Source organism: Lycium barbarum, chromosome 3, assembly GCF_019175385.1.
Source record: "Lycium barbarum isolate Lr01 chromosome 3, ASM1917538v2, whole genome shotgun sequence".
NCBI classification, from domain to species: Eukaryota; Viridiplantae; Streptophyta; class Magnoliopsida; order Solanales; family Solanaceae; genus Lycium; species Lycium barbarum.
Window position 1 is genome coordinate 39,429,492 of NC_083339.1, and position 144,179 is coordinate 39,573,670.

At 39.1% G+C, this 144,179-nt stretch overlaps 1 protein-coding gene across 1 annotated transcript in view; it reads right to left on the minus strand.

The window, feature by feature from the left end:
* LOC132631032 (uncharacterized) overlaps positions 1-742 on the minus strand; it is a 9,808-nt gene extending 9,066 nt beyond the window's left edge. The window contains exon 1 of the mRNA XM_060346631.1: positions 165-742. Within this exon, the coding sequence (XP_060202614.1) occupies positions 165-374 (210 nt within the window). The 5' untranslated portion in view covers positions 375-742. The remainder of the gene's footprint in view (positions 1-164) is intronic.
* Between the last annotated feature and the right edge of the window lie 143,437 nt (positions 743-144,179).

Here is a 144,179-nt window from a genome sequence, read left to right on the forward strand (position 1 = left end):
CCAGACAAATAAACTGAAACGGAGGGAATATTAGTTATGCTGATATTAATACATGAATAATCCACTTCCTAACTAGCAACCAAAACAACCCCTTAAACACAAAAAACCAAAACATTTAACACAATATAGGTTCAAATAAACTAAAAGACAATGACCCTTTATACCTGACAAGCAAGAGAACCACCGATTAACCTTTGAACATAATCAATAACAGCTCTTCTCCTGTTTTCAGATACATCAATCGGCTGAACTTTCCTAAGAATGTTTTGTGTCACTTTCTCAGCCTTAAACCACACCTCAGCCCCAATATCTGAAAAGCTTATCTCCTCTTCACCTACTGAACCGCTTTCATTTGCTTCTATAAACTCACCCATCAAAACCAACAAACAAAAAAACAACTTTTTTTCTGTTTTGTTATACAACCCAAATCTTGATTTTGATAATAAAAAAATCAAAAAATGGATTCAATCAAAACAAGAATTGGAAAGATTTTATCTTTTCCTAAAAAGGAGAATTTGGGGAGTGTTTGGAGGAAAGGGAAATGGAAAAAACACAAACCAATGTTATGGAAGTTGAAACTTTCAAGAAAAAAACATGAAGAGCTATTAGATGACTTAAATTTTTCATATTCTGGAGATTTAGGGTAGATTTTGTTGCTTATTTTGGTCCCAGATTCTGGATTATTATTTATTACCTTTCAAGCAAAAACATGTTTTTGAATAGAATTTAGTTTTGTTTAAAAAAAAAAAAATAGAATTAGCTAATTTGTACTCGCTTGTTTCAAATTATCTGTGTTGGTTAGTAAAAATAGTTGTATCAAATTATTTGTCGTCTGAAGTTCAAATAAAATTAATTATTTTTTCTCATTATACGCTTAGTAGAATTAATGGAAATGAGATATAAATAGAGTAAACCTAAAATAGATAGATTATAACTTGGACATAAATAAGAATAAAATAGTAAAGATCCTTAAGATTCTTTTTAATTAATAGTTCTTAACGAGCGTGTAAAAACAAAAAAGATAAGAGATAATTTGAGACGGGGGTGGAGTAGTAACAACATTTTATGCTGAATTCGTTTTCTTTTTTTTTCTTTTTTTTGTTTTGTTTTTTTTTTTTTTTTTTGTTTTTGGAGGATGGGGGTATGTATTTGAGATAATGGTGTACTAAATTACTAATATATGAGTAAATATGTATATTTTCTTTTTTCAATGGTAAAATAATTTATTACAGTATATCATAAATTTTATACTAGTTACTACTCTTTCAAACCCTAATTGCAAACAAATCCTCTCTCACCTGCTCTCTCTCTCTTTATGGCTTTTAAATAACACCTCTGTTCCAAAAAAATTATCTCCTTTTCTTTTTAATCTGTTTCAAAAAAATTATTACCTTTCTATATTTAGAAGCAATTTAACTTTATGAGATGATTTCGGTTACACAAATATTTAAGGCTTGTTGTGGACCATAAATTTCAAAAAAATTCTTTATTTCTTAAATTTTATGTCAAGTCAAAACAGAACAATCTTTTTGAGACGGAGGGATTATTAGTTTAAAAAAGATAATGAAGGGAAGTGTATTCTCTTCTTGTTTTTGTTTTATTTCTATTTCCCTTATAAATGATGAATTGTCATGGTCAGAGGTCACAAATGTGGAAAACGGTCCCATTTGGGCGTTTGTGAGAAATAAAATATTCTAATTTCTGCACTTTGATTTAAATTTGATGAAGGGTTAGGCTATAGGAGATTGGATATTTCATCATTTTTAGTACATGGGCCAGATGAGAAAACAACTGGTCAAAAGGGTAGGTGGGTTTCAAACAAGGGAGAAGTGCCCAGGGCAATTTGCAGGATTGGCCTTTGCTGGGGTGGTCTTTAATTTTCATCCCTCAAAATGGTGGTCTTTAACTTTTGTCTTAGCGAATTCTGCCTTAAGTCAGAATTTGGCTCTTAAGGCAGAGTTGCGAATTATTATTTTTTAACTGAGCTGGGATTCGAACCGACAATCTCAGGGTATTAGGCGAAGGGGAAAAATTAAAGAGCACCAATTTGAACGACAAAAATTAAAGACCACCCCAAATGAAGGCCAATCCGCGCCAAAAAAAAAAAAAAAGTGCACAACTAACCTAATTTAAGATCACTATTTATAATTTAGCCTATGTTTAATAACTATTCAAAGTTTAACCACTTTATAATAAATGGAGTATCAAATTTTGGACAACCATCTCCCTGAGTATGCAACCATGTAACTATCATTTCGTAATAGATGAACATCAAATATTGTTTTTGCATTGTTACTCTATACGGGTAAAACCGAGGACAAGGATATCCTCGGTTTCCCGACATGGAAGTTGAGTTCGGTTGTGGCCAGACCGACCATACCAGGCCCCGGGTTGTTGAGTTCGGTGGAGTCAGACACCGAGGTACGATGAGAAGGCAGTTGATCACCATAATGGGAAGACCGAAATATCCGCCACCAGCCGGATATTCCGGCACCGATCTCGTCCATCAGTTAACAAAAGATTATGTGCTTTATTTAGACTTGTATTAGGGTTAAGACTCCTCTACTATATAAAGAGGAGGCCCCCCTTTAGTTTTGAGAGTTCTTTTTTCATACGCACAGATCCAAAAGCAATACAATTGTTAGAAAAGTGTTCATTCATCTTTCTAAGTTTTTTCATCATTGTTCATCATTCATTATACAATCACGGTAGCACGATCTCGGTTCCCCGAACCTAAGGCCATCTATTACTTTACATTGGTTTGATCACTTATATTTGCATTTACTTCATTGTTTATCACTTAATAGTCATTCGTGTTAAGTCAAACAGCATATCCTTCGCACCGCTTACAAATTTAATTGCTATCTATTTTAAGGCTAAACAGTTTGCGCCTACCATGGGGCCTAGGATAATAGTGGTGATTTAATACGAGTTTTGATACCACTCAATATTTTACACTTGTTCTTTGAAGTTTAATTTCAGGTCTACCCATTATGTCAGACTCTCATTCTGTCAATTTTCATATTGAATCAAGCCACCACAAGGAAAACGACAATGGGTACCTAACAACAATGTGCCCCCAATCGATCCTGACCAAATCGGGTCATCAGTGAGAGACGTGCCAGTAGATGGGGATAATGGAGCCACATTGCATTAACTCGGGAACCAGTTGGACATAGCTATGGCACAATTGCAAGCCCAGCAAGCGGTTATAGCGCAATTCCAAAATTAGAACCGAGCACCTAACGCTGCTCCATCTGAACAGAGTGAGGAAACCGAGGAAAGACACATTGCTGGGAACAACAGAAACGACCTCGGACAAAATATCGAGCTGATAAGAATGCTCGAGGATCTGACAAAATGAGTAGAGTCCGGGGAAAAGAAGATAGAGGCGAATGACAAGAAAGTGGAAAACTATAATACAAGCGTTGATCAAATTCCTGGAGCGCCCCCGGTATTGAAGGGACCGGACTCGAAGAAGTTTGTTCAAATGCCTTTCCTACCTAGTGCTGCACCAAAACTGGTCCCAAAAAAGTTCCGCATGCCCGACATCCCGAAGTATAACGGGACCACTGACCCAAACGAGCACGTGACCACATACACATGTGCCATTAAAGGCAACGACCTTGCTGAAGACGAGAGGGAGTCGGTGCTACTTAAGAAGTTCGGAGAAACCTTGTCCAAGGGAGCAATGATATGGTATGTGATACCCGAGCATTCAATTGACTCATTCGCTATGCTTGCAGATGCTTTTGTCAAAGCTCATGCGGGGGCCATTAAGGTTGAAACCAAGAAATTGGACTTATTTAACGTTAAACACAAGATGATGAAACCCTCCGTGAGTTTGTGGCCCGATTTCAAATGGATCGTATTGACCTGCCACCATTTACAGATGATTGGGCCGTTCAAGCTTTTACCCAGGGGCTCAACTTAAGAAGCTCGATCACATCTTTGGAGTTAAAACAAATTTGGTGGAATACCCGGCAATCGCTTGTGTCGATGTGCACAACTGGTACCAATCAAAGATCAGGGTCGAGGATGATAAGATTTTAAGAACTGCATCGGGATCGTGGCGTCCCAGTAGGGGGAACGATCGATCGAGAAGAACGACTGGTCGGGAACCGAGACCATTACACGATAGATATCAGCCGTATCCACCTGATCGAAGGGTATATGCGCAACGGTGAATCAGGCAAAAATGATAAGAGGAATGATCGGGGCCTGAGTAATCGAGGATTGATAAACAGGAATGCTATCGACTGATCATCGGGAAGTAAAGAAGCCCCGAGATTGTCCGAGTATAATTTCTGCGTCGATGTGGCGACCATAGCAGCAGGCATCATCCGCAACAGAGAAACAAGGCATCCGAGGCCAATTCAGTCCGACCCTGAAAAACGAGATAAGAGCCTTACTTGCAAGTACCATCATACCCACAGTCATCGAACCGAAGACTGTCGACAGTTGAGAGAGGAAGTCGCTCGTCTGTTTAATCTAAGTCATCTTTGAGAATTCCTAAGTGAACGGGCCAAAACTCATTTCAAGAACGTGGACGCCAACAAGCAAGATAGACAGGAAGAGCCTCACCAAGTGATCCACATGATTATAGGGGGAGCGGACATTCCCCAAGGACCGGTAATGAAGCGCACCAAAGTTTCCATAACAAGAGAAAAGCGTATTCAGAGTTATGACCCCAACGGTCCCATCTCGTTCAATGACGAGGATATAAAGGCATCGTTCAACCTCACAACGATGCGCTGGTCACATCAATCCTTGTTAATAAATTTAGAATTAAACATGTGCTGATTGATCCAAGTAGTTCAGCTAATATCATCCGATAGAGAGTCATTGAGCAGCTGGGACTACTAGACCAGATCGTGCCAGCAGTCCGAGACCTCAACGGATTTAACATGGCCTGCGAAACGACGAAGGGTGAGATCACCTTACCAATCAACACAGCTGGAACCACGCAGCAGACAAAATTTTATGTGGTAGAGGAAGACATGGGATACAATGCATTATTTGGAAGACCATGGATTCACAACATGATAGCAGTGCCCTCAACTCTGCACCAAGCATTAAAGTTCCCGACCCCGGAGGGGATCAAAACTGTTCATGGTGAGTAGCAAGCCGCAAAGGAAATGTTCGCGGTCGAAGAAGCGATTGCGGTGGCCAAAGCTCCAGTATTGAAGGACAGAAAGTAGAATAGATGGGAGAAAGCCAAATAGCAATCACAGGTTCCGATCCTGGTTTCCTCGAAAGACTGGAATAGGAACACGCCAGATGGAGAAATCAACTTTGGAGTCCCGAGGTCCTTCGTGGTACCCGATGATTCAGATGCCACTGAATCCACGGTCAAAGAACTTGAGCAAATCATACTGTTCGTTAATCTACCTAACAGGAAGGTGTACCTGGGCACGGGGTTGACCCCCGAGCTCAGGAAAAAATTTATTAAATTTATTAAATTTCTTAAAAATAACTCCGATTGTTTTGCCTGGTCCCATTTAGACATGATAGGTATCTCACCGGAGGTGACAACGCACAAGCTGAGTCTAGACCCAAGTTTCCCTCCAGTTAAGCAAAAGAGAAGGCCGCATCCCGAGGTCAAGCATGCGTTCATCAAAGACGAGGTATCTAAACTCCTTAACATAGGATCCATTCAGGAGGTTAAATATCCGGACTGGTTAGCTAATAATGTAGTATTGCCTAAAAAGGGAAACAAATTTAGAATTTGCATAGACTACAAAGATTTAAATAAGGCATGCCCGAAGGATTCGTTTCCTTTGCCCAGCATCGATCGTATGATCGACGCTACGGCGGGCCACGAGACATGAGTTTTCTCGATGCCTACTCCGGGTACAATCAAATACAGATGTACCCAGAGGACTGAGAAAAAACCTCTTTTGTGACTAGGTTCGGCACATATTACTATAATGTGATGCCCTTCAGCTTAAAAAATACTGGAGCCACCTATCAACGACTAGTCAACCATATGTTCGAACACCAAATAGGAAAATCAATGGAAGTTTATATAGATGATATGGTTGTTAAGTCCCTGCGAGCAGAGGACCATTTAAAGTATTTGCAATAAACTTTCGACATACTACGAAAATACAACATGAAGCTGAATCCCGAAAAATATGCCTTCGGTGTCGGCTTGGGTAAGTTTTTAGGATTCATGGTATCGAATCGAGGGATCGAGATAAACCCGAACAAGATAAATGCAATTGAAGATATCACCGTGATAAACGACATCAAAGGGGTGCAGAGGTTGACCGACCGGATAACTGCTCTGAGCTGATTCATCTCCAGATCCTCGGACAAAAGTTATCGATTTTTCTCATCGCTGAAGAAAAAGACCGACTTCCCATGGACCCCCGAGTGTCAAAAGGCTTTAGCAGGACTCAAGAAGTACTTATCGAGCCCACCTTTACTACACACACCAAAGGCAAACGAGCAGTTGTATCTTTACTTGGCGGTGTCTGACATAGCGGTAAGTAGGGTTTTGGTTCGAGAAGAAGAAGGTACGCAATGCCTAGTTTATTATGTAAGCAGGACCTTAGGTGACGCGGAAACCCGATACCCACACATAGAAAAACTAGCATTGGCTTTGTTGAGTGCATCTAGAAAATTAAAGCCTTACTTTCAATGCCATCCTATATGTGTCGTAACATCATACCCCTTAAGGAATGTCATGCATAAACCCGAACTCTCAGGCCGATTAGCAAAATAGGCTGTCGAGATTAGCGGGTACGATATTGAATACAGACCCCAAACTGCTATCAAATCCCAAATACTAGCGGACTTTATGGCCGACTTCACAATGGCCATGATCCTCGAGGTCGATAAAGAATTACTCCTTACCTCGGGGGGACAAGTTCGGGGGTCTGGACCTTCTACACGGACAGTGCTTCCAATGTGAAGGGGTTCGGGTTGGGGATCGTTCTCAAACCACCCTCTGCTGACATAATAAAACAGTCTATTAGATCTGCTAACTTGATTAACAATGAAGCCGAGTATGAGGCTATGATTGCAGGTTTAGAACTAGCTAAGGGCTTGGGAGCCGAAATCGTCGAGGCCAAATGTGATTCCCTTCTGGTGGTCAATCAAGTGAACGACACATCGAAGTCAAAGACGACGGAATGCAGAGGTATTTAGAAAAACTACAGGTGGTCCTTCATCGATTCAAGGAATGGACATTGGAGCACGTGCCTCGGGACCAAAATAATGAGGCTGATGCCCTGGCAAACTTGGGATCATCGGTAGAATCAGAAGGGTTCAATTCCCAAGCTGTGGTGCAGTTGCTAAATTTGGTCATTGAGACCGGCCACGCTGAGATAAATTCAACCAGCCTCACTTGGAATTGGAGAAACAAATATATAGACTATCTTGAAACAGGGAAATTGCCATCCGATGCCAAAGAATCGAGGGGCCTTCGAACCAAAGTAGTCAAATTTTAGTTGGTCGATGGCCAGTACCGAAGGTCGTTCTACAGTCCTTTGGCGAGATGTTTGGGGCCAGGGGAAACTGACTATGCTATGAGGGAAATTCACGAGGGGACTTGTGGAAATAACTCAGGAGCTGATTCACTGGTGCGCAAGCTGATCATGGCTGGTTACTACTGGAACGAGATGGAGAAGGACGCAAAAGCCTTCGTTTGAAAGTGCAACAAGTGTCAAAAGCATGCTCCGTCGATACATCAACGGGGGGAGAAAATTCATCTGGTCCTTTCCCTATGGCCATTTATGAAATGGGGAATGGACATAGTAGGGCCTTTGACCTGGGCTCCAGGTAAGGCGCATTTTATTTTACTTATGACTGATTATTTCTCTAAATGGGTTGAAGCACAGGCACTCGAGAAGGTCAGGGAAAAGTGTTACACCTCGAAAATTTTTTCCGTTGGTACGCAAGAGAATGAACTAGTGATGAATATAAGTACATGATGTCCATGAGCAAGAAACGACGTTGATGACCTTAAGCGAGATTTCGAAAGTATCCGATGTGAGACGAGGAAGTTGGCTAAGTTAAGATGAGATACAAGGTGAGCAATGCATGTGCATGGACGGGGGTGATTAAAATGAGAAGTCTAATAAATATGGGAAGTTGCAGAATTGCAACTGCCCAGTGGTCGTATATTGCAAAATACGGACCGTAAAGTGCAATACGGTCCGTAAACTGGCAGTCGTAAACTGCCATGCAAAAGCTTCAGCTTTCTGTCAGTGGTCGTAAAGTGCAAATACGGACCGTAAACTGGTATACGGTCCGTAAACTGCCAGGTCGTAAACTGGCATGCCAAACTTCAACTTTCTGCCAGCCGAGGAAATGGTTAAATACGACCAGGTGGACGGACCGTAAAGTGATTTACGACCCGCAAACCATGGTCGTAAACCGCCATGAAGGCAGCCCAGCTTCTGGTTCTAGAATTGGTTAATTACGCCCATGGAGGACGAGCCGTATAGTGCAATACGGACCGTAAACCTCCATGGACGACCACTGTTCACCCAACACAGATTTTCCAATTCATTAAATATGAGGATCAAGACTTATTTTATTTCATTACAACATTACACCACTTCTCTCTAAAACTTCTCTCTACATTTATTATATGAGTTTTCAAGGATTATAAGCCATCAATAACATTAAGACAAGTGAATCAAGTGTAAGCAAGTCATTAAATACCATTCAAGTCAAGAAATGCAAATGGAGAAAAATTAGGGTTTTGCTCAAAGAGGAGTATTATCAACCAAAGCTTGTTCCTACAACTTCTAAGGTAAGATTCATGATTTTTACATGATGTTTAAGGTATTGGAGAATTAAAGTACATGGATTGTAGAAAATATGGTCAACTAGGTCATGAATGATGAATAGTGACATTTTGAGAAATGGTTTGAATTGAGTTATGAATGTTGTTGTGTTGTGATATGAATGTGTTATAAATGATATTAAGATCATGAACTAGACACTTTAGACGAATGGACGAAGTTGGGTGTTATGACCATGAATGTGGGTGAATTAGAGGCAAATTGAGGAATCTAGATAATGTGGATAATGTGAATGACTACTGGCCATTGTTATGATATTAATGAAGGTATAAACGCTAGCATTGGAAGGGAACGTGCAAGTGTAGAATAGTTTGACGGAAAGGTATGTAAGGCTAACCCTTCTTTCATAAGGCATGGTTCTTGGCCAAATTTCTAATTCCTCTATACGAGTATGTTGTCTTCACATGGTTGACATTCCGAGCTCATAAGCTCACGACCCTTGATATGTACTATGATTATACTATGTTCCTCGTATGACGAGTAAGTCTATAATGTAGATGTAACGATAATGATGAAGATAGAAATGATGATGAGAGTAAAATGAGATTAGAGATGCTTACGAGCTATGATATATGTATATGTATGCCTATGAAGGGCTATGATAAGACCCCGAGCTTATGATGCCGGGTAAGACTATATGTATATGACTATGTATAGAGTATGTATACGATTACGAAACGTGCGCACACCTCTGCAGATGGTACGGATAACCCTGATGCCTTAGTAGGGCCAGGTATGCATGATCTTGAGCCTTGGTTGGCCAAGTATATATACAAAACACCGATCCTATAAGGTCGGGTATGCTATGTAAATGCTATGTATATGAAATGACTAGGTATATAATATGAATATGAATGTGATAAGACTATGTATAAGAATACGAATAAGGACATGTATACGAAAACGAGCACAAGTATGGTACGAGCACTATTATGGAATACGGATGACGACGTAGGCGTGCTAATACGTATGAGAAATGGAAAGTCCTACGAAAGGCAGGTAAGTACTATGACGATGATATTATTGTCTCCCCTCCTATGCTATTTCATACGTTGTTCATTATGCTTATATATCGATGTTGATCATGCTTTACATACTCAGTACATTCTTCGTACTGACGTCCTTTTGTTTGTGGACGCTGCGTCATGCCCGCAGGTGCACAGGGAGACAGACTTGATCCATAGCTGCTTATTCAGAGATTGCATAGCAGAGCTCCATTTCGAAAGCGAGCACAAGTATGGTACGAGCACTATTATGGAATACGGATGACGACATAGGCGTGCTAATACGTATGAAAAATGGAAAGTCCTTCGAAAGGCAGGTAAGTACTATGACGATGATATTATTGTCTCCCCTCCTATGCTATTTCATACGTTGTTCATTATGCTTATATATCGATGTTGATCATGCTTTACATACTCAGTACATTCTTCGTACTGACGTCCTTTTGTTTGTGGACGCTGCGTCATGCCCGCAGGTGCACAGGGAGACAGACTTGATCCATAGCTGCTTATTCAGAGATTGCATAGCAGAGCTCCATTTCGAAAGCGAGCCGTAGCTTTTGGGTACTTATTCTTTTGTGTATATAATTATGGGCATAGCGGGGTCCTATCCCGCTCATACGATATGTCATACTCTTAGAGGCTCGTAGTCATGTGTATGTGGGTAGAGATGTTCGGCCATGTCGGCCCATGTTTTGTATATCTTTTGTTAGCCACGTCGGCCTTGTACTTATGATGTGGCATAGATGCCTATGATATGTTAAATGATGATGGTCGTCTAATGGGATCAATATGATTAACGATAAGAAAAGCACGAATTGACTTATGGTTCACCTAGATGATATGTTATGTACGATAAGGGGGTGCCCGGGTGGGGTAGCACCGGGTGCTCGTCGCGGCCCCCTAGCCGGGTCGTGACAAAAGTGGTATCAGAGCAGTTCAGTCCTAGGATGTGTCTACGAGCCGTGTCTAGTAGAGTCTTGGTTATGGGTGTGTTGCGCCCCACACTTATAAACGAGAAACTGTAGACATTTTAGGAATATATGACCTTCTTTCTTCATAAGAATCGTGCAATAGAGCTATGATGTAAGGAATTCTTGTTCCTAAATCGTGTGTTGTGTATTTCAGAGATGCCTAAAAAGAAAAAGGCTACAGCAGCCCAAAAGGGCAAGACGGTGGCAGAAAAGCGGGCTGAAAGAGCACCGCCACCGGTAGTAGAGGAAGATGAGTCCCAGAGTGCGGCTCAATCTCAGTCCTCCCAGACAGTGCCTATTACCGAGGAGCACGTGGGAGCCTCAGCCCCAGCTCCAGCTCCTCCACCGAACGCTTCGGGCCAAGACGTGAGAGAGGCCATTAATTTGTTGACTCAGTTGGTTGCGGCCCAGACTCAGAGGCCAAGCGCAGGGCAAGGTGACAGGGCTGTTAGTGCAAGGGTCCGTGACTTCATTGCTTTGAAACCCCCGAAATTCTTTGGGTCGAAACCGGAGGAGGATCCCCAGGACTTTATTAATGGTATGCTAAGGACGCTCCGGTTGATACATACTTCAGACACTGAGTCGGTAGAGCTAGCGTCTTATAGATTGAGAGATATCTCGATACAGTGGTATACAGTATGGATGGCTTCGCGGGGAGCCAATGCACCTCCGCCGGTATGGCAAGAGTTTGTCGATGCTTTTCTCCGTCACTACATGCCTCCAGAAGTTCGGCGAGCTAGGGCCGATAAATTCTTGAATTTGAGGCAAGGTAACATGAGTGCTACAGAGTATAGTCTCCGCTTTAACTCCTTAGCCAGGTATGCTTCGGCCATGGTAGCAGATATGGGCGACCGGGTACACCGATTTGTAAAGGGCCTAGGGCCCCATCTGATGGACAAATGCTTGACTGCGTCCCTTCAGGACGGTATGGATATTGCACGCATTCAGGCACATTCTCAAAACTTAGAGGAAAGCCTACAACAGCGGAGAAGTGAACGTGAACAGGATAGGGGACATAGCAAGAGGGCCAGATCTTCGGGCCCAATGAGCGAGTCCTGAGGCGGACACAGGCAACAGTTCCCTAGACCTTCGGGCTATTCTATGACCAATGCACCTCCACAGTTTTCAGGCTAGAGCCTTGATAGATCTACTCATCCCGGGCCGAGTCAGAGTTATTCGGGGTCCCAGTTTAGAGGTGATTCAGGCCAGTCAAGGCCACCTATACCACGATGTTCCCAGTGTGGGAAGTCGCATTGGGGTCAATGCCGATTGGGTTCAGATGTTTGCTATTCATGTGGTCGACCGGGCCATATTATGCGTGATTGCCCCTCAGTGCATGGTAGAGGTAGGATCCAGCCATTAGGGTCGGTAGCCGGATCTTCGGCATCTGTACACCCTACGGGGCCAGGTTCACATGCACCGGTCGGCCATGGTAGAGGTAGGGGCAGAGCTCCCAGTACTAGCGGTTCTCAGCACCGTATTTATGCTTTGGCTGGACGCCAAGATCTTGAGTCTTCTCCTGACGTGGTCACAGGTATATTATCGGTATTCTCTCATGATGTATATGCTTTGATTGATCGGGGATCCACATTATCATATGTTACTCCATATATTGCGGGTCGATTTATAATTGAGCCGGAGTCTATCAAACCTTTTGAGGTGTCTACACCCGTAGGTGACTCGGTAATAGCTAGTCGAGTATATAGGAATTGTGTGATTGTGATTTGTGATCGTCGTACCATGATTGATTTGCATGAGCTAGAGATGGTAGATTTTGATGTCATTATGGGCATGGATTGGTTGGCTTCTTGTTATGCCAATGTTGATTGTAGAATGAAGATGGTTCGTTTCCAATTTCCGGGAGAACCAGTCTTAGAATGGAAAGGAAATTCGGCATCACCAAAAGGTAGGTTTATTTCCTATCTAAAGGCAAGGAATATGATCACGAAAGGGTGCATTTATCACCTAGTGCGAGTTCAAGATGTAGAAGTTGAGTCGCCGACTCTTCAGTCAGTTTCGATAGTGAACGAATTTCCGGATGTGTTCCCGGAAGAGCTTCCAGGCCTTCCTCCCGAGCGAGAGATCGATTTTGCAATTGATGTGTTGCCAGACACTAATCCTATATCTATTCTCCCTATAGGATGGCACCCGCAGAGTTGAAAGAGTTGAAGGAGCAATTGAAAGACTTGCTTGGAAAAGGCTTCATTAGGCCTAGTTCATCCCCGTGGGGAGCACCCGTATTGTTCGTCCGGAAGAAGGATGGCTCATTGTGAATGTGCATTGATTATCGGCAATTGAATAAAGTGACGATTAAGAACAAGTATCCCCTCCCGAGGATTGATGATTTATTTGATCAATTGCAAGGTGCCAAATGGTTTTCAAAGATTGATTTGAGGTCCGGGTATCACCAAGTAAGAGTTAGGGAGAAAGATATCCCTAAGACAGCTTTCAGAACAAGATACAGTCATTTTGAGTTCCGAGTGATGTCGTTTGGGCTAACTAATGCCCCGGCAGTGTTTATGAACTTAATGAACAATGTATTCAGGCCTTTTCTGGATCTATTCGTGATTGTATTCATCGATGACATCCTAGTGTATTCTAGATCCGAGGCAGAACATGTGGATCATTTGCGAATTGTCCTTGGAATTCTTCGAGTTCGAGAGTTATTCGCGAAGTTTTCCAAATGCGAGTTTTGGTTGAACTCAGTGGCATTTCTGGGCCACATTGTTGCAGCTGACGGTATTCGAGTGGATAGCCAAAATATTGAGGCAGTGAAGACTTGGCCAAGGCCCACGACCCCTACGGAGGTTCGTAGCTTTTTGGGCTTAGAAGGTTATTACAGAAGATTTGTTGAGGGTTTCTGTTCTATTTCTGCACCGCTCACCAAGGTGACTCAGAAGTCAGCTAAGTTTCAATGGACAGATGCTTGCGAGCGTAGTTTCCAAGAGTTGAAAGACCGACTGACTTCAACCCCAGTCTTGACACTTCCAGAGGGATTGGAAGGATATGTTATTTATTGTGATGCTTCAGGTGTCGGGCTAGGCTGTGTATTGATGCAAAATGGTAAGGTTATTGCGTATGCTTCAAGGCAAATACGTAAACATGAGAAAAATTACCCAACCCATGATCTAGAATTGGCTACAGTGATTCATGCATTAAAGATGTGGAGACATTATTTATATGGTGTCCATGTGGATGTTTATACAGATCATAAGAACCTTCAGTATATCTTCAAGCAGAAAGAGTTGAATTTGCGACAACGACGATGGTTGGAGTTGCTAAAGGATTACGATGTTGATATCTTGTATCACCCCGGAAAGGCTAACGTTGTGGTTAACGCTCTTAGCCGCAGATCCATGGGAAGTCTAAGTGATGTACGACCAGAAAAAAAAGAGATGGCCCGTGATCTTCAGGAGTTAGCTAGCCTAGGAGTCCGAGTGGTGGACTCAGGTAGCAGCGGAGCTACTATTCAGAATTCAGCAGTTTCATCGTTAGTAGCGGAAGTAAAAGAGCGACAATATGAGGATCCCATGCTAATGCAGTACAGAGATACACTCCCTCAGAAGGAGGAGTCATCATTTGACATTTCGGAAGACGGAGTTCTCCGATGTCGAGGCAGGTTATGTGTTCCCGATGTGGTAGGTCTACGTCACCAAATATTGAGGGAAGCTCATTGTTACCGTTACTCCATTCACCCCGGAGCGACGAAAATGTATCATGATCTTAAGTCTATATATTGGTGGAATGGGATGAAGAAAGACGTAGCGGAATTCGTAGCTCAGTGTCCTAATTGCCAACAAGTGAAGATAGAACACCAAAAGCCGGGTGGCTTATTGCAAGCTATAGAAATCCCAACTTGGAAGTGGGAAGTGATTAATATGGATTTCATTACAGGGTTGCCCCGTTCTCGACGTAAATATGATTCCATATGGGTGATTGTTGATAGGCTCACAAAGTCAGCGCATTTCTTACCGGTCAGAACGACCTATATGGCAGAAGATTATGCCAAGCTTTATCTTAAAGAGATAGTGAGACTCCATGGCGTTCCGGTATCTATTATCTCCGATAGAGGGACTCAGTTCACAGCTAAGTTTTGGGAGTCTTTCTAAGAGGGTTTAGGGACCAAAGTGCGCCTTAGCACGGCGTTTCACCCACAGACCGATAGGCAGGCCGAACGTACTATTCAGACTCTTGAAGATATGTTACGGGCATGTATGATAGATTTTGGAGGAAATTGGGACGACCATTTGCCACTCATTGATTTTGCTTACAATAACAGTTATCATTCTAGCATTCAAATGGCACTGTATGAAGCTCTATATGGGCGAAAGTGTTGATCCCCAATTGAGTGGTTTGAAACCGGAGAAACTAAGTTTATAGGGCCAGACTTGGTCCAGTAAGCAATAGAGAAAGTTAAGCTCATACAAGATCGGTTGCTAGCGGCTCAAAGTCGTCAGAAGTCCTATGCGGATAATCGTCGAAGAGACTTAGAGTTCGAAGTGAAAGATTGGGTATTCTTGAAAGTGTCGCCGATGAATGGCGTGATGAGATTTGGCAAAAAGGGGAAGCTCAGTCCCCGGTATATTGGACTATACGAAATTGTACACAAGATAGGCAAAGTGGCCTATGAGTTAAATCTACCTCCAGACTTGGAGTCAGTTCATCCAGTATTTCATGTCTCGATGCTTCGGAAGTGTGTTGGAGTTCCTACGAGGATCATCCCAGTGAATGATATTCAAGTGACAGAAAAGTTAACTTATGATGAAATACCCATTGCCATATTAGATAGGCAAGTACGGAGGCTTAGAAACAAAGAAGTAGCCTCAGTTAAAGTTCTATGGAGAAACAGTAAACGAGAGGAAATGACATGGGAAGCGGAAGAGAATATGCGATCCAAATACCCACATTTATTTCAGCCCTTGGAAGAAGTCCAAGATGAGACGCCAAAATCATAAGGTATGCATGTTTTCCCTTTTATATATTCAGGTCGTGTGTGGCCAAATTTTTAGTGCTGTTGTATTATTGCCCTGTGAGGCATTGTTATTGTGGGTTGTTGTGACAGGGTGGTAGTGCCACATTACAGAGGAAACTCTGGCGATTTTTTTTTTATAGAATTCCCCAAGCCTTAAACATTCGAGGACGAATGTTCCTAAGAGGGGTAGAATGTTACACCTCGGAAAATTTTTCCGTTGGTACGCAAGAGAATGAACTAGTGATGAATATGAGTACATGATGTCAATGAGCAAGAAACGACGTTGATGACCTTAAGCGAGATTTCGAAAGTATCCGATGTGAGACGAGGAAGTTGGCTAAGTTAAGATGAGATACAAGGTGAGCAATGCATGTGCATGGACGGGGGTGGTTAAAATGAGAAGTCTAAGAAATATGGGAAGTTGCAGAATTGCAACTGTCCAGTGGTCGTATATTGCAAAATATGGACCGTAAAGTGCAATACGGTCCGTAAACTGGCAGTCGTAAACTGCCATGCAAAAGCTTCAGCTTTCTGCCAGTGGTCGTAAAGTGCAAATACGGACCGTAAACTGGTATACGGTCCGTAAACTGCCAGGTCGTAAACTGGCATGCCAAACTTCAACTTTCTGCCAGCCGAGGAAATGGATAAATACGACCAGGTGGACGGACCGTAAAGTGATTTACGGCCCGCAAACCATGGTCGTAAACCACCATGAAGGCAGCCCAGCTTCTAGTTCTGGAATTGGTTAATTACGCCCATGGAGGACGAGCCGTATAGTGGAATACGGACCGTAAACCTCCATGGACGACCACTGTTCACCCAGCACAGATTTTCCAATTCATTAAATATGAGGATCAAGACTTATTTTATTTCATTACAACATTACACCACTTCTCTCTAAAACTTCTCTCTACATTTATTACATGAGTTTTCAAGGATTATGAGTCATCAATAACATTAAGACAAGTGAATCAAGTGTAAGCAAGCCATTAAATACCATTCAAGTCAAGAAATGCAAATGGAGAAAAATTAGGGTTTTGCTCAAAGAGGAGTATTATCAACCAAAGCTTGTTCCTACAACTTCTAAGGTAAGATTCATGATTTTTACATGATGTTTAAGGTATTGGAGAATTAAAGTACATGGATTGTAGAAAATATGGTCAACTAGGTCATGAATGATGAATAGTGACATTTTGAGAAATGGTTTGAATTGAGTTATGAATGTTGTTGTGTTGTGATATGAATGTGTTATAAATGGTATTAAGATCATGAACTAGACACTTTAGACGAATGGACGAAGTTGGGTGTTATGACCATGAATGTGGGTGAATTAGAGGCAAATTGAGGAATCTAGATAATGTGGATAATGTGAATGACTAATGGCCATTGTTTTGATATTAATGAAGGTATAAACGCTAGCATTGGAAGGGAACGTGCAAGTGTAGAATAGTTCGACGGAAAGGTATGTAAGGCTAACCCTTCTTTCATAAGGCATGGTTCTTGGCCAAATTTCTAATTCCTCTATAAGAGTATGTTGTCTTCACATGGTTGACATTCCGAGCTCATAAGCTCACGACCCTTGATATGTACTATGATTATACTATGTTCCTCGTATGACGAGTAAGTCTATAATGTAGATGTAACGATAATGATGAGGATAGAAATGATGATGAGAGTAAAATGAGATTAGAGATGCTTACGAGCTATGATATATGTATATGTATGCCTATGAAGGGCTATGATAAGACCCCGAGCTTATGACGCCGGGTAAGACTATATGTATATGACTATGTATAGAGTATGTATACGATTACGAAACGCGCGCACACCTCTGCAGATGGTACGGATAACCCTGATGCCTTGGTAGGGCCAGGTATGCATGATCTTGAGCCTTGGTTGGCCAAGTATATATATAAAACACCGATCCTATAAGGTCGGGTTTGGTATGTAAATGCTATGTATATGAAATGACTAGGTATATAATATGAATATGAATGTGATAAGACTATGTATAAGAATACGAATAAGGACATGTATACGAAAACGAGCACAAGTATGGTACGAGTACTATTATGGAATACGGATGACGACGTAGGCGTGCTAATACGTATGAAAAATGGAAAGTCCTACGAAAGGCAGGTAAGTACTATGATGATGATATTATTGTCTCCCCTCCTATGCTATTTCATACGTTGTTCATTATGCTTATATATCGATGTTGATCATGCTTTACATACTCAGTCCATTCTTCGTACTGACGTCCTTTTGTTTGTGGACGCTGCGTCATGGATCAATATGATTAACGATAAGAAAAGCACGAATTGACTTATGGTTCACCTAGATGATATGTTATTTACGATAAGGGGGTGCCCGGGTGGGGTAGCACCGGGTGCTCGTCGCGGCCCCTTAGACGGGTCGTGACAAAAAGGAAGTCATTGACTTCATATATGACCATATAATCTATCGATTCGGGATACCCGCGGAAATTGCATGTGATAACGAGAAGCAGTTCATAGGTAGCAAAGTCAGCAAATTCTTTGAAGAATACAAGATCAAACAGATCTTGTCCACCCCGTATCATCCGAGCGCGAATAGCCAAGCTGAATCGACCAACAAGATTATACTTCAGAACTTAAAGAAAAGGTTGACCCGGTCTAAGCACAGGTGGAAGGAGATTCTACCTGAGGTCTTATAGGCCTACTGCACACCTGTAAGATTGAGTACCGGAGAAACCCCATTCTCTTTGGTATATGGAACCGAGGCACTGATTCCCATTGAAGTCAGTGAATCAAGTTTAAGATTTCAACATGCTACAGAGGACAAAAACAACGAAGCAATGACTACTAGTCTGAATCTAGTGGACGAGAAGAGAGAAGCTGTCTACGTCCGATAGCAGCTCAAAAGCAAAAGATGCAAAGATACTATAACCGAAGGACCAACCTTTGGCACTTTCAGATAGGGGACTTAGTCCTGAGGAAAGTCACACTCCACACCAAGAATCCCAACAAAGGGAAATTGGGCCCAAACTGGGAAGGGCCATATAGAGTCACCGGCATTACCGGGAAAGGTTCCTATCAGCTCAAGAGTGAAATGGAAAACAACTTCCAAACAACTGGAACGTGGCACACCTAAAACGGTACTATTGTTAAAGGTACGAGTAACATTTTATTTTTTCTATTCCTTTTGGTCTAACCATGCAGGCATACATCGAAATGGACATCGGAAGCAACACAATGGAAGTCAAGAAGTCATAGACCTAGGACTGAAAGCACGTGCTACACTCTTTTTCCCTTCGATCGGTTTTGTCCCGAAGTTGATTTTCCGGCAAGGTTTTTAATGAGGTAGCGCCGTACAACATGCTACCAAAATATGGAAAACCAGTCAAGAACCGAGGACTGGGGACTGCCCACATTAGATCAATAATACTCGAGCCCTCACACTTCGGACTCAAGTAATAGAGGACTACCATACCCTGGGCTAATTGATACCTATGTAAAGCAAAGGCTTGAACGGTAGGAATTTATGTAAGGGCCAAACGATCAATTGAATCGTGGCGGATTAGCTTGTTCTTGCCACGGTAACGATTGTAATTATGTCTCCGATCCTATCAATAAAATGAGGAATTTACTCAAGGTATCGTCTTGGCCAAAACTATTCCTTCGCATTAATATTGCATCCTATTGGTCCAAAAGACTGCGGTCTAAATTGTTAAAGACTACGGTCTAAAAGGGCTACACGACATCAATTGTAATTTTGTCTCCGATGCCATCAATAAAACGAGGAATTTCCTCAAAGTATCATCTTTCCCGAAACTATTCCTTTGCATTAATATTGCATCCTATTGGTCCAAAAGACTATGGTCTAAAAGACTACGGTCTAAATTGCTAAAGACTACGGTCTAAAAGGGCTACGGCCTAAAAACCTGAAAACGACAAACCTGGGTTTGTCTAGTCGACTACGAACAAATGAGGACCGAAGTCATTAAGATTTTGACCTCTCACATTATTCGACTCAGAGACGTCTAAGCTTGCAGACAGGGAAATAAGGCCTTTTGCATGCCACATATTCATTATCTTGTAAACGGTTGACAAATAACCTTGGTATCGTCTCTAAAATTCGGTACCTAGGCAATATCAAGTAGGTAACGCTCGAGACCGAGTCACTGCCACTCTAAATTTTATTTTTAAGGCAATGAAGCATGCCGCGGCAACAATGCATATCGGACAATCAAGTCAATGACCGCTCTGAATATAAAGAAGATAAAGCAATAAAAAATGGTGAATAGACCCGGCAAAACTTTCTTGCATATATATCAAAGATTTACAAAGGCTCAGATAACGGCCTTGAGTTTCAAAAAATTCAAAGAAATCTAAGACTCCTAAGCATGACCTTCGCCCGAGTCCTCGGCATCAACCTCATCTGATTCCAGGTCACTATTCGACTCTTCAAGATCGTACTCGACCTTCACCTCTACCTTAAGCCTCTTGGCCTCTTCGATCTGGCCCGATAAGTCTACCCCTGTGGCATGAATTTGTTCTAGGGTCTCCCTCCGGGATAGACACCGCATATACTCGGCCTGAGTATCACTCACCCTCTCGGCCGCAGTTACATCGGCTTTATACTGAGCCAACATTCCGTTGTAACTCGAGATTCGGCCCAGGGCTTCATAGTATTTAGCCCGCAGATTGACATTATCCCGGCCAAGTTTGTCACGCTCAGATTTAGCCAAGACTAGCTTCGATCGAAGCTTAGTCATTAGCTTCGACCCTTTATCAGCCTGCTCCGCCATCACACGAAGCTGATCCTTTAGAGCATCTCGCTCGGAGGTAACCCCGACCAACTTGCCTTTGAAGGCCTCAAACTCAAGTATGATCTCATTAAGCTCAGCCCCAAGCTGGTCAATCTGGGTCACATAATCCCGGTCCTGAGAAGGAATAGCGTTAGCATTGGCTATTAACCGCTTATTACGAACTTTAAAAGCCCTTACCTTCTCTGCTAAGTGTCACGACCCGGCTAGGGGGCCGCGACGAGCACCCGGTGCTACCCCACCCGGGCACCCCCTGATCGTACATAACATAACATCTAGGTGAACCATAAGTCAATTCGTTCTTTTTCTTTTATCGTTAATCTTATTGATCCCATTAGACGACCATCATCATTTAACATATCATAGGCATCTATGCCACATCATAAGTACAAGGCCGACGACGCCAATAAAAGATATACAAAACATGGGCCGACACGGCCGAACATCTCTACCCACATACACATGACTACGAGCCTCTAAGAGTATGACATATCGTATGAGCGGGACAGGACCCCGCTATGCCCATAATTATATACACAAAAGAATAAGTACCCAAAAGCTACGGCTCCGAAAGAAATGGAGCTCTGCTATGCAATCTCTGAATAAGCAACTATGGATCAAGCCTGTCTCCCTGTGCACCTGCGGGCATGACGCAGCGTCCACAAACAAACGGACGTCAGTACGAAGAATGTACTGAGTATGTAAAGCATGATCAACATCGATGTATAAGCATAATGAACAACATATGAAATAGCATAGGAGGGGAGACAATAATATCATCGTCATAGTACTTACCTGCCTTTCGTAGGACTTTCCATTTTTCATACGTATTAGTACACCTGCGTCATCATCCGTATTCCATAATAGTACTCGTACCATACTTGTGCTCATATTCGTATACATGTCCTTATTCATATTCTTATACATAGTCTTATCACATTCATATTCATATTATATACATAGTCATTTTATATACATAGCATACCCGACCTCATAGGATCGGTGTTTCATACATACTTGGCCAACCAAGGCTCAAGGTTACTCATACCTGGCCCTACCAAGGCTTCAGGGTTATCCGTACCATCTGCAGAGGTATGCGCGCGTTACGTAATCGTATACATACTTTATACATAATCATATACATATATACATCCATATACATATATTCTACCCGGCATTAAGCTCGGGGTGTCATTATAGCCCTTCATAGGCACATGTGAATATAATAGCCCGTAGGCACCTTTAGCATCATTATTATTATCATCGTCATCACTATCATCGTCATTGTTGCTACATCTATATCTTAGGCTTACTCGTCATATGAGGGGCGTAGTACAATCGTAGTACATGTTAAGGATCGTGAGCTTATGAGCTCGGAATATCAATCATTTGAAGATAACATACTCATATAAAGGATTTAAGAGTTTGGCCAAAGAACCATGCTTTATGAAAGAAGGGTTAGCCTTACATACCTTTTCGTCGGACTTATTCTACACTTGCACGTTTCCTTCCAATGATAGCGTTTATACCTTCATTAATATCATGACAATGGTCATTAGTCATTCACATTATCCACATTATCTAGATTCCTCAATTTGCCTCTAATTCACCCACATTCATGGTCATAACACCCACATTCGTCCATTCGTCTAAAGTGTCCAGTTCATGATCTTAATACCATTTATAACACATTCATATCACAACACAACAACATTCATAACTCAATTCAAACTATTTCTCAAAATGTCACTATTCGTCATTCATGACCTAGTTGACCACATTTTCTACAATCCATGCACTTTAATTCTCCAATACTTTAAACATCATGTAAAAATCATGAATCTTACCTTAGAAGTTGTAGGAACAAGCTTTGGTTGATAATACTCCTCTTTGAGCAAAACCCTAGTTTTTCTCCATTTGGATTTCTTGACTTGGATGATCCTTGATGATTCCCTTATCCTTGATTCACTTGTCTTAATGTTATTGATGGCTTATAATCCTTGAAAACTCATATAATAAATGTAAAGAGAAGTTTTAGAGAGAAGTGGTGTAATGTTGTAATGAAATAAAATAAGTGTTGGTCCCTTTATTTAATGACTTGTGAAATCTGTGCTGAGATGAACAGTGGTCATCCATGGAGGTTTACGGACCGTATTCCACTATACGGCTCGTCCTCCATGGGCGTATTTAACCATTTCCAGAACCAGAAGCTGGGCTGCCTTCATGGTGGTTTACGACCATGGTTTACGGGCCGTAAATCACTTTACGGTCCATCCACCAGGTCGTATTTAACCATTTCCTCGGCTGGCAGAAAGTCGAAGCCTTGCATGGCAGTTTACGACTGCCAGTTTACGGACCGTATTGCACTTTACGGTCCGTATTTTGCAATATACGACCACTGGGCAGTTGCGATTCTGCAACTTCCCATATTTCTTAGACTTCTCATTTTAATCACCCCCGTTCATGCACATGCATTGCTCACCTCGTATCTCATCTTAACTTAGCCAACTTCCTCGTCGCACATCGGATACTTTCGAAATCTCGCCTAAGGCCATCAACGTCGTTTCTTGCTCATGGACGTCATACACTCATATTCATCACTAGTTCATTCTCTTGCGTACGAACGAAAAATTTTTCGAGGTGTAACACTAAGAGGTTATGTTCCCGCTTGACCTCGATGGCCTCATTCTGGGCCTTTTCCAGATCTGATTGAAGAGTGGAGGGGTCGGGAAAGCTCGAGATATACTCCAGATTCTACTCGTAGAGCTCCCTGAGCACTTCCGCCTCCTGAGTCTTCTTCTCGAGCTGCTTCTTGAGATGCTCTACCCCCAATCTAAATTGGTGGAAGCTTTCGTTATGAAGCACGGAGGCCTAGTACAAAGAAGGAGCAATTGTTAGAATGAGACAAGAAAATAAAGTTAAGTGTGAAAACAAAGGGAAGAAAACATACCAGGTTCAAAGCCTGTTGAGCCTTGTTTAAAAGGCAGGATGCACTGACCTCCTTCATTTTCTTCCGTTCCTCTTCGGTCATAAGAGGGTATAGATAACTGGCCACCCCGACTGGCCCAGATAACACGTTCATATCGGCCGGCACCATAAACGAGACCAGCCTTTTTCGATTCGGGTCTAGGCTTGGGGCTGGGAAAGTTTTCTCCAATCGGGGGCCGAAATTAACCCCAAAATGATTGGATACAGGGATAGATAGATGTTCGAACCCTGAATAGCCCATGGTCGGGGCATCGTCTTTCTCAAGCTGATGACCAGTTAGCTCCTCTGGCGCTACAGATCCCTCGACCATTTTGCCTTTGGCCTTAAAGCTTTTGGATAGAACGGCTATCGCTCTAGGCAGCAAGTCCTGTATGCAAATAATGCTCTCAGTCGAAGCCACAACTTTTATTGGAAGGACGGAACCTATACCATATAAGGGTGGAATGTAAGGTACCTTCGAGCCCGAGGCAAAAGGCGCCGACCTCGATCTAGCTGCTATGGCTATATCGCTCTCCGAACCTTGAGTGGGTGGAGGCTTGGTGGAAGTATCTTTAAGCACCCCGGCTCTCGACCCGACGGTTTCCAAACCCGTCAGTCTCGGGGCATCATCTTTCAAGCTTGTCGGCTATTGACTTGTACTTTCCACCAATAGTGGAATAGTGTCTGTCGAGCTTCTCAGCTCTTGGTTGGTGTTTTCCTCAGGAGACCGGTGCCTGACTAACGATGTGCCCTCATCATCGGAGTGGTTCTTGAGTAGGTCAATAGCCTCAGAACCTAGAACACAGGCCCGGGCATCTTCCGTAGAGGTCTTCTTGTCGGCAAGCCTCGATCTCTTTCTGCCCTCGGAAGGGGCACCAGAAGATTCGAAAGGACATTTTTTACTCTTCTCGGTCCTATCTTCCTCGGCGGCTTCAACCCCAATTCGCTGATGGGTAGGGGGCTTAGAAGGGCCCTCGGTGTCAGCTTCATCATCCGAGGCCTCTTTTTTATCCCGCCCCCGATCTTGGTGGCCTTTGAAAGGCCTGCAAAGAAGGAAGAACAAAATAAGTAAATAAATTATGGTATAATGCAAGAGAGAAGGTAGGATAGAACCTCGGTCAGAAACTCACCATGATTCTCGACCTCCCATCGGCCCTTGGATAACGAACTCCAGTTGCGTTCGGCGTAGGTGAGTTGAGAACAGATTTTCCCGATCCATTCCTCCAAGTTGGCAACCACGTGGAGGGTTCGGGAAATTGCTGCAAAGACATGGACATAGCTAAACATTATCGCAAATAAAGCGTCAGAAGTACCACCGGGCTGTTTGAAAATATAAGCAGTTTGCGAGTCGGGTTCCACTTCTCGGGGAATGGCATCTTGTTGGCAGGGATCAGATCATCGGTCCTAACCTGGACATATCTTCCTTGCCAGCCTCAGTCCCTGTCCTCATCAAGGCAGGAAAATAGAGCTTTCCTTGCTCGTTTCGTGAGCTTGATCATGCCCCCCTCCCCCTGTAATACCCGGAGACTATACAACCAGAGGAGGTGGTTGACCGTGAAAGGCTCGTTCACGTTATTTGTAAAATAACGAAGAAGTATAACGATCCTCCAAAATGAGGGGTAGATCTGATCGAGGCAGATTTCGTACTTCTGGCAAAAGTCCACGATCACCGAGTCAAGTGGACCAAATGTGAAGGGGTATGTATAGACACTCAGGTACCCCTCTACATGGGTCATTATGGCTTCGGTGTGATCATGGATAATGACCTCCTTGCCTTCCCAACCGCGGTCCTTCTTGACCTGCTTGAGTTTATTTCGGGGAATCGTGCATATGTAGTTTGATATATCAGCACCCCGGTCCCTTTCTGAGAAGGCCTCTCGACCTTAAAATCCCTGGTCGTCACGCAGTTAGGTAGGATAAAATCTAACAACTTCGGTTCCGGTTTTGGAGCCCAAGAAGTCTCACCAGCTTTTGTTTTCGAAGACTTGGTCATTGTTCTAGAAATAGCAATATCTAAAGGTTTGGTATGAAGGTTTGAAGGTATGGGAAGATCTGTTGAAGATATGATGTTGGGAATATGAATTTATGAACTTATCGATGTATGAAGGTAGGCGTATTCAAAGGCACGATGGTAAAATTTTAAGAGTGAAATTTCTGAAAGTAAAGAGTGAAAGGAAAAGTTTGGCTTTTATAGAGAGAGACCAAGACGGTTGACATTCCGTAACCGACTTTTCACCCAACCCTGTCATGACGCGAGGCTGGTGTCAGAGCGACGTGACGGATGGGACCCCGATCTTATCCATTTATATGAAATTTACAGGGGAAGGAACCGGACATACCTCCGCTTCCCATCGCCTCATGCAATCTAGGCACACATATACAGACGAGGTCGAAGCCAAGGCTGCCCTCGATTACCTGTCATGGTCGATAGCGAGCATCGATATTGATTCAACTATGACCAAGGGTGATTAAGTATCGATCGCAACCAATTCTGGCCTGAACGGACTAGGAACGCCGAGATGCAACGAGAAAGCAGCCGAACATGGGGTCGTTAACGAGACATTTTGATTTTTTCCCACGTTACTAAAAAAATTACAAGTCAAAATAACCATGGATCCAACATTGCCAAAGCATACGTGGGAAAAAGTTCAAACAAAAGATTGAAGTCGAATGCATTCAATAAAGCCTGATATAGGACCGGTCAACGAGGTTCTATTAATTTTCTTCATAGAACGACTTCCCGATTTTCTCGGATTCATCAGTCCAACAAAAGAAAAGGAAAAAAGTCCTAAATTACGGCCCTAAACTGGAACAAAAGGGAATCCCAAGCCGGTATAATGGGCCAAAGGTTGAGAACTTCGGCCTATACCTTAGGGCGCTAAAACAGTGTGAAACTCGGCTAGACGATCCCGGGACTATCCTCGGGAGCAGTCGAATCGGGGATATTTGGGTCCGACATGTCTTCCTCATCAAGAACTATCGTCGAGGGTGGTCCACCACGGGGTATCTCCCGTCGTGTCTCCATGATATGGCATGTTCTGACCCGAGAACCTATCCCTAAAGGAATGACCGAGGAGCTTGTAGTGACTCGTCGGCTGGGCGTTCTCATCGACGCAGGCGATCACTTTTTTCCTCGAACGGCATCCTCGACGCCCTCTTCGACAATGGTTTTTCCTTTTGAAGACCTTTTTGTCGGGAGTCCTGGAAATCAAAGAATCGAGGTTAGAATACGATATGGAAGGATGAAAAAATCCCACAAACAGATTGAAAATTACCATGGTTTTTGCCCTTCCACCCTTTGGGTACCATTCTCCTCCAAGAACGACCTGAGTTACGAGAAGCACCCAAAAACGCAATTAACCATTCAAAGATAGTGATGACAAGCTCAGGTTCGATCGGATCCGGGGTAGGGTCCCACATCTCCGGGAAATCTGTGGATAAAGAGCGGTGAAGTTGGGCAGTGTGAATCATTACGAATTGATATAGCCATCCCCGATCATAATCATCTTTCGGGTCTATGAGGCCTCGAGTCTCTCCAAGAAGAATATGAACTATCCCCCCTCAAATTATCCGGGGTACCTATACATGTAACAAATGATCGAGGGTGAAGGGAACCCCGACTAGGTTTGCCAATATTTCGAAGCAGTACACAAGCCTCATAATTTGTGGGGCGATTTGGCCAATGCAAACACGATATTGGTGACAAAAATACTCGATCACTTGAGGAATAGGAAGAGAAAACCAGATGGCGAAAGGATAGGTATAGATCATCGAATAGCCGGTTACATGATGATTGATCCTCATCCTTCTTTCAATAGGGCGGACATCGACATCCGCACCAAGGTTGCAATCCTCCCTAATAATGGGGATGGTAGCCTCGTCGATGAAGGATTCAAATTTGTCCATAGAGTCAAGGTGAAAAGATGTTCTACAGTTATTCTCGTATCTAAAACTGGCTGGAAGGATATCCGCAGCAAGGAATTCTATTTCCTCTTCAGGACCGGTGTCCCCCGTCGCGGACAGGGGTAGTGACTGTGGTGGAGACGCAGAATGATCCTCGCCTTGGGCTAACAGCGGTAGAGAAGCCATGGCTAAGATTAACGCGTAATGTTGAGCGGAGGAAGATAATGTTTTAAGGAAAAGGATTCAGAGCTAAAATGATACGGAACTTGGCAGAAGCAAACAAAAGATTTTTAAGAGAGAATAAGGTTTAGGGTTTAAAGTCAAAAGTGCATGGCAAGAAGGAGACTTATGGGCTTTATATAAGAGGAGGATGCATGGGCGGATTCCCAAGAATGATTGGGCGGCTGAAATAATGATGGAGTGGATTCCCAAGAAAGATTAGGCGGCTGAAATAATGATGAAGCTGACATCGGGCAGAATGCAAGGATTTGATGGGAATGACTTTTCCTAGGCAGATAAGCACGACCTACTCAGTTCTATCCGGATCCATTTCCCGCAGTCAATACTTCCCCTCGAAAAATGGGGGGACTATCTGTATACGGGTAAAACCGAGGACAAGGATATCCTCGATTTCCCAACATGGAAGTTAAGTTCGATTGTGGCCAGAACGACCACACGAAGCCCCGGGTTGTTGAGTTCGGTGGAGTTAGACACCGAGGTATGATGAGAAGGCAGTTGATCACCATAATGGGAAAATCAAAATATACGCCACCAACAGGATATTCGGGCACCGATCTCGTCCATCAGTTAACAAAAGATTATGTGCCTTATTTAGACTTGTGCTAGGGTTAGGACTCCTCTAATATATAAAGAGGAGACCCCCTTTAGTTTTGAGAGTTCTTTTTTCATACGCACAAATCCAAAAGCAATACAATTGTTAGAAAAGTGTTCATTCATCTTTCTATGTTTTTTCATCATTGTTCATCGCTCATTATACAATCACAGTAGCACGATCTCGGTTCCCCGAACCCGAGGCCATCCATTACTTTACTGTGGTTTGATCACTTATATTTGCATTTACTTCATTGTTTATCACTAAATAGTCCTAAATCAAACCGTATATCCTTCGCACCGCTTACAAATTTAATTGCTATCCATTTTAAGGGTAAACAATTACGTCATATCTTTAACGTAGAGCTGCTACTTTGTAGCGGAGAATCCAAAAAATTAAAGATAAATGAAATACACTCATGATGGTCGAAATATGACAAAGCCTCGTGCAAAATGTATTGAGTCCAATAAAAATGTTACACCCCGAAATATTTTGCGCTACCAAGATCGCAGACGGCTTATTATGAGCTCAAAGAAGAGCAACGTCATACAAGGATTAAGGATGAAGACTGTATTATATGAGTAGTACATGGGAAGCGGAGCAAGTCCTAAGTAGGACCCTTAAGCCAGATGTAGGCATAAGCCCTCCAAAAGAATGATTTATGGAGATGTTTTCGGACGATCTGACTTGAAGAGGCCAGAGCGCCATTATAAGTTTGGAATTTGGAAAAACACCAAAAATGAAAGTTGTAAATAATTGAAATAGCTTTCAAACCATAGGCTGTGGGCCCTCATATGATATCGGGATCAAATGTTATGAGCATTTTAAGATCGGTAGTCAGGGCAGAAAATTAACCCTGCGCGAACGCGCCAGAAGGTGGCGCGAACGTGCAGGGCAAGACCCTGTAACTCAGTCCGAACGCACCACGTGGCAGCGCGATCGCGCTGAGCAAATTTTAAGTCGGTCCAGGCAGAACCTGGACCATTATAAAAAGGGGACACCCCCTTATTTTCTTCAGCCAAACCACACCAAATCCTCTCTAATCTTCTGGAAATTTCCCCAAACTTCCAACACCTACTTTTGAGCCAAAACCAGGTATAATTCCTAAATTCTGGTTCAGACGGCGTATAGTTGCAACTATAAAATCGTATAGTGACGCGTTGTGGCTTAAGCTTAAGGTGGAGAAGTGAAGATAGAGCAAAATTATCGAGAGGAAGGTATGAATCTATTATTATTAATATTAATCTTGGTTTATTTACGGAGATGGAGCTGTTAAATAATTATAAAATGATTTTGTTGGTGGAAATATGGGAGTTTTATGAAATATTTTGACATTGAGAATATTATGGGTGATGTTGGTATTGTTGTTATTGCTGTTGGTTGTTGAATTATAATTTTGGGCTAGACATATAAACAAAGGAGATGCTGCCGAAATTTCGGCAGATTATGGAAAGATTTATTTGAAGGCTTAGGATAAGTATATAACAATGAGCCTAATCATAGTATGAATGATCTTATATGTAGACTTGTGGGATCGGACGGATAAGCGTAGGTAGTTGGAGGCCGAACAGGTTTGTTAAGGCTCGTCCCTTTCTTTCAAAGGCATGATCCTATGTTATGTTTTTTAACTATATATTTCCATGACCACCTTGGTTTCAAAAGCTAAAAGTTCACGACTCAAAGGCATGACTCCTTTCCTGATGATCCATAATATTTTCCAAAATATCCGTATGTTCCGAAATAAAGATTTATGATTCTGTAAGGTCTTCTGATAACAACGATGAACATGTTTTCACAATGATAATGTTGATGTCAAAGATGAGAATATTTTCTATAATGATTATGATGATGATGATGATTTTATGGTTAAAAGTCTCAAGTTGTGAGAGTGTCAAGTGACGTGAGAATATTGAGCTATTTTCTTGACTTTCTCAATTTTATTCATTGTTGTTGGTCTCATCTTATATTAATTGTTCCTTTAAGGTGAGATAGAGCGATGATGATTATTTCATAATATAATCGGAGGTTACCGATTATATATATATATATATATATATATATATATATATATATACAGGGGATATGGGGGAAGGTGAGGCGTTATAGACGCATGGCCACCTGATCAGTTGGTATATTATGTTATCGTCCCGGACGCGGGATATATGGTTAAATGGATTGGGTCGTTCGTTCCTCGGCAGTATTATATATGTGATATATATATTATATTTATGGATCGAGTCGTTCGTTCCGAGGTAAAAGGATATGCTTTTGGTTCGGGCTGTACGTTCCGCAGCAATTCTGTTTTATGTATACGTGTATGAGAAATGTTTTTATGAAAAGAAAGTTAAGAATGCATGGTATCCGCTTTAAGAGGCAATCAAATGTGCAGGTTACTCCTTTATCTTATGTTATGCCATGTATTTTTCATTATGTTATTATCCATGTTCGGTATCTCTTACTATATTACTATTCATGCCTTACATACTCAGTACTCTATTCGTACTGACGTCCCTTCTTGTGGACGCTGCGTTCATGCCCGCAGGTTCAGATAGCCAGCCGAGTGAGCCAGACCAGTAGGGCCCCTTTCCAATTCCAGCCAACAAGCTCCATTCGGGCCGGAGCTACAACCCTTTGGTATGCTATTTTGATATGTACATATATGGGTATGACAAGGCCTTGTCCTGTCTCTTTTACAGTCTGTATTATGTAGAGGTCTGTAAACAGTGATATGTAGCCGTGATGTTACGCAGCCTCGTCTGCGCTTATTTTGTTGTACAGTATATGTAGCGACCTAATCGGCTTGCGCTGTTACTCTCAGTATTCGTGTTTATATGTATGCGTTGGCCGTGAGTTCTCGAGACGGTGTTTCTTATGTTGATCATTCAGGAGACAGTATAGCTCAGTTATGGATTGTGTATGGGCCCAGGTTAATCAGGGAGAAGTAAATGCAAGCAGGAGTGCTTGGCCAGTAGTAGTCGGGCACTCGTCACGGCTCATCAGTTGTGTTATGTCCCGTGTTTTCGTATAATTAGAAATCGAGAAATAATCAAGACTTGTGTATTATAAGGAAATATTTTGATTTTAGTAAATATGACTATGTTGGTTATGGAATCGTTAATGATTAAGACATCGGGGAAGGCCAAGGGTAAATTTGGAATTTCGGAAATTTGTTTCGGGAATTACAAAACGGGACGTTTATCGAATTGGGCCAAGAAAAATTAGAACACAAAATGAGGCCCAAAGTTAGTGGGGTGGCCGGCCATATTGGCTAGGCCTAAGCCCTTTTAATGATCATGTGCCATGCACATGATCTATATTTGGATATATATCACTTAAGCCTCTTTGAATTATCAAGAATCAAGGTCAAATCAAAAAACAAAAGGGGCACAAGAACAAAGCTCTCGGCCGAATAGGAGAAAGGAGAGAAATAAAATTCCCAAGCCTTGTGTTTGCTCCAAAAATCTTGATTTTTGCATAGTTGTGAAGTACTCAAGACCCTCTTCAACGGGGTACAATTTGTTTGGCACAAGAGCGACGTTTGCGACAAGTCGGGTTTTCAAGAAAAGGTGAGAATTCTTCCACTTATGTGTTATGGAATTGATGTGAATGTGTTAAGAATTGAGAATAGACGAGAATCCCGTAACTTTGATGTGTGAATGAAGCCATGGGTGTGTGTATATTTTGCATTGTGGCCGTGAGCCTTAGGAAGGAGAAGGAGTGTGAATTTGATCTTGTTTAGTTTGTATAATGTGTCGTTGTGACCTTTATGCCATAAATGATTGATTGATGAATTGGATTGGCGTTGGAAAATGATTTCGGAACGTTATCGGAAAGTATATACCTTTGGTATATTTGTGTATATCATTGTATATCGTTGATGCTAAAGACTTTAAATGTGACATGTAGTTGATGTTAATGAATTCGGAATGAAACGACGCAAGTTAGAATGTTCGTCGTGACTTTTGATGTTTTGAATGAAATATGGAAAATAATGAATTTCGGGAACTTTCGTATATGGTTTGGAATATATTTGGGATGTGATTGAATGATCTTGAATGAGTAAGTGAATATAATGATGTGGATATAGATTTGAAGTTTTGGAAGTTTAAATGAAAAGTTGCCAACTTAGGTAATAAGGTGGAACTTTGAAGCTAGAGTGGTTTGATTATGATTTGTGTTGTTGTTGATGTGTGGGCTGTTGTTGTTGATGTATTTTGAGCCGAGCTAAGTCTCGGGGATGTTAGATTTATAGGGGAAATGCTGCCGAAATTTCGGTAGGCAAAAATGAAGTTAAAGGCATTTTTAAGCCTAAGAATCTCAATTGGTAACTTTGACCATTTGCAGATTTCAGACGAGACGGGACTTGACTTTTGGGAGAGCGTAAGACGTCTGTACGGTATGTAAAACTTCCCACTTCTTCGTTTGGCATGTCTTAGTGTGATAGGCGAATATTGGAACTTCCGGAGCATTTCTGCTCCTCGAAACCCGATCCACGGAAAAGTTACTATTCATTCAATTCAATTGAAGCCTAAGGGCTCTATTTTGGCTAGAATGCCACCAATCGTCCGAAACCTATCGAAATGTGGTCGGGTAACTTGGAAATGATTATGTATGAACTTTTGGCTCCTAAATGTTCGTAAATTATGTTCGCCACCTCAATTTGACTCGAGGTGGACCCGCTAACCCCGAGACGCCCTATTTGTCTTATTGGGATGTCCTTTTGAATAAAGTTTGATATGATACTTTCGGTTTTGGAACTTCGTCCTACGAGATATGTTTTGAATATTATGATATGCTAAGTTACGTTTTGAGTCATACGTAATATTTTGGAAACGTTTTGTGAAATGAAACTTTGTATCGACTAAGTATTCGATTATTTTGTACTATGAAATGACTTATGAGACTACTAAGTTTTGAAAGGCTATTTTGAAATATGAATTGCATTTGTTTGCTCACGACTCCGCTCGTGCCTTATTATGACTTCGTTCACCGGTTCCCGGGCCGGTTATGATTCGTGCGCCTTATGATGATTCGGCTGTATGCTGTGTCGCGGTTCCCGAGGCTTCGCCATAGGGCTGGGATGCTGTGATATGGCTCGTGATGCGATACGCTCACCTATGTTTGTGTTTGTGATCGGGGATGTACGGAGATTTGAAACTTTCTGGTGTTATGCTGTGTGTGGCGCCAGCGTCGGAGTGGCGACCACGTTCTTAAGCGTTTGCATGATTTCGTTTGCATTATGTATACGTATATGACTTTGATACGGATTTTGACATACTGGTTTGTACTCCACTTTGTCATCTGATTTGCTTTCGGTTTTGGCCCATATTTCTGTACTCCGTGCTTTACATACTCAGTACATATTTCGTACTGACCCCCTTTCTTCGGGGGCTGCGTTTCATGCCCACAGGTACAGACATTGGTGATCCTCCACTGTAGGCTTCACTTTCTGCTATTTTGGAGTACTCCTTCTGATCCGGAGTCCACTTTTGGTACAGACTCCTTTTGCTATGTATATGCTCTGTATATTTGACGATTTGGGTACGACGGGGCCCTGTCTCGCCATATGTCTTTGTTTTGAGTTCGTAGAGGCCTGTAGTCATATATGTGGGGCGAGGGTCCTATATATGTTTGTTTGATTTTGTTCTTTGGTCTTAAAACGGTCTGTTTGTTTTGATGGCCCTAAATGGCCCTTATGCTTATATTTGCACTTCTGACCGGCGATGTCTATTCCGCCGCTCCGTTTGGATTTGATATGACATTTTGATTTGTGCGACCGCTTAAGACATATTTGATAAAGATTCAGTTTGATATGACTTTTATGAATTTTTGGAATATGCTCGGATTTGGTAAATGAATATGCGGTTTGGTCTGGGTACCCAGATAGGGTGCCAGTCGCGGCCCACGGGGCTGGGTCGTGACAAGTTGGGTCGTGACAAAAGTGGTATCAGAGCAGTTCGCCCTAGGGATTGTCTACAGACTGTGTCCGGTAGAGTCCTGTTTATGGGTGTGAAGCCGGCCACACTTATAAACAGGAGGTTGCAGGGCATTTAGGAGTCACTGACCTTTCCTTCTGTCTTAGATCGTGCGATAGAGCCAGAGTCTAGGAAAGGTTGCTTCTGACCCCTTTTTCCTGTAGGTAAGTGTAGATTGTTGAAAGATGAAGAGATCAGCCTCTGGCTGTGGGGGTGCTAAGAAGGCCCCCAGAGTAGATCCAGGACCCCAGGCTTTAGGACCGAGCAGGAAGAGCCTCAGTTATTCCATTGAGACTGATCCCTTGAAGGACCCAGCGACGATTCCTCCAGAGTTTTTGACTTCCAGGGAGGGGGACCCCTCAGGGAACAGTTATGACACGGACCCGTCTGAGGGTTCGTCTAGGACACCAGACGAGGAGATCCCCGAGGCCGTACTAGCTGCTCCTGTGGCAGAGTACTACGTCAGACCAGCTACCCCGGTGAGTGTTACAGATTACTCTAGCCCTTTATCTTGGCCGTCGGTAAACCAGGAGTTGCCCGATTATCCATATCCCTTGGACTCAGATTGTTATACCCCGCATTTTCAGAGCCTGAGCGTGACACGTGCTTCCTCAAACATTGACAATCACGTTGATAGTATTATATTTCGTATTTTTTTTTGTACGTCGGATTATTCATATGCGGAGGTAGGGCCCACACATCGAGATTTTTTTGGAACACGTGATAAGATATATGAATCACATATGTGATGTTAAACACAACTCAAGAAGGACCCTTGAGCCAAATCAAAGTGGAAGTCCTCCAAACAAATAGTTTTAAGTAACGTTTTCGGGTGATCTGACTTCGAGGGGAAAAAAGGTTATTATAAGTTTATTATTTGGAAAACTACCAAGAAATAAAAGTTGTAGATAATTGAATTGTCTTTCCAACCATAGGTCGTGGGTCCACAGGCGACGTCAGGATAAGGAGATATGGATGTTTTAAGGCAGGAAGGTCAATGGGCTAGGCCCAATCCGGGCCCAACCGGGTTAGGCCCATGACCCATGTTTATTTAAGTGATATATCAGCCTTTTATCTTCATTTTTCAGAAAAAAAACACCCAGAAAATTCTGGAGAGAAAGAGAGAAGAGAGCTTAGAGAGAAAAGATCAATTTTGACCAAAATTTGAGCCCCGAATCCCGAAGCCCGTGAAGAGAAAAGTGGTCTATGTTGCGTTGCCTCCAATTTGAGCTAAAAATCAACAAAAAAGAAGGGGGTGGACACGGTGGCTGCACACTTGAGGTAAGATTAAGGTTCCTTTTCATTGCTAATAAGTTTATTTAGAGCTCTACCGAACTAGAATGGAGAAAATAGTGTGATAAATTCGTTTGTTGGCGTTGTGAATTATGGAATGAGATGTGAAGAGAATTTTGAATGAAAATAAATGTATTCAACTTGTAGAATGTGGAGGATGTCATTATTGATGTTGTTAGTATTAATTTCGACTCCCTTACGGAAATAAAATTATTAAATAGTTATATCGCAAATTTGGTTGGTTGAGGAATTTAGAAAATAATGTGTGGGTTGTTTTATGGCATACGTTGGTATTGGAAATATTATGATTAATGTTGGTATTGTTGTTGTTGTTGTTGGTTGCTGAATTGAGAATTCGGGCTAGGCATATAAACAGGGGAGATGCTGCCCGATTTTCGGCAGAATATAAAATAGTATGATTTGAAATATGGTACAAATGTGCGACGAAAAGGCTAACATTAGCATAAATTCCTTTTAAATGTATACTTATAAGCTTGGACAAATAAGCGTAGCTTATAAGCGGTCGAACAGGTATGTAAGGCTTACCCTTTCTTTCTTTTGGCATGTCCTAGAGCCAAATAAGGTATGATATGTACTCTGGGGATTACTCTATTCTTTGATTCTGAGTTTGTTTACGATTCTTATTCACTTCTTGATATGAGTATATTCCATATGATCGATCTTGTTATAGGATTGAACAACGAGATGAGCATGAAGAGTTTTGTTCCTAAAAGAGTTCTGTATGTGTTAATGTCCGAAGTTCTGTTTGATATATTTCCGTATGGTATTAGAGAGATATTGGTATGACTAATGTCTGGATTTTGATAGCACGTTTGATTATTCTGTTGAGTCTTTGATTTATTTTGATACGTACATATGGTTCCAAAAGCTTTATTTGATTCGATCCATAACGATATTCAAAAGGTACCTAATATGATTGTTGCTTTGATTTTCTAAAAATAGCTTCTGGAACGTTCAAAAAGGTTTCTGTAGTAAAATGTCCCTAACTTTCGTAAAAGATCTTGGATTTGCTTTGAAATGTTCGTAAAAGTTCTGTGGTAAAAATGTCTGTAACTTTCATATACTAACTCCGATTGACTTGAAACGTGTTTATGATCCTTCGAACCTCAGTAAGTGTATGTATCTATCGAGTCTGGATTTGTGTGCATATGGTTTCGCACTACTCTGTTCGTGCAAGTCTCAGTATGTTATTCACTGCGTCCCGGGCCAGGTTCTGTTATCGTGCGCCTTCCTGTGCATTGTTCACCGCGTCCCTCTCCCTTGTGGGCCGGGTTCTGTTATATGTATATCTGTATATGATGATATTGGGATGGCGGCCGGGATGGCACATGATGATTCTGTTCACCGCGTTCCGCAATAGAGGGCCGGGATCTGTTATCTGCACATATGGTATATGATTCTGACATGCATTGATAATTCTGTTCACCGCGTCCCTCACTAAAGGGCCGGGATCTGTTACATGCATATATGATATATGATTTTGGCATATGATGATTTTGTTCACCGCGTCCCTTACCAAGGGTCGGGATCTGTTATATGATTCTGTTCACTGCGTCCCTCACGAGAGGGCTGGGATCTGTTATATGCACACATACGATATAAGATTCTGATATACATAATATGTGTCTGGAAAACAAACATTCTGACACTCTGGATCTGTACTTCTTCTGACATATGACTTCGGCATATATGATCTGTGCTTGGGAAACAATCATTCTGATATTCTGGATCTGTACGTTTTCTGACATATGACATCTGCATACACGATTTGTGATTGGAAAATAAGCGCTTTGGTAATCTGGATAATGTACTCACTCTTGTACTGTTCGTTTCGATTATGGTTCTGTTTTCTGTATTTCATGCTTTACATGCTCAGTACATATTCCGTACTGACCCCCTTTCTTCAGGGGCTGCGTTTCATGTCGCGCAGGTACACCCAGATGAGTAGAAGTCAATATAGAAGATGTTCCAGCGGCGTTGGCAAGCTCCACTTGCTCCTGGAGTGCTGCCGAGTCAGAGTATATGTGTTATGATTTCTGATAAATGTTAGAGACTTTGCAGACAGAGTCGTGGGTATTGGAAGTCAGTCTGTAAGCGGCTCCATCAGCCGGTGTGTCATTTTGTGTTATGTTATAAAGTCCATGTGGTTACAGATTTTATTTGATTAAAGAAAGATGAAAAGAATATTCTGAAAGCATTTACTATGAATTTCATTTGTATTTGATTTAAAAGTCCAAAGAGATCATGTATGTAATAAGAGTCTGCGGGTTCGCTCGGCCCTAACTAAGGGTCGGGTGCCCATCGCACCCTGGTAAGGTTATGGTGTGACACAGATAAGAGAGATGATGAAGGCCAGACGAGCAGATGGTGGGTAGACAATGGCGAAGAGCACACGTCACTTTATAGTCCACCAGATCAGACTAGAGACCGATCGACTACAGGTATATGAGTCTTTATTGGAATTTCCTATGTATGTGCCTTTGCTGTAGATTATTACTTAATAGCGGCGAGCGGAAATCCTAAAGGGACCGATAACTAGGTATTTATAAGTAACGGCGACCAAGGTGTTTTCGCCACCATTAGGAATCCTGAAATCTAGGATGAAAGGTAGTCATACACACAGATGAAAGGTGAATATTGAGGATTGAAAAGGCCAAAATAGTATTTGTGTAGTTGGAAGAGTAAGAGATCCTTTCTAATTCGAAGGGAGATGCATTACCAGAGTGTTTTGGTACCTGTTAAGACTTAAATTTGCTTTATATTATGTGATGAAGGTAATGCAGTAAGGTGTGTGCGATCATACCAGCACTAACGCACCATATTTTATCAGAGTTTTAAGGTTAAGCGTGTTGGGGTGAGAGAAATACTAGGATGGGTGACCCCTGGGAAATGTACTAAAAATCCTACAAAGTTAGACATAAGAGGCAGATGGGAAATTAGAGTAGCCTAATGGAAATTGGAGTATGCAGAGTGCTTGGAAACTCTAAAAGATCGTGAAGGATGAGGTGGACTAGATCGACAAAGAGAAAGAAGGTGCATCACAGCTTTAGAATTTGGATAGGTTTGAAAAGTATTCGGAAGTACTTGTAAGCAAGGTGCTAGAAAATATATGTGTATGCGTATGATATCCCATATGTGGTTGTATCAATGGGTATGTGTATCCCAGCAACCGACGTTGCGGTATATTGAAGGCATTAATCGAACAGGGTAATGAAGTTCAAGTGACAAAAGTTACCAGGTAAGCTGTTGTTATTTTCATTACAGGTTAGGTTTGGAAAGTTCTAATGCAATAATATCCAAGAAAGGAAGAAAGTGAGTATATGGAAGGTAAAAATATCAAAATGTCGAAAAAAAATGTAAGAGACGAGGGTGAATGAAGCTTCTGAGAGAGACGACGGGCAAGGCAAGGGACTATTTAGATAAAATTTGAAAGTACGTATGTGAAAGGAATAGGGTATGGTAGCACGGACAAGAAATGAACGTACAGGATTAGAGGAACAAATATTGGTAAATGGGACTGAGGGGAAGTAACCACGAATAGGAAGGGGAAGTGAGGAAGAATAAGCAGGTTCGGTAACAATGTTAAGGGATTCCCAGTTCTTGAGAGGTAATCGAAGAAATAAAGGCACGGCCAAGCAGACATAATCACCTTGGAAAAGGAGAAAGCTCTCCCAAAAGGTGATTTGGAAATAAAACGGATCTGCAACTCTAAAAGGATATTATATGAACTTTAGGGTCAATGTTATAACATGAAGAAGGGAGGAGAGCATTTAGGAGTAAAGTTACTGAAAATCTTTAACCACGGGAGTAAGAAGGATACTTTAACGATTTAGCTGTAGGAAACTGATCAATCATCGAGATAAGAACGAGGATGATGGGGCGACACAAATGATTAGAAAATTAATGACATGGGACAAGAATTCCTGTAAAGACCGAGAGATTCAATCACAGAGGAAATAGAATGAAATGTGAGGAACGTACATGGAAGACAACCCGGCTGTAGCATCAGAAAGACAGATAAAAGCTCGACGAATGAGGATGGAGAAAGTGTAAACTGTAAGAATCCCGTGCTAAGAGCAAGAAATAGCAGAACAATAGGAAAACTTTGATGCACAGCTGCAACACAAACGCGTAGTTAAGAAGAATTACGAGTAAATGAGCTAAACGGGTGAAAGGACTGGTAGTGGATGGAAGGGTATGGAATAGTTACGGGATGGTATAGTATAGACATAAACAGAAGGAGAACTCAGGGTAAGAAGAATTTTGGAGATGTTATAAATAGAGTTGGGAAGAAAGATAAGAGATAAAAGAGTATGGTATAATCGAACATTTGGTAAAGGACGTAGTGAACCCCGATGTCCCCATTAACCTGTTGGTCCAGGAAATCATTAGCCACAAAAGACAGAGGTATGGAAAGACGGTAAAGAAGGCATCGGAACTGGATCTGACCCTTACGAGTATTCCGATTGAATACAAGATTGTAACTAGCAAAAAGATAGATAAGTCAAACCATACGACGACGGAACTCCGACCTTAAGAAGATCGTAAAGGGCGGAAAATAATTATCGAAGGCGATGGATACTCGAAGGCTATTGGTGTATAAGGACCTCCTTAAAAAAGGGGGGGGGGGGGGGGAGAGCATATTAGACTTGAAAGGAATTATGACGTTCTCAAGCTCCAGAAGAAGAAATTTATTAGCTCGAGGCCAAAGCTTGAGGAAAATTGGCGTATCAAGAAGGTATCAGAAAGAAGCAGAAACGAATTGAAAATAAGTGTGCCATGGGGCAGGTATAGGAAGGAAGTATGGAAAACAACTCAAGAGAACGCATCACGCCGACATGAGCTATGACATTTCTAGACCATGGCTTGAATCCCTTGTATCGGGAGGTATTGCGCCATACCTAAGTATGCAGCGACATGTCCTAAAGGGTAATAAAGAGAGCAAGAAAGGTCTACAAGCTAAGTTCACAGAGGATGAAGGAGAGGATGACGAACCCAAAGGATACTTAGGATGATGACAAAAGGGAATTTTAGCCCCGGAAGGGATAACAATTGTAGTAAAAGGAACAACGATTGGTAGTTTGGCAATTTTCGAAGAAAGGGAAGAACGTTGTTCTTATGAATGGAAAGAGAGTCGTACCACCGAATATTAGAAAACATCTCGCGAATCCCTAATTATGCTGAACATGAGAGACTATACTATGGAATTATAAGAACCATCAATGTGAAGTTATGCCCAACTACAATTACAAGAAGGCCAAACCGGAAAGCCAACAAGGAATAACGACTGACGAAGTGATCGCCGATACAAGGAAATCGAAGATAAACATATTTACGTTGCAAGAGAGTCATAATGGAGTAAGAATTGCCGTAGTCCTATGCTTCTGGGATTATATCGCGAGATGTGAGGGAAGGAAGTTAAAGGAAAAGTTGTGGCAGGAGCTCAAAGATGTTGTGAGCTATGAAATTAGTTTGAACTCGGATTATGAGTTTCCATAAGTGTAACTGTACTGCGAAGGATAATAAATTGTGAAGAAACATTATGTACGTATTTTGGATATTGAGATAACTGGTCTTGGAAAGGAACTGGGGAGAATATCTTAAGGAACATAACTATTATGCTCACTAGCGACAAAGTAATGTTGGATAAGCATTTGGAATGTAAGGGTAAGAGAGATAGTGACAAGGATGTAAAGGATTAGAGAGCCTGACTAATGAACTACAAGAAGTCGGTACAGTGTATATCTAAGATCAACGGGTATAAAAAGGATAGCCCGAGATGGCACCAAAGGAGTAAACGCAAAGAGGGCGTCGTAAATGAGAAAGGTAGTTGCCCATTAAGAGGGAAGAAAGGAGTGAGAAAAAGGGAGTACTTGCAAAACGACGGGTAGTTATGGCATGGAAAGGCAAAACTACGGTAATAGAAGCAGAACGAGAGTGGGATATTAGTTAATTCCTAATTATGTACATGGGGGAAAAGAAGCGAAAGAAGTCGACTGAGTGCAATAAAAGAGTTAAGAAGGGACGAGAAGGTACTGACCCAATTTATAGTTGAAGCACATGGTAATTGGACTCTAAGGGGAGGATAACCGCTCTGGGGAATCAAAGATGATGTCGTGGGTTTACAAACTATGACATTCGAAGACGAATGTTTCCAAGGGGGGGAGGATGTTACACCCCGGAAAATTTCGTGCTACCAAGATCGCAGACGGCTTAGTATGAGCTCAAAGAAGAGCAAAGTCATACAACGATTAAGGATGAAGACAGTATTATATGAGTAGTACATGGGAAGCGGAGCAAGTCCTAAGAAGGACCCTTAAGCCAGATGTGGGCATAAACCCTTCAAAAGAATGATTTATGGAGATGTTTTCGGACGATCTGACTTGAAGAGGCCAAAGCACCATTATAAGTTTGGAATTTGAAAAAACACCAAAAATGAAAGTTGTATATAATTTAAATAGCTTTCCAACCATAGGTCATGGGCCCTTATATGATATCGGGATCAAACATTATGAGCATTTTAAGATAGGCTGTCAAGGCAGGAAATTAACCCTGCGCGAACGCGCCAGAAGGTGGTGCGAACGCATAGGTCAAGACCTTGTAACTCAGCTCGAACGCGCCACGTGGCAGCGCGATCACACTGAGCAAATTTTAAGTCGGTCCAGGAAGAACCTGGACCGTTATAAAAAGGGGACACCCCCTTATTTTCTTTAGCCAAACCATCCCAAATCCTCTCCAATCTTCTGGAAATTTCCCCAAACTTCCAACACCCACTTTTAAGCCAAAACCAGCTATAATTCCCAAATTATGGTCTAGACGGCGTATAGTTGCAACTACAAAATCGTATAGTGATGCATTGTGGCTTAAGCTTAAGGTGGAGAAGTGAAGATAGAGCAAAATTATCGAGAGAAAGGTATGAATCTCTTATTATTAATATTAATCTTGGTTTATTTACGGAGATGGAGCTGTTAAATAATTATAAAATGATTTTGTTGGTGGAAATATGGGATGTTTATGAAATATTTTGACATTGAGAATATTATGGGTGATGTTGGTATTGTTGTTGTTGCTGTTGGTTGTTGAATTAAAATTTTGGGCTAGGCATATAAACAGAGGAGATGGTGTCAAAATTTCAGCAGATTATAGAAAGATCAATTTGAAGGCTTAGGATAAGTATATAACAACGGGCCTAATCATAATATGAATGATCTTATATGTATACTTGCGGGATCGGACGGATAAGCGTAGGTAGTTGGAGGCTGAACAGGTATGTTAAGGCTCGTCCCTTTCTTTCAAAGGCATGATCCTATGTTATGCTTTTTAACTATATATTTCCATGACCACCTTGATTTCAAAAGCTAGAAGTTCACGACTCAAAGGCATGACTCCTTTCCTGATGATCCATAAATGTTTTCCAAAATGTCCGTATGTTCTGAAACAGAGATTTATGATTCTGTAAGCTCTTCTGATAACAACGATGAACATGTTTTCACAATGACAATGATGATGTCAAAGATGAGAATATTTTCTATAATGATTATGATGATGATGATGATTTTATGCTTAAAAGTCTCAAGTTATGAGAGTCTCAAGTAAGGTGAGAATATTGAGCTATTTTCTTGACTTTCTCAATTTTATTCATTGTTGTTGGTCTCACCTTATAATAATTGTTCCTTCAAGGTGAGATAGAGCGATGATGATTATTCCACAATATAATCGGAGGTTACCGACCTTACGTCACTCCGATAGAGTCATAGTGTTCTTCGGGCTCTCATGCATGCTACTTATATTATATTATATATATATATATATATATATATATATATATATATGGGCCAAGGTGAGGCGTTATAGATACATGGCCACCTGATCAGTTGGTATATTATGATATCGTGCCGGACGCGGGATATATGGTTAAATGGATCGGGCCGTTCGTTCCTCGGCACTATTATATATATATATATATATATATATATATATATATATATATATATATATATATTATTTATGGATCGGACCGTTCGTTCCGTGGCAAAAGGATATGCTTTTGGATCGGGCTGCACGTTCCGCAACAATTCTGTTTTATGTATACATGTATGAGAAATGTTTTTATGAAAAGAAAGTTAAGCATGCATGGTATCCGCCTTAAGAGGCAATCAGATGTACAAGTTACTCCCTTATCTTATGTTATGCCATGTATTTTTCATTATGTTATTTTCCATGTTTGGTATCTCTTACTATGTTACTATTCATGCCTTACATACTCAGTACTCTATTCATACTAATGTCCCTTCTTGTGGACGCTGCGTTCATGCCCGCATGTTCAGATAGCCAACCGAGTGAGCCAGACCAGTAGGGCCCATTTCCAGTTCCAGCCATCAAGCTTGATTTGGGCCGGAGCTACAGCCTTTTGGTATGCTATTTTGATATGTACATATATGGGTATGACAGGGCCTTGTCCTGTCTCTTTTACAGGCTATATTCTGTAGAGGTCTGTAGACAGTGATACGTAGCGGTGATGTTACGCAGCCTTGTTGGCGCTTGTTTTGTTGTATAGTATATGTAGCGGCCTAATCGGCTTGCGCTGTTACTCTCACTATTCATGTTTATATGTATGTGTTGGCCGTGAGTTCTCGAGACGGTGTTTCTTGTGTTGATCATTCAAGAGACAGTATAGCTCAGTTATGGATTGTGTATGGGCCCAGGTTAATCAGTGAGAAGTAAATGCAAACAGGAGTGCTTGGCCAGTAGTGGTCGGGCACTCATCGCGGCTCATCAATTGGGTCGTGACAAAAAGCGTATGGTATTAATGGAGATTCTCTTTGTAAATAAAGAAAGGTTCAGATGAAATGTATAATAACGGAGCGTACGTTATTAATGGAATTTGATTTACCTATCAGTAGATAGAAGCTGAAAAAGACTTCCGGCATGAAAGTATGATTGTTTCGTTCTCTTACAAGCTATAATAAAACTCAAAATGTTAATTTATCAGTTTTAAACTGGACTTATTGTACTACACTCTCAGTCTTGCATGTTCAAAAGTTGGTGTCTACCAAAACATAATTTCCATACAAATATTTGAATTAAATGCATTTTAAAATCAAAACATCGGACGAAAGTTAGGCTCTAGCATTAGCCTAAATTCAAACCCAGAGGTTTGAAGTTCTGCATTTAAATTTAGGACTTCAAACTTCAGGTTTGAAGTTGGCCTTTACCTCAGACTTAATGCTCTAAAGTTTACGCTACTACAAGTGAAACTTCATACCTGAAATCTAAGGTTGCACTAAAAGTGAGACACCTATTTTTAAATCATATTTGTTAACACTAATGTGCGTCCACCATTTGAATTAAATCAGGTCAAAAAAGGACATCAGGTAATAAACATTTGAATATAACTTACAAATAGCTAAGAATTAAGTGCGTTAACTAATAAACTTATGTATCTAATTGACACGGTGTTTGCAATCTCCTACTTCCCTTGCAATACCTATAAAATTTCACACACCGCATATGGAAGTTGTTCCAAAATGGGTAGACGTGTAAATATTTATATCTTAGGGCATAACTTAAACTGTCGCACCAAAATCAGGTGTCTATGCACTTCCCTAGTTCCAACTAGCATCAAGTATTGTTAAGAAACGTCTCCTTGAGTCCTTGTTAGCAGTTTGTTAAGTTAGTCAGCTCCAACTATAATCATGAGAAGTCTCGTCGACACAACTCATCTATATTTATATGATATTAAAAATGAAAAGCCGAAAATCAAAAGTTAAATTACCTAAATACCCTATTATCCTATTTAATAAAAAAGAAAAACCTAACGGCTGCAAATTCTCTCATACCAACTATATTTCAATATTTTAGAACATGAGAAAGAAAATTTTCAACTTCAACGGTTAATTTTACATTGATCGGCGAGACGCCAGAGGCATATGTTTTCAAGCCCGATCTTTCGGGATAGAGAAGGACAAAGTGAAAGTGGACATTAATGTACACTAGGAAAACTAAATTTGCTGATAACACTATTCTTGCAAAAAAAAAAAAAAAATGGGAAACATATATACGAACTCATAACACTAAAATGAGATACGACTCCTCCAGTCCTCATCCTATATCTACATTTGATCATCATCAATATTCACATTACAATGACTAACTGATTTATATGCATATATTTGACTTTTGTGCACATAGTGTCCACATAATGTTATGATTTTCTGTAGTTCTTTTTTGTATAGATTTTGACGTCAGGAATATGAAAAGAATCCATGAAAAAATAAAGCTATGGAACTGTGTTTATATCTATAGTTGAGGACACTTAATTATATATTTCATCTGAATCTTTCTTTGTTTACATATTTGGACCATTTTTTAAGCATGCATTAATAATGTACGCTCTTGTTGCATGTACATAAAAGACAAAAAGTATACTATGAGATTGTGGTCATCTATACTAATATCTATAGATATTGGATTTTATAAATCACAAATGATTGCTAGTTAAAGAAGTAGTAAAGCAAATAGAGCCAGATTTTGTCTTTTTCTTCTTAATTCATTATTTTGACGCTTTCATTTTTGTCATGTAGTTTCAAGACAAGTCTTTGACCATTAAAAATAATATATGGATGCACTGGTAAAATATTTGAAAACTAAGGAGTTTTTTCACTTTGTTTTTTACATCACTTTTGAATTTTCTCCTTGACCCCCTAGCCTTATCTGATTAGTATAAGTAAATTAAAATTTTATGATATATATTTCTTTTACCAAGTAAAAATTTGTCACACCCAAACCTGGGACTGGTCCTAGGCATACCGGTACCCAGTACCTGAACTGGACCGAGCGAACCACATAACTAACTGGATATAACATGAGTACTAAACATGTACGGATCATGTTAAACTACTGAAAGTTCGAATAAGTCTTTAATTATAAATGTTGAAATAGTTTCGAAACATAATCTGTAGCCACCATGGTTAAAACGATACCTGACATGGACTGTTAGTCTAGTCTATTGTTACGACCCAAACCGATGAGTCGTGACGAGTGTCTGACCTCTAGCGACCAAACACCCTGAACTCATATCTGGACAATAAGGAACATCAAGGGCCCATAAGTAACTTAAACGGATCTCATACTGCCTCATAAAAGGACGACACCGTGCACTCTGTACAATCTGTATGCATATATAAATAAACAAGCTGAAGGAACAGTGCAAGCCAACCGAGCTGCTACATGTACTGTACACAAAAGAATGGAAGCCGACAAGGCTACATCATCTAACACATACATACAACTGTCTACAAACCTCTACTGGAGTATAAAGCTGTAGAAAGGACGGGACAGGGCCCCGTCATACCCATATGCATATACATCTCAAAAGGGGCATACCAAAACTGAATACAGCTCCGGATCAAATAGAGCGCACTGACCACTACTGGATATAGAGGTCCTACTGAGCTGGACCATCTGTCGGTCTACTTGAACCTGCGGGCATGAACGTAGCCCCCCGAGCAATAGGTGAGTCAGTACAGATAATGTACTGATTATGTAAGGCATAAGAGTAACATATGTATAAGAATCATAAATGGAATCTGAAACTCAAAAGTCAAACTGACTATCTGCATGCATTAGTATGGACTAGTATCTGAAAGTATGTGCATGAGTCTGTATCTCTGACAATGCCTCTGTGGGCTCATAATATGCATGCTCTCAATAATAATCATGCTCATGTATATAAATATAGGTCATAGTGCCGAGGAACGTTCAGCCCGATCCATATCCCATATAATAATGTCGAGGAACGTATGGCCCGATCCATATATCATCATCATCACTGTGTATCAGCTGATCATGTGGTAATGCGTATATAACGCCTATCTCTCTTCCCATACCCCATATACATCTAATATTCGCGTATATAACGCCTTCTGGTCACGGGTCAATATGCATATATATGTGAATGAATGTAATGCATGAATAAACTGTATACATAGAACTGGACCCATGAACAGAAGGAACAATCATCAACAGGGTACAGGAACATCAAAGACTAAAGTACTCCTAATGCTTCTAAGAGTAGAGTAATATGGAAGCTCGTTTACTTGCTTGTTGGTTCATATCATGGGATCATGGCAAAAGAAAGAAAGGGTAGCCTTAACATACCTTATCCGCTTTTTAGGCTAGCTATGCTACTATCCCGAGCTTGACAAATCTACACACAAGACCAAGTACCAATTATTAGACTAGAACGTACTCATATACCAACCTTAATCTAGTTTACAACTTATGCAGTTCGGGCAATATCTCCTTTATAAGCTTAATAACCCCTTAATTCTAATCCAACCCAAACATCAACAATAATATCCACAATAACGATATAACTTCCTACATATCACCATATAATCAATTCTACTTCACATCATCCCTCAAAATAGCCCTCAAGTCCAACTTGACACTTATTCACTTACAACTTCCATAACTATATTCTCTTTACTTAAAGCCACTAAAACTCTTGGTAATTGACTTAAATACAAAGGTAAGAATCATTTACATACCTTGAGGGGTCTAAAGTTCCAAGGATCTACTTCAACTCCAACTTCCTAAGCTTCACAACTTTAATGATGTTACACCCCGGACTTTCAATGTTACACCCTGTATCTCGGAGAAGCACTGGATAAATTCGAATGTAAGTATGCCGAGTTACGACTAGGTAAAACAACTTTGGAGTATGAGGAACGAGGCATTATTAAGTATATTATTTAAGTAAAGGGTGATTATGATCTCGTAAGTCGTAATCGGGAAAGACTATTTTGAAACACAAGAATATGGCCATTATCATATATAATAAATGATAAATATCATGTATGAAGAGTTTCAGAAGATTTCGAGATCAAGCAAATTGAAGAAAATAAGTTCGACGAAAATTTGAGAAATGTTGCACAGATTTTTAGTCAACTTTGGAGGGGTATATCTCCATGTATATTTGGAGTTTTAAGGCGTTTCAAAAGCCTAAAATTAATTTCGTCGAGTCTAGTTTATACTGCAACAAACCGCTCGTCGATAGGACATCGGAGTAGAGCATTATAGACGTTACAAACTGAACTGTCGATGTAGAAAAAGCACTGCTACAGTACTGTAGCTGCTACAGTACTGTAGCTACAGTGATGCCGACCCAACCCAATTATAAAAAGGGTCAAAACCCCCATTTTTCATCATAGAAATGGTCCAAAATTTCCAGAAAATTCTGCCCACAAAAGGGGCTCTTACATCACATAAAATTGAAGATTTTGAGCAAAATTTCAAGCTACGGAATATCAATCGAGGTCCGGGCAACGCGTAGACGCGATTATGATTTCATTTTGGAGTTGGAGGAGCTTGGGAGCAAGTGAAAATTGAAGATCTTGCTACTTTGGTAAATACAAGGTATGAATCATTAAATTTCTTTCTTTATCAATATGGATTAAGGAATAATTGCAAGAATAAAGGTTATATTTTGTTGTGTTGATGTTGTTGATTTATGGATTGAGGGTTGAAGAGAAATTTGGATGAAAATACACATATTTGTCTTGTAGGATGTTGTATTGATGTTGATAGTATTAATTTCGGCTTCATTACGGAAATAAAGTTATTAAATAGTCGTATCACAAGTGGGTTAGTTGAGAAATTTAGGAAACATCGTGTGGGATGTTTTAGGAAGTATATTGGTATGGAAATGATTGTATTGATGTTGGTATTGTTATTGTTGTGTTGGTTGTTGAATTGAGAATTCGGGCTGGGCATATAAACAGGGGAGATGCTGCCCGAATTTCGACAGAATTTAGAAGGATTTTAATTAAAGTCTTGAGATAAGTGCCTGATGACGAGCCTAACAATATTATGAATGGTTCTATATGTAGATTACGAGGATACGAATGGTCTTAAGTGAATTACGAGACAGGAAGTAAGTTGGAAGTCGAGAAATTATCTTCCAGGTATGTTAAGGCTAGTCCCCTTCTTGTTAAAGGCATGATCCTTTTGTTATAAATCTTTGTGTCGTACTCATAATATCATTGGTTCCGTAAATGCTAGAAGTCCACTAATTTCGTGATCCTTATAATCTTATTGAGCTTCTAAAGTCATGATTCCGGCAATATGGCTTCATAAAGGTTTACATATCTTCCTCGTTTTCAAAAGTTAAATGTTTACGACTCCAAGGCACAATTCCTTTCCTAATAATTCATAGCTGTTTTCCCACAATGCCGTATTTTCCAAACCAGAGATTTATGATTCTGTGAGCTCTTATGATAACAGCGATGAACATGTTTTTACGATGATAATGATGATGTCAAAGATGAGGATATTTTCTATGATGATGAAGATTTTATGGCTAAAAGTCTCAAGTCATGAGATCAATGCTTTTATGAGATGATTTTATTCATAGAGATTTCCATGTACATGAGCTTTACATTATTATGATGACTATGATGAGAACGATTTTATGTTCAAAGGTTCCAAGTTTATGATTTCAATGACAATACGAGAATATTGAGCTATCTTTTGACCTTTCTTAATTTTATTCAGTGTTGTTGGTCTCACCCTATAATAATTGTTCCTTCAAGGTGAGAAAAAGCGACGATGATTAATCCATAATACAATCGGAGGTTACCGACCTTACGTCACTCTGATATACTTATGGCTTTTACTTGGCTCTCATGCATGCTTTATATATATATATGTATGTATTTTCTCACACCGCGCCGCGCTATAGTCGGCCGGGCAGGCACGTAGATGTGCACACCACTGCAGTGGGCATGTTATGATATTGCCCCGGACGCGGGAGGCCTGGACGCAGGCTAATGATGATAACATCGAGCCTTAATGGCCGGGCATGATATTTTATATATGACACCGCGCCTTAATGGCCGGGCATGTTACTATGTATATGTATTGAAATGTTTTTTCAAAAGGCTAAGCATGCATGACATCCGCCTTACGAGGCATTCAGATGTACCGGTTACCTCTCTTATTCCTTGCTACTTTTCATATCTATGTTATGTTGTTACTCATGCCTTACATACTCAGTACATTATTCGTACTGACGCCCCTTCTTGTGGGCGCTGCGTTTCATGCTACGCAGGTGTATACAGATGAGTAGAGGATATTGCTAGAAGATGTTCCAGCGGGATTGGCGAGCTCCATTTCTTTCCGGAGTGTTGCCGAGTCAGAGTATGTGCGTTATGGTATATTGATTTATGTTAGAGACTTTGCAGACAGAGTCCCGTATATAGCCTGCCAGTCTAGTAAGCGGCTATTTAAGCCGATGTATTCAGTATGCATTACTTTACAGATTTCATATGATTACAGTTTTACTTGGTTTAAGAAATACGAAAAGAATATTTTTCTGAAAAACTTCCATTATGCATTTCAATTCATGACCTGAAAGTCCAGTGAGATTATGAGTATAACGAGAGCCAGTGGGTTCGCTCGACTCTAAGTAAGGGTCGGGTGCCCATCATGCCCTATCAGGATTGGGGTGTGACAAGTTGGTATAAGAGCAGTTCGTCCTAGGGGTTGTCTGCAAAGTCGTGTCCAGTAGAGTCTTGTTTGTGGGTGTGAAGCGCGCCACACTTATAAACAAGAGGCTGCAGGGCATTTAGGAACTATTGACCTTTCTTTCTTATCTTAGATCGTGACATAGAGCTAAATCATAGGATATGACATCCCGGATTCTAACTGAATGCTTTGATCACGGATAAGCAGTTGATTATGTCACTACGAGAAAACTGCTTCGAATTGAAGTTGTTCATTTGAAAGGTATGTCTCCTGTTTTATCAATATGGATAGATGTTGATATAAGAACTTGAGTACGACATTATGGGTATTTGTGATTGCTCTATGAGGCATTGGATATGTTTTTTTTGGGCTGTGTGCAGGAATGAGGTAGTAAGAATTATAGGGGAAACTCTTCCGAAATTTTTACAAATTGAACTGTTTGCATTTCTATAGAGAAAGAGTAAAGGGAAAATATGACCATCAGCCATTTGGTAAGTCATGGTTGAATCAACAATTATGGGACTTATTGGAAACATAAAGAAAGTTGATACCAGGAACTTAAATGCAGTATTACGATTTATAGATTAGACTGGCTAGTGAGTGGTAACAATAGATATTGATACGGGAAGAAAGTTAACGAGTACGGGAAAGTTCCATTTAGAAGTATATATAAATATGTGCGAGATTAAGATGGGTTTGTACTCCTTGTGGAAGGATCTACAAAACTTCTAAGTAGATATTGTTAAGTGGCAAGTGGGAAAGGAACCCCTTTAAGAGCAACGGAAATCTAGGAGGACCTTCAAGATGAAAATACGAGAAATAGACATACATACGAGCAAGCTATGCTACCGTAAAGGGGAATAAGAAATGAACGAAGAAAGAAAGAAAAGGACGTCTAAGAGTGCTTATAAGTTGATGAAAATGTGATGAAAGTATGATTAATGATATATTCCTCGATACATATCGGCTCGGGAGAAGGGCAAACTTGGTCGTAAGGTATGTAAGGTGTTCGTTTCCTGCCCCTTCTTTGGCGTAAACCCGGCTAGAACATGAACATGAGCGTTCCATAACCAATCCAGTCCATTCCCATGCCTTATATTTTGAATCTTAATGCCTTGTCATTTGATCGATTCTTGAAATATTACTTTACTCACCATCGATTATTCCTTTGGATTCGATACGAGTTCCATAAGCAATTCAGAGGTTATGAAATTGTGTTACTCGAAAGGCCAAGAATCAGATCCTTAATTTCGCATTCAAAATCAGCCTCAGAACATCGTTGCGGAAGAAAACAGAGTTCTGCGCAGAAAGCTTCAGGGCATTGTGCTTTCCGTCTGCATCGCGGAAGGAAAGCGGAAGGCCTCAGAACTTCCCGCTTTTCGTCCGCATCGCAGAAGAAAAGCGGAGACCTGCACAGAATGAAGTTGCGCTTTCCGTCCGCATCGCGGATGGAAAGCGGAAGGTCCCAGAACGTTGTGCTTTCCTTCCGCATCGCGGAAGAAAGGCAGACCCCTGCGCAATTTTTTTTTCGGTCCAGACCCATAATGGTATATACGTATGAATGAATGTAATGCACTATTCTACGGCATAAAGGAAGGAAGAGATTTGAATGGTGTCCAAAATAGGCGGACATTTGACTTGATACAAGAATTCAATTAACAAGAGAGAAATAAGTCAAACCATACGATAAAAGTAGCTCCGACACTATATGGACTAGAGGAGTTGAAGGATCGCTAGGCTTGGCCAATTGACTACCAAAGACGATCAATACTCGAATGTTACTGGTATAGGAGAACCTTCTTAGACGAATTAGAATAATTCCAAGTATAGAAGAAAGAAATGTACCGGCTTGAAGGAGTCGAAATTTGAAATGAACTAATAAAGCAAGGATGCGCTAAAGAAAAGTGGCAATGGACTAAATGCAAGTATATTATGAGACATACAGGGGAAACGAGGCATGACAAGATAATGAAGGTTTAGCAAATCAAAGGAAATAAGTTTTGTCGATGCAATACGTTGTGTCCCGGGCTATAATTCAAATCGCTCGTACCAGAGAAATATTTTGTTACAAGTAAATATGCAGTAGATGTACCCCAAAAAGGTAACGGATGAAATGAGAAGGCCTACAAATGATCAAGGATAAGTATCAGGACAGACAGGATTACTAAAGAAAAATCGCAGCGTTGGAAGAGATGAAGGTTTTAAAAGAGGAATATTTATGGGAATCTCAATGATCGTCAAAGGAAAGAAAGACAGTATGCCTATGGATAGCAAGACAACAGTAGTACCTGAAACTAGAAAAATATCTCCTGCGTCGTGAAATCATAAGTCACCATTTATACTCAATCGTGAAGAGTACATGTCATAGGACTATATAAATAATCGTCCTGATGAAATGGCTTGTAGAATGGTGTGGGGACGACGATAAATATTTGAAGAAGAATGGAAGCTCGTCAAATCTCAATTAGCCGCTAGTATAGGAGAGTCAAGTACTTAAAGAGGGAAGCACATTTGTATTGAAAGAAAGTTGTAACTAAGTAAGATTTTATTTTAGTCTCATGCTAACGAGTCATCTTGTAATGATGTGAAGATCAGAGGAGAAGAAATTGGAGGAAAGATTCAAACATAGAATTGAAGATATTTTGAATAGTAGATTAGCTTGGGATATGAGCATTAGTATGTTGAAACTTGTAAGTATAATCTTATGATGAGCGATAACGACAGTGATAAGAAAATGCTGCATACAAGTATAAGGAATGGTGCTGACGATTGTTATATAGGTCGAATGGAGTTCCATTTGAGTATAGATCTCTTGGCTATGTATTTTTGATGCATTGGATGAGTAATCCGAGGTAAAGTAATTAATGAGAATAATAATCCATTAGTAAGGAAATACTATTGCAAGCCATCTGGGCGTTACCATAGGTGGAACTATGATGACATTGTAAGGAATTAAGGAGTTTGACAAAAGCATTAAAAAGAGATGGAATGATAGGTATAAAAATAGATTAATACTAAGAGCATAATCGAAAGTAGCACTAGAGAAGCAAGCAAGGAAAAGTGTCGCAGCTAAATAAGAAAGTTGCCCACTAGTAGAGCAATAGAGAGCCGCGAAATAGGAGGAACTAAGTCAACGGAAGCTAAAGTCGTGAAGACAAGATCGCAGGAAAAGGATTCAAGGATATAACTAAAGGAGATGGACATTTAAGGAATTAAGAGATCCGCTTGATTGGTAAATCGAAATGACAGACAACCGCGTCAAACTATGGGAAAGACTTATTAAGTCATATTCGGACAAAGGTTAAAAGTAAAAGGAGAAACCCCAAAGGAAACGATCAAAGGATATTGCGTTTGATTAGATCTATCGGGTGACCATGAGACCTCGTGGAACAAGCAACATGATGACTCTTATTGGAAAAGGAACAAATAAAGGTTATAGACAAAAGAAAGAATGAAAGTATCCGAATTCGCTTCATGAATAGAATTTTGGTTATTTTTCGGCAAACTTCTGAATTCACTCCTAATTAATTAGCCGAACTAAGGATCAGAAACTTTGAGCGTAAATTGAAGGAAATGAATCATTAAAAGAAGAGGTTTGAGATGTTTTCGATATGAGTACAAGGATTTCTGTTAGTTAGCCACATTCCAGAAGTCCAATTGAAGGAAAGAGAAGTTAAGCGAGACATTTCGGTGTTAAACCAGTTGAAAGATAAAGTACGGCAAAGATTAATTCGACTGCTATAGGAAGCAAAAGATGCAAACATGTGACCTGTCCTGAATTTATCTTTAAGGGAGGAATAATAAGAATAATTAAACTCGAAGAAGACAAAGGCCTGGGATATCTGTAAAACGTAAGAAAGATACGTCGAAATCGAAGAGTACAAAAACTCTACCTCAATATTCGAGGACGAATGTTTTTAAAGGGGGGGGGGGGGGGGGGGGGGAGAATGTTACACCCCGGACTTTCAATGTTACACCCTGTACCTCGGAGAAGCACTGGTTAAATTCGAATGTAAGTATGTCGAGTTACGACTAGGTAAAACAACTTTGGAGTATGAGGAACGAGACATTATTAAGTATATTGTTTAAGTAAAGGGTGATTATGATCTCGTAAGTCGTAATCGGGAAAGACTATTTTGAAACATAAGAATATGGCCATTAGCATGTATAATAAATGATAAATATCATGTATGAAGAGTTTCGGAAGATTTCGAGATCAAGCAAATTGAAGAAAATAAGTTCGACGAAAATTTGAGAAATGTTGGACAGATTTTTAGTCAACTTTGGAGGGGTATATCTCAATGTATATTTGGAGTTTTAAGGCGTTTCAAAAGCCTAAAATGAAGTTCGTCGAGTCTAGTTTATACTGCAACAAACCGCTCGTCGATAGGACATCGGAGTAGAGAATTATAGACGTTACAAACTGAACTGTCGATGTAGAAAAAGCACTGCTACAGTACTGTAGCTACAGTGATACCGACCCAACCCAATTATAAAAAGGGTCAAAACCCCCATTTTTCATCATAGAAATGGTCCAAAATTTCCAGAAAATTCTGCCCACAAAAGGGGCTCTTACATCACATAAAATTGAAGATTTTGAGCAAAATTTCAAGCTACGGAATATCAATCGAGGTCCGGGCAACGCGTAGACGCGATTATGATTTCATTTTGGAGTTGGAGGAGCTTGGGAGCAAGTGAAAATTGAAGATCTTGCTACTTTGGTAAATACAAGGTATGAATCATTAAATTTCTTTCTTTATCAATATGTATTAAGGAATAATTGCAAGAATAAAGGTTATATTTTGTTGTGTTGATGTTGTTGATTTATGGATTGAGGGTTGAAGAGAAATTTGGATGAAAATACACATATTTGTCTTGTAGGATGTTGTATTGATGTTGATAGTATTAATTTCGGCTTCTTTACGGAAATACAGTTATTAAATAGTCGTATCACAAGTGGATTAGTTGAGAAATTTAGGAAACATGGTGTGGGATTATTTAGGAAGTATATTGGTATGGAAATGATTGTATTGATGTTGGTAATGTTATTGTTGTGTTGGTTGTTGAATTGAGAATTCGGGCTGGGCATATAAACAGGGGAGATGCTGCCCGAATTTCGACAGAATTTAGAAAGATTTTAATTAAAGTCTTGAGACAAGTGCCTGATGACGAGCCTAACAATATTATGAATGGTTCTATATGTAGATTACGAGGCTACGAATGGTCTTAAGTGAATTGCGAGACAGGAAGTAAGTTGGAAGTCGAGAAATTATCTTCCAGGTATGTTAAGGCTAGTCCCCTTCTTGTTAAAGGCATGATCCTTTTGTTATAAATCTTTGTGTCGTACTTATAATATCATTGGTTCCGCAAATGTTAGAAGTCCACGAATTTCGTGATCCTTATAATCTTATTGAGCTTCTAAAGGCATAATTCCGGCAATATGGCTTCATAAAGGTTTCCATATCTTCCTCGTTTTCAAAAGTTAAATGTTTACGACTCCAAGGCACAATTCCTTTCCTAATAATTCATAGTTGTTTTCCCAAAATGCCGTATTTTCCAAACCAGAGATTTATGATTCAGTGAGCTCTTATGATAACAGCGATGAGCATGTTTTTACGATGATAATGATGATGTCAAAGATGAGGATATTTTCTATGATAATGAAGATTTTATGGCTTAAAGTCTCAAGTCGTGAGATCAATGCTTTTATGAGATGATTTTATTCATAGAGATTTCCATGTACATGAGCTAACATTATTATGATGACTATGATGAGAACGATTTTATGTTCAAAGGTTCCAAGTTTATGATTTCAATGACAATACAAGAATATTGAGCTATCTTTTGACCTTTCTTAATTTTATTCAGTGTTGTTGGTCTCACCCTATAATAATTGTTCCTTCAAGGTGAGACAAAGCGACGATGATTAATCCATAACACAATCGGAGGTTACCGACCTTACGTCACTCCGATATACTTATGGCTTTTACTTGGCTCTCATGCATACTTTATATATATATATATATATATATATATATATATATATGTATGCATTTTCTCACACCGCGCCGCGCTATAGTCGGCCGGGCAGGCACGTAGATGTGCACACCAATGCAGTGGGCATGTTATGATATTGCCCTGGACGCGGGAGGCCTGGACGCAGGCTAATGATGATAACACCGAGCTTTAATGGCCGAGCATGATATTTTATATATGACACCGCGCCTTAATGGCCGGGCATGTTACTATGTATATGTATTGAAATGTTTGTTTTAAAGGCTAAGCATGCATGACATCCGCCTTACGAGGCATTCAGATGTACCAGTTACCTCTCTTATTCCTTGCTACTTTTCATATCTATGTTATGTTGTTACTCATGCCTTACATACTCAGTACATTATTCGTACTGACGCCCCTTCTTGTGGGCGCTGCATTTCATGCCACACAGGTGTATACAGATAAGTAGAGGATATTGCTAGAAGATGTTCCAGCGGGATTGGCGAGCTCAATTTCTTTCCGGAGTGTTGCCGAGTCAGAGTATGTGCGTTATGGTATATTGATTTATGTCAGCGACTTTGCTGACAGAGTCCCGTATATAGCCTGCCAGTCTAGTAAGCGGCTATTTAAGCCGATGTATTCAGTATGCATTACTTTACAGATTTCATATGATTACAGTTTTACTTGGTTTAAGAAAGACGAAAAGAATATTTTTCTGAAAAACTTCCATTATGCATTTTAATTCATGACCTGAAAGTCCAGTGAGATTATGAGTATAACGAGAGCCAGTGGGTTCGCTCGACTCTAAGTAAGGGTCGGGTGCCCATCATGCCCTATCAGGATTGGGGTGTGACAAATGAAACCCTAAGAATAACCTTCTTCTTCACAAGCTCGGGTTTTACGGGCTCGGACCTTACTAAAATTCCTCCAATATGATAGAAAGTGTTGGGAGAAAATATGTTAGGGCTTTATCTGATTTGGAGTTGAGAAAATGAGAAATACCGTCGTGGGTCACATATATATAGAGGGTTTAAGAAAGTTCTAGTGGCGCGGTTTGACGAGCGGATCGATGACCTATCGACTTGTTGCGTCGACCTGCGCCTGCAAAATAGAAGCTACAGAGACATATTGATGACACGCAATGACGGCCCGTCGACATTGATTGATGTTTGCAGATTTCCCAAATCAGTTCGAATTGCGTCGATTCGATTCATTTAACTTGTAATCCTGTAAATACCAAGAATACCTTCTGGTACCTTTGTGCATGGGATAAGGCACTTACTATCTCCGAAATTCAGGCATGGGTCTCTATTCCAAAGGTATACCCAACTAGGAAACCATAAGTTCTCCTATGACGAAAACGAGAGACGTAACATCTATAAAGCCTCTGACGTGAATAAGGAAATTAACTGTTTATCGAGACAAGACCGCGGCACACCTCAACTGTCTAACACTGACTGAAAGTAAAGATAATGCTCTGAATGAAATGGTGCTCATCAATAAGCTAATACGAGCAATGTAATAGAGAGAAGTCATGTGTCATGAGTCTCTGCACCTGCATCATGAAATGCAACGCCCCCGACAAAAGGGACGTAAGTACTGTGGAATAGTACTCGTATGTAAAACTAACTGAAAGAATGAATTGTTGTGGGGTGTTTAGGGGAATGGGCAGCCCAAATCATAACATGAGACATATCTGAATACTGAAAGTTGAATTGAAACTAAAACATAAGGATAACTGAAATTGAACATGAGGATCATGATCATAATCACCCCTTAGTAAATATGGGGGAAATCACCTATTTATATTAGTTCATTAAATGTGGCCTCTGGCCCAATTATAAGTGCATAATTCTATGGCCTCGGGACCAAGTATAGGCATGCATAATCTGTGGCCTCGGGCCCAAGTATACGTATCTATAAATTATGACTTCAGGCTCAAATACACGTGTTCATCATTCCGTAATTCATATTCTGAGTATAGGAATCATAGAGTCATCATACTGTTGTTCTAACTTGGATACTGAGCGTTACTATCATGAGATACTGAATCATGAAGTATTCTTGATAAATTGAGGATGAAATGTGCACAGGCATTTCATGATACACTACCGAGACTCATGGAGATTGAACATGAGCATACATTAATTACGTATTGATTTCACAATGTTCGGAATGACATACTGTAACGACCCACTTGGTCATTATAGCCTTTTCAGTACTTTTAACCTTTCCCCCAAACTTGTTAGCTCACTTTTAACCCGAGGGGGCCGTTGATATGCTTCCCGAGGTGCTCGAATTTGATTCGGGTGCATTTTAGGACTTGGGTTAGGAAGTTGGAATTAAGGTATCGGGGGTTGACTCAGTCAATGAGACCTCCGATGGAAATTCTGAGGCCACGAGTGCGTTTGTAGCGTGTTTTTATGTGTGTCTGTGTATGTGGTTTGTGAGCAGATGGCCTCAGGTATTAGTCAGGATTTCGGATTGAGATTGTGATTATTTTTTGGGCAATCTAGTGCTTGTGTCGGCTTTGGTGATACCGCCATAGCGGTGGTATTGGCCGCTGTGGTGGCCAAGAGCAATTGAAGGCCGATCGTCACGGCGGTCTGAGTAACCGTCGAGGCGGGACTGCTGCAGTGGTCCCACTGCCGCCGAAACGGTATCGGGCCTGGTTATTTCATTAATTGTGTATCAAAAGCCCTTAGTCCCTCATCTATTACTATTCCAAGATCTGATCTATTAGGAGCAATTCTAGGGTATTCTTCGAGGAAATTCTTGGTGGTAAGCTCTTCTAATTTCTTTACTATTCCATTGTCCTTAATAACCTTAGAATCCATTTATCTAGATAGTTCATTAAGTGATTGATGATTAAAAGTGGGTTAATGAGTTATTCTTTCTAGGCTTCTAAATCATGATTTGTTGGTTGGGTTAGCTTCTTTAAGCATTGAATAGATTATTAGAATCCTTGATTTCATAACTCTTCCTAATTAGTAGCTAATTTATTGAATTGGAAGTTAGGGTTATTACCCAAATTTGGGGGTTCCGCCTAGAATTCGAATTTGAGTAAATTGTTGATTATTCTAGTTTGCTATTGATTGGAATTGATCACTTAGAGCTTTAATTTCATGTTGAGATCCTTAGATTCCTAATTTCACCTTTCTAGTTCATAAACCCTATTCCATAGGTTGGGAATTTGGGTCATGAATAGAAGTAGGGTTTGATTGATGTTCTTCTTGATTCTAATTGTGTGATTTGGATATGTTTAGACTTTCATTATCTCGAGGCTCAAAGGAAGGGGAAGACCAAGGTTTGATTATTGGAGACTTTGTTGTTCGGCCTTCGAGGTAGGTTACGGTTTACCTTATGGTGAGACTTCGTTTAGCGAAGCATATATTTAGATGATATTGTCGGAGAAAGCATGTAAACCTTCGGGTATGAATTTGGGTTGGATATTGTCTTAGGTTGGGCCCTGTTGTGTGATTGGGGTTAGCCACCCCGTTGTGTTGTGACTTATCTTGTTCTATTGTTAGCTTGATGTCATGTGGAGATAGTAGATATTGGAGACTATTGATATATCTTGAACATGATATTGTAGTATCTTACCTTTTGATGTTTGATACGAGGATAGTGTTCTATTATGGCTTATTGTGTAGCCTTTTCATGATATTGTTGGTGTGCCCATGTATGGTAATTGTGATATTGATTTGCTTATTGGCATTGAACTCATACATTGCACGCATTCTCATCCTTCATGATATACTGTTGATACATTGATAATACTTGAGGAAACATTGTGATGAGCTGGGCTCAGTTGGATTCGGGGTGGGACCAGTGTTTTAAGAGGCGGGGGCGCGAGGCGAGGCATTTTACGCATTACGGGGCGAGACATAAGCCCCGAGGCGTAAGTCCCATAGATCTACGGGGCGTATGTCTCATGTATCTTCAATTTTATAATTTTATTGCTAAAATATAAGCAAATGTAAAGTTTTCAATAAAATTCTGCAAATAAATTCAAATAAATCATCAATAATATAAAAAGAATTATTATAATTATTATTTGAGAAAGGTAACAACACAAAAAATGATATTAGCCTAGATAATCTATTAAAATGAAATATTCATTCACTTCATCATCAATCTCCAGATTTATTAGTTCTTCCCACCTTCAACTAACATTTGTAGTGACTTTTATTTATATATTTAATTTAAAGAAGGAGAAGGGCAAAAAGTGTAAGAGCAATGACACAAAAAGAATGAAGTTGTTTTAGGAACACAGTAGTATGAAATCTCTATTATATCAATTTCGGACATAATCATCTAAATAATTATTTATCGCAGTGTTTTTTCTATGAGAGATGCTTTATTTATTTATTTATATATTTTAAGAAAAATCACTACAACATGAAAACATGATAACATGAGTATAAATATCATTATACCAATAATAAAAATAATAATCTATTACAAAAATACTTCTAAAACAATAAAAATAAAATTTGACTCCCGGGGCGTACACCTTTACGCCCGAGGCTTATGCTTTTGCGCCCAAGACTTCCGCCCCAAATTCTAGGGCGTACGTCTTATGGATCTACGCCTTTCATTTGCGTCCCGGAGTGTTTTTTGTATGCCCCGCCCCGGGGCTCGCCTTGAAAACGCCTCTAAAAACACTGGGTGGGACCCCACTCATGGTAATTCAGTATGATTGCAATTAATATTGACCGGACAGTCTGGGTAAGCTGTTACACCTCGGAAATTTCATGTCGTTGTGCGGTAAATAAACTAACGCAAGCTTTAAGGTGAACATGGGGCCCTTATGATTCTAAGAAGGGTATTTGGTGGCTGAAAAGTGCATACGATAAGATTTTGAAGTGATGATATGAATTAGTGAGACTAAGTTCGTCAAAGGAAGGTGAGGTATAAGTTGTGTTTGGGGAAGATTTTGCAACCATCGAGCTAAGGAGTGATTGGTAATGCCTTGAAGAAGAGTTATGAGGATATTTAGATTGTCAATGAAAAGCTAAACAAGTGTTAAGAAGGTTCCATAAGGATTGGAGATCAAACGAAACGACGTGATTAACTTCGGAAAAATGGAGTTATATGACCACTTATACATTCCGTATAACCTTAACAGGAAGGGAAAATCCCTAACGGTGAAATACGGTCACTTATACGGACCGTATAAAGTTATACGGACCGTATAAGTGTCCGTATAATATGATCGGGACAACTTTTTCTCTAAGTATAAATATGTGACCTATGTTCATATTTTTCATTTCACATCTTCTCCAATTCTCTCAAGGCCTCTAGAAGGTTCCATACATTTCATTAACATGAACTCAAGTTGAATCCGAGATCAAACACCAATAATTAGTGGAATCAAGTGCAAGGAGGCTAACAAGGGTTCATGGAAGCTAGAAATTTCCTTGGAATTGAAGTTAGGGTTTTCTCCAAGTGAAGTATTTTCATCTAAAGCCCATTCCTACACAATCAAAGATGAGTTTTATGACTATTTCATGTTATTAAGAATAGTGAATGGTTTAAAAGACTTGGATTGAGGAAGAAAGTAGAATATGGAGCTCAAATGTGAAAATAATGGTATTCTTGGATAATAACTTGACTTGAATTATAGTTCTTGACATGTTATGAGTATAATCTTGCTATGAATGATATAGATGATGTTAAAGAAGTATTATATGAGTATGAATGTGGTGTTATATTATAGCTATGGTTATGGATGACTTTGGGAGAGAATTTTGAGAATTGAATAATGTCTAGCTTAACGAAGTTTATTGATTATGATATTGTGGGTGTTGTTGTTGATTATGGGAGTTGTTATATTATATGGAAAAGGTTGTAGAAACAAAGGAGATGCTGCCCAATTTTCATTAGCTTTAACCTAAGCTTAAGAATGTTTTCGGTTATCTAATCTTAGTACGGATTCTCTTGAATGTAGAATCGTGAACATCAGAGGGAAGCGTTTAATCGATAAAGTTAGAGAGGTGTAAAGGTAAGTGAGGGTAGTCCCCTTCTTTCAAAGGCATGACTCTTATTTCGTGACCTCTTTTCTATATTCTCATGATTTTCTTACACTCTAAAAGAGGAAGGTTAAAAATTCTTAAAAGATTCTTATGAGATAGAGATGAGGCATGTTCCATGATAATGATGATGATAATGATGCTATGATGTGCCCGATATTCTTATCCTTATGATTTCATTGATGTGGCTTCTTGTTAGCAGTCTCACCTCATGTTACTAGTTCCTTCAAGGTGAGACACGATGATCATGATTATTCCATAACATCATCGGAGGTTACCGACCTTACGTCACTCCGATAGTGTTGTTAATTTCACTTGGACTCTCATGCACGCTTATGTTATTTTTATGTATGATTACACCGTGCCTATATGGCCGGGTAGACACACTACTGCAGTGGGCAGCTTATAACCCGGACGCAGGAGGCCTGGACGTGGGCTAATTATGATCACACCGTACCTATATGGTCGGGCAACTTATATAAGTACGATATGATATTATTATTTTTTTATTGTAAAAGTTAGCATGCATGATTCCGCCTTAAGAGGCATCCAGTTAAAGGTTTGCTCTTAGCTTTATGTTTCATTATGCCTTTATTATGCTATTGTACATGCCTTATGTACTCAGTACATTGTTCGTACTGACGTTCTTTTCTTTATGGACGTTGTGTTCATGCCCACAGGTAGACAGCGAGACGGTGCAGATTCTTAGGAGCTACTCAACAGATTCACAGGAGCACTCCACTACTCTAGAGTCGCCATTTCTTGGTATATTCTTTTGTTTACATATTGGGGCATGATGGGGTCCTGTCCCGTCCTTATGATTCTAGTATTCCAGTTAGAGGCTCGTAGATACCTATATGTGGGTTGTAGTTACTATGTGACCTCTTCATTGTACCTTGTACATCATTTTTGTAGCCTTATGGGCCTATGCTTATATATATGTTTTGGGAGGTATTTGGAGATCGGTTCATGATAAGTTGGTGATGAGAATTATATACGCCAAGTATGATAGCCAGCTTGATAAGTAGTTCTCGGTAGTTAGCTCCGGGTACTCGTCATGGATCACGAGTCGGGTCGTGACAAAAGTGGTATCAGAGTAGTTCCGTCCTAGGGTGGGCCTACGAGCCATGTCCAGTAGAGTCTTGTTTATGGGTGTGAAGCGCGCCACACTTATAAACGAGAGGCTACGGGACATTTAGGAAAAATGACCATCTTTCTTCTTATTAGATCGTGCGATAGAGCTATGTTATAAGATTCCCCTTTTCCTAGTTGTGCGCTATGATTTCAGCGATGCCGGTAAAGAGGAAGGAAACAACCGCTCAGAAGGGCAAGAATGCGGCAGGAAGGCGGGTTGAACAGGAGACGCCAGTGCATATAGAGGAGGGTGAGTCCCATAATGAGGCTCCATCTTGCATCTCTCACACTCCGCCTGTATTAGAGGAGCATGAGGGGGCCTCAGCTTCAACTCCGACTTCTATGCCCCCAGTTCCTCCACCGGGTGCTTCGGGTCAACAGATGACCAAGGCCATTCAGTTATTGACTCAGTTGGTTGCCACTCAGGCTCAACGACAAAGTACGGGTCCCGGTGATAGAGCCACTAGTGCAAGAGCTCGTGATTTTATGAGTTTGAATCCGTTGAAATTCTTTGGGTCAAAGCCGGATGAGGACCCACAGGGTTTTATAGATGAGATGTTGAGGATGATGAGGATTATGCATGCTTCCGATACGGAGTTCGTGGAGTTGGCATCTTATAGGCTACGTGATGTGGCGGTTCTTTAGTATAATAATTGGATTTCTTCAAGAAAGGAAAATGCACCTCCCCCAGTTTCGTAAGAATTCGTAGATGCTTTCATCCGCCACTATTTTCCACTCGAGGTTCGAAGGGCCCGAGCTAACAGGTTTCTGAATCTAAAGCAATGAGTTCTCGAGAGTATAGTCTCCATTTTAATTCATTGGCTAGATATGCTCCTGCTATGGTAGCTGCTATGGGAGATGGGATACATAGATATGTGAGTGGCTCAGGGCCACATTTGTTCAAAGATTGCTTGGCAGCTTCACTACAGGAGGGGATGGACATTTCCCGTATTCAAGCCCATGCCCAGAACTTAGAAGAGCAGCAGAGACCCCACCGAGCTGAGCGTGATATTGATAAAGGACAGAGCAAGAGGGCCAGGTCTGTTAGTGCCAGCAGTGACTACAAAGGGGGATCGAGGCAGTCATACTTTAGGTATTCAGGCCAGTCGGCGACTAGTGCACCTCCTTGGTTTGCGGGCAGGAGATTTGACCGCCCCATTTACTCAAGACAGGGTCAGAGCTCAAGAGTTTTGAGTTCCCAGTTTGGAGGTGATCCTTGCCAGTGGAGACCATCGGTGCCGCGATGTAGCCAGTGTGGTAGATTACATTCAGGTTAGTGTCGTCGAGGTTCAGATGCTTGCTATGCCTGTGGTCAGGTTGGGCATATGATGCGTGATTGTCCATCGATGGGTGGTAGATTTGGGGCTCAGCCCACAGGATCAGGAGCTGGTTCTTCCTCATCCGTGCGCCTAGTAGGGTAGACCACCCAGACTCCAGCAGGCCGTGGTAAGGGTAGAGGGGGAGCATCCAGTTCAGGTGGCGCTCGACCCCATATTTATGCTTTAGCCGGACGCCAGGATCTTGAGTCCTCCCCTGACGTGGTTACAAGTATATTATCCATATTCTCTCAAGATGTTTATGCATTGATTGATCCGGATTGTACGTTGTCTTATATCACTCCTTATATTGCTGGCCGTATTGGGGTGAAACCCGATCCAATTAAACCTTTCGAGGTATCTACTTCGGTTAGTGATCCAGTAATAGCTAGACAAGTGTACAAAAATTGTGTGGTTGTGGTATGTGATCGCCAGACTACAGCTGATTTGATTGAACTAGAAATGTTAGATTTTGATGTGATTATGGGCATGTATTGGTGGCTTCTTGTTATGCTAATGTGAATTGCAGAACAGAGATGGTTCGATTCCAATTTCCAGGAGAACCAATGTTTGAATGGAAAGGCAATACAACGTCTCCAAGGGGCAGGTTTATTTCCTACCTTAAGGTAAGAAAGATGATTGCAAAAGGATATATTTATCATCTAGTCCGGGTTCATGACATTGAAGCACAACCCTCGACTTTTCAATCCGTCCCGGTAGTAAATGAGTTTTCGAATATATTTTTAGATGAACTTCCAGGCCTTCCACCGGAACGGGAAATTGATTTTTCTATTGATGTGTTGTCGGACACCGAGGCTATTTCTATATCTCCTTACAGAATGGCTCCTGCGGAGTTGAAAGAGCTAACGACACAACTGAAGGATTTGCTCAAGAAGGGATTTATTAGGCCTAGTTCATCACCATGGGGAGCACCTGTCTTTTTTGTAAGAAAGAAAGATGGCTCCCTACGAATGTGCGTTGACTGTAGGCAGTTGAACAAAGTGACGATAAAGAATAAATATCCTCTTCCGAGAATTGATGATTTGTTTGATCAATTACAGGGTGCCAAGTGGTTTTCCAAAATAAATCTGAGGTCAGGCTATCATCAAGTGAGAGTTAGAGAAGAAGACATTCCGAAGACAACTTTCAGGACTAGATATGGCCATTATGAATTTCGGGTGATGTCATTTGGGTTGACCAACGCCCCGACGGTGTTTATGAATTTGATGAATAATGTATTCAGGCCTTTCTTAGATCTTTTTGTGATTGTGTTCATCGATGATATTCTAGTATACTCTCGGACAGAAGCGGAGCATGCATACCATTTGCGTATTGTCCTTGGGATTCTTCGAACTTGTAAGTTGTATGCTAAATTTTCGAAATGTGAATTTTGGCTGAATTCCATAACTTTTCTGGGCCATATCATTTCAGCTGATGGCATTCGAGTTGATACTCAGAAAATTGAGGCTGTGAAGACTTGGCCAAGGCCTACAACGCCTACAGAGGTCCGTAGCTTCTTGGGATTAGCAAGCTATTATAAAAGATTTGTGGAAGGATTTTTTTTCTATTTCTGCACCATTAATGAAGCTAACTCAGAAATCAACAAAATTTCAGTGGACCGGTGCTTGTGAACGCAGTTCCAGGAATTGAAAGACAAGTTAACTTCAACCCCAGTTCTGACACTTCCAGAATGAGCAGATAGTTATGTCGTTTATTGTGATGCCTCCAGTGTTGGGTTAAGCTGTGTGTTGATGCAGCACGGCAAAGTTAATTGCCTATGCTTCTAGGCAATTGCGGAAACACGAGAAGAATTATCCAACCCATGACCTTGAATTAGCTACGGTTATTCATGCGCTAAAGATGTGGAGAGATAATTTGTATGGTGTACATGTTGATATTTATACATATCACAAGAGTCTCCAATATATTTTCAAGCAGAAGGAGTTGAATCTACGGCAGAGGCGACGGTTAGAATTGCTGAAGGATTATGATGTGAGTATTTTATATCACCCCGGAAAAGCAATGTGGTGGCTGATGCTCATAGCCGTAAATCTATGGGCAGCCTATGTAATGTTCAATCGGAGAAGAAAGAATTAGTTCGCGAGCTCCACCAGCTAGCTAGCCTCGGAGTTCGTTTAATTGATTCAGGCAATGCGGGAATTGATATTTATAACCCAGTTGTTTCATCCTTAGACACAGAAGTGAAAAGGTGCCAATATGAAGATCCCCAGTTGAGTCACTATAAAGACACACTTCCCCAAAAAAATAAGTCACCATTTGAAGTTTCTATAGATGGAATTCTCAGGTATCGAGGCAGGCTATGTGTGCTAGATGTGGCAGGACTACATCGCCAGATTCTGGAAGAAGCTCATCACTCCTGTTATTCTATTCACCAGGAGCGACAAAGATGTACCATGATCTCAAATTAATGTATTGATGGGATGGAATGAAGAAGGATGTAGCAGAATTTGTAGCTCAGTGCCCAAACTGCCAACAAGTGAAAATTGAGCATCAGAAGCCAGGAGGGTTGTTGCAAGCCATGAAAATTCCAACCTAGAAGTGGGAAGTGATCAACATGGATTTTATTGTAGGTTTAACTTGTTCTCGGTGTAAGAATGATTCTATATGCGTGGTCGTGGACAGACTGACGAAATCATCCCATTTTCTTCCTGGCAGAACCACATATTCGGCAGAAGATTATGCAAGGTTATATCTTAAGGAGATAGTGTGATTTCATGGTGTTCCAGTGCCTATTATAACCGATAGAGGAGCACAATTTACTGCTAAATTCTGGAAATCTTTTCAAGAAGGTTTGGGAACTCAAGTGAGGATCAACATAGCATTCCATCCGCAGATTGACGGACAAGCTGAACGTACTATTCAGACACTAGAAGATATGTTGTGGGCATATATATTAGACTTCGGAGGTAATTGGGATGAACATTTGCCACTTATTGAATTTGCCTATAACGACAGTTATCATTCCAGCATCCAGATGGCCCCGTATGAAGCTTTGTATGGAAGGAAGTGTAGGTTGCCAATTGGATGGTTTAAAGTCGGAGAGACACAATTAATAGATCCAGAATTGATTCAGCAAGCGGTGGAAAAGATCAAGCTTGTCAGAGATCGATTGTTGACAGCCCAAAGTCGCCAAAAATCTTATGCGGACAACTGCCGACAAGACTTGGAATTCCAAATTAATGATTGGTATTCTTGAAAGTGTCACCGATGAAAGGCGTAATGAGATTCGGCAAGAAGGGCAAGCTTAGTCCCCGATATATTGGACCTTACAAGATTGTACGCAAGGTGGGCCAAGTAGCTTATGAACTGAATTTACCTCCAGAGCTTGAATCAGTCCACCCGGTTTTCCATGTGTCGATGCTCCGTAAGTGTGTTGGAGATCCCTCCAAAATTATGCCGATAGATGATGTCTAGATTAATGAGAAGTTGGCTTATGAAGAGGTACCTATTGTCATACTAGATAGGCAAGTGCGGAAGCTCTGGAACAAAGAGGTAGCTTCAGTCAAGGTCTTATGGAGAAATAACAACTGAGATGAAATGACTTGGGAAGTGGAAGAAGACATGAAGTCCAAATATCAACAATTGTTTCCACCCCCGGAAGAGATTCAAGATGAGACGCCATTATCATAAGGTATGTAATGCTTTCTTTCTAATGCTTTTGGTCATGTGTGGCCATATTTTCTTTCCATTGTATTGTAGCCCTGTGAGGCATTGTTACTATGGGTTGTTGTGACAGGATGGTAGCGCCATATTACAGGGGAAACTCTGGCGAAATTTCTGTAAAATTTCCGAGAACTTAACATTCGAGGACGAATGTTCTTAAAAGGGGGGGGGGGGGGGGGGGGGGGGGAGAGTGTTACACCTTGGAAATTTCATGTCATTGTGCGGTAAATAGACTAACGCAAGCTTAAGGTGAACATGGGGCCCTTATGATTATAAGAAGGATATTTGGTGGCTTAAAAGTGCATACGATAAGTTTTTGAAGTGATATGAATTAGTGAGACTAAGTTCGTCAAAGGAAGGTGAGGTATAAGTTGTGTTTGGGGAAGATTTTGCAACCATCAAGTTAAGGAGTGATTGGTAATGACTTGGGGAAGAGTTATGAGGATATTTATATTGTCAATAAAGTGCTAAAAAAGTGTTAAGAAGGTTCCATAAGGATTGGAGATCAAACGAAACGACAAGATTAACTTTGGAAAAATGGAGTTATACGACCACTTATACGGTCTGTATAACTTTATACGGTCCATATAATAGTCCGTATAACCTTTACAGGAAGGGAAAATCCCTAATGGTGAAATACGATCACTTATACGGATCGTATAAGTGTCCGTATAACATGATCGGGACAACTTTTTCTCTAAGTATAAATATGTGACCTATGTTCATATTTTTCATTTCACATCTTCTCCACTTCTATCAAGACTTATAGAAGGTTCCATACATTTCATTAACATGAACTCAAGGGGAATCCAAGATCAAACACCAATAATTAGTGGAATCAAGTGCAAGGAGCTAACAAGGGTTCATGGAAGCTAGAAATTTCCTTGGAATTGAAGTTAGAGTTTTCTCCAAGTGAAGTATTTTCATCTAAAGCCCATTCCTACACAATCAAAGATGAGTTTTATGACTATTTCATGTTATTAAGAATAGTGAATGGTTTAAAAGACTTAGATTGAGGAAGAAAGTAGAATATGGAGCTCAAATGTGAAAATAATGGTATTCTTGGATAATAACTTGACTTGAATTATAGTTCTTGACATGTTATGAGTATAATCTTACTATGAATGATATAGATGATGTTAAATAAGTATTATATGAGTATGAATGTGGTGTTATATTATAGCTATGGTTATGGATGACTTTGGGAGGGAATTTTGAGAATTGAATAATGTCTAGCTTAACGAAGTTTATTGATTATGATATTGTGGGTGTTGTTGTTGATTATGGGAGTTGTTATATTATATGGAAAAGGTTGTAGAAACAAAGGAGATGCTGCCCAATTTTCATTAGCTTTAACCTAAGCTTAAGAATGTTTTCGGTTATCTAATCTTAGTACGGATTCTCTTGATTGTAGAATCGTGAACATCAGAGGGAAGCGTTTAATCGATAAAGTTAGAGAGGTGTAAAGGTAAGTGAGGGTAGTCCCCTTCTTTCAAAGGCATGACTCTTATTTCGTGACCTCTTTTCTATATTCTCATGATCTTCTTACACTCTAAAAGAGAAAGGTTAAAAATTCTTAAAAGCTTCTTATGAGATAGAGATGAGGCATGTTCCATGATAATGATGATGATAATGTTGCTATGATGCGCCCGATATTCTTATCCTTATGATTTCATTGATGTGGCTTCTTGTTAACAATCTCACCTCATGTTACTAGTTCCTTCAAGGTGAGACACGATGATCATGATTATTCTATAACATCATCGGAGGTTACCGACCTTATGTCACTCCGATAGTGTTGTAAATTTCACTTGGACTCTCATGCATGCTTATGTTATTTTTATGTATGATTACACCGTGCCTAAATGGCCGGGAAGACACACCACTGCAGTGGGCAGCTTATACCCCGGACGCGGGAAGCCTGGACGCTGGCTAATGATGATCACACCGTACCTATATGGTCGGGGAGCTTATATAAGTACGATATGATATTATTATTTTTTTATTGTAAAAGTTAACATGCATGACTCCGCCTTAAGAGGCATCCAGTTACAGGTTTGCTCTTAGCTTTATATTTCTTTATGCCTTTATTATGCTGTTGTACATGCCTTACGTACTCAGTGCATTGTTTTTACTGACGTCTTTTTCTTTATGGACGCTGTGTTCATGCCCACAGGTAGACAGAGAGACGGTGCAGATTCTTAGGAGCTACTCAGCAGATTCACAGGAGCACTCCACTACTCCGGAGTCGCCATTTCTTGGTATATTATTTTGTGTACATATCGGGGCATGGCGGGGTCCTGTCCCTTCCTTATGATTCCAGTATTCCAATTAGAGGCTCGTAGATACCTGTATGTGGGTTGTAGTTACTATGTAACCTCTTCATTGTACCTTGTACATCATTTTTGTAGCCTTACGAGCCTATGCTTATATATATATTTTTTGGGAGGTATTTGGAGATCGGTTCATGATAAGTTGGTGATGAGAATGATATACACCAAGTATGATTGCCAGCTTGATAAGTGGTGCTCGGTAGTCAGATCCGGGTACCCATCTTGGTCCGTGAGTCGGGTCGTGACATAAGCACTTTTGGATATTAACGACTTGGGAGTAATTGCGTAATATTTAGAACGGCAGTGTGAGATTGGATACTTTCGGAGAATTTATGAGCATATCGAGGTGATACTATGTGAGGTTCGATGGTTATATAATTATTATATTATATGAGGCTTCAGGTTTGCATCAAAAAGTTCGGGGTTGTATCGGATTCGCATGTCGGGTAAAGGTTGAGAAACTTGAAGATTGGAATCGTAAGGTATAACTCTTCGGTACTAAGTTGATAACATGGATATTATTCAACTTGTGGAGTCGAGGGTGACACACAAAAATTGATATGCGTGGTATGACTGTGATTGGTTTCGAAATTCGGAGTCAGTTCTAATGACTATTGGTGATATTCGAGAGTTGTGCGTTCATTCAGGGTCAGCATTGTTTGAGTTAAGCTTAAAGGTCTATGATTATACTTCCAGGAAGTTATCTAAGGATTCGAAGCGTTTCGGCTCAGATTTGAGGTATGACAGATATACCGAGCTTTGTCAGGGTTTCTAGTGGATTTGATGATACTTTCTGAGAATAGTTACTTGGATAAAATAATGGTATACAATGAGCTTAGTACAGATTTGAGGAGGAACTGTTGTGCGAAGGGTCTTTATAGCGATCAGTTAGGTTCCGGCGGAATCTGCTCGACGAGATATTCAGTAGTATGGCTCTGGTATTGTGATCTGAAGGTTTAAGAAGACTTAGAACTAGCCAAGTTGGCTGTCAGTAAGATTAGTTTTGATGGAACTACGTCGGAATCTCAAATGAATTAAGGATTATTTTTGGCGAGAGTAAGTTATGGTTTCAGAATTTTGGTATGTGTGTTCATATGTTTCTAAGGAATCGCGGCACGAAAAACGGATTTAGCAAGGGTGAAAGAAAGATTAGAGGAATCAAAAAATCTTCCCGGTTAGGAATCGGCTATGGTTTGTGGCCATGTTTCGAAGGATTGCGTTGGTTGGGAAAGTGTTTGTGGGGCCTATTGATCGCGTTCAGAGTTGCGGTTTATCAAATTAAAGAATTCGAGCAAAAGCAATTCGTTTATTCGAGGATCAGTTGCGAGGGAAATTCGAACACGGAGATATAAAAATTGGAGCTAGAGCTAAGTTTAGAGGGTTGTGACTGGTAAAGTGAGCAATCAGTTTTTTTCTGAATGTTACACCATACAAGGGTGTCATGCGATTTGGGAAGAAGGGCAAGTGAGCCCGAGGTGTAGTGGCCTGTTTGAGACTATCCGTTGTTTAATCCTTTGTTCTATGAGTTAGTTTTTCACCAGGCCTGTTAGGTGTTCATCCGGTCTTCCCTGTGTCTTTGTTGAAGAAGTGCCATTCTGATGGTACCTATATCATTCATTGGGATTTAGTTTTGTTTGTTAAGAATCTTTCCTAGTAGGAGAAGCCCGTTATGTGTTGAGATATCCCCAGTTGTTGCGGGCTCAGGTATCTTTCCCCTTTCTCGAGGACGAGCGATTGTTTAATTGGTATCTAATGTAACGACCCGCTTGGTCGTTATAGTCTTTTCGATACTTTTAACCTTTCCTCCGAGCTTGTTAGCTCACTTTTGACCCGAGGGGACCGTTGACATGCTTCCTGAGGTGCTTAGATTTGATTTGGGTGACTTTTTGGAAAAAATTGGCTTTAAGCGAAAAAGAGTTGACTGAAGTTGACGTTTGGGTAAACAAACCTATTTCGAAAATTTGTTGATTTCGAGAGGTCCGGATGGTCATTTAGAACTTGTGTGCATATCTAGTTCGGTTCCCAATGCACTCGGGTGCTTTTTGGAAATTGGGTTAGGAAGTTGGAATTGATGTATCGGGGGTCGACTCAGTCAACGAGACCTTCGATGGGAATTTTGAGGCTACGAGTGCGTTTATAGCGTGATTTTATGTGTGTCTGTATATGTGGTTTGTGAGCAGATGGCCTCGGGTATTAGCTAAGATTTCGGATTGAGATTGTGATTATTTTAGGGAAATCTGGTACTGGTGTCGGCTTTGCCGACACTATTACCACCTCAGCGGTACCGCCATAGCGGTGGTATTGGCCGCTGTGGTGGCCAAGTGCAATTAAAGGCCGACCGTCATGGCAGTCTGAGTAATCGTCGAGGCGAGACCGCTGCAGCGGTCCAGCTGCCGCCGAAATGGTATCAGGCCTGGTTATTTCATTAATTGTGTATTAAAAGCCCTTAGTCCCTCATTTATTACTATTCCAAAATCTGAACTATTGGGAGCAATTCTAGGGTATTCTTGGAGGAAATTCTTGGTGGTAAGTTCTTCTAATCCCTTTACTATTCCATTGTCCTTAATCACCTTAGAATCCATTTATCTAGATAGTTCATTAAGTGATTGAAAATTAAAAGTGGGTTTAATTAGTTATTCTTTCTAGGCTTCTAAATTATGATTTGTTGGTTGGGTTAGCTTCTTTAAGCATTCAATTGATGATTAGAATCCTTTATTTCATAACTCTTCCTAATTAGTGGCTAATTTATGGAATTGGAAGTTAGGGTTTATACCTAAATTTGGGGGTTTTGCCTAGAATTCGAATTTGAGTAAATTGTTGATTATTTTAGCTTGCTATTGATGGGAATTGATCACCTAGAGCTTTAATTTCATGTTGAGATCCGTAGATTCCAAATTTAACCTTTGTAGTTCATAAACCCTATTCCATAGGTTGGGAATTTGGGTCATGAATAAAAGTCGGGTTTGATTGATCTTCTTCTTGATTCTAATTGTGTGATTCAAATATGTTTAGACTTTCATTATCTCGAGGCTCAAAGGAAGGGGATGACCAAGGTTTGATTAATGGAGACTTTGTTGGTCGACCTTCCAGGTAGGTTACGATTTACCCTATGGTGAGACTTCGTTTAGCAAAGCATATATTTAGATGATATTGTCGAAAGCATGTAAACCTTCGGGTATGAAGTTGGGTTGGATATTGTCTTAGGTTGGGCCCTGTTGTGTGATTGGGGTTAGCCACCCCGTTGTGTTGTGACTTATCTTGTTCTATTGTTGTTGGCTTGATGCCACATGGAGATAGTAGATATTAGAGACTATTGATATATCTTGATCATGATATTGTAGTATCTTACCTGTTGATGTTTGATACGAGGATAGTGTTCTATTATGGCTTATTGTGTAGCCTTTTCATGATATTATTGGTGTGCCCATGCCTAGTACTTGTGATATTGATTTGATTATTGATATTGAACTCATACATTGCACGCATTCTCATCCTTCATGATATACTATTGATACATTGATGATACTTGAGGAAACACTGTGATAAGTTGGGCTCAGTTGGATGAGAGTGACGTGAGGACCGATATCTGATGGTTGTCCCAGAATCGAGGTTGTGCGTAGCGATTGCCGAGGTTTTTTCCGGAATTGTGAGGTGGCGATTGTCGAGGTTATTGCCGGAACCGTGAGGTACATGGACTTCGGGGTCCCCGGTGGGTTGTGCTATCGAGATGTGATGTTCCATCATCGGAGTACATGTGTACACAACATTGCATTACATTACATTCACATTCCATACATTATTGCATTGCATTATGGTTTATATTGTGATATTCTTGTGATGTATTTGTGATATACAGACTTGGACTGAGTATTTGAGACTTGACACAATTGGGATTAGATGTTATAACATAGGTGATGACGTGTATTTAGATTATGGCTCGTGTTTGACTTATACCTTGTTGATTTACTTGTTTATCTTACTTTGTTGTCTTGATATGTGCTAGCTAAACTTAGTCGGCGTATGATACCTACCATTACTTGTTGTTTGTACTAACCTGCACTTGCTGCATTCTTTTATGAATGCAGAGTTCCAGGTAGGATTGACCTCTGCTTCTCGTGGCTGATTGTGGTGCGAGAGCTGCTGCTTAGAGCCTTACAGGGTTGAGATTCTTCTTTTATCTATGTCGTATTTCATATTCCGAGACATATTCAGACTTTTGATGTATTTTGTTACTTTCAGACTCGTAGTATCTAGTTAGTTGCTCTTGTATGGTTATACCAGACTCTGGGTGGATTTGATGTATTTCCTTACTTCCGCACATTTCTATATGATTATCGTCAGGCCTACGCGATTTTTATCTCTTCTGCTTGTTTATTGTTTATTTATGACTTTGCAATTGTTGGGATAAGGGTTCGCCTACTGAGGTAGGAAAGGTAGGTGCCCGCGCGACTTAGCTAGATTGGGTCGTGACACATACATGAACGAATTAAAAAGCTATATCATCTAAAGTATAGAAACTCTAAAACTGTTTATGAAATTAGGGCATAACTCTATTGCTGATGCTAATTCATAATAATCATGACTGAACGAGGTGTGGAAAGAACAATAATGTTCCCTCACATAGCGAGTTAGCCTTACATACCTTAATCGCTCCAAAACACGCAAAGAATAATCCCAAAAATCTGAACTTCAAAACCCTAGGTTACATTGTAGCACATGATTTTACTTAGAATCCATGTACAATCGTTAAAATTACTTAGGAATACATAGGAGGGACTTACGTTGATGTATGAGGATGAGGGAAAAAAAAGAATGGTCATTCTAGGGCTTGAGGAGGTGAAGAATGAAGTGAAAAGGCAAAAAAACGAAGTTTTAAAGTTGTTGTCAGGCTTGTTTTACACCCACTAATAGCCATTTATAGCCCGTACATGGTTTTTATGGCCTATAGGTCCAACAGTAAGTGGAAGGCAGTGAGCTATGTTTTTTGGGCTCTAATTACGCCCAAAGTACGATCCATACATGAAATTTATGGCCCGCACATCTCTGTTGTAAGTCAACAAAAGCATTGTTTAGTAAACGTACATAACTTTTTGTACTGAGCTCTTGTTGACCTGACCTTTAAATAAGTAAATGTTTTTCTCATAGCTTAAGTTTTTAAATGAGATGGTCACACAATTTAGCGGAACGTAATCTAACCTTGGCAAGAGAAAGTGGATGTTTCGATCACATGGTCTGACCGGATAACACATCCAGGACCCCTATGGTTGTTACCACTCCTAAACCACCCCAGTTGATGCATTACATCCACCTGTATAAGTGAGGATGAACTCTCAACAAAGGAAATTTAATTTTCTGCGCTAAGCAAGATCGAAAAGAACGTGAAACGGTACCTGAGATGCTGCATTTGGCAAGCACGCATGATATGGAGTGGTATACTTTTGCACTGTGTAATGAACTCAAATCCAGTGCAACAGTAATATGGTTCTCAAGTATATTAATAACACTAAAGTTCAATTACAATTCCGGAAAGTAAATGTCCAAATGAAATTGCACAAACATTGAAAGTAAGAACTAAGGATTGTAGAATGAAAAAGGGGGGTGAGAAGCTTAGACTCAGAGAATTGGGGTTGAGAAATACAAAGATGCCTTTGCACATAATTCATCGATGCCTATTGCTAGTGATAACCGTTACTATTTATCCTGCCCTCAGTATGGATCCCAAATTAGCCTTTGTGAGGGTCTGGGCCTATCTCTTCTACTTGGGCCGATATCAATTTGTATGACGTCCTCATTGGTATCCTTATTAGGCTGGGGCTGATTCATAACAATACTCCCGTCCTCAATAAGAACCTTGTCTTCAAGGTTCAAGTCAAGAAATCGTGCTAACAAAGGCATTAGTAATCTAAGTGTAGTTACATGGACTTCAAGATGGGCGAAGTGCAGTTGATGACAGGAACCCTCAATTTCCTTATGAGCAAAATCAAGAGCATCATGAGCTCTGTCCTTTGTGTCAGCATAGTTTACTTCACGTTGGACATGGCTGTGATAAGACAAACATTGTAGTTTCTCTAAATGTTCCATAGTCCACAATATCCCTGGAATATAAAGCATGATAGAGATTGCTTTAACAATATCATTGGCATGATTAAGCTCCACAACAACTTCATAATTTGCATGATACTCAATCACACCCCAACTTAACATAGTGAGAACAAAAGATAGCGGGAAACTAAGTTGTTATCTCCTGCATTATGGCAGCCCTCCACTAAATCTTTATACATAGTTGAATCAACATACTTGCCATCTTGCAGAGCTGAATTTTCTCTCCATGATACAGTAGGTATTTTCATAATATTCTCAAGTCTCTGCCCAAGAAACCATTTTTCTAAATGCACAATACTAGTTGAACTTTCCACAAAGTAAACCAATGCTGAAAAAGAAATAGAGTGTAGATGCTCCCAATTAACCTTAAAATGAACAGATTTAAGCTCAGACTCAACTTGTTCCATGTCACCAAATAGCTTGCCAAATTTTGTTAGATTAATCATAGTATAGAAGTATCTCTCCTCAGGTGAAAATTCCTCTGTAAACCTCTTTTTCACAAGGAATGTAAAGCCCAAACTGGATATAAAAGGAGCGTCCTTTAGGACTCCTTCCACAAAGACAAGATTGTGCATAAAAAGAGCCTTGTCTTGATAAAGGACCTGCAATGTATAAGCAGTGACCAATGAAGAAAGTATTGCTCCAATACCTGCTACCTCCACATTTTCAAAACCATGTAACACCCTAACGTCACCATTAGTAAGAGTATCAGCAAACCAATAATTTCTTCCAGTAAACAATTGATGGATAAGTCGATGTAAACAAATCTTGAAAGGCCAGTTGTGGGCAGACCATGGTTGTTCGGGATCTAACACTGTACACGTAAGGTTTGCATGCACAGTTAAGAAAAACTTTCTAGTATAGCACATCAATAGTAGTTCCTCCACGTTCTTCAATGAATCTACAACTTCCGTGTTAATTTCCGTACAGGTATGTCAACGAAAAACTTACAGGTGTAGATTTTTGAGACCTCCTCTAAGGTTCCATCGTTCAACTAAGATGGGAGGGCAGATAAAAGAACTGGTGTATGCATTTGGTCATCACAACCCTGAAGCGATGATTGGACGCATTCGTCAATAGTGTGAAAATCAGTGACCAAGGGATCTTCAATGACAGGAGCAGACTCGTCTAAAGGCAACTCCTGAGTGACCCGATGCACATCGCTTGAACTGTCAAACATCCCAAGATGTACCTCAGAAATATCGGCACTGCTTGTGTTACCATCAGCCAAAGTAGAAGCTATCTCTATGCTAACCACCGCACTGTCTGTTACATCTTCTACCGTAACCTCTTGCATTGTTATTAGTGGTAAGTCCGTGAAGTTGGATATACTAGAAGTTGAGAGCTAGATTTTTTCAAGTTGCAGAAACATAACTGAATAATTTTCCTGCATCTTCTTTAGCAAAGCATGAATATTGGTAATGTGAGAGCGCACCATAGGAGACTTTACAAAGGTTCGTTTTCGAAAACACAATGCTAACTTCAGTGAAATGCTTCCAATCCCAAAATTGTTTGGCCTCACCATCGAGATAGAGGAAATGAAGAGGTAGCCAGTCCTTCTCGGGGAAACCAAGGTAAGTGAAGTATCACTCGGCCCTAAAAATCCAGTCATCTGGATTGCCGCCATCGATCCTGTATCACCGCTGCCATGGATTACGAACAATGAAAGCACCAATGTAATGAACTCAAATCCAATGCAACAGTAATCCAGTTCTCAAGTATATTAATAACACTAAAGTTCAATTACAATTCTGGAAAGTAAATGCCCAAATGAAATTGCAGAAACATTGAAAGTAAGAACTAAGGATTGTAGAATGAAGAAGTGGGGTGAGAAGCTTAGACTCAGAGAATTGGGGATGAGAAATACAGAGATGCCTTTGCACGTAATTCATTGATGCCTACTAGTAGTGATAACCGTTACTATTTATCTTGCCCTCAGTATGGATCCCAAATTAGGGCTGTTCACAGTTTTGGTTAAAACCAAAACCAAATCGAAAATTTAACCAAACCGAATAAAATAACCGACATTTGGTTTAGTTTGGTTTGGTTTGGTTTTAAATTTGAAAAACCGATAATATTTGGTTTGGTTATGGTTATAGTAAAAAATAACCGAATAAATAACCGAACCAAACCGATAATTATATACATAAAATTTATAATTATTTATATGTATAATATTAGCTTTTCATAAATAATTAAAGATATTTTATACCTTTTAATTATTAATTTAATTTTGGTCTACTTATTTTTAAGGCTCATGTCTTAAAAGAATATGTCCAACAATCCAAACCCAACTCTAATAAGTCGTAAGCATAAGGGTTGTTTGTATTTTGAAACCTCTGTTTGACTTGTTCTTTTGAATCTAAACTGCGTTGCAAGTTTGGTCCACCTGATTTGCCAACAGCGTGGCTTTCCCTCAATATGCAGCAAAGTTCACCCTTGTGGGCCATGAGGAAAAAAAAGCTTCATAAGAAATTTGAAGAATGTAGAGAGAGAATATTTGAATTGTCACGGCTAGTCATAAACCGAAAAACCGAACCAAACCGAACCAAACCGACAATAACCAAACCGGTGGTTATTATTTTACTTGGTTTGGTTATGGTTTTAGACATTTAAAAACCGACTAAATTGGTTTGGTTATAATTTTAACCAATAACCGACCCAAACCGAACCATGAACACCCCTATCCCAAATTAGCCTTTGTGAGGGTCTGGGCCTATCTCTTCTACTTGGCCCGATATCAATTTGTATGATGTCCTCATTGGTATCCTTATTGGCTGGGGCTGATTCATAACGCACTAACATCATCTCTCAAAATTCTAATCAAACCTTGCAAAATTGCAAAATCATATAAACAGTGGGCGAATTTACAGGCAAAAATATGGGCATGTGAACCCACGGTCCTTAGGTAAACTTAGGTATTTTATGTATATATTTTTTAAAATTGGTATAGTATTATCTACTGGAATCCATGTTATAAGAAGCTAAATGGTGCACCTGGTTATATATTGAGTTATTTACCTAGAGGATTCATAATCAATTCTCGCTTAATACATATATTCTTTTTTTTGTGGTACACCCATATTTTAGAAATTTTAAATTCGCCTCTGATAAAAACAAATATACACATTCTTTATCCAATCAAAGTGGGGTTGTTATACTCAAATGCTTTGTAATTAGGTTCTCAAAGAACAAACATTGACAAATAATCAACAAAATCAGTGCTTCTAGTATGTTTTACGTGCTTTTCATGACGATATATATCAGGTGTAAAAAGAAGTAAAATATGGAGTAAAACATATTTAAAAAAACAACCGACCCATTCACCATAAGCAACAAAAGAATCAAAAGGAAGGAGCCAGTACTAAATGAAAACCAGACATGGAGGAAGTTTATTAGTTAACCTGAAGAGTTTTAGGCTCTGATAATTGGGAAACAAGGAGCATTTTTTATGGTGAGTTGTTGCGAAGGGAAGAACTCTTGTCGGGTGTTGGTCGAACAACGACAATGGAACTGAAATGAGGCAATTGTGAAGAAGAGAAGGAATGAAGGGAGATGCCGAATTTGGAAAGTGATGCAGATGCCATTAGCAGCGAGAAATGAAGCACAATTGTTAATCCTTTCAGTTTTCTCAGATTCCTCATAGATTTTGACGTCTACTCGCTTGAAGTGTGACCTTGTGCAAACTCACTTGGAAACTTGATCTGTAGCATAGCTTCCAACATTAATTGTCTTAAGACTCTCCTTATAGCTCTATTGATTTCCAAAACTCTTGTTACACTCTCTATCTTGGTTTTATTATATCCCCATTTTATGGTTCAAATCTTAGCTTGAAGGTACAAGGTGTTACAAAATTAATTTGGTGATATATAATATGATGAAATACCTGAAAGTATGTGAAAGATTATTTTCAAGATTGTAAAACCACGAATTAGTACTTACACTAATATTTATTAATAATTATGTTGAGATCATGCAAATGACAAATATAATGCACTTTATTTAGATAGATTATACTTATACTTGAAAATTTTATACTATTATAGAAGCATGGATTTGAAAATCAAGATCGTCGACCAAGGGTAGTATTGTAATTTCACAGCTAACATTAAAGCATTTCCTTTGATTCTTCCATGAGCCCTGGTTCTCATTCAATCTCTTTCATTTGTATCTTCAATATATTTTGTTGTGCTCATTTACATATGTACGGTACTGCAAATGATGTCATTTCAAATAGCATGTATAATTATCAACTAACTACATGTCACTTTTTACACTTTTACTTTTCACTATTTTCTTTATGCTCACATAATTTCACTTCTTCATTTCATCTATAAACTCTTTAATACTTCCATATTCAATGGCATGAATATACACTATTTATATTTAGTTGGGTATGTTATATACTCTTTTGGTTTAAATTTATATGACACTTTTTTTTTAGTTAATTTAAAAAATTGGCATCTTTTTTATATTTCGTAACAATTTAACTTCAAACGTTCCATTTCATCCTTAATGAAATGATTTACAACCGCAGAAATTTTTATAACTTATTCTAGATCACAAATTTCAAAAGTATTTTTTTATTTTTTTAAAACTCCGTATCTGGTCAAACACCATCATATAAATTGTGACGGAGGAAGTAATATATTATGGCATATTTTCTTAAATATCCAAACAAAGCTTTATCATTTTAGTAATTAATTTCACTGGCTTTATTAACTAAATCGAATGTTCATATGTGCCTCTTTTAATATTTTGATTATATAATTAAGAAGAAACTAATCTAACTTATAAAATACACACAATAGTAAAACAAAACATCAAAATCTAATGCAATAAAAAACGTTTGGGAATAAATTAATTTTGACGGAGGATGAAATTCAAATAAATGATGGAGGATGAAATTCTTCAACTTTTTTTGACTTATAAAAATGTTCTTGAAGTACTTTCCAAAGCTTAATCAAAAGTACTAACAAATAAGAAAACGTTAAAATGCGTTTCTTCTCATTGTTGTTGTTTGTTAATAGCAAATGATGTTATTAAAAAGGTTCAAGTTCAGCATTGTAATGATTTCATTCCATTCACAAAAAATATTAGAAAGTTGGAGAAAAACAATTTTTATTTTTATTCCCAAATTCTTTCAAAAAATATATACTATATGAAACAATATTTTTCTTAATAAATTCAACAACAACAACAACAACAACAACAATAACAACAAGCCCAGTATAATCCTACCATGTGGGGTCTAGGGACGGTAGAGTGTACGCAGACCTAGCCCCCACCTTGGAAGGTAGGGCGGCTATTTCCGAAAGACCCTCGGCTCAAGAGAGGAAAACAAGACAAAAGGTCAGATAGGACCAAGCATATAAAAAACAATATGAAAACAAGGAAAAACAAAAGCGAGAAAGTCATGATAGAACAGTCCGGAAAAAAAGGAGCATTAACTACTATAGATAAATAAGATAACCAAAGTACAACGGCCCAACAAAAATAAGCAGCAATCAAATGCAGAAATCAAATGACAATAAACAAATGAGCAAAACTACAACTACTATGGTGAAAGGATAAGCCACATAGCCTTCTATCCTAATCTGAGTCCTCCATAACCTCCTATCTAAGGTCATGTCCTTGGTGAGCTAAAACTGTGTCATATCCTATCTAATCACCTCTCCCTAATACTTCTTCGGCCTCCCTTTACCTCTCCTGAAACCGTCCATAGCCAACCTCTCACACCTCCGCACTGGAGCATCTGTGTCTCTCCTCTTCACATGCCCAAACCATCTCAGTCTCGCTTCCCGTATCTTGTCCTCCACCGATGCCACTCCCACCTTGTCTCGGATATCTTCATTCCTAATTCTATCCCTCCTAGTGTGCCCACACATCCACCGCAGCATTCGCATTTCCGCGACTTTCATCTTCTGAACGTGAAATTTCTTGACTGGCCAACACTCCGCCCCGTACAATAAAGTCGGTCTAACCACCACTTTGTAGAACTTGCCTTTAAGTTTTGGTGGCACTTTCTTATCACACAGCACTCCGGAGGCGAGCCTCCATTTCATCCACCCTGCACCAATACGATGTGAAACATCGTCGTCGATATCCCCATCTCCCTGTATAATGGACCCAAGATACTTGAAACTTCCTTTCTTTTGAATGGCCTGGGTACCAAGCCTCACTTCCTCGTCAGCCTCACGCGGTAGGCCACTGAACCTGCACTCCAAGTATTCTGTCTTGGTCCTACTCAATTTAAATCCTTTAGACTCCAACGTCTGTCTCCAGCCCTCCAGCTTATCGTTAACTCCGTTACGAGTCTCGTCAATCTCGTCAATAAAGAGTTCTATTTTTCTTAATAAATAGAACTCTTTATCTCAAATCTATGTTTATTTGGGGAAAATATTCCTTAAATCTTTGATACCCAATAAACACTGAATATATTAGGATAGATATTATGAAAGTTGACTTCAAAGTAGCAAACTTTAATTTCTTAGTAGTCTATGTTTTTCGAAATAGTATTACTTTAACATTAACTAAAAAAAGTTATGGAAAGAATATCAATTTGCATACAAAATTTCTACTATATAGAAGAATCTAGAAACAGCTCATGTGCAACATGTCTACTTCTTGGCAATTAATTTATTTTTAAGGGCATTTTCTACTTTTAGCATTTAGTGATTTTTTAAAACGGTTTAAATTTAATTGTTATCAAATATAAAAATATATTATTATTTTTAAATAGATTAATCAAATTAAAACAAACAGTGTAACAAGGATTACATTAAGGGAAAATTACACAAAGTACCTACTTAAGACTATTTATTACAAAATATATAGATAGTTTTCCTTATTTACAAAACATAACAATATATTACAAAAAATGACGGATTTTCATCTATTTTTCCAGAAAATATATATATATATATTTTTAAGAAATAATTTTATATTTTTTTAAAAAAAATAATTTTTATAATTTTTATTTTTTCTCAAAGGCTTAAAAAATTACCTCAAATTTTTGTGTATGAAAAATGTATGTGTGAGTGAAATTTTTAATATAATTTTCATACACAAAATTGTGAGCGAAAACTTTAAGCCTTGAATATTGTATGAAAGTTGTTATAATGTTGTTGTAGTTGTATTAATTTTTCAGAAACCTAATATGAACTTTATATATGAAAAATGTGAATGAAATTCTAAGTCTTAAGCGAGATATACATTTCATACCATTCTCACACATAAAATTTTGAGCGTAATGTTTGAGCCTTGATCGAGTTATACACATTTCATACGTTCTTCATACATAAAATTTGAGCGAACTTTTTAAGCCTTGAGCAAGATATACACATTTCATACAGAAAAATTTGAGCGATTATTTTAAGTCCTGAATGTTGTATCAAAGTTGCATGCAATGTTGTTGTAGTTGTATTATTTTACAAAAATCTAACATGAACTTTATACACGAAAATGTGAGCGAAATTTTAAGACTTGAGCGAGATATAAATTTCATACTGTTTTCATACACACAATTTTGAGCGGATTTTTTAAGCTTTGAACGAGATATACACATTTCATACCGTTTTCATACACTAAATTCTGAGCGAACTTTTTAAGCCTTGAGTGAGATATACACATTTTATACATAAATTTTTGAGCGAATCTTTTTTTTAAAAAAAATATATATATATATATTTTTAAAAACACTATATATATATATATATATATATTTATTTATTTTAAAAGCATGTTTTGTATAGGGTTTGTAATGTTATGTTTTTCAAATATAAAACTATCGTCACGTTTCGTAAATATTTCTCCTTAAGATGTATATATACGTAGTTGTCCCCTACATTAATATGCAAAAACAATGAAGCACGGGCCAATTGCATCTAGTTATTATAATAATTGATAAAGAAAAAAATACTTCATTCTATAAGTATATTATTTTATGGGTTGAAAGACCTCTTATATGTATACTTTATGTCTTCTAATAAGAAACACAAAATATTAACGTTTTGGGCATTATACTTGGAAACAATATGATTTAGAGTTGCCTATGAATATGCCACTTGAAATATATAAGGTATAAAGGTGTTAGGATTATGATTAAAGTTAATATTGAACTTAGTGGAAAATTATATTTTGAAGAACTAGAAGTATACGCAAGGTTAATGGAAATGTGTAGTAGATTCTTTATTTGCAAATTTTTTGTTGGCACTAAATTTCAATCAAAAGAGATATGCATTCATATGTCTTTCATGAAACAATTAAAGAAGAATTTTTCTAAAGAATGCAACTTAAAGTATGAATAAAAAAAGAGAGAAATATGAACAAAACGGAATAAGATGTAGTAGTTTTTCTATACTCCGAGTGCTTAAAAAGACTAGAGAAATAATTTTAGCAACATTGTTCGTAAGAAATCAAAATCTTCATTCAGTAGGTAAGTACTTCAGTAATGAGATATAATAAAATGGGAAATATTGATACGATTTGACTTAGGAGAAATCGAATCAACAATCAAAACGCGGAAATTAAGATAGGTAGAAACAAGAGATGGAAGTGAAGAAATAGGAGATGAGAATCGGAGAAAGAAAGGATCAATTCACTCAAATTGTGAATAATTAACAACCAAAACACTAATTAATCCAAGGGAGAAAAGACTTAAACTCATACATGGAAATCTAATCCTAGATTATTCAAGAGAGATTCAAGATAAGAGTTAAGGGAATCCACCCTAAAACTACACTAGCTAATCCTAGCTCCATGCAAGGAGAAAACTACTCTCAAGAGTCTTTCAATAATCAACCAAGCTAAGGAATGAAAATAGCTTAAGGCAAGCTTATATAGTTTTGTCCCTACATGCACAACCACAATTATTTAACTACTAGCCACATTTGGCATTTAACTACTATTCCCTATTACAACAAAGGTCCAAAAGGGGCCTTTATGGAAATAACCCAACATTGGGCATTCACACGCCCAATTGCAATCTTAGCCACTTATTGTGGCTTCCATATTTTCGCCTTCATCTTCATGTCTCTTCAAAGCAATCATCCACACCATGTATGCCCTTGTGAATTGTCCTTCCATGGCCTCCAAAAGACCTATCTTCATCATAAAAGGGCGTGTGACATGGAATTGTGCTTCCAAAGAGTCACGACCCGGCTAGGGCCATGACGGGTACTCAGGGCTAACCACTGAGCACCACTCGTTCTATTACTCATTCTGCGTACAATCGTATTTCTTATGCTCACAATCGTAGGAAAACCATTTTCATTGGAAACATATTTACCTTTTTATACATAAACTCTTTGGCTATCCACATAATACATATATGCACGTGGAAAATCGTGAGACCATACTACCCACACATACGTATCTACGAGCCTCTACTAGAGTACTAGACATATGGACGGGACAGGACCCCGTCGTGCCCAAAACATATATGTACATAAAATAGTAAATCAATGGCACCTCCGGAATAATGGAGGGCTCTCAAAAAGTCTGCTTATCGGCTTCTATAAATCTGGGTCGCCTCCCTGTCTACCTGTGGGCATGAACACAGCGTCCAAAGAAAACAGACGTCAGTACGAATATTGTACTGAGTATGTAAGGCATGAATGAAATGAACATAATAGAGAATCATAAGACATAAGATGAAGACATAACCTGCGTAACTTTTAAGGGAGGATACCTTTCATGCCTATATCATATATAATCACAGTACATGTATCATCGTAGCGCATATATCATCGTATCATACATATATATCATAATACCGTATCTGCTCATACACATTAAACGTTATCCATATTCGGCCACGTAGTGGCTCGACAATATCACATACATATCTTCCGAGCTTTTCATACATATATCATATATATAATCATAGTAGTATCGTACCCTACTATATAGGTTCGGTGTCTTTCGTGCCCAGCTATAATAAAGCTTGGTGTTAAACGTGCTTGGCCCTACCAAGGCTCGGTGTTGTCCGTGCCTGGCCCTACCAAGGCTCAGTGTTATCCGTACCCAACTGCAGTGGTGCACGCGCATCGTCACACACACACACACACACATACATATATATATATATATATATATATATTCTACCCGGCCATATAAGCTTGAGGTTTCATAATAGCGATACATAGGCACATATACATAAAAGCCCATAAACGTCTTTAGCGTCATCACTATTATCACATATATCTCATAAGCTTATCATATCCTTTCATAGAGCATGCATTTGAATTTAAAGACAACCTATGAGAATCATATCGTATTCGTAGCATAAACTTTGTAAATATATCGTATTATAGACTTTATAATCCCTAGACTTAGACTCATCATTACCATCATCGTATCTATGACATATCTCTTACCTTCATATCATATGGAACCCCCTATGAACATAGATTCATAACTTTTCGGAACATTGGTCATAGGACATGCATTAGAGCGTATAGACAATCTATAACAATGTCGGGGTGACGTAAGGTCGAGAACCCCCGATTACGTTATGGAGTAATCACATCCATCATATCTCAACTTGAAGGAACTAACATTTTAAGGTGAGTGTACATCATGAACAACATTAAGGGATCGTAACTATGATCATTAAATTCATGGACATCATATCTTGCTTTAGAATCTCTAGACCTAGACTTATTATCATCATTATCATATTCATGACATATTTCTCATCTTTATCTCATAACAAGCTCTTTATCAACTTTAGCTCATAGTTCCCGGAATGTAAGAAAGTCGTGGAGAAGTAGGGAAAATATTATTATAGGAATCATTAGCTTCGTAGGAATGTCATATCATGAGCTTGAGGACTTCTATACTTGGATTCATCATCGGTATTGTCATGCTCGTAACATATCTCTTTTCTTTATCTCGTATGAAGCTCTTTATAATCGTAGACTTATAATTTCTGATATGTAGGAAAATCATGGAAGGATAGGAGAATTCATACCATAACAGTCATGCCTTAGAAAGAAAGGAGTAGCTTTACATACATCTTTCATTTAACAATTCCATCGCTTGATTGTTCTCCTTCAATGCTCACGTTTCTACCTTCAAGAGAATTCGCATTCACATTAGCTAATCGATTATATGAACGTGCTTACTAAAGATAGAGAAAATTGGGCAGCATTTCCTTTGTTTATAAAACCTTTCCCATATTGTATATCAACTCCCAAACATTTATAATAACGTTCACCAGATCATAACCAACAATCTTCATTCATCTACATTACCCTCATTTCACAATTCCACTTCAATTCATCCATAATCATGGTCGTAGTATACTAGTAAATTTTCTCACATATAATTCTTATCCCATTCCCTTAATATCATTTATAACATAACCATATCACAACACATCAAAAATCATGACTCAATTCAAGTTGTTACTCAAAATGACACCATTCCCACATTCAAGACCCATTTTTCTATATTCTTCTACAACCCAAGTGTTTCAACTTTAAAATACCTTAAACAACATGTAAATACCATAAATCTTACCTTAGATGAAGTAGGAATGAACCTTGGGTGGAAACTCCTCACTTGAGCAAAACCCTAGTTTCACCTTCACTTGGATTCCTTGCCTTGGATGAACTTTAATGGGTTTCTTACACTTGATTCACTTAGTTTGATGTAGTTAATCACTAATATCCCTTGAATTCTTGTGGGAGAAGTGTAGAGATATGTTTTAGAGAGAATGGGAGTGAAGGGAAATGAAATGAAATAAGACTTGGACCCTTATTAATAATACTCAAATCTGTCCCGACCCATTTCTACGGACCAACATACGGTCTGTATAAATTATACTGACCGTATGTCTGGCCGTATATTTGGTCCATAGAAGGTTGCCCATCTGGGCTAAATATACGGCCTAACATACAGCCAGTATAATTTATACGGCCAGTATGTTGGGCCGTATAATGCCCAGCTATTCTGATTTCGTTCTCGTCAACTAGTTTGATCTCCAATCCTTATGGAACCTTCTTAACACTTATTTATCACTTCATTAACAATCTAAGGGACGTTATAATTCTTCTCCAAAGCATCATTAAATCATCATACATCATTGCTCGTAAATCCTTTCCGATACATAACGTATGCCTTGCCTTCCTTAACAACTTTCGTCTCCTACTTCACATGTCTTTGAAATCTCATTTAGAATCATCAAATGTTATTTCTTACTTATCAAAATGTCGTATACATCGCGCCCTTCGTCAGTATATTCACTGTGCATGAACGAAAAATTTTCCGAGGTGTAACACAAAGCTATAACACGAATTTGAGCCCCCATAATCGCGCATGAGCTTCCTAGGATCATATCAAATATTGTGAAGAAAAGTTAAAGTTTTTGTTGAGTATCTCCCTATTAAGTAAATATTTGTAGATCTTCTCATAAATCTTTGTTAGATGAGAATATTATGCAATTTATGGGAAATATAAGACTTGCCATTTTAGATGAGATAATCTTGAATGACGTCTACATTTTCACGTGAATGTCAGTTATAATTGAAAATTCATATTCTAAGAGTTCAAGGTATTTCATCAAGAATTATCTAAGACATATTAGCGTAGAGGTTACATTTTCAATGAGTAAACACACTTACGGAAGAATTTGGGGGGGGGGGGGGGTGATAAATACAAATAAATTATTAGTTCCAATAAAGTTATTTTTCTTAACTACATGCACTATTTTCTCACAACGAGAAGGATGACTTATTTTTAACAGTCTCATAGCTTAATTGAGTGGTCGAATGATTGTGAACACTTTTGATGAGACTACTTATACAAGTATTAAAGTAAGAGATCACATCAATGGATTGGTGAATCTTAGCGTATAATACTTTCTAAAATAGGATAGAGCGAGAGAATCGTGTTAAATGGGATTGCCACTGCTGAACAAGAATTCATGTACAACATAAATATGAATTTTATATTCATACGCGTTCTAAAGATTTAGTATCTTAGGACTCGGACTCGTTTGTCCATCAGTTGTATTCACTTTTTCTGGAATAATTTTCCATTTTTTTCCAGACTAGTGTTTGGTTATGAAATTGGGCATAACCATTCTTAGATAATCTCTTTCTTATGATTTTATAGGCTTGTCCAGTGCTTATCCTACTTCCAGGGATATGTTCCCTTCGCCTTCTGTTAGGCTCACTTCTTCTTCCATCATTTTCTTTCTTTGGACATTCTCCACGAAGTGGTCTGAACTCCCACATCTGAAGAACAATTCTTGATTGCTTCTATCATGTCCTCTTGGTCTTGATGAGATTCCTCTATTTAGGAAGCCCCCCTTTTCTAATTAAATTTCAGAACCTTCTGGTGAGTAATGCCATATCTTCATCATCAAGGACCTGACTATGGGTAGCTTAAAGGACCAGGTTCACCTCTTTAGTTGAGGGAGTATTCTTCTGAGCCCAAAGCTTCCTCATCTCATAAGTTTTTAAATTTCCCATGAGCTCTTCCATTTTCATGGTCTTTAGATCTTTACCTCCAGAATAGCATAGACTTTGCTTTCAAGGAGTCAGGTAGAATGTCAAGTAGTTTTTCTATCCTTTTTGCTTGAGGATTGTCCATACCAAGACAATCTAGTTCATTGGTTATATTTGTAAACCTATTGCACATCTCTTGAAGGAGTTCTCTTCCATTTATCTTGAACAACTCGTACTGTCTGCTTAATAGGGCGATCTTTGATTTCTTTACCTGACTTGTTCCTTTATGTGTGGTTTGCAAGGTTTCCTACACTTGTATGGCCATTTTGCAGGAGAAGATTCTTCTATATTCATCAGGTCTGATGCCACAAATTAGAAACTTCTTTGCCTGACATTATTTTGTATAGCCTGAAAGTCTTTGACCACATAGTGCTTCTTTCCCTTCTTGTCCGTGTCCGGAGAATTATAGGACTATTCATGATGATTTCCCATAGTTCAGGATCTTCACAAATTATGAATTCCTCAATTCTCACTTTCCACTAGCGGTATATTTATCGTTAAAGCATGGTGGTCCTGTGGTTGATTGACCTTCTTGAACTCCAGTAGGTGTAACCATATTTCAAGGTGCTAAATTTTTGCTCTAATACCAATTATTAATTCGGGTATGACCTACATACTCAAAGAACCAGATCCTTTTCGTAACTACGCAAGAAGGTAAAGTGCGGAATAGTAAATTAACACAAGTATTTTAGCGTGGAAATGCTCCTTGCTCAAGGGAGGAAAAACTACGACCTATCTCTGTAGGAATTTTCTCAATCTTCCACTAAACTTGAGCCATACAATCCAAGGTTTACAACCACCCTTGTAGCACCTAAGGAACGATCCTAACAGTCCCGCCTTTACCCTCTTAATTGTTCTCTTCAATGCCTGCACTCTGTCAGAGAAGTCCCTTACAAATCAACACCTACTACAATCAACTAAAAAGGGAAATAAGTGGAACCATAACTAGAAGCTAACTATTACAACCCAAGAACAATATGATAAATCTTGATAAGAACATATTCTTTGTTGCTGCTCTAGTTAGCTCTCTCGAGACTCTGATACTGACTATGCTCTCACTCTAGATGTCTCTCTCTTGATGTGACTGTTGACACCTAATTTTTACCCTATTTTAATTTTATTTGAGTAGTCAGACTTCTTGAATCACAAACAGAGTGAAATATGCATTTGTACTAGTCAAAATGATTTTACAAATTTTTCGGTGGCATTTTACCATTTCATTTGACAAAATATCATCAAGTATATAGTTGTATTTTATCTGTATATTTCTTATAATTTTCAAACATGTTTACCAAGATTTAAACTCAAAATAGTTTTAAAAAATTATTTAATTAATTGTCTTAACTAAACAATGATTCATTGATAAATATTTTACTTCGTTAAATTAAGAAGTTTGATTAATTAAATTAATTGCCTATTACATATCAGGTTTTACATTAATTTATCTTTAATTTCAAATACTCTAAAGTTTGGCTACAATTGAAATGATTTATTAATTTTTTGACTATTTAAGGTTATAATTGAAACGATTTTGACTATGTTTTAAATTAATTTGTAACCACATTTTGTAAAATCAATCAATTTTTATTAAAATTTTAATGTTTTATGAATGTTGGGCCAAACCCTCTTAATCTCGGCCGAGCCCAATCCTTGAGGATTAAGACTCGCCCGACCATTTGAAGAATAAAAGGGGGAAAGCTTCTTTTCTTTTACATTTTCGTGAAAAGCAGCGAGAGAGAGAGAGAGAGAGAGAGAGAGAGAGAGAGAGAGGAGCGAATCCTAGCTCGCCTCTCCTTTCTCACCGTCATCTATGCCATTTCTGGCAAAGTCAAGTCTATCCGTTGCTTTTTTCAGGTCATGTGTGACCATTTTGGCAAACATTAAATGCTTAATTTCTCTCTCCGTCGTTATGCAACCAAGAAGAGGTAAAACTCTCTTCCTGTCACGCCCCAAAATCCACCCTAGACGTAACCGGCATCCGACGTCATGAACAATATCGGAAGAACCTAAACGACACAATAATAACACTGGAACCCGCCAGGTTCAATATTTTCCTCCAACAGTTTATAAAATAAATGTAACTAATCATGAATATATGAATTAGATCAGCGGAAGTCTTTATAATTTAAATAATTCAACAAAAACATGATAACGTGCCCAAAAGAGTTACACAACAACTCTTTTTCTACCCACATTCGAATGTATACTAAGGAGCTTCTAGGAATAAGGAATAAATGTCTAACTGATCAGGACGCAGCCCGGAAACTAATATAAATAAATGAAATTAAATAAATGGGGTGTCCCACGAATGAATGTGTGGGCTCACCAAATCAGCAGCAGCAGCAAGTCCTTCCTAAACGCTGTGAGTATCAAGAACCTGCTCTTCTCCGTTACCTAACATACCATAAAAAACAACAATGGTATGCCTGAGTACTTCGTACTCAGTGAGTGTCAAGGGGCAATAGTTAATAAAAATGATATTAATGAATATCACAATTCAAACCCACGAATAACGTAAGTCAGCAACATTAAAGAGTCATGAAAGAATCCATCAACGAAAGACAAATTAACTTAACTCCTTACCATTTACCATGCTAAGTATTTCACTTACGAATTCAAAATCACCACAAGCAACTCACAGGCAACAAGATACGAAACAAGCCACTCATAGGAAAACTAATCAATCAATCGATACTCCGGGTTAGGAAACCGCGGAGGCTAATCGTCTTCTGGACTAGCACAGTAGTAGATACTCTGGGCTAGGAAGCAACGGAGGCTAATCGTCCTTTGGACTAGCACAACCATAGATACTCCAGTCTAGGAAGATACAGAGGCTAATCGTCCTTTGGACTAGCATAGCAATAGATACTCCGCGCTAGGAAGAAACGGAGGTCAATCGTCCTCTGGACTGACACAACAATACTCGTATCGATACGTTAGGATCCATAACGGCTAATCGTCCTCTGGATTAGCACAGCTTGCCCATACAGGCCCAAACACCCACAAAATACAAATCATGGCATATTACCAAATCATCAATCATGGCTTAGAGCTGAATCTCACTTCTCAAGTCATCATCTCAAAATAGAGGCATTTCAAGTCACAACTGATTTAGAATCTTATTCAAATATCTTATTCAATTTCAAGTTCAAGAAACCCATTCAACAACAAAACAAGTTTAAGGTCCAACCTTTAGAAGATTAAGTTCAATCGTCCAATAATGGGAAAAACGAGTTTCACAAAGTAGTATAGTTCGTGTAAGGTTCGATGCGGGCTTGACCCTACACACGCATGACCTTCTCTAAAAGAAATCATCTCTAATTCCAGAATAAATTCCACCAAACAAGAGTTATAACATACAAACAATCAAGGAAGGATTCTCAAATACAATTCATGCTTTCACAATATAAGCGTACTTCACAAGTAGACATAGTTGAATAGATTTTTGGAATATAGACATACTGTCACGACCCAGCTAGGGGCCGTGACGGGTACCCGGGGCTGACTACCGAGCACCGCTCGTTCTACTACTCATCATACTCATTAAGCCTCCTTTTTTGTTCATAAACTCATAATCATAAGAAAATCATTTTCATTGAAGAACATAAATACTTTTATATACATAAGCCCTTTGGATATCAAAAGATAATGTACACATATCTACGTATATACAGTAGTGACCTTGTGAGACCATATAACCCACACATACGTATCTACGAGCCTCTATTAGAGTACTAGACATTTGGACGGGACAAGACCCCGTCGTGCCCAAAATATTTATACATATGTATATACACAAAAGTGTAAGCCCGATTAGCACCTCCGGAATAATGGAGTGCTTCTGCAAATCTGCTGATAGCTCCTAAAGGTCTGCACAGTCTCCCTATCTAACTGTGGGCATGAACACAGCGTCCAAAGAAAACGGACGTCAGTACGAATATTGTACTGAGTATGTAAGGCATGAATGAAACAAACATAATAGAGAAATCATAAGTCATGAGGTGAAGGAAAAACCTGCGCGACCTTTAAGGGTGAATACATTTCATACATATATCACATATACATAATCGTCGTACATGAACCATCATAGCGTATACATCATCATGTCATATAATTCATCATCGTAGTGCCGTAGCTTCTCATACACATAAAACATTATCCGTATTCGGCCACGTAGGGCTCGAAAATATTCGTATTCGGCCACATGGTGGCTCGACAGTATCCGTATTTGGCCACGTGGTGGCTCGACGATATCACATACATATCTTCCATATTCGGCCACGTAGTGGCTCGACCATATCACATGCATCATACAAGGATCAATATATCTCATCATCATCATTGTCATCATATACATCTCATAAGCTTATCGTAACCTTTCATTAATGCACACATTTAAATTTAAAGACAATCTATGAAAATCACATCGTATTCGTAGCATGAATTTCATATAATTATCGTATGTCTTTATAATCTTTGGGCTTAAGCTCATCATTTCCATTATCATTTCTATAGCATATCTCTTACCTTTATCTCACATGAAATCCTTTATGAACATAGACTCGTAGTTTCTCGAAACATTAGTCATAGGACATGCATTGAGGCTTATGAACAATCTATAACAATGTCGGGGTGACGTAAGGTCGAGAGCCCCCGATTATATTATGGAGCATTCATATGTATTCAGCCTTACCTTGAAGGAATTAGTATATAAGGTGAGTGTATACATCAAGCATTACCAAAAGATCGTAGTTAATGTCTTTAGCTTTGTTTAAACATTATACCATGAACTCTAGAATCTTTAGCCTTAAGCTTATCATCTCCGTTATCGTGCTCATAACATGTCTCTTATCCTTATCTCACGTAGCTATCCATGAACATAGGCTCTTGGTTCCGGAATATAAGGAAGCTATGGAAATGTAGGGAAATAATATCATATCATAGGATTCATGCCTTGGAAAGAAAGGACTAGTCTTACATACCTTTTCCTTTAGCTATTCTACCGCTTGATTGTTCCTCTTCAATATTCGCGTCTTTACCTTAGATGTGGTAGGAATGAGCCTTGAGTAGCAATACTCTTCTATGCCAAAAACCCTACTTCACTTCCTTTGCAATTTCTTGGTGTAGATGAACTTTGATGAGTTTCACACTCTTGATTTCATGGTTTTAGTGTTGTTGATCTTGATTTTCCTTTTCTTCTCTTGTGGATGAATATTAGAGAGTATTCTAGATGTTTCTTGAAGTGTGGAGTGAAAATGAAATGAATGGAATGAAAAAGGGTCCCTTATACTTAACTTAAAATCTGATTTTATGAACAGTAGTCGAAGTGCACAGTGGCTGTAAACCCAGTTTACGGGTCGTATTCTGGTTTACGGTCCGTCCTTCACGACCGTATTTAAGCATAACAGAACCAGAAAGGTATATTAGAGTTATGGTGGTTTACGGTTGCAGTTTACGGGCCGTATTCCAATTTACGGTCCGTATTCTGAGTCATATTTAACCATTTAGACATTTGGCAGAAAGTTAAAATTTTGGAAGTTTGAAGGACGATGGCAGTTTACGGTCCGTAAACCACTCTACAAGCCGTATTCTATTTTACGACCAACTGGGCCAAAGTGCAAATCTGCAACTTCCACATTTTCAAAGCCTATAAATAGTCATTCCCTTCTTAGTAAAACATCGTACACTCATACTCTTCGTTGGTCTATTCATTGTACGTTCACGGAGAAATTTCCGAGGTGTAACAAATACTTCAAGAAAGATTTTTGGGAAAATCTAGACATACATGAAAAGACGAAATTTGAAATATAGACATACAAATCACCCTCATAGTCAAAAGGATTTTTAAAAGAGACATACAAATCATCTTTATAGTCAACTTGTCATTACGGATCATTATGCCATATTGAAAGTATAAGTCATTCCAACCAATGTTTTAAAAACGTATAACTTCTTTACGAAAGATTTCCATGTCCTAATTCATCAATGAGAATATCATTACCAACCCTTAACCATCATTATTAAGCATCTCTTATAGAGGAAAACATTCATAGTATCACATACATATATAGGGTTTGTTGCAATCTAGGTTTAATGTGGGTTTGTCCCCTCACACACATTAAAACCCATTTAGACATGAATTGGAGTTCAAGAAACATAAAAAATTTACTTTTCCTTTCATTCATTAAAGAATCTTGAATAAAATTTATACTTCCAACAATAGTTTCAAAAGTGATTTTCATTCAAAATAAGTTTTCAAAAGAGAGACATACAAAAAAAAAAAAAAAAAAAAAAAAAAAAAACCTTAATTTATTAAACAAGGTTTAACAATTCACTTTTCTAATGAAGAACACCCAAACCTTAGCTTGAATCACTTTGGGAAGAATTATGTTGCAAATCCTTTGTTTTGATCACAAGAATCATGTTAAGAATCATGGGTTTGATGTTAGAATGAATTAGTAATGTTAAGGATGTCCTTACCTTTGATTTGAAGGCTTGGAGGAATGATTTTCATCCTTAGGGTTGTTTAGAAAGTGGAGGAATAAACAAAACAAGTGTCTTATTTATATTTTTTTGGTGAAAACGGGCCAAAGGACGACCCCAAAGGACGGACCGTCCTTCGTGTTACCGACCGTCCTTTGGACCGTCCTTTAGTGGAAATTTCCAGAGAGTTCTGGTGATTTTTGAGACGTTATGGTGCCATGTTACGGCCTGTAACACGTGTTACGGTCCGTAACGTCTCACCGTAACACAGGCCAAATTTTCAGCGAAGATAGGCTTTAGTAAAACGGGTATAACGTTTTGTACGTAACTTTTCTTGGGTTGGGCGACCTACCGTTGGAAATATATTTCAAATATCTACAACTTTCATCAAGGAGGTTTTTCGAAATTCACAACACATTTTTATGAAAATTGCCCAGAAGACAGACCTACCAAAACTTAGGCTAATTTAAGAGCCCTTAAGAACTTCAATAGTTGGTTTGACTTCAAAATGACCATCTTCCACCCGAATTCATCAAGAATGGATTCATATAGATATAATATCATTTTAACACTAGATTTTTACATATTCACACCTAACCTGAATTTACAGAGTGTTACACTTCCTCTCTCTTCTGTTGTTTTTTCTGCTCAACAAGGACTAGTTCTTTAATTAATTTTGTCTTGTTGTTTGCTGAATTCTCAAATTCTATTGGTTTTCAACAATTCACATGGATCCTTTTCAAAAACCCATCGTCTCACATCAATTACAAACATAAAAATTGGAGTTTTAGGGTTCTATATAAACAACCACATCCCCGTCACTTCCAAACAAGTCTTTTCGGAGCAAACATACCTAATTTTTTACTTAACTAGGGATTTAGCTATAGTTGAAACCTTTACTAAATTGAGAGTTAGGTTTTTAGTCTAAAATTTTACTCTTTGTGTGTGTGGCTGAGTTGTGGAGTGGCAAGGATCTCAAAAGATCTCCCAATTTTATTTTTGATCAAGGCTGCCCCAAAGAAAGGTAATTTTATTTCCTTTCATTTAAATTACTGTATTTATATGTGTTCATGTGTAAGTCTTTGCCTGCTTAGTTTAATTAAATGTTGATTAGCTCAGTTTATAATTAGATAGCTTGTTTGGTTTATTGGCAGGTGTTATCTGATTTGTTTAAGAGTAATTAGTGTAATGACCTTATGGGCTGCTAGGATAGACATTTATGTTATGTTCTTTGATTAAATTAGTGGTTTAACATTTTGCTTAACATAGTAGCATCTCTGTTAGTTATGTGTTAGGATAGTCTAGTTATGATCATGTGATTAGGTAGTAGTTCATTACATGATTGTTTAGAGAAATGGTCCTCTTTAAATAACTATTATCTATGCATTGTGCTTAATCAATAAGTGATTACATGTTTGGATTAATTAAAAAATTCCTTATAAGCTTAGATTGAAGAAAGTGCCATGACCCATTTTAGGACCGCGTGGGCATTTACCTTTTCCCCCTCGGTAGACGAACCCTCTTATCGAATAACACATTAATTAAATAAAGACGATTCATTTAAACCAATAGATACTTAGAAATACAGTGGAAACTTCATAATATATTCAATAGACTCAAGATTTAATATAATTACAACGATGTAATAAATACAGACTCGACCCGACTTCCCATGACCTGGTCTAGACTAGTACAAGAGTGACTAATGATTTCAGATTACCACTACATTCTAAGACTTAACCTCCATCCCGAAATGAAGTGGGAGGAGGCCTTCTAGAAAGGCACCACGCATTTCCGCTCATGTAACAATCAACCACCTGAAACAATTTACACCCCAAAAAGGGTGTAGCAAGTGCAATATCAATACAATCCACGCGTACTGAGTAAGTATCATCGGCTGACAATGGTTAGTAACACATATCAGTAACAGAATTCACAGATAAAGATGATAATACCCAAAACAAGTCATACATCTATCTACCACACATCGTGACATCAATAACCTTGAATCATTAACTTTCCTCTAACAATCACAAGTCAATTTTACAACAATTTCACATGATCATAAACTCACTCCACCATTCATCTTTAGTCTAAGAGTCAACTCATCATTATAACACCTTTTACCCTACATCACTTAGAAACCAAAACAAGTAATTGATCTTACGGAGGGTTTTACGGGATAGTTCAACAAGTACCAATCAAATGTAATCAAATCCAAGTACACGTCATTGCCTAAGTAGTGCATCTAATCCCAAATGTGCCAAGTCTCAATATGTCAATCCAAATCCAACATCACAAGTAAACACCAAATCATCTCAACAAGCCATAATGCAATGCAATGCAATGATGTACGAATGTAATGCAATGCCATGCAAATGTTGTGTACACATGTACTCCGGACGGAAATATCGACGTCTCGGTAGCACAACCCAGCGTGACTCGCAAAGTCTAAGTGCCACCCATCCCGGATCTTTGTCAACAGACAGACGGGACCCCGGATCTTTGCCCATGGGGGGTTCTCACCGGCACCACCCTGGGGGACCCGCAGAGTCCATGCACTATCAACGATTTCGGAACTAACATCGGATATCGGCCATGCAATCAACAATTCCGGGATGAACATAGGACATTGGACTCTCACGTCACTCAAGTAAAAGAGTTTTATCAAGTATCAATTTCACTTATCAACGATTCCGGGATGAACATCGGACATCTGACTCTCTCGTCACTCAAGTAAAACTGAGCCCAACTCATCAAGTGTTTCATCAAATGTCATCAATATCTCAACAGTGTATCATGAAAATGAGAGTGCGTGCAATGCATGAATCACATCAATAATCATGCTCAATATCACAAGTACCAACAATCGGGTACGCCAACAATATGTCCGAATCACAAATACCAACAGTGGGTATGCCAACAATATATCCGAATCACAAATACCAATAGTGGGTATGCCAACACTATATCCGAATCACAAATACCAACAGTGGATATGCCAATAATATATCTGAATCACAAATACCAACAGTGGGTATGCCAACAATATATCCGAACCACAAATACCAACAGTGGGTATGCTAACAATATCGTAATCAAGACGATAACAGAATCCAATATTTATCAACAACTCACAGCATCAAGTCGGCACAATAGAACAATCAAATCACAACACAGTGGGGTGGCTAATTCCCAACACGCAACAGGTTATCAAATCGATATACATTATTACCACTTCCCTATATCAGCCTATTAGCTTAGAACAAATAATCTCACCCTACACTCACAATCATTCGTCACAACTCAATGTAGAACTCAGTCACTATCATTGGTGCATTTTATCCTTCCATTTATCAACTAGATTCACTATTGATAGCATAACACAATTAATCACATATTACGGGAATTCTTATCATTAGACACAAAAATAGGTATCACCCGTTACTCCCAAGTCACATAAAATCCACCGATTTTCAAGAAGGCCACATCATACATCCTAAATAATCTACAAGTCAAAAGCCCGAACATACAATCACACATCAATACCATCCTAGGATTCCATCCCAAATCTTCAATTCCTACACATGCATTCTCCATTCCTTCTAATACACGAATATGCGAAACTAACCGGAGTCCACCAAAAAGGAAAGCCATAACCTACCTGGCAGCCGAACAGGTGCCACGAACCCACACGTTGCCTTGTCTTTCGAAGCGTCTCCAAATCAGCAAACTCTATCACATATGAATTATATGTAAGAAACCATGAATAATGATACCCATATTGGCTACTTTCTATTTGGGTCAAATTCCAACCTTTAATTTAGGAAAAACGGGTCTCAAGGGCAAAACAGAAATTTTATGACCAAAATACCAATTTCAATACCAAAAGGTCAAAACTCATTAATTTAATCATAGGAATACTCAATTAATTCTCAAAATCATCATTATTATGAAAACCTCCAAATTTGGGTCTAAGAACCTTAACTTAATTCATGGAAATCAACTTTCGAATAGAAGATTAATGATTAACAAGTCTAGATATGACATTATCTAGCAAGAACCACAACATTTAACCATAACTTAGGAATCCAAATCATTTTTAAAACCCTTTTATGAAAAACCCCATAAACTCTCTTTTAATCTTAAGCTTCTAGGAATTTCTAGCATGGATTCCTACTTAGGAAAGAAAATGGAAGAGATTAGGATTAGGAAACTGTTACACCTTGGAAATTTCATGTCGTCGCGTAGTGAATGAACTAATGCGAGCTTAAGGGTAACAAGAAGTTCTTAAGACTACAAGGCGGATATTTAGTTTTCTTAGAATGCACATGTTAAGATTTTGAAGTCATATGAATTGACAAAAATAAGGATTGGTAAGGACAAGTGGAGGATAAGTGGGGTTTAGGAAAGGTTTCGTAAATTATTGCGTTAAGAATTGTTTGGTAAGGCCTTGAAGGTGAGTTATAGGGATGTTTAGATCATTAATGAAGTATTAAACAAGTGTTAAGAAGGTTGTATAAGGATTGGAGATCAAATGAAACGACGAGGACAACTTCGGAAAAACTGTGAGTTACACGACCACATTATACGAACCGTATAAGGGTCCGTATAACCCAACAACAACAATGTTTTCCACGGTGGTGAACCACGAACACTTATACTGTCACACCCTAATTCCACTAGGGTGTGATGGGCACCCGACCCCATATCCGGAGCCGAGCGAACCCACAGATTCTTATTACACACATATTTTCTTCGGACTCTGGCAATCAAATAAAAGTAAAATACATATTAAGTTTTCGAAATTTTTCTTTTTCTCTTTTTTTTTGTTCTCAAAATTAAACAAAATCTGTAATTATATAAAATTTATTACATAACACAGAATAACATATCGGCTGATGGATCCGCTTACAGACTGATAACCAATACCCACGACGCTGTCTGCAAAGTCTCTAACACAAATCAGCAATCACAACTTATGTACGCTCTGACTCGGCGACACTCCGGAGGGAAGTGGAGCTCGCCAATCCCGCTGAAACACCTCCTAGCAAATTCTTCTGATCATCTGGGTGTACCTGCGTGGCATGAAACGCAGCCCCCGAAGAAAGGGGGTCAGTACGGAATATGTACTGAGCATGTAAGGCAACAAAATACAGTAAACAAGACCGTAGTTGAAGTCAGAGTACAGAAGCATAACAGACAGAACCATAGTCAGAATCAGAAGTACAGAAGGTAGGTACCTTATCCAAAACATCAAAATACTTACTTTCTGAACACAAATCATATATGCCAAAATCATATGTCAACATATGCATATGCAGATAACAGATAACAGATCCCGGCCCTCTAGCGAGGGACGCGGTAACAGAACCCGGCCCTCTAGGGAGAGACGCGATGAACAGAATCATATGCCATCCTGGCTGCCATCCCCATATCATCATATACGGATAACAGAACCTGGCTCTCCCACCGAGGGGCGCGGTGAACAATGCAGAGGAAGCGCAAGATAATAGAACCTGGCCCAGGACGCAGTGAAAAGACATACTCAGACATGCACGAACAGAGTCATGAGAAACCATATGCACACAAATCAAGACCCGATAGTCACACACACTTACCGACACCTGAAGGCTCAGAAGCAATTTTCGGGTCGATCGGATTCAGTATCAGAAAGTTACGGATATTGTTAGTACAGAAACCACTACGGGCATTTTCAAGCTATCCAAGATCGTATACAGAAGTTGGAGACATTTTGATCTTCTGGCATTTTCTCGACATTTTGATCTTCTTGCCCTTCATTTACTCACTCTCTTTCCTTCCAAATATCATCATGCTATAATCTTTTCAATCTTCGCAAGTAAAGAAAATGACATCAGCTTACCTCATGACACTTGTACCATTTATCTTTACTTATTACCTGAACTTCGGTACCATTCCTTAATTAATGGCTTATTTACGGTGACGCCGATTACTGGGTTACATATCACACGCCCGTCAATACCATCACATATGGGATATCGTATGCATTCATTCATATATGCATATACAATTACTATGAACTAATCCTCAAAATTCTTCCAAACACTATTCAAGCCTATCCAAATCCCAAAGCTGTGACGTACCTTCTGTCTCTTCCCTAGTCTGGCCCGTCGCGTGCTACGTGGCCTTTTATGGTCTCCAACCATCTCGTATATTCTAATTTCACCCAGACTACTCTAGTTTTTCATTTGTCTTTTACAGCTAAATCTTTGGAATTTCTTGCATACTTCCCAGGGGGGTCACCCATCCTCCCACCTTAGCACGCTTAACCTTGAAACCTTGGTGGGATTCGGTGCCCTAATGCTGATATAATCGCGTCCACTTCCTCGTATGGCCTTTATTACATAATCTGGAGCAAGTCAAAGTCTTACAGATTCTGGGACATGTTCGTAACACGTCCTTCTTTGTACAATTACTATTTTACCCTTCTCCATCCCGATGTTCACCTTTCACTTTTATATATAACTACCTTCCGTCCTGGGTTCCCAAAGTCCCAATGGTAATAAACATACCTTCGTCGCCATTACTCATACATACACGGTTACCAACCTGTTTGGATTTCCACTCACCATTCATACATAATAATTCATAGCAACCTGCTTGTCAACTTTCTCTGAATCTTTCAACAGACCTTGCTCCCCTTATACTATTCTTTCTATTCAAAACTTGTATACAACAAGTATCAACCAATGCCTTACAGAGCATACAACTAAATATCACATTCTAGCCATCCAGAACTTTCTGTTTCAGGTAGCAGAACAAATATATCTAGACTTACCTTTATGACCTCCCATGTCACCACCTGCAATTTTTTTGACGTTTGTAAGGCTTACGTAAGAAATCTCATTTCCCGTGACTTGGCTCTATCGCACGATCTAAGACAGAAAGAAGGTCAATAGTCCCTAGATTCCCCGTAGCCTCCTATTTATAAATGTGGCGCGCTTCACACCATAAACAGGACTCTACCGGACACGACTTTGCAGACAACCCCTAGGACAGACCTGCTCTGATACCACTTTGTCACACCCTAATTCCACTAGGGTGTGATGGGCACCCGACCCCATATCCGGAGCCGAGCGAACCCACAGATTCTTATTACACACATATTTTCTTCGGACTCTGGCAATCAAATAAAAGTAAAATACATATTAAGTTTTTGAAATTTTTCTTTTTCTCTTTTTTTTTTGTTCTCAAAATTAAACAAAATCTGTAATTATATAAAATTTATTACATAACACAGAATAACATATCGGCTGATGGAGCCGCTTACAGACTGATAACCAATACCCACGACGCTGTCTGCAAAGTCTCTAACACAAATCAGCAATCACAACTTATGTACGCTCTGACTCGGCGACACTCCGGAGGGACGCGGTAACAGAACCCGACCCTCTAGGGAGAGACGCGGTGAACAGAATCATATGCCATCCTGGCTGCCATCCCCATATCTTCATATACGGATAACAGAACCCGGCTCTCACACCGAGGGGCGCGGTGAACAATGCAGAGGAATCGCACGATAATAGAACCTGGCCCGGGACGCAGTGAAAAGACATACTCAGACATGCACGAACAGAGTTATGAGAAACCATATGCACACAAATCAAGACCCGATAGTCACACACACTTACCGACACCTGAAGGCTCAGAAGCAATTTTCGGGTCGATCGGATTCAGTATCAGAAAGTTACGGATATTGTTAGTACAGAAACCCCTACGGGCATTTTCAAGCTATCCAAGATCGTATACAGAAGTTGGAGACATTAAAGCTTACAGAGAATACTCATATCAGAATACTTATATCAAAATACTCATAACAAAATACTTGTAACAAAATACTTACATCTGAATACTCATATCGGATTTACTGAACAATTATATCAGAAGGTGCATACGAATCATAAACAAACTCGGAACCAAGAGTAGAGTAACCCCAATGCACATATCAATATCATACCTTACTTGGCTCTAGGACATGCCAAAGAAAGAAAGGGTAAGCCTTACATACCTGTCCACGCCCTATTAGTTATGCTTATTGTCCAAGCTTGCTAGTCTACATTCAAAAGAGTTGACAAAATCATTAGATTCATCAACATATACTCATCTTGGTCTTTCAAACGAATTTGCTTATATTCTGCCGAATATTTGGCAGCATTTCCCCTGTAAATAGACCATCCCCGAGAATTTAACTCGACTAATTTATCAACAACAAACCCGAGAATCGAACATGGCCACATTATCAACGACAATACCAACAATTATATTCAATTCAATTCAATTCAACTCAATTCAATTCAATTCAATTCAATTCAACTCAATTCAATTCAACTCAATTCAATTCAACAACCCCAACCTTACAATCTTCCAACCACATCCCTTACCTCTAAATTCATGAGTTACATTCACAATCCACACCTTACAATTTCATTCATACAAATATAAGAACCATACTAGTATTACACTAACTCCTCCAATAATCACAAACGATTTCCATTTCGCGTTAAACCACTAAATCTTCATTTAATATCATAAAATCCACAACAACAACATCTAACATATCAAATAGAATCAATTCGCCATAACTTGCCGAATAACCCACCATTCGGCCACAACAACTACATGCTTATTTTCATGCATTTTCATCCATTTCTACGCATTACAACAACAACCAACGTACTATAAAATTAATCCATTCTTTCTACATAACATTACATATGCACGACCAACAATACACCCTACACGGCTCAACTCCTCAACACACCCAAATTCATGGTTTTTATTCATTTTACATGATGGAATTCACAACACAACAACAATCAAACTACTAAATAAATTCAATCCATTTCTTTCCACACACACACACCCCATTCGGCCACCACTACATATATATATATTACTTGAATTTCATCCACTTTTACATACTACAACACACATAATCACGCACAACACATGAAAGGAGGATTAAATCTTGCCTTTTTCCTTCAACTTCTCATTTGACTATGATCATGAACTTGCAACAAAAAGGGTATTTCTTGCTCCAACAATTGCTTCACTTTGCTAGGGTCCTTCCAATTAGTAGGAAAATAAATTTTGAAATTGTTTTCCCCAAGGTTCTTCTCTCACCATGATTCTAGTTTTTTTTCCTTCATCTTCTTTTCCTTTCTCTTAAGTTGTGGGGAAATAAATTGCCTAGAGTTTTCTTCCATTTACTCATATATATAAATAATTCCCATAGGCATGTGAGGGGCACATGCCCTCTCTAGAAATTTCTTAAAATATTTAGCAAGATGACTTATTTGTCATCATTTTTTTATTCTTTTTTTTTTCACATGGCCAATATGGCCCTTTTGGAACTTTCATGAACCTCTTTGGTGAAATTCCCATTTTTCCCCTCGACTTTCCTCAATATTACCATTTTGCCCCTAGCCTTCCACATTATTTCCATGACCCCATTTGTGAATTTCCCTTTTTGCCCTTAGCCTCTCACCATATTTCCATACTAATAATAGTCATAAATAATATTCATAACAACTTGTACATTAAAACAATTTTTTGAAAATGGTCTCGCCCTTAACTTTCCACGACGACTTTGAAATATCCAAACGTACAAAATACGGGCTATAACATCCTCCCCCCCTTTAGAACATTCGTCCTCGAATGTTCAACTGACCTTATGGGGTCTTGTAGCACTTCGGGAGGGAGTTCCTTTATAATTATTCTTCCCTTCATGTCTGTTCTGTATCCTTCGCCTTGTTTCCTTATAGTCAATCTCCTCGGCCTTTTTATGAGTTCTTATTCTGTGTCATAGGTTCCCCAATCCATTGCGCCAATTTACTACCCTTGTCCTTCCCAACTCATCTCTTCGTTATTATAGTTTCGTCACCACATCTTAACAGAAGCCTTGTCTTTAGTACGCAACCTTCGCTTAACGATTCAATATGGCCATAGGATGTTCCTTGCTCTCATACTTCTCGACACAAGTGTACTTGTTTTTAATTTCTTTGTATCGGCACTCTGGCGTGAGTTCCTTACAAATATGGTCGAACGTCGCTTCACGTCAATGGTTCATATGATCTCATAGCGTATACTCTCATGCTCCGTATAATTAACGGTTCATGAACCATTTTCTAGTATCCGATGAACTCTTTTATTTCCTCCCTAGGAACTGCATTCTTTCAAAAGTTTTCAAAGTACCAATTGTAGATACTTTCATTATAACAATCGTTGTTATCCGGAATATCCTTTGAATCTTATCATTTTCTCTATTACCCGTTGTAGACTTAACTTGCAACCCTTTCTTGCCCTCCTTATTACTCTCTAGAACATGTCGCTAGGCACTTAGGTACGGCGCAACTTTGTCCAGTATGAGGGATTCAAATCGTAATCTAATATACATAACATATTCTCCCCCCCCCCCCCCCTTTAGGGAGATTCTTATCCGTCAACGGTCCTCGAGTACCCTCGTCTTTCCTTCCGACTCGGCCGTTACATATCGAAAACTTCTTACCATAAGCTTTCCTTTTCATTTTCTGTCTACGTCATCATTCTTGTCAAAATTCCCATACTTTTCCATCCGCTATTAATCCTTTCACCTATTTTGGCTTACTTACTCTTAGTTCTTCTTACTTACGCGTTCGCGAACGCCTCATTACTTTTGTTCACCGCACAGAATCCTTACGACTTATACTCTTTCTATCCTTGCTCATCGTGCCTTTAACTATACTTATGGTACCATGACCGAGCGGTCTTCCATGCACATTCTTCATATTTCATTCCATTTTTTCTAGGACCAAATCTTTCAGACATCACATGAATTCTCGCTCCACGCCTTCAATTTCCAAATTAACGGTGTTGACCCATGATCCTTATTCTTTTCTTGGTGTGTAATCAGGTTTCTATCATTAACTAGTCAAAGTATCTTTCTTACTCCTATGGTTAAAGATCTCCAATTGTTTTATTTCCCAAGGTCCTCCTCTTCCTTGGACTAATCCGTTAGTATATTTTTCCTACCTTTGTCTCTTACCCTTCCTTGGGTTTCTTCCTCCTCAAACATTTCTCTTTCTTTACCATTTGTGGCATTGGCTCTGAAATTTACAAAATTTTCACTTTAAGCTCGCAAATCTGTTTCATTTCTAAGCCATCCTTTCAGGAGAACACTTCTATGTCCGAGGTAATCACATTAACGCGACTGCATATTTGTCCCTTTATATGCCAAATCTCCTAACATCGTCACAAGGCTTTATCGTTCTTTTTCTCACTTCACATTCCTTGTTGTAGTCACTATTTCTTTAGTCTCACTTATCGAAATTGGTTCTCGAACCTCACACATTCCTCTTTTGTTCTATATTACCACACTTTATCCTTTCACGTGCCCACTTTGAGTTCTTACCCAAATGGCCTCATGCTTGCCCATCGTTTCCTTTGGTGGCTTTACTCGATCATGTTTCTTCCTTTCCACTTTTCTCGACATTTTGATCTTCTTGCCCTTCATTTACTCACTCTCTTTCCTTCCAAATATCATCATGCTATAATCTTTTCAATCTTCGCAAGTAAAGAAAATGACATCAGCTTACCTCATGACACTTGTACCATTTATCTTTACTTATTACCTGAACTTCGGTACCATTCCTTAATTAATGGCTTATTTACGGTGACGCCGATTACTGGGTTACATATCACACGCCCGTCAATACCATCACATATGGGATATCGTATGCATTCATTCATATATGCATATACAATTACTATGAACTAATCCTCAAAATTCTTCCAAACACTATTCAAGCCTATCCAAATCCCAAAGCTGTGACGTACCTTCTGTCTCTTCCCTAGTCTGGCCCGTCGCGTGCTACGTGGCCTTTTATGGTCTCCAACAATCTCGTATATTCTAATTTCACCCAGACTACTCTAGTTTTGTCATTTGTCTTTTATAGCTAAATCTTTGGAATTTCTTGCATACTTCCCAGGGGGGTCACCCATCCTCCCACCTTAGCACGCTTAACCTTGAAACCTTGGTAGGATTCGGTGCCCTAATGCTGATATAATCGCGTCCACTTCCTCGTATGACCTTTATTACATAATCTGGAGCAAGTCAAAGTCTTACAGATTCTGGGACATGTTCGTAACACGTCCTTCTTTGTACAATTACTATTTTACCCTTCTCCATCCCGATGTTCACCTTTCACTTTTATATATAACTACCTTCCGTCCTGGGTTCCCAAAGTCCCAATGGTAATAAACATACCTTCGTCGCCATTACTCATACATACACGGTTACCAACCTGTTTGGATTTCCACTCACCATTCATACATAATAATTCACAGAAACCTGCTTGTCAACTTTCTCTGAATCTTTCAACAGACCTTGCTCCCCTTATACTATTTTTTCTATTCAGAACCTGTATACAACAAGTATCAACCAATGCCTTACAGAGCATACAACTATATATCACATTCTAGCCATCCAGAACTTTCTGTTTCAGGTAGCAGAACAAATATATCCAGACTTACCTTTATGACCTCCCATGTCACCACCTTCTATTTTTTTTGACGTATGTAAGGCTTACGTAAGAAATCTCATTTCCCGTGACTTGGCTCTATCGCACGATCTAAGACAGAAAGAAGGTCAATAGTCCCTAGATGCCCCGTAGCCTCCTGTTTATAAATGTGGCGCGCTTCACACCATAAACAGGACTCTACCGGACACGACTTTGCAGACAACCCCTAGGACAGACCTGCTCTGATACCACTTTGTCACACCCTAATTCCACTAGGGTGTGATGGGCACCCGACCCCATATCCGGAGCCGAGCGAACCCACAGATTCTTATTACACACATATTTTCTTCGGACTCTGGCAATCAAATAAAAGTAAAATACATATTAAGTTTTCGAAATTTTTCTTTTTCTTTTTTTTTTTGTTCTCAAAATTATACAAAATCTGTAATTATATAAAATTTATTACATAACACAGAATAACATATCGGCTGATGGAGCCGCTTACAGACTGATAACCAATACCCACGACGCTGTCTGCAAAATCTCTAACACAAATCAGCAATCACAACTTATGTACGCTCTGACTCAGCGACACTCCGGAGGGAAGTGGAGCTCGCCAATCCCGCTGAAACACCTCCTAGCAAATTCTTCTGATCATCTGGGTATACCTGCGTGGCATGAAACGCAGCCCCCGAAGAAAGGGGGTCAGTACGGAATATGTACTGAGCATGTAAGGCAACAAAATACAGTAAACAAGACCGTAGTTGAAGTCAGAGTACAGAAGCATAACAGACAGAACCATAGTCAGAATCAGAAGTACAGAAGGTAGGTACCTTATCCAAAACATCAAAATACTTACTTTCAGAACAAAAATCATATATGCCAAAATCATAAGTCAACCTTTGCATATGCAGATAACAGATAACAGATCCCGGCCTTCTAGCGAGGGACGCGGTAACAGAACCCGGCCCTCTAGGGAGAGACGCGGCGAACAGAATCATATGCCATCCTGGCTGCCATCCCCATATCATCATATACGGATAACAGAACCCGGCTCTCACACCGAGGGGCGCGGTGAACAATGCAGAGGAAGCGCACGATAATAGAACCTGGCCCGGGACGCAGTGAAAAGACATACTCAGACATGCACGAACAGAGTCATGAGAAACCATATGCACACAAATCAAGACCCGATAGTCACACACACTTACCGACACCTGAAGGCTCAGAAGCACGTTTCGGGTCGATCGAATTCAGTATCAGAAAGTTACGGATATTGTTAGTACAGAAACCCCTACGGGCATTTTCAAGCTATCCAAGATCGTATACAGAAGTTGGAGACATTAAAGCTTACAGAGAATACTCATATCAGAATACTTATATCAAAATACTTGTAACAAAATACTTACATCTGAATACTCATATCGGATTTACTGAACAATTATATCAGAAGGTGCATACGAATCATAAACAAACTCGGAACCAAGAGTAGAGTAACCCCAATGCACATATCAATATCATACCTTACTTGGATCTAGGACATGCCAAAGAAAGAAAGGGTAAGCCTTACATACCTGTCCACGCCCTATTAGTTATGCTTATTGTCCAAGCTTGCTAGTCTACATTCAAAAGAGTTGACAAAATCATTAGATTCATCAACATATACTCATCTTGGTCTTTCAAACGAATTTGCTTATATTCTGCCGAAATTTCGGCAGCATTTCCCCTGTAATTAGACCATCCCCGAGAATTTAACTCGGCTAATTTATCAACAACAAACCCGAGAATGGAACTCGGCCACATTATCAACGACAATACCAACAATTATATTCAATTCAATTCAATTCAATTCAATTCAATTCAACTCAATTCAATTCAATTCAATTCAACTCAATTCAATTCAACTCAAATCAATTCAATTCAATTCAATTCAACAACCCCAACCTTACAATCTTCCAACCACATCCCTTACCTCTAAATTCATGAGTTACATTCACAATCCACACCTTACAATTTCATTCATACAAATATAAGAACCATACTAGTATTACACTAACTCCTCCAATAATCACAAACGATTTCCATTTCGCGTTAAACCACTAAATCTTCATTTAATATCATAAAATCCACAACAACAACATCTAACATATCAAATAGAATCAATTCGCCATAACTTGCCGAATAACCCACCATTCGGCCACAACAACTACATGCTTATTTTCATGCATTTTCATCCATTTCTACGCATTACAACAACAACCAACATACTATAAAATTAATCCATTCTTTCTACATAACATTACATATGCACGACCAACAATACACCCTACACGGCTCAACACCTCAACATACCCAAATTCATGGTGTTTATTCATTTTACATGATGGAATTCACAACACAACAACAATCAAACTACTAGATAAATTCAATCCATTTCTTTCCACACACACACACCCCATTCGGCCACCACTACATATATATATATATATATTCCATGAATTTCATCCACTTTTACATACTACAACACACATAATCACCCACAACACATGAAAGGAGGATTAAATCTTACCTTTTTCCTTCAACTTCTCATTTGACTATGATCATGAACTTGCAACAAAAAGGGTATTTCTTGCTCCAACAATTGCTTCACTTTGCTAGGGTCCTTCCAATTAGTAGGTAAATAAATTTTGAATTTTTTTTCCCAAAGGTTCTTCTCTCACCATGATTCTAGTTTTTTTTTCCTTCATCTTCTTTTCCTTTCTCTTAAGTTGTGGGGAAATAAATTGCCTAGAGTTTTCTTCCATTTACTCATATATATAAATAATTCCCATAGGCATGTGAGGGGCACATGCCCTCTCTAGAAATTTCTTAAAATATTTAGCAAGATGACTTATTTGTCATCATTTTTTTATTCTTTTTTTTTCACATGGCCAATATGGCCCTTTTGGAACTTTCATGAACCTCTTTGGTGAAATTCCCGTTTTGCCCCTCGACTGTCCTCAATATTACCATTTTGCCCCTAGCCTTCCACATTATTTCCATGACCCCATTTGTGAATTTCCCTTTTTGCCCTTAGCCTCTCACCATATTTCCATACTAATAATAGTCATAAATAATATTCATAACAACTTGTACATTAAAATAATTTTTTGAAAATGGTCTCGCCCTTAACTTTCCACGACGACTTTGAAATATCCAAACGTACAAAATACGGGCTATAACATATAATGTTATACGGACCGTATAAGTCCCGACTGGCTGAGTCTTTCCAAGTATTTAAATGTGATCCCACCTCATTATATTCATTCTCCTCACTTCTTCACTTCTCTCCAAGCTTCTAGAATATTCCATACACTTCATTTTCAAGAATACAAGGGAAATCAAAGGTTCATACCATAAATTCAAGTGAATCAAGTGCAAGGAAGCTCCTTGGGGTTGTTAGAGTCAAGAAATCCCTTGGAAGTTGAAGCTAGGGTTTTCTTCAAGTGAAGTATTGCCAACCAAAACCCGTTCCTATGCATTCAAAGGTGAGTTTTATGATTATTCCATGTTGTTTAAGGTTTTGAAAAGTTGAAACACTTGAATTATGGAAGAAGTTGGAAAATGGGTTACAAAATATGGAATTTGTGGTAATTGTGAATAGTAGATTAATATGAATCATGAATATTGATATGATTGCGATTGTAATTACATTATGAATGATGTCAAGATCATGATAGAAACATTAGATGAGAATGAATGTAATGTTGTGCTATGATCATGATTATGGATGACCTTGAGAGAAAATTGTGGAGATTGGATAATGATCAATTTGATAAAAGTTATTGATGATGATATTATGAATGCTGTTATTGACGTTTGGGAGTTGATATATGATATGGAGAAAGTAGTATAAATAAAGGAGACGCTGCTCAAATTTCTCTAGCTTAGTTCAAACGCGCTTATGTTATCGATTATGTAATATGAGTATGAACTTTCTTGAAGGTAGAAACGCGAGCAACGAAGAAGAACGATCAAACGATAGAATAGCTAAACGAAAAAGGTATGTAAGGCTAGTCCCTTCTTTCTAAGGCATGATTCTTATGACATGATATTACCTATCTCTTCATGACTTTCCTACATCCCGAAAATTATGAGTCAATCGTAGTAAAGAGCTTCATATGAGATAAGATAGGAGATATGTTATGAGCACGATAATGATGAGTCTAAGTCTAAAAAGTCTAAGGCCCATGATATTATGTTTCTACAAAGCTAATGATTCTTATTATGATCCATTGATCTTGTTCATTGTATACACTCACCTTATATGCTAATTCTTTCAAGGTGAGGTATAATACTTATGCATGCTCCATAACGGAATCGGGGGTTCACGACCTTATGTCACCTCGATAGATGTACAGTTTGTCTTAAGTTTTATGCATGATTCATGATAAGTATGTGATGATGATATTACACCGCGCTTACATGGCCGGGCAGACACCGCTAAGGCGGGCAGTGTATACACCATGTCTAGATGGCATGGGCAAACACCACTAGTGGGTAGCATGAGATGGTACCCCGGACGTGGGAGGCCTGGACGCGGGCTAATGATTATCACACCATACCTATATGGACGGGCAGCTTATACGTATATGCATACATGATATGATGATGATTATGAAGTAAGTTAGCATGCATTATTCCAGTTTTAAGTGACAGTCAGTTACAGATCGCTCTTCACTCGATGCCTCCGTATTTCATTTATATATCATTATTGTTTATGCCTTACATACTCAGTACAATATTCGTACTGACGTCCATTTTCTTTGGACGCTGTGTTCATGCCCACAGGTAGACAGGGAGATGGTGCAGATCCATAGGAGCTATCAGCAGATTTACAGCAGCACTCCATTATTTCGAAGGTGCTATTTGGTTTATTCTTTTGTGTACATATACGTATTTTGGGCACGACGGGGTCCTGTCCCGTCCATATGTCTAGTATTATAGTAGAGGCTCGTAGATACGCATGTGTGGGTAGTATGGTCTCACGGTGTCCTTATTGTATATATATATATATATATATATATATATATATATATATTATTTTGATAGCCGAAGGGCTTATGTATATAAAAGTAATTATGTTTCCAAATGAAAAATGGTTTTCCTATGATTTGAATATGAAATTAATGAATGAACGCTTAATGAGTATGATGATTAATAGAATGAGTGGCGCTCGGTGGTTAGCCCCGAGTACCCGTCATGGCCCTGTCACGACCCAACCCCGTAGGCCGTGACTAGTGCCCGAACTGGACACCCGTACATGAACCTGTTAAAAATAATCAAACTGAAACTACGACAATACGGAAACTTATAAAGGAACTCCAAAGTTCGTAACATCGTCATATATATATATATATATATATATATATATATATATATATATATATTTCCAGATAAACTGTCTCCTGAGGAGTCACAACTAATCATATCATGAAATAATATGCAAGTCGACAAGGCTGCCATCACATATCAATATCATATGCAAGCCGTCAAGGCTGCCACTATAGACGAACATCATACCACAGCATATCGTATAGACACAGCTGGACAAAACTCATACACAACCCACACATATGTTTAGAAACCTCTAAGAGTACGAATAGCGAAATATGACGGGACAGGGCCCCGCCGTACCCCTGGATAAACATATATACATATATCATAAGATTTATGCCAAAAGTCTAGGCTCCGGAACAACGGAGCTCTCCCAAAACAGCTGAGTAGGATTCGTATGCTGAGGGGTCACCAACCAACTATCTGTACCCGCGGGCATGAAACGCAGCCCCCCGGAGAAAGGGGGTCAGTACAGAATATGTACTGAGTATATAAAGCATAAAATACAGTAAAAAGGATCATAACTGAAGTAGAGATTCCAGGGGACAAGTATGATACTCAAGAAATCACTGTACCTGTGCCTTACGAAATACCATCATGCTTATCATTGCCATATACCATACCCGGCCCATTATGGGACTCGGTGAATAAGATCATATTATCATATCATCATATCATCATATACCGTACCCGGCCCATTATGGGACTCGGTGAATAAAGTCATATTATCATATCATCATATCATCATATATATATACCGTACCCGACCCTTTAGTAAGGGACTCGGTGAATAAAGTCGTGTACACGTATACCGTACCCGGCCCATCATGGGACTCGGTGCCATAATCATATCATCATATACATATATCGTACCCGACCCTCTAGTAAGGGACTCGGTGAATAATGCAGCGACACTGTGCACTATAACATACCCGGCCCGGGACTCGGTGAAAGACATATTGAGGCATGTACGAGCAGAGTAGTGAGCAACCATATGCAATTTAAATCATTATCAAGACTCAAACAGAATAAGAAGAAGAGATTAACACCTGAGTATTAGTAGCGACAATTATATCAAGTATCCCTCGAATGTCATCATAGTTAATATCAAAAGAGTCTTAGGAATCGTAGACACATGTCAATATAGTGTGAAATAGCTTATAGAAGTCAGAGACATTAGTTATCGTAGAGTTTCTAGGAATAGGGCTTATATATATATATATATATATATATATATTTATCGACTATTATCTAACGTATAGGAAACTGAAGAGGGAAGCTCAATCACTTAAGAGCTCTAACATCAAGGAGTGAATAAGAATCATGAATCACACTCAAGACTTATGAATAGGATTACCCAAAAGCTCATATCATTCATCACTTAAATCTAAGACATGCCAAAAGAAAGAAGGGACATCTTTACACACCTGTTGACGACCAATCGCAAAACCGTTCGCTTTGTCGCTCTTTTAGCCTATTTAACATAAAAGTAATGTTATCGTCAGTAGCTATACCTTTTAGCTCGTAAATCCGTAGCCCATTGCTTTATAGAACTTGTTCTTTAACCTATACATTCTCGTTTAGGGTTTTTCATTATTAAGGATTTAACGAAAATCGGGCAGCATTTCCCCTATATATTCGCCTAACCCGAATTTCCAATTATTCTCCTGTTAACACAGAAATACCAACAACATAAATATATATATAAAATTCTCACAATTCGTCCCATAACAATTCTAACAACCCAACAACCTTTCTAAATCCATTTCAACCCACAATTCCCTATAACATCGATTTCATGCATTTTCTTAATTCCAATTTCGTCCAATCCAATTTTAATAACTCCATCACAACACTATTAACACAATTCCACCATAAAACAAGAAAATCTTACCTTAATTTTCTCGGAGGAATTTCTACACCTAATTGCTCCAGTTTCGCAATTTCTTCTTTCTCGATTCAATATCCAATGTTGCTATTACCTCCTTGAACTTGTAAATCACCTTGGAATTAAATAAAAGCAATTTTGTTTTTAAAACATCCATGGCTGGCGTGAACAGTAGAAGCCATGGCTGCTCTTTTTTTTTTCTTTTTCTTAAGCAAATTGTTTTGCAAAAATGAAATCAAGTGTTGATTTCTTCACTTGCCAACAACCTATATATGGTTTCCCATGTGTAGACACGTGCCCCCCCTCTTTGTGACTCATTAAATTATTTTCTTGACTTATTTTTTTTTCGGGTGGGGCCCACTCTCAATAATTAAATTAATTAATCACTAATTCTTACTTAGTAATCTAATAACAATTAATTAATCCCTAATCTCCAATAATATTTTTTACACTAAATAAAATTTATAAACAATTTATGCTTTAATTAAAATTGAAAATTAAAGATTTCTATTTCGTGTCCGAAAATAACTCCGCCTTTAACTTGAGTCGATTTTCTTGCGAATAATTCGACGTATTAATATACGGGGTATAACATCCTTCCCCCCTTTAGAACATTCGTCCTCGAATGTTAAACTGATCCTGAATTCCCAATACTTTCTCAAGTGTCCTCTTAGTTAATTATGCCCTTCACATACCTCTTCCGTTTGTCGATTCGCTTTAATTCATTATAACGCAATCCAGGTCTTTACATAGTCATTCTTGTAATACTTCCTCTTTTTGTTGCTTTTTGGGGTAATTATTCCACGTCGTTGTCTTTGCTCTTCACTTTATTTCATAGTTGGTTATCAGGCGTATTTCGGGTTGTTCTGCTGAAGTGTTACTGTTCAGTTGTACTGTCATCGATTGATTCAGACTTGTATTCATGGTGACGATGTACCATTCACTTCACCTTACCTTCTTACCTTTAAACAAGATTTCGTAATGTGCAGATATCCCTTATCGGTTTATTGGACTTTACAATTCTTAGAGTATTGCATACCTCTGGTAACTTATAGACCCTTCATAGACAATGCGAGTAAAATGAAATTTCCCAGAGGGTAGTATTTTGTACTCTAATATCCTTGCTTTACTGCGCTGTGACAGTCCGTATTCCGGAACCCTCAACATCATGCGTCACTTTCTGACTTTCTTTTAAAGGTCTTTAACTGTCACTTGTTTTTACTTCTTGATCTCGATCTGTAGGGTTGGCTGTCAATTAGCGCTAGGGTTCCCTCATATTATAACTTTATTGTCATCTAGTAACCAGTAACCCGCTTGTTCTGATTGTCTCGGTTAAATCATTTCGTAATTTCCTTTACCCTAACTGGCAATACTTTAGGCGTATTATCTCGTGTCGTTACTCTATTTTTGACTCAACTCTTCTATTTCCCCTTTGCTCCAATTTTCTTTTAGCTCTCCTATCACATATCCTATTGCAATCTTTACACAAGTATGTGTAGGTGCTCAAATCAGCCTAGAAAATACCTTAGCGTCTCCACACTAGTCTTTATGCCGACCCTATATTCTTCTCTTATATCTTTCAATTGATATCAAGGCTCAACTATGGCTTTTTCCCTCAGTACTAATTAAATCTCTGTAGTTTCGCCTCAAACCATCTTACACCTTTCTTGGGTGTACCCAAAATATTGCAACCGCATTGTTGTTACTGAATTATTACTCTTCTTATCAAGTATTCACTTGGTCTCATTCTTAATATACAAGTATTCGTAGGTTGCATAACTATTCCTGTACAATTTGTACAAAGTGCATCCAATCTTAGTCATAGTCTTTCCTTCTCCTGGTTTATTCTGCTCTACATATCTTATTGTACTATCACTCCATTGCTGTCTATTTCGCTATACTCTTTCCCCTTCCTCTATTCACCATTTGGTCTTCTTATATCCTACTATAGGAGAGATTTCCTATCCTTTCTCCTTTGCTACTTATGTGTCACAATATCATTAGCCCATAACTCTGTTGTCAACATCTTAACCTCTAATCCAGTATAGCTTTGCTATTCTTTATAATATCCTTTTAAGTTACTTGTTACCATTCTCTTGTCGTATTCGTCCTTTTTATAAGCATCCACCTTCTGATGTCATATTATCCAAAGTCTTTACCAATAATTCTTAGCACTGTCTCAAATACCACCTTGGCTTCTATCCGTTTGTCGCTGGCTTTCAGATCTCACTAACTTGTTTCAGCATGGGATCTCACCTGAAGTTTAAGTATTCACATCAAACGTGTTGCAGTGTCAGTTGATTTCATCTTACACTTGCATTCCTGTCATCCGCTTCCCCCCTTTTGGATGTACTTACATCATTATCTATTTATATTCCACTCTATGTCCCCATTTCCAATTTTCAAATTTATATGATTCTTTTCCAATACATTTGGTATACTGCCCCATATCCATGTCTTCCTTTATATCATCTATAACTTAGATTACCCATGTATGAAACCCCAACACAATCACGAGGCGGTGAGAACTCTCGATATATAGTAAAAAATCTAATCTAATGGTTGGTACTCGAGTATTGTAATTAATGTAGCAATTTATCCAAAGCCACATTCCATTCATTCCAATCAGTAATTAGCTAGTGCTTATAGTCATTTCAAATTCTCCATTCGATAGCACTTATATTCTGATGACAAGTGTCTCAAGCTTTCTCATAACACTATCTTTATCCCAACGGATATCGTCTGTTTCTTCTAATAAATTTACAATACATTAGTTGTTTCGCAAATCCGCAATCCTTGTCCTTTAAGGATTTCACCATTTCCGAGGTGCATTCATACACATGCAATACTCCTTTATGCCTCCTGCTTTTTCATCCTTGTTGTATACCCAAGGCTAACTTCTAACTTACTGAAAATCATATCAAATTCGTCTTAATAGAGGTCTTGTCTTATCACCTTCTCGTCATACTACACCTTAAGTTCATAGCTATATATTTCCCTTTTGTCCTTAATTAATTACGTCCGTCTTGAGTGCTTCCTTTAGTATTCTTTTCATTTTTCCAGTCTATGTCCATCTTTTATTCTGTACACGAGGATTCTTACGCTACTCCTGTATACTCCAGAAAACACTACTTCTACATAACCCCTTTCTTAGTTTCATAGTATATTCTGTTCATCCCTATTTGTTCTTATCATACCAGTCATTTCTGGCATTCATTCTGTCCCGTTGCTCATCTTCCTTTAGTTTGGGCTTTCACAATTCTGTCGCTTATATTACTCGTTTTCTTAGCTATACGTCATAACACATCGCTATACTGTAATCCCACTCGCTTTCTTCTTATCTTCTTCTTTCACTTAACTCCTTCTCTTCCTGTGCTCGCTTCCACATTCGTCACCACTTGATCTCTATTCTGAACTTTCCCTGTAGAACTTTGTAAGTCTTTCTTATTCGTTCTACATTTGCTTTTTCCGTTTCACACTAATCACACCGTATTCTTTAGTTACTTCCTTGCTAGGCTTTACTCATTTCTAGAGAAATCCTTATGGTATTCACATCACATCCTGTTCGTAATCCATCCTATAACGTAACACTTCTTAATCTTATTCGCGATTCTTACTATGTTTTAATTACATTCTGCGGACTAGGCGTACTTAACCCTTCACCCTTTCTGATCGATCCTACCCTTAGTATCTCACAAACTGTCTTATCAATACCTTCATGACTTGTCATAACTCTTCCTTCTCCGTACTTTTATCTCACTCATACTATTACTCCTTTTAATTGTAAATTCGTCGTAATTTATCCTTACTTATCGGTCCACTCGATACCTCAGTAAAATATTCTGTTACAAGTTGCCACCTTTTTCTAAATCATCCCTTAGTATCACAAGCCCTTCCGAATCATCCTAGCATTTCACCAACAACATATGAAATACATGATCCTAGACAGCCCACAAGTTTGAGTTTTCCCTCCACAAATTCCATCTCCAATTAGTTGATTAAGAACTAATAAAATGTTACTATGAAGCATTCTCCAACCACCACCAGAAGAAAACTAGAATCCGACAAGCACCACAGGATTTCTAGTGTTTAATTCACATAGTTTACCTCCATATTTGTTCTTGGGTCGTGAGCGAACCATTTAGTTCACAAACTACTTGTTGTATGCTTTGTACTCTTCCAATAAAGTGAACTTAATTGCTGGACGTTTTTTTTTCCTACAACATGAGCTTTTTCTAAGGCAAAATATGGTTGGAACGTATTCTGGTCCGTTCAAATGAATTGCGAATTCGCTGCTCATATATGCTTCTTCAAAACAAAGTCTCCCAAATAAGAATGATGCCTCTTATGGATGACGTGGTGGTATTTCTTAAAGCTTTAGTCCAACATAATAAATTTACCTTGTCGGTATCAACCTTCAAAACATATTATGAACTTATATCTCATTCTCTCCTTTTTTCCTATTTTTGGGAAAATTTGGGCGGAGTTTCCTCTACACTTCTTACTATCCCAAAACCTGCACGCAGGAAATACCAAGAATGCCTCACAGGGCCAACATATATTCATATATATCATATCGTATCATAGCCACACAGGGCTCTTAATTTCCAGTAAAAAGTTTAAAGGTGTCGGGACTTACCTCACATATTGCACCTCGAGACGTACCTGATCCTTTAATAATCTGTTTTATTATACTTTCCTATCCACCTTCACTTTCATCCTCCAACTTTACATTTCAATCATATTTCAATATTCTTACCTTATCCGACATGCCTCTTTCGCACCGTTACTTACCTGTGTACTTTGTAACTTCCAATATCGTCAGTCGCTTCCTTTTGTCGATGTCATTCTTCAGCTGAAATCAAAGGTTAGTACAAGGATTTTCATTTCCTATGGTTGGGCTCTATCGCACGATCTGAGATATGAAAGAAAGGTAACATCCTAAATGTCCTGTAGCTTCCTGTTTATAGATGTAGTGCACAACACACCGATAAACAAGGCTCTACTTGACACGGTCTGTAGACACTCTGAGGACGAACTGCTCTGATACCACTTTTGTCACGACCCAACCCCGTAGGCCGTGACTAGTGCCCGAACTGGACACCCGTACATGAACCTGTTAAAAATAATCAAACTGAAACTACGACAATACGGAAACTTATAAAGGAACTCCAAAGTTCGTAACATCGTCATATATATATATATATATATATATATATATATATTTCCAAATCAACTGTCTCCTGAGGAGTCAGCACTAATCATATCATGAAATAATACGCAAGCCGACAAGGCTGCCATCACATATCAATATCATATGCAAGCCGACAAGGCTGCCACTATAGACGAACATCATACCACATCACATCGTATAGACACAGCTGAACAGAACTCATACACAACCCACACATATGTCTACAGACCTCTAAGAGTACGAATAGCAAAATATGATGGGACAGGGCCCCGCCGTACCCCTGGATAAACATATATACATATATCATAAGATTTATGCCAAAAGTCTAGGCTCCGGAACAACCGAGCTCTCCCAAAACAGCTGAGTAGGAGTCCTATGCTGAGGGGTCACCAACCGGCTATCTGTACCTGCGGGCATGAAACGCAGCCCCCCCCCCCCCCCCCCCCCCCCCCGGAGAAAGGGGTCAGTACGGAATATGTACTGAGTATATAAAGCATAAAATATAGTAAAAAGGATCATAACTGAAGTAGAGATTCCAGGGGACAAGTATGATACTCAAGAAATCACTGTACCTGTACCTTACGAAATACCATCATGCTTATCATTACCATATACCATACCCGGCCCCTTATGGGACTCAGTGAATAAGATCATATTATCATATCATCATATCATCATATACCGTACTCGGCCCATTAGGCGACTCGGTGAATAAAGTCATATTATCGTATCATCGTATCATCATATCATCATATATATATACCGTACCCGGCCCTTTAGTAAGGGACTCGGTGAATAAAGTCGTGTACACGTATACCGTACCCGGCCAATCATGGGACTCGGTGCCATAATTATATCATCATATACATATACCGTACCCGGCCCTCTAGTAAGGGACTCGGTGAATAATGCAGCAACACTGTGCACGATAACATACCCGGCCCGGGACTCAGTGAAAGACATATTGAGGCAAGCACGAGCAGAGTAGTGAGCAACCATATGGAATTTAAATCCTTATCAAGACTCAAACAGAATAAGAAGAAGAGATTAACACCTGAGTATTAGTAGCGACAATTATATCAAGTATCCCTCGAATGTCATCATAGTTCATATCAAAAGAGTCTTAGGAATCGTAGACACATGTCAATAAAGTGTGAAATAACTTATAGAAGTCAGAGACATTAGTTATCGTAGAGTTTCTAGGAATAGGGGCTTATATATATCGACTATTATCCAACGTATAGGAAACTGAAGAGGGAAGCTCAATCACTTAAGAGCTTTAACATCAAGGAGTGAATAAGAATCATGAATCACACTCAAGACTTATGAATAGGATTACCCCAAAGCTCATATCATTCATCACTTAAATCTAAGACATGCCAAAAGAAAGAAGGGACATCTTTACACACCTGTTGACGACCAATCGCAAAACCGTTCGCTTTGTCGCTTTTTTAGCCTATTTAACATAAAAGTAATGTTATCGTCAGTAGCTATACTTTTTAGCTCGTAAATCCGTAGCCCATCGCTTTATAGAACTTGTTCTTTAACCTATCCATTCTCGTTTAGGGTTTTTCATTATTAAGGATTTAACGAAAATCGGGCAGCATTTCCCCTATATATTCGCCTAACCCGAATTTCCAATTATTCTCCTGTTAACACAGAAATACCAACAACAGAAATATATATATATATAATTCTCACAATTCAGCCCATAACAATTCTAACAACCCAACAACCTTTCTAAATCCATTTCAACCCACAATTCCCTATAACATCGATTTCATGCATTTTCTTAATTCCAATTTCGTTCAATCCAATTATAATAACTCCATCACAACACTATTAACACAATTACACCATAAAACAAGAAAATCTTACCTTAATTTTCTCGGAGGAATTTCTACTCTTAATTGCTCCAGTTTCGTAATTTTTTCTTCCTCGATTCAATATCCAATGTTGCTATTACCTCCTTGAACTTGTAAATCACCTTGGAATTAAATCAAAGCAATTTTTTTTAAAACAGCCATGGCTGGCGTGAACAGTAGAAGCCATGGCTGCTCTTTTTTTTTTCTTTTTCTTAAGCAAAATTTTTGCAAAAATGAAATCAAGTGTTGATTTCTTCACTTGCCAACAACCTATATATGGTTTCCCATGTGTAGACACGTGCCCCCCCCCCTCCTTGTGACTCATTAAATTACTTTCTTGACTTGTTTTTTTTTTCGGGTGGGGCCCACTCTCAATAATTAAATTAATTAATCACTAATTCTTACTTAGTAATCTAATCACAATTAATTAATCCCTAATCTCCAATAATATTTTTTACGCTAAATAAAATTTATAAACAATTTATGCTTTAATTAAAATTGAAAATTATAGATTTTTATTTCGTGTCCGAAAATAACTCCGCCTTTAACTTGAGTCGATTTGCTTGCGAATAATTCGACGTATAAATATACGGGGTATAACATGCCCTTAGTCGGGTCGTGACAGAAACTAACTTCCACAAGAAATCTGACCATAAAACCCTCAAGTCGCCTCCAAGGTGGTAAGAAAATATAATAGAAGTTATGGTAGGAAGAAGGGTTTTATAAAAATTTTAAATAGAAAATCTGGCCAGTCGTCGGCTCTAGCGGTTCGACCAGCACTACTGTGCTACCGCTCCAGCGGCTCGGCCAGTACTGCCACGCGACCGCTCCAGCGGTTTTGCCAGCACTCTAGTGGTTCGGCCGTGTTTTTGCGCGCGCTTCGTGTGCGCTTTTGAGCCAAAGCGGTAACCAGACACCAAATTTTTCTGGTGTCTTCCAAACTTGAAATTGACCCTCAGAACCATCCCGGAACCTCCCGGACACAAGAAACCTAAAAACGCGCTACGAACGCACTCTTAACCTCGAAATTCCTATCAGAGATCTCGTTGACCAAGTCAACCCCCGATACCTCAAAACTAACATTCCAACCCAGGTCCCAAAATGCACCCGAGTGCATTAGGAACCGAAATGAATATGCACACAAGTTTTAAACGACCATCCAGACCTCTCAAAATTAACGGGTTTTCGAAAAGGTCTGTTTACTCAAAAGTCAACTTTGAGTCAACTCATTTTTGCTTAAAGCCTAATTTTTCTAGAAAACATTCTAAAGCCCACAACGATGCCTAGGAAGTCATGCCAACTATCTCCTTGGGTCAAAACAGTTCTAACGAGACTCAGGAACAGGTCAACAAGGGCAAAAACAGAATAATCACGGTAACGACAAAATGGGTCGTTACGGAAAGTTGTTTAGTTAAGCCCTGTGTTGAACAATGTTCAATCTTTATGCCCTACTTGAATTGAAAAGGCTATTTAGGTTCTGTGTATAGATTAGGAGGACTGTTTTATAGTTTAGTGTCATGAAGATATGTGTCTGTTTACTTTCAAATGCTCATGTGTGCATGAACAGTATGTATATAGGCTGAAATGGGTGAAGAACTTGATTAGATTATAACATTAGTATAGTTTCAACTATTTGTTTGCTTAAGTGATTTCATCTTGGGCCAAGATTGACTACGACGTGTGACTCTTGTATAAATCTTTTTCAAGTTAGTAAAGGATAAGTCAATACATGGTGTGTTAGATTTAGCAGACCTCTATAGTGCTCCTTTTCACTCGTTGCACCAATTTCACTTATGGACATGTTAGAGTACTAAGGACAGTACGTTGACTTGAAATGAGTGTTGACCTTGATTGAGGGCTATAATGATATTAGCTTAACCACTTGACCTAGATTATGACTTAAAATAAGAAACAGTAGGTAAATAGATGGGAAGTGGGCTTGTCTGCTTTTGTTATATGTGATCTGCTAAACCTTGTGGTTTGGAAGGAAAGCTTTTTATATGAGTTTGAAACCGTTTGTGGCTCATAACATGAACTTGGCAAGTTTGCATCTATGTTTTGTATGATTGTGAAGTCTAGCTCTTCCCTCTCAAAATCAAAAGAAGTTTTCAAACTAAGTCTTTATGTTGCTACACAACTGCTGTTATAGGCTATGCGTCCACCAAATAATGTATGAGGGACCTGGTTGTGTACCAGTTCCCTTATGCAATGCATAAGTAAAAAAGGCAATGTTTTTACCGTGGAAAACTCCTAGCTCAAGGGATTAAAAACCACGACCTACCTCAGTAGGATTTACAATCCACTGCACAAGCAACTTCAGATTACAACCTATCGTAAGCTAAGAACTAACTCCCATAATCCCTCAACCCTTACAATGGTGGCAACCTAGGAACTAACTCCCTTAGTCTCTCAACCTTTGCAATATACCAATTGCAAATACCTCTACTTGACTAACTCTAACCAAGGAAACTAAGGTTGACTATCTCTAGCCAAACCCAACTAATACACCTAAGCTAACTTTAGCCAAGGGTACCACTGAATAGATTGAAAGGTAAACTGCCTAACAACTACTAAGAATTTGAAATACCTACAACAGCTTCCTTTTTGGGAAAAGTAGGTTTAAAATTTTAGCACAACAGAACAAAGACTTATAACAACATAAAGAACTTAGACTAACTCTGTATCTGGATCGAGTTCTTCAGTTTTGCAAGTGACTTGTTCTTGTGATCACTTGGAATCTTGTTACGACAGCTTTTGCCCAATTCAGATTAGGTTTTTCGAGTGATGCACAATATGTTGCAACATGTTGTATACGTTGACACCTAATTTTGACCTCCCATTACTTGTTTAATTACCCAAAGTCCTTGAATATTAAACAGAGTGAAATATGTTTTTTTTAAGTCGAAATAATTTTATAAAATTATTTAGATAATATTTTACCAATATTTTGCTTGATAAAGTAATTTCTATAATATTATAAATTAATTTAAGTATTTTACAATTATGCTGTTTTTTGCTAAAATTAACCAAGAGAAAAAATAATTTACAACAACTATTTATTTAATTGTTTAAATTGTTAAATTGTCAATTGTTAAGTATTTCACTCTATTTAATTCAAGGAAATTGATTAATTAAAATAAATAATCTTTTTGCCCCTCAAATTTTAATTTCTGCATAATCAAGTCACACTGACAATTTTTAAATTAATCATAATTGATTTAGATAACTAATTATGGTCATATTTGTAAATTGCTTATTATGTGTTTAAATACGGCTACAACTGAAATAATCAATTAGTTAGTCAATTAGGGCCATAATTGAAATAACAAATTTGATGTTTTGATTCAATTAAGGCCACGCTTGCAAACCCAGTTTATTTTATGAAATCAGCCATGTTTTTAAATTAATTGATTAATTAGTTTTAATTAAAATGATTTAGTAATCAACCCTTTTAATTTTGCCTACTTATTAATTTGCACATTTTGTCCTTTATATATATATATATATATATATATATATATATATATATATATATATACACTAATATATGTAGTCGTATACTATGTGTTAAACGGGCCTGTTTTGTTTTTTTTTTGGTTGGCCGAGTCCAGCCCAACAAAGGCTGAACGGGCCATATCCTCAAAATAATAAAAGCCTAGTCTTTCAGCCAAACGACCCCTTTTGGGTCATTTTTCATTTTGCAGCTAGGGTTGGAGACAACCCTAGCGCCGCCTCCGTCCCTTTTCTCTCTCTATGGCATCATCTATGCCAAGAATGGCAATATTGCAGAAGGCAATAGCCTTTCTCAGTCGTGGCTCAACTATTTGAGGCAAGAAATTAATGCTTCATTCTCTCTCATGTGAGATCACAGCCAAACAATGTATTATCGTCCTATTTGTATGCTTTTCTGCATTTTTCAACGTATAGAACTGAAAAAGCTTTAATTAGTTTGTTTGCTTTCGATTTGAATTTGGGGATTTATATTGGCTCATGAGGAACCAAGGGGATTGACCCATTTTGGGTCAAATATGACCCTCCATACATCTACATTCTTGAATCTCAACCTTTGATTGTGGTTAAGAAAGCAATTCCCTAAAGAATTGCAAAGTCCCACATCGAGTTGAGGTTGGGATTGTTTTTAGATCGGGGGTTCTTGTTACACCTCGAAACTTCAGGTTTTCATGAGGCGATTAGACTAATGCAATTTAAGGTATATTTGAAGTCCCTAAAAGTAAGAAAGGATACTTAATAATTCTAATTAAGATTCCAAAGACATTTGAGGCAATAGAGGGACAAACTCGTCAAAGAGAGTTAAGGTAGAAGCATGTTGGGAGGATTTCAAATCATTGAGTCAAGAATCACTTAGCATCACCTTGAGGAAGAGATATATAGCCCCTTGGATAGTTAATGAAGTTTTATATAAGTTACAACAAGGTTTCATAAGGATTGGAGGTCAAACGAATCAAAGAGAGCACGATTTCGCGAAACCGGGTAAAATAGGGCAGTGTGTTGAGCCGCACACTGTGCGCCAACTCTCCAAAACTGGAGAGCTCACTGCCCAGCACCTCCCCTAAGTGGAGGGGAGAGTGCGCGACCGCACACTCAGTGTGCAAGGTTGCATACTCTCCGCCAACTCGGTCAGGGGGCGAAAATGCCACCTTTTTAAATCCCCAACGACCCTAAGTTCATTTATAACTTTTCCCATTTATTTATCCACCTCTCTATACCCTTCCAAAGTGTTCTTGAAGGTTCCATACCACTCCACACCCTTCCATAACTATTTAAAGAGAGAATCAAGTGTAGAGAAGATCACTAGAGCTTGTGGAAGTCAAGGTTTTCTTTGGCGTTGATGTTGGGGTTTTCTTTCAAGTGGAGTATCTTCATCCAAATACCATTGCTACATAATCAAAGGTGAGTTTCACACTTATTTCATGTCATTAAAGGTATTGAGTGGTTGAAAGACTTGGATTGAGGAAGAAAGTAGAATATGGAGCTCCAATATGGAAATAGTGGTATTCTTCAACAGTGACTTGACTTGAATGATAGTTCTTGACATGCTATGGGTATAATCTTGTTATGAATGATTTTAAGGATGTTAAAGAGGCATTATATGTGAATGAATATGACGTTGGGTGATAACTATGGTTATGGATGATTTTGAGAGGAAATTTTGAGAATTGAATAATGTCGAGCTTAACAAGGTTTATTGATTATGATATTATGAATGTCGCTGTTGATGTTTGGGAGTTGTTATATTATATGGAGAAAGTTATCGAAACAAAGGAAGTGCTGCCCAATTTTCGTTAGCCATTAGTCGCCTTAGCTTAGCTTCAAGTAAGTTTCCGGTCATCTAATCTTAGTACGAATTCTTTTGGATGTAGAATCGTGAACTTGGAAGGAAGTGTTTAGTCGGAAAAGTTAGAGAGACGTAAAGGTATGTAAGGCTAGTCCTCTTCTTTCAAAGGCATGACTTCTATACTATGATTTCTCTTCTATTTTCCCATGACCTTCTTACATCCCAAAAGATGAGAGTTAGAGATTCTTAAGAGCTTCTTACGAGATATGTTCTATGATAGTGATGATGCCTTCATGAACTTAAGAACATTATGTTTACGATTCATTGATGTTATTCCTTGTTGTTGCCTCGCCTCATGATACTAGTTCTTTCGAGGCGAGGCATGGCGATGATGAGGTTGCATAATGTAATCGGAGGTTCTCGATCTTACGTCACTCTGATAGATTGATAGCTTTTATTTGAGCTCCCATGCATGCATTGGCTTATGTATATGTAAGATTACACTGCGCCTATACGGCCGGGCAGCACCGCTAAGGCGGGCGGCTTATGGATGATTACACCATGTCTATATGGCACGGGCAGCACCACTAGTGGGCAGTGTGACATGATTACCCCGGACGCAGGCTAATGATGTTATTGATTCAGACAACTTATGTACGTGTGTGTGATATGTTATAAAGGTAAAACGTGAGCATGCATGATTCCGCCTCAAGAGGCAGGCAGTTACAGTTATCTCTTCTTCTCATGCTTTTTACATTTCCTTATTATGTTACCATGTATGCCTTACATACTCAGTACATTTTTCGTACTGACGTCTTTTTCTTTTTGGACGCCGTGTTCATGCCCACAGGGGGACAGCCCAGATCCTTATGAGCCAGATCAGCTTGCACAAGAGCACTTCCCTACTCCGGAGGTGCAGTTTTGATATATTCTTTTATGTATATATTCGAGCACGACGGGGTCCTATCCCGTCCTTATGTTCAGTACTCCAATTAGAGGTTCGTAGATACATATGTGTGGGTAATAGATGTTTTATGATCATCCCAGTGTTTACTGTTGTATATCATTTTACAGCCGTGAGGGCTTATGTATATATATATATATATGTATTGCCTTGGTGATTACGTGTGTACAGGTTGGGTATGATAGTTAGCATAGGGTGCGGTGCTCGGTAGCCAGCTCCGGGTACCCGTCATGGCCCCTAGTTGGGTCGTGACAGTTCTATGTAAGAAACCATATTTCTCATTATTGAGCAGACTTTGGAAGACAATTGAAAAAATGTCATTTGCATATTAAAAAAAAATTGAAATAACTAGGGTTTTGGCAAATTTTCTTAGAAACCTTTAATTTTTCAATTTAGTTAAATTTAAATATTTGTGCTTGTTGTGTGGCTGAGGGTGGAAGTAAACTTTCTTAATGTTCATTCTTGGCTAGGCTACGCATCAAAGAGGTGATTTTCTTTCCTTAGTTATTTTTAGTCTGTTTCAGTCATTTATGTATTCTACTGCTTATATGGCTTGATGTTGTTGTTGTTTGTGGTGTTTTAGTCTTATGATACTAGTTTTGTTTTAGTTTAATTGTTTTGTTTAAGTTTAATCTTGTTCTGTAGTGGTTTAGTCTTGTGTGGACTTATATATTAATTATGTAGGCTTTAAGAACTCATTGGTATGTGATTTAATTAGTTATGAATTAGTTTAGATAAGTAGCCTGTTAACTTATGAAGATATGTGTTTAAATAATCAGTGGTTTGAGTTATCTTGTTAAGCTATGCTCCTCCTATTTTATAATGGTTTGAAGTGTGATCTATGTGTTCAAAATTAATTAGGTACGAGTCTGTTAAGTCTAGAAACTCTTAGCTTAATTATGTCTATTTAACTATGGTCAGTCATGTGTGATAAAGCTTAGAGTCTACCTAGTCATGTTTCACTTGCCTTGTCTCATGTTAATATATTGTTGTAAGCTCACTATGTATATGTGTTTGGATGTTGATCATATTAGTTAACTGGTATGCCCCTGTGATTAGAAAGTAATGACTTGGTTTGTAGCTTTCTTGTCTATTTTATGGGAATAGGTCTGCTCTAAGTGTGAATCATTCATAAAATCTGGGGTATTTGACTAAGTTTGAGTCATCTACATTTTTTTATGAAGTAATATGACATGCTTATCCTGTTAGTATCTTGGTCTGGGAATTCTGTTTGCTTTTAATATAACTGCTAAGTGTTTGAGAGTGTTTTGTAATATTGGATCCTAGTCACTTATTAACTCATGGGCCTGAAAAGGCATGCTAATCTGAATCTAAGTAAGTCTGAGGAGTATCATTAGCCTCTTTTAGTCTATACATATTATTTCCTTTTGTGGTTGAGTGGCATGATAAATGCTTTGTGACTCTAGGGTGCATTTGATTACAACTCATTCACTTAGAAGAAGGAGTTTGATACTGTCACATGGTATTTGAATGAAAGTAAGGTTTATTACTTAACTAAGTGGTTAGGATAAGGCATAATAGGCAAGTTTAAATAGTTAAGAGTGTTTGGTCATAACATGTTTGCAATGTTCATCATCCTGTCTCAATACTTATTTGATCTTATGATGTTCAATTAATGTTTTGGAGTCTTTTTCATGTTGAGAACTAGTCTGTTTTGATGATTTGGTTCAGTTTAGGCCATGTATAATCCCTTTTTTCCTTGTTTGAGTCTAGCCTTATGCAAAGCATGGTCCACTTGTGAACTTGTGTTGGTAGGCATTCATGGTTGTTTGTTTTGCCCCTTTCCATGATACATGTCAAGATTGTTATTAAGGAATTTAGTCTTTGCACATCTGTTTGGTATGTCTTTGTCTTCTTTTTAAACCCCTGTGAGTTTATTGTGTCTTGGTCCTTGCTTTTGTTTGAATGCCCCAATCTGCAAGATTTAATATAATGTGACAGCCCTATTCTAGACCAACAATTTGAAGGTAAATGAATATGCAATACTTCCTGCTTTTTGACTAAGTTCTGTTTTCAAAAAGGTTTTCAAAGACTAAAAAATATCTATGCTTAAAACCAAGTCCATTTTACTCTTTCTTTTATTTGTGACACTGTTTAAGAGTGAAGCACTTAGGCTTAACTTACTTGGTTAGTTTCTTTGTTTGGATCTTGTGCCTGGTTTGCATTTTTCTTGTTAAAAAGGAGTTAAATACATCTTGGCTGAGTGGTGATCTGTTTGGATTCTAAATTTGTTCTTAGACTCTTGGTTGCTCTTTTTTTATAGAGTCTCTGTTTGGCAAAAGTGCTTAATTTGTAGTTGGCCTATTGGATTTAAAAAAAAAAAACTGAAACATTTTGAGTCATTTAAGAACTATCAAACCTATTTTTCTTGGTAAGATTCATTTGCTGTGTTGATATTAAGATAGTCTAACTTAAGTAATCGATAACCTGCTAGGTGGCTTGTTTAGTCACTTTGTTTTGGCTTAAATAGTTTCACCTATTCACTAAGGTAAAAAATAAGTACTTGTCCTTCATGAAATATGGGTTTAAACTATGCTTTGCTAATTCACTACAAAGATAACTAAGAATAAATATCTAGGCAGTTCACTTGAGTCTATTAAGGTCTGTTAAGTGAGTGTAGCAGTCCTATTTCATGTTGACAAGTGATAGTTGATTTAAAATTTGGCTTCTTTGGGAGATAAAGAAGTTCTGGAAACTGCTGCTTATTTGATAACTTGTGTGTGACACCTAATGGCTATCAATTGTTTCTCTTTGGAGGCTAGTCACTCATTACTTAAATTCAGTTACATGTCTTGTGTTACTTGCTTGGAAAATGCCTTCCTAAAGTGATTAAGTGTTGATGCTATGAATAGGCTAGATACTGATTCTGTTTCTATGAAACTATGGTTCATCCCTTGTTTTGTCTTGACTGTATAAATAGATTACTTGAGCATTTCATTAGTCATGTTTGAATTTAGTAGGATATTGATGTTAATGTTAAGGTAGCCAAATCTGTTAAATATATACCTAGATATATTGATTAGGGAGTTGTTTGTTGTCACCATTATATATACACTTCATCTCCCATAATACTATGAGCCTAGCACATAAGTGGAGAGGCAAAATATCCCTTGGGGAAGAAGCTTAAGCCTTCCCTGGTGTCTACCATGCCTGGGGTTCCTGGAAACCCCTTGGATATTGTGTGGCATCAGGAACAAGAGGGTAAAAACTTTCCCTTTTGGGCTGTTCTAATCTCTCCATGGGCGTGTAAACCCATGGTGTGTTGGCTGGTGATGGTGTATGGTTATTTGATTAGCATTGTCCATTTTTTTCTTAAGGAAGTAACCTTATGTCACGACCTAGCTATGGGCCGTGACGGGTACCCGGGGCTAGCCACCGAGCACCACTCGTTCTACTACTCATCTTACTCATTTAATGCTCTTTTATCAATTTTATACTCACATTACAGGAAAATCATATTTTATATGGAAACATAAATACTTTATATACATTTGCCTCTCGGCCATCAAAATAATATATACATATAATAGTATCTCGTGAGACCATCTAACCCACACTGCGCATCTAAGAGCCTCTACTGGAGTGCTAAACATAAAGACGGGACAAGACCCCGTCAAGCCCAAATATACATATACATGAATATACAAAAAAGAATCGTCATAAGCACCTCCAAACAAGGGAGTGCTTTCAATCAACTGACAACTACTACTGGTCTGGGTCGAGCTCTCCTCCCTGTCTACCTGTGGGCATGATCACAGCGTCCAAAGAAAACGGACGTCAGTACGAACATTGTACTGAGTATGAGAGGCATAAACAATGAAATAGAACAATGACATAAAATAAATATCAATATAGAACATCTATATCTGACTGTCATGTATAAAAGAAGTAAGTCATGCTGTCTTACTCATACTCGTCATCACATCATGTATGCATAGTGTATAAGCTGCCCGCCCATATAGGTGCGGTGTAGTAATGTATAAGCTGTCGTCCATATCGGATCGGTGTGATAATCATAACATTAGCCTGCGTCCAGGCCTCCCGCGTCTGGGGTATCATCTCATGCCGCCCACTAGTGGTGTCTACCCATGCCATTTGGCCATGGTGTATCGTATAGCTGCCCGCCTTGGCGGTGACTGCCCGGCCAACTAGGCGCGGTGTTATATCATCATCATACATGCTCATCATAATATGCTTATCGTAACATACTTATCATAATACATACATAAGGCTTATGAATAACTTTACTTTATCGAGGTGACGTAAGGTCATGGTTCCCCGATTTCATTATGGAGAAATTATCGACATCCTGCCTCACCTTGAAGGAACTAATATATAAGGTGAGTGTGAGAAATAAGTAACATCATGCCATTTTAGGATCATCATGTCATATCTCTCATCTTATATTACCATTCATAGATATAGGCTTTTAGCTTTCCGGAATATGAGAACTCCTGAAGAGGAAGAAAAATTATGCTATGAGATTCATGCCATTAGAAGGAAGGGACTAGCCTCACATACCTTTGACGTTTAACTAAGCTATCGCTTGCTTGGTCTCCTCCAATATCACGTTTTTACCTTCAAGAGAGAATTCGTATTAACATTATTAAGTCGACTACGAAGACGCGCTACTATTTCTAGAGAAAATTGGACAACACTTCCTTTGTTTATACTACTTTCCCCATATTCTACATCAACTTCCAGCACTTACAACAACATTTACAATATTGCAATCAGCAATCATCATTTATATACAATGACCACAATCCACCATTTCTCTTCATTTTCCCCACATTTATGGTTATAACTCACTATCGTATTTTCTCATGTATCACACTTATTTCCATGGCCTAAATATCATTTATAACGAATTCATAATCACAACACCCCAACATTTATGATTCAATCCAACTACCATCCAAACATGACACTATTCACTCATTAATGACCCATTTCCTATGTCTTTCTACAATTCAAGTATCTTAACCTTCCAATACCTTAAACAACATGGTTTAGTTATGAAACTTACCTTAGATGATGGTTGAATAAGCCTTGAATGGGATTACTCCTTTAGCACCAAAACCCTACTTCACTTCTTTTGGGTTTTCTTGAGAAAGATGAACTCTAGTGTGATTCTTACACTCGATTTCGTGGGTTTCATGTAGTTGATCACTAATTTCCTTTGAATTCTTGTAGTTGAAGAGTAGCGAGAGTTCTAGATGTTTCTTGAGGTGTGGAGAGTGGAAGTGAATGGGAAATGAAATGAAAAGGGTCCCTTATATTAAAATACAAAAACTGGCCGAACCACTTTATACGGACCAACATACGGTCCGTATAATTTTTACTGACCGTATGTTGGGACCGTATATTTGGTACAGCGAGCCATGTTATTCTTGACTGGATCTACGGACTAGACATACGGTCCGTGAATATTATACGGCCAGTATGTCTGGCCGTATGTTGTCCAGCTCTCCGGAACTTGTTTTCGTCGACTCGTTTGATCTCCGATACTTATGGAACCTTCTTAACACTTGTTCAACACTTCAATACCAATCTAAGGAACGTTATCACATGTCTCCAAGACATCATTATGCCATCATTAACTCGTTGTCCAAAATCCCTATCCGATACATAACATATCCTTCACCTTCTTCGTCAAACTTCTTTCTTTGCGTCTAATGTCTTCGAGTCTCAATTAAAGTCATCAAATGCTATATCTTACTTATCAAATCATCGTATATGTCATGCCCTTCGCTAGCTTATTCACTGTACGATAACGGGGAAAATTTCCAAGGTGTAACATTCTTCCCCCCTTTTGGAACATTCGTCCTCGAATGTTAAACATTTGGGATTCTATGAAAATTTCGCCAGAGTTTCACCTGTAATTTGGCACTACCAACCTGTCACAACAACCCATAATATCATAGCCTCATAGGGCTATATCACCATATCAACATATCTATGGCCACACACGACCAAAAGCATAAAGATAAAGCATACATACCTTATATTATTAGAGTTTCATCTTGGATCTCCTCTGGGGGTTGAAATAATTGCGAGTACTTGGACTTCATCTTCTCTTCTGCCTCCCAAGTCATTTCTTCCCGATTGTTGTTTCGCCACAAGACTTTGACTGAAGCTACCTCTTTGTTTCGAAGTCTTCGCACTTGCCTGTCTAGAATAGCAATAGGCACTTCTTCATAGGTTAGCTTTTCTGTCACTTGCACATCTCTTATCGGGACAATCCTTGCGGGATCTCCAACACACTAGCGGAGCATCGAAACGTAAAAGACTGAATGGACTGATTCAAGCTCCGAAGGCAAGTCTAATTCATTGGCTACATGACCCACTTTGCGGATAATTCTATAGGGTCCAATTATCTAGGACTCAGCTTCCCTTTCTTACCAAATCTCATCACCCCTTTCATTGGCGATACTTTTAAAAATACCCAATCATCAGCTTGAAATTCCAAGTCTCGTCGACGATTGTCTGCATAAGACTTTTGGCGGCTTTGGGCTGTAAGCAATCGATCTCGGATCACCTTAACCTTTTCCACCGCTTGCTGGATCAATTCAGGGCCTACTAGTTGTGCTTCCCCTATTTCGAACCATCCAATTGGGGATCTACATTTTCTTCCATACAAAGCTTCATATGGGGCCATTTGAATGCTGGAATGATAGCTATTATTGTACGCGAATTCGATTAGCGGCAAATGGTCATCCCAACTACCACCGAAATCCAGCACACATGATCATAGCATATCTTCCAAGGTCTGAATAGTACGCTCGGCTTGTCCATCGGTCTGCGGATGAAATGCCGTGCTAAGCTTCACCTGAGTGCCTAGACCTTCTTGAAAGGACTTCCAAAACTTGGCTGTGAACTGTGCTCTTCTATCTGTAATAATAGATAATGGTATACCGTGAAGTCGCACAATTTCCTTGAGATATAACCTCGCATAATCTTCTGCTGAGTAGGTAGTTCTAACAGGAAGAAAATGAGCTGCCTTTGTTAATCTATCCACGATCACCCATACAGAGTCATAACTACCTCGAGAACGAGGTAACCCCACGATGAAATCCATGTTGATCACTTCCCATTTCCAAGTAGGGATTTCTATTGCTTGCAATAAGCCTCCTGGCTTCTGATGTTCAACTTTTACTTGTTGGCAATTTGGGCACTGTGCTACAAATTCCGCTATGTCTCTCTTCATGCCGTCCCACCAATATATTAACTTGAGATCACGATACATTTTAGTTGCACCTGGATGAATAGAATACCGAGAACAATGTGCTTCTTCTAGAATTCGTCGGCGCAATTCTGCTACATTCGGCACACATAGTCTGCCTCGGTACCTAAGAATTCCGTCCATAGAAACTTCAAATGAAGACTTTTCTTTTCCATGAGATGTGTCTTTGCAACGACACAATTTAGGATCTTTATATTGTCGTTCTTTCACTTCCATGTCCAAGGACGAAGTTGTGGGATCATTAATGCCAATCCCTGCGTTACCTGAATCAATCACACGCACTCCAAGATTAGATAATTGGCGGAGCTCATGAACCATCTCTTTCTTTTCCGGAGGGACTTCACATAAACTGCCCATTATTCGGCGGCTAAGCGCATCGGCTACTACATTCGCTTTTCCGGGGTGGTACAAAATGTTCACATCATAATCTTTTAACAATTCTAACCACCACCTCTGTCGCAGGTTCAACTCCTTTTTCTTGAAAATGTACTGAAAACTTTTGTGATCTGTATAAATATCAAGATGCACACCATACAAATAATGCCTCCATATTTTTAAGGCGTGAATAACCGCAGCCAATTCGATATCATAAGTTGGATAATTCTTTTTATGTTTCCGTAATTGTCTCGAAGCATATGCAATAACCTTTCCATGCTGCATCAATACGCATCCTAATCCGACACCGGAAGCATCACAATACACCACGTAGCCATCTGACCCTTCTGGAAATGTTAAGACTGGAGCTGAGGTCAATCTGCCTTTCAACTCTTGGAAACTGCGCTCACAAGCATCATTCCACTGAAATTTTGCCGACTTCTGGGTTAGCTTCGTCAACAGGGCTGAAATAGATGAGAATCCCTCTACGAATCTTCTATAATAGCCTGCCAAAACCAGAAAATTACGGACTTCTGTAGGCGTCGTAGGCCTTGGCCAAGTTTTCACAGCTTCAATTTTCTGAGTGTCAACTCTAATGCCATCATCTGAAATAACATGGCCCAGAAATGTCACAGAATTTAGCCAGAACTCGCACTTTGAAAATTTTGCATACAATTCTCGGGCTCGAAGACTGCCAAGAACAATTCGCAAATGATCTGCGTGTTCTGATTCCGTGAGAGAATACACCAGAATATCATCAATAAATACTATCACAAATAAGTCCAAGAGGGGCCTGAATACATTGTTCATCAAGTTCATAAACACGGCCGGAGCATTAGTCAACCTAAACGACATAACTCTGAATTCATAGTGGCCATATCTCGTTCTGAAGGCTGTCTTGGGAATATTCGGCTCTCTAACTCTCACTTGATGGTAACCCGACCTCAAATCTATTTTAGAAAACCACTTGGCACCTTGCAATTGATCGAACAAGTCATCAATCCTTGGAAAAGGATATTTGTTCTTTATCGTCACTTTGTTCAGCTGCCTATAATCGATGCACATTCGTAGAGAACCGTCTTTCTTCCTCACGAACAAGACTGGCGCTCTCCACGGTGATGAACTGGGCCTAATAAACCCCTTTTCGAGCAAATCTCTCAACTGCGCCTTTAGCTCCTTCAATTTCGCCGGAGCCATTCGGTAAGGAGGAATAGAAATAGGCTTGATGTCCGGCAATACATCAATAGCGAAATCAATCTCCCTTTCTGGAGGAAGACCTGGGAGTTCATCTGGAAATTCATTTACCACCGGAATGGATTTGAAAGTTGGCGGCCTTGCCTCGGTGTCATGGACTCGAACTAGATGGTAAATATAGCCTTTAGCTATTATCTTCCTTACCTTCAGGTAGGAAATAAACCTACCCTTCGGTGATGCTGCATTACCCTTCCATTCAAGCACGAGCTCTCCCGGAAATTGGAATCGAACCCCTTTCAATCGGCAATCAACATTAGCATAACACGATGCCAACCAATCCATGCCCATAACTACATCGAAGTTTAACATTTCCAACTCAATCAAATCAGCCGTGGTCTGGCGATCACATATCACAACTACACTATTTTTGTACACTTGTCTTGCTATCACGGGATCACCAACCGGAGTAGACACCTCGAAAGGTTTGATTGGTTCAGGTTTCACCCCAATACAACCAGCAACATATGGAGTAATATAAGAGAATGTAGAACCCGGATCTATCAATGCATACGCATCACGGGAGAATATAGACAAATATACCTGTAACCACATTCGGAGAGGACTCGAGATCCTGTCATCCAACTAAAGCATAAACACGGGGCTGAGTAGCACCTGAAGTAGATGCTGCCCCTCTACCTCTACCTCGTCCTGCTGACATCTGGGGAATCTGTCCTGCCGGGCGTGCTGAGGAAGAACCAGCTGCTGAACCTATGGGCTGAACTCCAACTCTACCACTCATCGACGGGCAATCCCTCATCATGTGCCCAACTTGGCCGCAACTATAGCAAGCGTCCGAACCCTGGCGACATTTTCCGGAATGTAATCTACCGCATTGACTGCATCGCAGTGCTGGGGGTCTCCTCTGACTATAATCTTCCCCGAACTAAGAATTTGCGGCCTTCGAGCTCTGACCCTGTCCTGAATGAAAGGAGAGATCAAATGTCCTACCTGCGAATTGGGGAGTTGCACTCGTCACCGACTGGCCTGAGTACCCAGAATATGTCTGCCTTGGTCCCCCTCTACAATCACTACCTGCTCCAATAGATCTGGCCCTCTTGCCTGGCCTTCTATCGATATCACGGTCACCCCTTTGTTGTTGTTGTCGCCCCTCTAACTTCTGAGCATGGGCTTGTATTCGGGAAATATCCATCCCGTCTTGCAAGGAAGCCGTCAAACAATCTCTGAATAAATGCGGGCCCAGGCCACTCACAAATCTATGCACCCGATCTCCCATGTTGGACACCATAGCCGGGGCATACCTAGCCAAAGAATTAAAATGCATGCTATACTCCCGGGCACTCATATTTCCTTGCCTCAGATTTAGAAATCTATCCGCTCTAGCTCGGCGGACCTCGGGTGGCAAGTAATGCCGAATAAAAGCATCTACGAACTCTTTCCAAACCGGAGGAGGTGCACTCTCTCCTCTTGATAATACCCAGTTGTTATACCATAAAACTACCATATCTCGGAGTCTATAAGATGCCAACTCCACGGATTCAGTTTCGGAGGCATGGACAATCTTTAATGTCCTCAACATTTCATCTATGAAACTTTGCGGGTCTTCATCCGGCTTTGACCCGAAGAACTCCAGAGGATTTAGACTCATAAAATCACAGGATTTGGTACTTGCTGCCCGGTCACTTGAACCCACACTTTGTCGTTGTGCCTGTGCGGCGACCAATTGTGTCAATAACTGAATGGCCTCGGTCCTATGTTGACCCGAAGCAACTGGTGGAGGAATTGGAGCTGGAGCTCCTCCTTGCCCTTCAACATTAGGCGGGGTAGAGGAAGTATTAGATAGAGCCTCATTATATGATTCGCCTTCTTCTATATTCATCGGAGGCACTCTTCTTTTATCAACTTTATACTCACATTACAGGAAAATCATATTTTATATGGAAACATAAATACTTTATATACATTTGCCTCTCGGCCATCAAAATAATATATACATATAATAGCATCTCGTGAGACCATCTAACCCACACTGCGCATCTACGAGCCTCTACTGGAGTGCTAAACATAAGGACGGGACAAGACCCCGTCATGCCCAAAAATACATATACATGAATATACACAAAAGAATCGTCATAAGCACCTCCAAACAAGAGAGTGCTTTCAATCAGCTGACAACTACTACTGGTCTGGGTCGAGCTCTCCTCCCTGTCTACCTGTGGGCATGATCACAGCGTCCAAAGAAAACGGACGTCAGTACGAACATTGTACTGAGTATGAGAGGCATAAACAATGAAATAGAACAATGACATAAAGGAAATATCAATATGGAACATCTATATCTGACTGTCATGTATAAAAGAAGTAAGTCATGCTGTCTTACTCATACTCGTCATCACATCATGTATGCATAGTATATAAGTTGCCCGCCCATATAGGTGCGGTGTAGTAATGTATAAGCTGTCGTCCATATCGGATCGGTGTGATAATCATAACATTAGCCTGCGTCCAGGCCTCCCGCGTCCGGGGTATCATCTCATGCCGCCCACTAGTGGTGTCTGCCCATGCCATTTGGCCATGGTGTATCGTATAGCTGCCCGCCTTGGCGGTGAATGCTCGGCCAACTAGGCGCGGTGTTATATCATCATCATACATGCTCATCATAATATGCTTATCGTAACATACTTATCATAATACATGCATAAGGCTTATGAACAACTTTACTTTATCGGGGTGACGTAAGGTCGTGGTCCCCCGATTTCATTATGGAGCAATTATCGACATCCTGCCTCACCTTGAAGGAACTAACATATAAGGTGAGTGTGATAAATAAGTAACATCATGCCATTTTAGTATCATCATGTCATATCTCTCATCTTATATTACCATTCATAGATATAGGCTTTTAGCTTTCCGGAATATAGGAACTCCTGAAGAGGAAGAAAAATTATGCTATGAGATTCATGCCATTAGAAGGAAGGGACTAGCCTCACATACCTTTGACGTTTAACTAAGCTATCGCTTGCTTGTTCTCCTCCAATATCACGTTTTTACCTTCAAGAGAGAATTCGTATTAACATTATTAAGTCGACTACGAAGACGTGCTACTGTTTCTAGAGAAAATTGGACAGCAATTCCTTTGTTTATACTACTTTCCCCATATTCTACATCAACTTCCAGCACTCACAACAACATTCACAATATTGCAATCAACAATCATCGTTTATATACAATGACCACTATCCACCATTTCTCTTCATTTTCCCCACATTTATGGTTATAGTTCACTATCGTGTTTTCTCATGTATCACACTTATTTCCATGGCCTAAATATCATTTATAACGTATTCATAATCACAACAGCCCAACATTTATGATTCAATCCAACTACCATCCAAACATGACACTATTCACTCATTAATGACCCATTTCCTATGTCTTTCTACAATTCAAGTATCTTAACCTTCCAATACCTTAAACAACATGGTTTAGTTATGAAACTTACCTTAGATGATGGTTGAACAAGCCTTGAATGGAATTACTCCTTTAGCACCAAAACCCTACTTCACTTCTTTTGGGTTTTCTTGAGAAAGATGAACTCTAGTGTGATTCTTACACTCGATTTTGTGGGTTTCATGTAGTTGATCACTAATTTCCTTTGAATTCTTGTAGTTGAAGAGTAGAGGGGGTTCTAGATGTTTCTTGAGGTGTGGAGAGTGGAAGTGAATAGGAAATGAAATGAAAAGGGTCCCTTATATTAAAATACAAAAGCTGGTCGAACCACTTTATACGGACCAACATACGGTCCGTATAATTTTTACTGACCGTATGTTGGGACCGTATATTTGGTCCAGCGAGCCATGTTGTTCTGGACTTGATCTACGGACTGGACATACGGTCCGTGAATATTATACGGCCAGTATGTTTGGCCGTAGTTGTCCAGCTCTCCGGAACTTGTTTTCGTCGACTCGTTTGATCTCCGCTACTTATGGAACCTTCTTAACACTTGTTCAACACTTTAATACCAATCTAAGGAACGTTATCACATGTCTCCAAGACATCATTATGCCATCATTAACTCGTTGTCCAAAATTCCTATCCGATACATAACATATCCTTCACCTTCTTCGTCAAACTTCTTTCTTTGCGTCTAATGTCTTCGAGTCTCAATTAAAGTCATCAAATGCTATATCTTACTTATGAAATCATCGTATATGTCATGCCCTTCGCTAGCTTATTCACTATGCGCTAACGGGGAAGGTTTCCAAGGTGTAACACCTTATGTGTCTGCTTATTTACCCTTCAGTTCTGGGCTCTAAATCTGTTATTGTTGGCTTATATAAGTTAGAAAGGGATATTTGAATAGTATATTTTTCCTTAGCTCCTCCCAATGCATTAGTTTTCTTCCCTATATACTAGGTGATATACCAAAGTATACAGAGTATATTCACCTCTATACCCTCAAAGGTGTATAGGAGTGGATATATTCAGTATACTTAAGGTATATCATTCT